This window comes from Cupressus sempervirens, chromosome 5 (assembly GCF_028749045.1).
Source record: "Cupressus sempervirens isolate cs-2001-9-10 chromosome 5, ASM2874904v1, whole genome shotgun sequence".
Classification (NCBI taxonomy): Eukaryota; Viridiplantae; Streptophyta; class Pinopsida; order Cupressales; family Cupressaceae; genus Cupressus; species Cupressus sempervirens.
Window position 1 is genome coordinate 422,417,790 of NC_143122.1, and position 144,179 is coordinate 422,561,968.

The window sequence follows — 144,179 nt, forward strand, 5'->3', positions numbered from 1 at the left end:
ACTGAGTGTAAACATCATCTCATAATCTCTAAAATAATAATACTACTCATCAAACATAAATTGGCCTAAAAGAGTTTGGCAAATCATATCATAAATGTAGCTCGAAAATGTAAACTAGGGGCAGGCACTACATCCACCCCCCCTAGACTTAGGCTTACTCCTGGAAGCCTATAAACAAATAGGGATATAAATCCCGTAATCTAGATGCATCCTCCCATGTAGCTGAAGAGTCATCAGTAGGGTCCCATTGGAGCCTTACCTGCTCTATGGTTCGACCCCTGAGGGTCAACTCCTGCTGCTCCAGAATACGTATTGGCTCCAAAGCCAGCTACCCGTCCTCTACCTGCAATGCATTCCAATCAAGAATATGTACAACATCAGGAATATACTGTCTAAGTACTGAAACATGGAAAACATCGTGAATGCGATCAAGGCTGGGCGGTAAAGCAAGACGATAGGCCATGGGACCAATCCTCTCAAGAATATCGAATGGTCCCACAAAGCGAGGTGCTAGCTTCGAGCCCTTTCCATAACGGATCAGACTCTTCCGCAGACGGACTCTCAAGAAAACCTTCTCTCCCACAGCAAACTGCTTATCTGACCTATGTGCATTAGCATACTTCTTCTGCCTATCCTGTGCCGTTGTCAAGTGCTCTCGGATGTGCACCACCTGTTGCTCCATGTCACGAAGCATCTCTGGGCCCAACAGGATGCGATTCTCAAGGCTATCCCAACTCAAAGGTGTACGAAAAGGGCGTCCATATAAGGCTTGGAAAGGTGCCATGCCAATAGAACTATGATACCCGTTGTTGTAAGCAAACTCCACAAGGTAGAGATAGTCCTCCCAATGAGTCTGCCTATCCATCACGTACATCCTCAACATATCTTCGAGAACCTGATTCACTCTCTCTGACTGCCCATCTGTCTCTGGGTGATATGCTGAACTGAAGTTCAACTGCGCTCCAAGATCATGCTGTAGTGATGTCCAAAATGCGGAAGTGAAAACATGATCCCTATCTAAAATGATCTTTCGGGGAATACCATGTAGTCTCACAATGTCACACATGAAGACATTAGCTACTGAAGCTGCAGTGTAGGAAGACCTGATTGGTACAAAATGTGCCACCTTGGTCAACCGGTCAACGGTGACCATGATAGCATCATGACGACGAAGAGTCATAGGTAATCCTACTATGAAATCTATAGAGATGATGTCCCACTTCCATGAAGGAACGAGATTCGGTTGCAAAAGTCTTGCCGGATGCTGGTGTTCTGCCTTGACTCTCTGACACTCAAGACATCTAGCCACAAAATCAGCAATGTCGCGCTTCATCCCGGACCAATAGAATAAACGTCGCAAATCTGCATGCATCTTCTTGACACCTGGATGTGCCGAGTAAGGTGCACGATGGGCCTCTGATAGGATCAATATGCGAAGCTCATCCAGTAGCGGTACATAGATCCTTCCTGAATGTCTCAAAAGGCCATCTAACTCTAGGACATAGCCTGAAAACTTACCCTCCAAGGATCTCCCTGAATTGATCTCACTGCACACCTCCAAATACCATGAATCAGTGGGGAGTGCCTGAAGTATCTGACATCTCAAATCGACACTAAGAGTCATAGATGATATCACATGTTTCCTGCGACTCGCATCAGCTACAACATTCTCCTTCCCCTGGATATACTTTACCTCAAAGTCATACTCACACAAAAACTCCATCCAACGCCTTTGCCTAGCATTCAGATTAGGCTGCGTGAATATGTACTGAAGACTACAATGATCGCTATGTAGTTCAAATCTGTGTCCCAACAAGAAATGTCTCCATCTCACTAAGGCATGAACTACTGCTGCTAACTCAAGGTCATGTGTAGGATAATTCAACTCATGATCCTTGAGTTTGCGTGACTCATATGCAATCACTCGACCATTCTGCATTAGAACTGCTCCAACACCCTCAAGGGAAGCATCTGTACACACCATGAAATCACCTTCTGGATCAGGTACTGCTAAGATCGGTGCACTGGTCAGAAGCTCTTTGAGTTTCTGAAATGCTTCTACACACTTTTCTGTCCAAAGAAACTTCTTTCCTTTCCTCTGAAGGGAGGTAATAGGGTGTGCTATTCTGGAGAAGTTTTGAACAAATCTGCGATAATACCCAGCTAGACCCATGAAACTACGAATCTCTGACACAATAGTGGGTGCAGGCCAATCTACTATTGCCTGGATCTTCGTAGGGTCTACAGAGATACCTTCGCCTGAAATAACGTGTCCCAAATACTGTATCTCTGATTGAAAGAAATCACACTTTGCCGCATTGGCATACAGTTGATTATCTCTAAAGCACTGCAAAACTAAACTCAAATGTTCCTCATGTTCCTTTTGGGACCTAGAATATATCAGAATATCATCGAGGAACACAAGAAAAAATCTATCAAGATAGGAACGAAACACCCCATTCATTAAGCACATGAAAACTGATGGAGCGTTCGTCAGCCCAAAGGGTACCACTGTGAACTCATAATGCCCGTAGCGAGTTCGAAAGGCGGTCTTATGAATATCAGCCTCCTTGATGCGAAGTTGATGGTATCCTGACTTAAGATCAGTCTTAGAGAACACTGTAGCCCCCTTGATCTGATCAAATAAATCATCAATTCTTGGTAAAGGATACCTGTTCTTTATTGTCACCTTATTCAGCTATCTGTAATCAATGCAAAGGCGCAAAGAACCATCCTTCTTCTTCACAAAGAGCACTGGAGCTCCCCATGGTGATACACTAGGTCGAATACTACCCTTGGCCAAAAGTTCCTCTAACTGCAAACGCAACTCACTTAGCTCTTGAGTGGTCATACGGTAAGGGGCTCTAGAGATAGGTTCCGCTCCTGGAGTGAGCTCGATGCTAAAATCAATGTCTCTCTTCGGAGGCATGCTTGGAATCTCACTCGGAAAGACATCAGCATACTCCTGTAAAATAGGGTGATCTAGGGTCTTCCTCGTAGATTCTTCCTTATCAAGCTCATTTACCGTAACGGCAAATACCTGGCATCCCTTACGAAAGCTTCGCTTTAGTTGCATAGCGGAGATCATCCATATGGATATAGGCCTTGGTATCCCCACAATTTCAACATCCTTCCCTTGGTCATCCTGACACATAATGGTCTTCTTTCTGCAGTCTATACTAGCCCTATGAGAGCCAAGCCAATCCATACCTAAGACCACATCGTAGGAGCCAAGAGGAATAACTCGAAAATCGACTGAAGTCTCAAACCCTCCTATGCTAAGTCCACACTTATGAACTACAGAATCTGTGGAAACTTTAGCGCCTGAGGCTAGTTCCACTTGCCAACCATGATCTTGCTTAACCGACTCCAGCTTACACTTATCAACTAGAGATGGAGAAATGAAAGAATCTGTAGCACCTGAATCAAATAATACAGAGAGAGGTGTACCTCGGATAGCTCCTGTAGTCTCAACTACTGTCCCCTGATGGTCTGCCTGACGGTGATCCGCCGCTGCAAATACTCTATGAGAACCACCTGCATTTCTGACTGTAGGCTCAGATGCTGCTGGCCTGGGTCCTAAATACTGAGATGCTCGCTGTGGGTAGTATGCTGCAATATGACCAATCTGTCCACACGAATAACATCCCGTGCCTCTACCAGATCCTCTCCCTATAGGTGGTGCATTCGACCGCTGGTGGCTACCCCTGCTAGCAAAAGACTGGCTGCTCTGTGCAGGCCGAGATTGCTGATTCTGTCTATTACGTTGAGCATTGTGATTGATCCTAGAGTTGGATCCACTGCCACCATTCTGTGCCTGAGGGTAAAATCCCTTATGCTGCTAAGGCTGCTGCTGAGAATGCTGCTGAGAATACTGATTCCTCCTAGGGAAAGGAGGCTTCCTGATTCCATCGGAATTGTGGTTGCCCTTAGATCCTGCTATAGTAGGCGCTCCCACAAATCCTCCTTGCCCAAAGTTGACACTCTGCTCTACCAGGATAGCTCGATGTACCGCATCCTTGAGGGTCTTAGGCTCAAATACCTTAACACCCCCAATAAAACGGTTGTTCAAGCCTCGAATGAAATGTTGTGCCAAATGTGCTGGGTTGTCACTGAATCTCGAAAAAGGCATGAGCTCATAGAACTTGCGCTCATACTCTACAACAGTCATATTGAACTGTCTCAGGTTATGGAACTCATCTGCTCTATGCTGCTTCCATTCCTTTGGTAGGAATCGCTCATGAAAACTCTCCAAGAAAATCTCCCAAGTGACACTACCCATGTCAATGCCCAACTTCTTCTCCTCAATAGTCCACCAGGTGGCCCCAAATAACTCTAGATTGGTAATGGCAAACCTCGCTTTGACATTACTATCAAAGTCCTGCATAGCAAAAATCCTGTCAAGGGCAATAAGCCACTGCTCAGCTACATACCTCGAACCTTGCCCATTAAAGGGCTTGATCTTGGACCTCTGAAGGTCCTTCATCTGAGAAGATACTATGAATCTATGTCGATCCCTCTGAGGACTCCTAGATCTGCGTCTATGCTCATGTCCAACCTGGTGTGCTCTATCCTGCTCAAGAATAGGAGGTAAGCGATCAATAAGGGTTCGCATCATTTGCCTCAGATCAACCTCCTCAGAGTCGGCATGTCCCTTCTCTTCCTGATGCTCACTGACATGCTCTTCCCTATTCTCTTCCTGAATGGGGCTCTCATGGATAGACTCATGAACACTAACATCTCTGCCTCGTCCACGGCCTCTGCCACGGCCAAGGCTACGGCCCCTAACGGAAGATCTCATCCTAGATACCATCCTGCAATAATATCCAAGACACAAGATGCTAAAAATAACCATGAAACATACTACTGAAATACATAGATAAAAGATACATGTTTTGCAAACAAGATATTTTCAATTTTCAGTTTACCTACAATTTCAGTTTAAGTATAATTTCAATTTTGAAGTTTTGAGTGTTGAAGTATGAAAAAAAATAGGTAACTAATAGTTTATATACTGTTTCAGTTCAACTATTTTCAAGTTTTAGTTTAAGGTTTGCATTATTATTCAACTAGTTAACACTAGTGGCGTTCCAATATACCCAGAGCTCTCAATGTAGAAACTCGGGCTCTGATACCATATGTAACGCCCCGCCAAGGGATCCAAAAGAATTAACCTAAAGTTTCACTAAGTTTGCTAAACATTTTTTTTTTTAAAAGTAAGAAAGTATAACATACACATCAAACACATAGTAGCGGAAGCAATAACATGAAATCATCGACAAACATACATTGTAAGTTACATTTCTTAAAGATCCCAAGACGTTGAGTCACGTTTAAATTTAATTAATTCTAAGTCTAACAACTATCACATACATATGAAAGAATAATCAGAAACTCCAATGTCCATAATATACATTTGTTCCGAATGCTCCTTGGCAAATTAATTCGGAATGCTCAATCATCCACTGTACATGTCACAGGGTATGAAAGGCTTAAAAGAATATACATATGTAAAGATCAAGATACAACATCCTCAAATCCATGATACAAAGTACAGTAAAAATATATGAAACTATTCACCATACATGATACATCCATACATCCATAATGATAAAACATCTATCATAAAATCTAACCATCCATCATAATAATCCAAGAACATAGTGAAGGTAAATGCCAATCACGAAATCTCCAACCACGGTGACCACGGAACGGATCTCAATGGTAAGAGTAAAAGCACTACCACCCGACCACGTGGAACCTAAATGGTCCACTCCCACCGCGCTGAGGAGATAGTCTCAAGTCCCAAATAGGATAACAAAACCTATAATCATAAATACTCTCTAAGTTCAGGAAATCCTATAAGTATGCTAACTCAAGGGTTCCTAAAAAGATCGACATCTAAATCCTAGAAGTACCACAAGACACGTAGGAAACCTAATATGCAAGCGGGAAAGTGTCATCGCAAAAGTCACGTAGAAGTTACTCGAGCAATCCCTTAGGAATTTCGGGTCCCTACTGATCCTGCGGCCACTAGCATCCTCTCGTACTGGACGAGGCATACTATGGACTGCAAGGTCGTAACCAAGCATTCTCTCTACCCCATCCTAGTTTGTACTAGCACTCATGGCATGGGAGAGAACATACAATTATCTTGTTAGGTTCATTTTCTCTCATTTAGTGTAAATGTTTTCACTTATTAAAAAAAACTTACAATGGGTTTCTCAAGGCAACCTCTTAGGGCTCCGACCCCCATTGCAAGCCACTTCCCGACTCTACACATAGATAACCTACCCTAGCTCATGAACTCGTAAATCAAAGAATCATAATAAAACCATCTCAGTCCTATACGAGCAACTGAAAAACATCATAAAAAGATAATCCACAAAAATATATCAGTTCTTCATGAGCAACAGATAACATCAAATAGTAATCATGTAATCACGACAGTTCTCTATCAGCAACTGAAGACATCAATGATAAGTCACAAAATCCAATGGTTCTCTAATGAGCAACCAGAAGGTAATACAAGTATAACTGATCGAGACTCAGAAATGGTTAAGTTAGGTATTCTCAAATACATACACCTCAGCTTCACACAAGGAAACTGGAAAGCAACAACAAACAGTAACACAATCATGTCATAGAGCACTTCATCACATTACCATGGTCAGGTTAAGAAAGATCGAAACCAAATCATCATGACATCACATTCACAACCCCGAGCCTCTGGTAACAACCTAAACTGGTCAACGCTAAACCAACCCCATAACACTCAAAGCATGGACAATATATAGAAAACATCATAGTCACACAATTGGTTTTGATTTGAAAACATACAGTTGAGTTAAACAATAAGGTTTTAGTTATCAGTGTTTATTTCCAAGTAAAAAGTCTTATAGATCAATTTGATTGATAATATACTATTGAGTTAATGTGAGGTTTCCATTTCCAGTTGAACGTATGTTTTAAACAGATAGAACCCATAGTTCACCTTTACCAATTATCCTGTTCCTATATCCAAATGAAACACCTAATTACCCCTAATTGTTCTTAAGTCAGAGTCCTAAAACAATCTGAGGGTAATATTTAAATTAATAAGAATACTTGTTGATTTTTGATTATAATAATCTATACTTTTATTGAAAACAATATTCTAATATTAAACTTGCTTAAACAAGTTTTCGATTTTAATTAATCTTTATTTAAATCAAACTTTAAATAAAATTAATTAGTGATACATAAAAAAAATCATATTATATTTATTAATAATTTATTTATTTATAAAATTATTAATAAATAATAATAAAAATTCCAATATAATTTAAAATTTAATAAATATAATAATATTAATTAAAACAAATGTTTTTTTTTTAAATTTAAAACATTTAAAAAAAAAAAAACAATTTGCAAAACGTAAGTTGAAATTTATTTATTATTATTAAAAAAAAACAGCGTGTTTAAAGGCCCACCGGCCTGCCATTTCCTGCGGCCGCAGGTGTTACTGTTGCTGCGCAGCAGTACCACCTGCCGCGGCAGCGTGGCTGTGGGGCGTGGGAAGTGGTGGCCCCGCCCCACTTCAAAATATTATATATATATATATATATATATATATATAACATTGTTTTTAAAAAAACAAATTAAGTTTTATTTTAATTAGTTTTAGTTTAATTATATTAAAATAATTTCCTCCAAAGGGAATATATATATATATATATTAAAAAAAATTTAAAACTTACAATTTTACACCCAAAACCCTTACCTAATCAAATCTTAATTTCTAAATCAAGAAAATAAGGGTCCTAATAATTCATCCAGTCTCCATGGATACAGAAATTATTGAAGAGAAATTAATAAATTCACAATATTGAACAGTTAAAACTTTCATCACAGAGAATTCAGATCTACAAACCCCAGACACGAAGAAGGCAGGGAATAGAGAGATTGCGTAAATAATCAACGATCAACACACAAGACCCTACCTAATCCTGATGCTAATATACAATCTCTAGGAACTGTATAAGAATTCGCTCCTCTCAATAACCTTCCTCTGGAACACTTTCTTGGTATCAGCTTTCTGAAATTCGCTTCCAAAAATTGTCTCCCAAAAATTCCCGTCCAGATTCCTCTATCTCCCAAAAATCAACCCCCAAAGTTGTGATAAGCAATTTCTCCTCAATTCGGGGCACTAATTGTGCGTTTACCCGAGAAGACTCTTTGCACAACTCAGTTAACTCCAATTTAACTTTTATTATCTTTTCTTATTCTTTTGCATTCAACTTTCATGCACATTAAGTTGAATTATTAAATAACTTTAATTAAAATTTCACTTGACTTCAATTCTTAATTAATTTATTACTTTAAATCTTATGTGCACTTTTAAGAAATTAAAATAACATTATTAATTTTTATAATTTAATCTTTTAATTTAATTCTTATATTTAACTCATGTTTAGATCATGCGATCTAGAATTCTTAATAAATTAATATCTTTCAACTTTTAATTTATTTTAGAACTTAATTGATAACATATTTAATTAATTTAAATAACAATAATATTTAGCATTTATTTAAAAATGAACTCCAAATATATTATTATTAAATTAAATAAATATTATCCTGTTCTAAATTTATCTTTGAACTTTAATCTCCAACTTTAATCCTTTTATTTAATTAATTAATTAATTAAATATAAAGATATCATAATAATTCTCTATTAAATTAAATCATTAATTAATCTTTTTTTTTAATTAGACTTAATTAATAGAAAATACACCAAGGACTCATAAAGCAACATATGAAAACCCATCATAGAGAAATACATACCAAAACAACAAAAAGGGTTATAATCACGAAATTACATCATTTGATGCATTCGGAGGGTACTTAACTCAGATACTTGTCCTAATTATCAATTAGGACAATTGGCTAAAGGGTTTAGGATTTGGACTTAAGAGTTTATCTCCCCTCTCTTACCATTGAGACAGTGCGATAGGGTACGCTCATCCTGACAATTCAGGGAAGTTGATACCCGGTACCTGCAACCTGCATAAAATCTACGCATGTACAAACACAATATTCTAAGCTAAACAGACAATGGCAGGAAGTGGTGCATCGTGTAGATCCCGACTAGCAGGTGACTACGACTCCCTTCCTTAACCATATCAGAAACACCATACATAAATAAAACAACACGCACACCATACACTTGCAGTATGGGGTAAGTATCCATAAGAAGCACATGAAATAATAAACCATCTAACTAATCATCATCAATAACTGACACCATTGTATAATCATCATACATGCATGAAATATAGAGTACCAAGTAATCTCATCATATAATAAACTGAGTGTAAACATCATCTGATAATCTCTAAAATAATAATACTACTCATCAAACATAAATTGGCCTAAAAGAGTTTGGCAAATCATATCATAAATGTAGCTCGAAAATGTAAACTAGGGGCAGGCACTACAAATAAATTATTTAATATCATAATGCACCTTAGGCCAAAAATAAAATCTAGTCACTTGCTCAAGTGTTTTATCTATGCCAAAATGACCTCCAAGGATTCCTTGGTGTTTTCCTTTTATGATATTTGTCCTCATAGAGCCTTGTGGTATACATAATTGTAATCCTTTGAAAAGTAGTCCATCTTGTAATAAATAGTCAACATACTGCACATGAAAGGCATTAGAGAAATAAGAGCAAACCTTATACATGTCTACAAAATCTTTATCTTCAACATAGAGACTTTTGAGTGATTCTATCCCCACCCTTTGCAATTGAACTACTTGTAAGGATAGTACCCTCCTACTCAGAGGATCAACTACTTTATTTGTAGCACCTTATTATGTTTGATTATGAAGTTATTGGCTTGCAAATATTCAACCTACTTGAGATGTTTTTGGTTCAATTTCTCTTGTCTATTAAGGAATTTGAGGATATGATTATCAATTTACACTATGAATTCCTTAGGCAAAAAATAGTGCCTCCACTTCTTTAAGGCATGCACCATTGCATATAGCTCCAAGTCATTTGTTGAATAACTTTTTTGGCCTCATTTAGTTTCTCTTAAAAGAAATCCATAGGATGATCCTCTTAACATTGCTACTATAGCCAACTTTATAGCATCACACTCTATTGTGAATACCTTATTAAAATTAGACAATCTAAGGGATAGAAACTCTTCTCCCTTCTTTTTCAACATCTCAAAACACTCACAGCCCTAGGTGTCCATGCAAATTCATATTTAATCCCCCATTTGATGATTTTGAGCATTGGTACACAAATATGACTTAAGTTTCTTATAAAATTCTTATGAAATAAGGACAATCCATGAAGACTTCTAACATTTCCTGTTGTCCTAGGAATAGGCCACTTGAGTATGGCTTCTACTTTAGAAGGCTCCATTTTTAAACAAAGCCAAGTTTCACCAACTTAATTTTGAGAAGCTTGCTCTTTTCTAGGTTGATCATCAACTTTTCTTGATACAACTTACTTAATACAATGTCCAAATGTTTCAAGTGCTCTCCTTGGTCATGCTAAAACTCAGTATATCATCAAGATAAACAATCATAAGTTTAACAATGAACTCAACAAGTACCTCATTGGTTAACCTCATAAAGGTGTTAGGTGCATTTGTGAGCCTAAAAGGCATCGCTAATCATTCATATAGACCCTTATTGCTCTTGAAAGTTGTTTTCCACTCATCCCTTAGTCTGATAATAATTTGGTGGTATCCTGAATTCAAATCCACTTTAGAAAAGTTTCCATCAAATCCTCAATTCTAGGCATGGAAAATCTATAGCATATGGTGATGTTGTTGATGACCCTTGAATCAGTGCACATCCTCCACTTACCATCCTTTTTGGGCACTAGTACAGTTGGAACTACACATGTGCTTAAATGTTTCCTTATGAGCCTTTTATCTAAGAGTTCTTGTACTTGATTCCCTATCTCCTCATTTTGTGCAGGAGTCGTCTTATATGTAGCTTTGTTTGGTAAAGCAGATCCTGAAATAAGGTCTATTTGGTGGCTAACATCTCTCATTTTTTATAGGGTATCTAGTATCTCTTTCACTTCTATGTCTTTGTACTTATCTAACAAGTGTTGTACCTCTCAAGGTACTTCAATTAGTGTTTCAGTCCTAAGTTCCTTCTTAGGTTTCACCATGATGGAATAGCCTTTCTCCCTATGTTTTCAAGCCCCTAAGAAAATCTTTGCCACTTATCATCATGATACTATACCCTAGTGACTTCCCTTCCTCTGAATCAGGGACAGGGTCCATTTGAATATTTTTATCCCCCTTGGTTATCAAATAAGAGTTCTTTTCCCCATTATGCATGGATTTAACATCAAATTTCCATGGATGTTTGAATAAAAGGTGACATGCATCCATAGGCAGTACATCACATAGGACTTTATCCTTATAGTCTCCTATCTCAAACTCTACATAGGCTTGTTCATCTACTAAAACATGTTGACCTTTATTAAACCAAGATACTTTATATGGATTTATAAGGTTTAGTGTCTTCAATTTTAGTTTCTCTACCATCTCTAAAAGGCACAATATTTCTAGTAGAGCCTGAATCTACTCCGACCTTACATACCTTTCCTTGGATTTGCATGTGGTTCTAAACAAAGTATTTCTTTGAGGAGGCTCTTTTCTTTGGGGTACCTTCAAGAGTGTCCTTAACATTAGGTTCTCTCCTTTAAGAATTGTTCAAATTTTTCCAACATGTGAGTTCATACTACCAATGTCTTCCTCTTAAACAAGATGTGTCATCCTTTCACTAACATGTGAACTTGTAGCCTTCTCTAGACATGTTCATTGTGTGCCCAACTTGACCACACATGTAGAATTTTCTAATAAATAATCTTGTACTCCTACCTTGTCCACCAAACTTTGCCTTTGGAATTGCTTCTCCCTCTATAACCCCCTCTATATCCTCTTCCACTACTTTCTCTACTTCCTTCTACTAAAGTGGCTTATCCACTCTTGTTAAAAGATTGATTCCTGCCAAAAGAACCTCTTCCTCTATATCCTTTGTTACCTCTTCCCCTTAGTTTCTCTCATCCTCTCGAGTTTATCCCCTACTCTCAAAGACAGTTGAAAATAATTGTGCACTATATTAGGTGCCAAGTTACTGATTTCATCTTGGATATTATGTCTCAACCCACTGAGATACCTAGTGAATTTCTCTACTTCACCTTCTTGCCTTTTTTTTAACCTCAAACTAAGTTTTTGGGATTCCAATGTGTAAGAATTGATATCCAAATCCCATTTCTTGAAGTTTTATGACTTCCTATAGAATTGCACCTCATAATCAGGAAGAATAAATTGGGTTTTGAGTCTAATTTGCATCCTTTCCCAAGAAGTGATTTTCTTCTTACTAGCATGCAGTCACTCCTCTTGCATAATATTCCACCATATTATAGTTCATCCCTTCAATCTTACTTTGGCTACACTCACCTTCTTATCTTCAAATACCTCTTTAGCATCAAAATGACTATTCAATGCATCAATCAAATCTAACAACTCCTCTCCATTAAGATTACCACGAAAGATGGATCGACCATTAAAATGATCCTTACTAATTAACTTAAAAGTATCCAAAAAGACCTTTTGTTCTTTAGCTAATTTAGGAGACACTGTGACTTTTCTACCTTGACTTCCTGCTTTTTTTTCTTTTATCATTTCTTGAAGTAGCTTCTTCACAACTTCAACATATAACACTTTGGGAAGCATGGTGCCAATCTCAAATTCCCCAAGGAGCATTGATTCTTCAGTGTCTAATATACACTAAAGTTTCACTTCAACTATTGGCTATGATACCAATATGATCTAGAGGCACTTGTGGGATTAACTAAGTTCCCAATCCTTCTAATCGCTCTATCTCTTAACCCTCCAAGAATGAGCAAGTCCAAGAGCTTCCCAAGGTCACTCTAAGCTTGATTTACCTTCCCAAGTTTTTCCCCAACTCAAGCTTCACTTGCCCACCTATTCACTGTCTTAGGCTAGGCAATTCAACTCCACAAATGACTACCTTAGAAATTCTATACCAAATAGGATCTCATGATTATTTAAGGTTCTATATCCTCCCTTTATTGCCTTTCACAACCTTATACTAATGGAACAATGGGTTTCTATTAGTTTGCTAAGATTCAATTATATGCACCAAGTAGTTCTAATAGACCTAGTAGAATTAGGTCTCCAATATGACTTTTTCCCACCTAATTTTGAAATCAACTTAAAAGGATGGGATATTTTCACCATTCCTGGAACCCATTTTGGGAGATTCAAACAATTTTACAAAATGAGATGTTTGTTTGTCCATTAAGTCCACTAACCCAAACTTAGCCCTTTTTATCCTAATTAGGCCTTCTAATACTCACTTCCTTTTTTGAATGTGAAATGAGTGTCAAGTTTACAAACTTCTCAAATCAATGCTCTTATCAAGTCTTCTAGATACCAAAGATCATGATTCTAATTCCTGATCACACTCCACAATCTATTTGGCCATGAATAAAGATTCTTTTTCCATCTCCCCTGGCTCAACACTACACTTAATCAACTTAGAGCTTTAGTGTAAAAATAGAAAATCAATCAAGACCAGACTAAAACTACCAAAATTGGGACTTGTACATCCCAACCTAACATTCCACTAAGCAGTTTGGATTTCTAATTGCGGATGTCATGTTTTGAGTCATTTCTTTGTCAAAACCCTGATTTTAAAGGGTTTGTGACCAGTTCAACTTCAAACTCATCGAAAATTTACCTATAAGCACAACACTTTAAAACCTCAAACAAAATAAAAATTGAAGCTAATTCTCTATTCTATAACCTCCAATCAAATTCAATGTCAAATGGTACAAAAATTATACATAAAACATGTAGGAAAATAGAGTAAACTTACTTAAAACTTGTCTTGATTGATCAACTAACTACAAAAATTAGTTTTCCAAGGCCTTTGTATGATCTTAGATCAGTTAGGAAAGTTACTAACTACTTTTTAGCTCCAATGTGGCATTTTTGGAATCTTGAGCAAAACGATGCATAAGTTGTCAAGTTGCAACATTGCAACTTTTATACAACTTTGACATTTTGTTACAAATCTTCATGAAACTTACTCCAAAGGTTCTAAAAACTTCTAGGATTCATCCAAACATCATTTAGGACCTATAACATGACTATCTACACCTTGACTCACTTTTGACCACACTTAGTGGATTTACACCTCAATTTTCTCTAAAGAAACTTTTAGGACTTCCAAGTCAAATTTGAATTCCATTTGATCACTCTGACTAGATTTGTTTCCAAATGCATCTTATTACACATAAATAACTTAAAATACACCAAAAATTGCAAAAGACCTTCAGTGCTCCTGCACCATTTTCTCATCATTTAACCCTAAAATTTGCACCCCCAATCAATTCATTAACTCCTTAATTGCATACTAGTGAAGGAGCCCATTACATCTGATTTGTGCTTGATTCCCTTTGGAGCCTAATTCAATCATAATGCTTCCAATACAACATAAATGAGATTTGTCTAGTTTATTAGTTCCTTCATATGAGCTATATGAATAAATTAATACCCCCAACCTTATTTCCTTATGTTATACTAAAAATCTGACTAGAATACCACATGCACCACTTCCAAACTATACTAACTTGTCTTATGGAAGGCATTGATATAGAGAATGCTCATGGGTGTGAAATTATTGTGAATTAATAGTTGCATAATATCACACATTATTGAACAAAAAAATAAAACTCAAAAATAATATATTGATGTTTATTTGAAAAATAATGCATGAATTTTTAAAAACTTTATCTATCATAGAAAACTAACCCACAATAATGACTTCCCAACTAACATTTAATCAAATTTATTTATTTGATTTAACTACACTAAGCTATAAACTACTAATTAAATATGTAATATTTTTCAATATTCACCCTTATTGCATCACTTTGAACAAGGGAACACTCCAATTGTTGATCACAAAAACAATTTTGGATATTTTGGGAGAGTTCCTTCATTGACCCTCCTCACTCACCTTGGAAACACTAGATTGACTTCATAATTAATCTCCTAGTTGTACAACTTGCAAAAATCTATTTATAGCATAAGAGAACATAAAGTGTCATAGCCTCCTTGCATAATGAGATAACAAATATCCTAAACCTTAAAATACACATCTTCTTTGGTTGTGTCAAAAATCATCCTTAATATAACACATGTGAGAACAACTCCTTTCTAAGTTTGTCAAATAGCTCCTCCACTAGTGTGGAAATAGTATCTCATTTTATAGAAAAAGCCTTGGCCAATGTATATACATAAAGTTCACTCCCAACCCCCTTGTTTGATGGGAAAAATTAGAAAATATGTTTCTCATACATGAATAACCCCTAAGCAAGAAACTAAATTGATATGATGGATGCAATTTTGTCCACATTCTCTCCAAACTCTAGAATATCTCACCACACTTATACATTTGATGCATATCAAACTCTTTGATAGAACAAGCACATGATTCTATATGTTCTATGTGACAATATAATGTAAATGAACATTATCAAAAGATGTATCTAATTCATTCTTATTTGCATGTCTTTAATAATCACCTTTCAATTACAAGACCAAATTATCCTTATCACTCAAAAGCTTATAAAATTCTATAAAATACCCTACTTGTTTCTCCATTTCTTTATAAATAAAGAAAGACAAATTCAAGATGAATCTATTAAATATAATTAATACAATTTTACCTTCTCAAGATAAAATCAACCAATGATGTCTCCCTATTAAGTTCTCAAACATAACTCATCTCCCTTACACCTTTATGTCCACACTTTTCTTCTTCTTTAGGTGAATTTTTTTTGACATTATGAAATACAAATATATATCCTTATAACTCATTAAAATATAAAGTAAAACAATGCACTTCACATTTGATAATTAGGTGTATTCACTACCTCAACACTAAATCCTCCTCTTCCATATGAAATCATCCTCGAACACAATAGTAAAAAAAGGATCCTTTGCCTTCTACAAAGTCATCAAGGATATAAAATGTTGTTTATGTTTTTTGTATCATTTTTCTAAAAATATGTTTGTAATGGTGTTCAAAAATGAATTGTCTCATCACATATTCTCCACATTAGATTTATGCTTTGAACTACTAACAAATAGTTGAAAATTTCTTCATTGTTTTTTGAGTTTATATTTCTATCCTTCTTCTTTCTAAAACATTTTAATTTTAATAAGAAACATAAAAAGATCAAAATTTTCTATGAGTGTCTTAAATTAAAAATAAAATTATTTAAAAAAATATATTTTCCAATGCTCATCAGGTTACTTCAACACTCATTGCATTTGTTCAATGCTTTCAAGTTGCTTCTCAAAATTGTAGATTATTGAGAAACTCATCCTCCAATGTCTTCTTTTATTTTTTATAGGCCCACACAAATGATAAATAGTCTAATGCCATACTAAATGGTGAATAAGTAATTACATAATAAAACTGCACCATCATTGCACCAATAATAAAATTATAAATGGTATATTAATGTTTATCAAGATGATATGACATTATAGTGAATGAACTTATTTCTCATAGAGAAATAAATCAAATGAATTCCCAAATACACTTAATAATTTTACTTTTTAAATAAACCTACATCAATCTTTAAACTACTAACTAAAGATGAATTTTTTTTTCCATATTGTGAACTATACCATAAGATACCCACCAAATTGAAGGAAAACAACTATGATAGATCAAATCCAAACTCCAATCCAACAATTGTAAATAAACATGCACAAAAAGGAGTTGAAATCATAATCTTGTGAAGCTTTGTTGCACTTCCTAGACTACAATTCCCTTACTTACCAAAGAGATTTCATCTTCTAATATTTGTAATCAATGGTTAAAATCTATTGATCAACAATCTTTAATTGATTTTCATCCAAAAAAATATTTTTTGAACATAAACATCTATACAAATTTTGATAGAGTTTTTTTTTTGAGAGGAAAAGAGATGAGAATTTCAATCAGATGAAAAGAGATGTGTAGAATGTAAAATTTTCTTCAAATAAATAGAAGACTAAATCCAAACAACTAGCTCTTAGATAAATAAAATAATATTATTTTCATACATTGCCCTCCAAAATAGGCTCTTTGTTATGATTGTTGCAAGATTTTTAACTAAAATAAATAACTACTCCCCACTTATAAGCTACCATAAAATATTTCCAAAGGATATACTTCATTCCTAATCTAGGTGGCCATAAAATTCCTCATAAGAAATATCACCCAATCTAGGAGGCCACAAAACTCCTCATAAAATAAAATATATTAATAACAAAAAATTAATTATTTAACTTATTATACTAAAATAAGAGAAATGATAAATTATTTAGATTCAAACAAATTATATAAATGATTAATTTTTAATTTCCAAACTCCATCCCAAGGAAAATATTTAGAATGAAGTCATTTTTATTCCATAATAAATTGTTTAAAGGGGTACACCATTGTGCATGCCCATTTTTAACTACTCATGTAAATTTTCCTTATTTTCCTTTATAATTATCATCACACTTCATTTATTCTTTTCCTTATAAAAAGTTTATTGTAAATTGATGCTTTTGTATGTCTTACAAAATCTAGGATTTTGTAGTTGATACACTCACATGCCTCACTAATAAAAATTCATTGTCTTTCACTATACATCCTAGACTAAGATCTCTACTTCAAGGGGATGCTAACTAAGACCTTTTTTACAAGGGGACCTTAGAACAGGATCTCTAGTCCAGAAACAACTTTTACAATTCAAGATTACATTATTGCTTGTTCTTAGTGGCTCTTGTCTCCCTGATTGTCCCATGTCATCCTTTTAACTTAGCTATTCTAAGATTTCCCTTTCACTTCTTCAATCTTCTTGTTATGTTGGTGTCAAATCTTTATCCAAGTAACAACATCTTCTTTCAATAATACTATATTTTATGGGGTTTATATATTATCATTTTGTCTTGCATTACTATTAGAGATTTTTTTTTTAAAAATTCCTTCTTCACCTTCCCTATATTTTAAGTTTGATATATTTGTTCCTTCCTCATTTTCCTCAATAAATTATATGACTAGGTCATTGGTGTCTTCATATTCTTTCACTCTTTTAACAAATATGTGGGCTAACCTATCAACTTCTATCCTTCTTTTTCTTAGTAATAATTTTTAGTTTTGTTAATTGAGAAATAAGTTAGTACAAGAAATAGTCCTTAATCTTTAAAAGCATTATGAGGATCTATGGCATAATGACTGACATTTCTAAATTAGACCCACAGAAACAAATCAAACTACCATGTATACATGTCTTCACATCGCAGTTATAGGAACTAAAACCACCCACAAAGTCATTACATTGCAATTCATTACAAAAATTGGTGTTAAAAGAACTAGAATTTTAATTTAAAAAAGGTAATTTGGCTACTACTCTATAGAACCTTGTGCATTCTTACATTTGTGTGTTTCTCTAATTTTTCATTCCTATGAGTTCAAAACTTTATTTTGCATAGAAAAAAAATGGTTCCCAACCTTTCCTCCACCCAAAAATTTGTAAGAAGATCACAAGACCTAAAGTCCCTTTACCATTTACACAAAATTGGTTTACTCCATGAACATAAAGGCCATTATTGACAAAACCAAGTCACTCAAACCACCCTAGAAACTATAACTTCCAATACAAAACCCCAGTTGTAATCACAAATTATCAAAAAGAAGAGACCTGAAAGGAGCTTATGTACAAGTTCCCTTTCTAGGAAGCATCACAAATGATCAAATATAAACTAAAACTTCAAATATTTTTCTTGTTGTGGTTGACTTCTAGCAATCCGACCAAAAATATCAAATTTCACCAATTGAATTCAAAACATAGTAACATTTAAACAATAAATAGAAATAAAAAATCACAACAAAAAACACATAACTCATCCACAAGCATCCCAAACTAAAGGGATGAAAGGAATCAGTAAATCCTTTCCTTATCGTAAGGCCCCAGAGATAAGTTCCTCATCGTAAGGCCCTAGAGATAAGTCCCTCATCCTTGCTTGAATCATATCCACTCTTGCTTCTGGCCATTTGTTATCCCCTTGGTTGGAAGCCTCTCAATATCTCAACCTCTCCTTAAGATAGGCTTCATCTTTCTTAGTCCACTAAACCCTAGCTTTCATTTTTTCAATGTCTTGGTCAATGATATGTTTCATTACCACTAACTTCAATGCAAAACATGCTTTCCTAGATTCCTTGAAATATTTATGTCTCTATCTCTCCATAAATCTCTACACAAATGGGGTGAGTTTTATGATGTCAATTTTGTCAATGCATATGATCCTTTTCCCCAAATTAATCCCCTAGCCAAGGATTGAATTTTCTAGAATTTCCTCCATGCCACCTAGGGCTCTCTTTGGAATCAACTAGTCCATCATTAATCTCATAATGCCTTTTCCCCCATATGTAGTGCCCATGCGAGGATCATAGAATAGATGCCTATATCAGTGTGGAAGCAATTATCTAATTGGTAAAAAATGTCACCCAATAGAAAATCTACTACATTCATGAGTCTGAAATGGGAAAAATTGAACATTATATCAATTCTCATCCTTCCATTGTGCTTGTATAAGGGATATTTTTGCTTCCAATAATGTAGAGTGAATAAGGATTCCATTACTTGTTTCACTGCAATCTCTTTTTGAAATGTACTCAAATTACCTAAGTTTGCAAGCTCAAGAAGAGAACCTTTAAAAAATGAGTCAAAGGGTGGCAAATGATGTCTATATGAATTCCCTCCACATTCACATTAAATATAGTTAGAAGTGGCACAGTTTACATTAACTTAAATACATGCTTATTTAATGAGGATGTGGATGTGTCCTATTGTGATAGAAAGCAAAGAAAATTTGATAGATTTTAATCATTCCATTGAACATCAGTGTATTCTTCCATTAGTATTTTGGACATTTTGAGATTCAACCCCCAATTTACCCCCAATTTGACATTCTACTTGATTCAACATTACCAACCCTTTCAATGTGCATGATCATTAAATCCTCCAGTGTGGCTAATTTATGATTAATGTTGTGGATGTAGTTTCATAAATATCATGCCTTCATGTCACCTTTTATGATGGAATTGATAATAATGAGACAGTCACCTTCCACATGTAATTTAGTAAGCCCCATCTTCTTTGAGGCTCTAATTCCAATAGGAAAACTTTAGCTTCTACAACATTGTTAATTCCATCCTAAAGTCTTTTCCCCCTTAGTTCAAGTAGATTTCTATTAGCATCTTTAATGATGAAAGCCGCTCCTAGTGGTCTTGAATTTCCTTTTGAGGCCCGATCAAAGTTGCATTTCAACCATCCTACCTATGGGTTCTCCCATTTTATTGAAATTGTTGAAGAAGAAGAATTCGGATTAACCCTAACAAACCCATTCATGGGTACTTCTTTCCTTCTCTTCAAATATTATAGTTTATTTAATTTTTTATTATATCCCATTTGTTTCTTTCACGATTCTTTGATTTTCCTTTATCATGTGTTTGTCTCTTCAATCTAGCTTCAAATGTTATTCTACTTTTTTCTTCTTTTATGTCTTATAACATTATGTACTACTCTTATATGTGCAATATTTATTTCTTATGTGACCTTTATTTTGTCTATTCATGTGGTTTTTTGTACTACAATTTACCAAACTTTTATCATGATTTCTATAGGTTGGTCACTTTCACGTCAATTATCTCATTATTTTTCTCTAGTTTTTTATTATTATTTATGTTCATTTATTCTCTAATCTTTTATTCATCTATTCATAAGACTATTGTGCTATTTTCCCTAACTTTCATCATTACTTGTAGCTTGAGCACTTTCTCTTCATATATCTCATTATCTTTATGTAGTTTTTTTTTTGCATGCATTATTTTATAAGTTTCCCTTGTTAGTTCATGCCCTTTAGGAATCATTGGTTATTAAAAATAAAAATAAAATGTCAGATGTTTTTCATAGTTTAAAATTATCTATCTTAACTAAAAGTAAGATGCAAATTTTAAGCAATTATAATTAGAACCCTATTTTTCCAAAACTTAATAGGCTAGAAATTTTTAACAATAAGGGTGGAAAAGTTTATTCAATCCAAAATCATGTTAATATTTGAGGAAAAAAACCTGACTACTTTCTTTTTTCTTACCTTCTTCAAAGAATACAAAATTATATAAGTACAAAATTAAATTATGGATAATACAAAACAAATTTTCTACTCAATGTAGCCTATCGATAAAATAGATGTTAGAATTATATATATATATATTAAACTTGATAAACAACAAAGCCTTAGTTTTATTCTATTTATTTTAAATAAAATTTTCATTTCTTTCCCATTAAAAGTGCAGACACCAGGAGAAAAGAATGGGGAAGATAACTGTTGGTGTTGCGTGACACACAATCACCCTTTATAGGTAGGGACTTTTAGAAGGTATACCTTCTCATATAATTGCCTCATAAAATTGAAGACTTGGAAGGGCATACTCTTCCTTGCATTGCAAGATTTCTATAAACCATATACTTTTTAAATTGTGGATTTACTTCATCATTTTGTACAATAGACATCATAATCCTTCCCTTTGGCCCTTGTCGAGGGGCCTTAACCACAAAAACCTCAAATATTTCCTTGAAGTTGATTGTTAGTGTGGAAATAAAATAATAATAATAACTATTCAGATATAATTTTCATAATTGTAGGTAGACCAACCAACTTTTGTTACCATTTAATAAAAGAAAATAAATGCTACTCTAATTGCTATGAAATGCATAGGATAGAGTTTTTACTTAATGTAAGTTTAATTGGTAATACTTAAAGAAATTACTTCACATGAGTACCATATGATATATATCGCCCATTAGTACAACATAAATCAAGCATTAATCTCCTCCCAAATAATCAAATAATCTCAAATTAGTCCTTTTAAACATCAAAATTTAGCTATCTAAGATAGAAATAATAAAGGTAGCACATTGAAGCTGTTAAGAAATCAATAGAAAATCAAAGCTTCATTCATATGAAAAATTCTTTGCAAGATGCTTCTCGGGTTCTAGGTTTTCAATTTGAAGAGAAAATAAAGAAGGTGGGATATGCTTTTATAGACTTGCAGAGGGTTTCAAATCTGGTTCATCCTCAAGGGCCAAATTTGGGTAATGTTAATCTCCAAGTTGATGAAAGAAACACTTGGAATTCAGTGTTTGAACCAATTTTCACCTCACATATGACTCCTAATGCTAATTTATGTTGGTCTGCTAATCTATTTGAGGTGGCATGCTCAGGTTGGGGTCCTGCTATTAATTATAGTAGGGGCTAGAATGTTTCAGTTGTTAACCGAGGTGGTCTACAAGGTGCTTTAGCATGTGATAGTAGTGCTATTTGGGAAGGGTTTCCTGATTTTGATAGTAAGTTTCTCCGTGGTTATGATGATTTGGAAGAATGAACTTGGGAGTATGATTTTGAATGTTGTTTTTTTGCTGATTTAAAATGTTATCGACAACTTGACATGTGTTGATTGTCAAATTTTGATAACAAACTTGGATGTGCTATTTATCAGTTTTGATCACTGAGGTAATACCTCTGGGTGGTGGTTGATTTACCCATTTGTAATTATGGTCTTTTTTCAATATTATGTAAAAATTATGTAAATAAGGGACGATGCTAGGTTTTCTTCACTGATTCTTTCCCAGTTGATCTCTTGAATCATATTAATAAAATATTACAATGGCTTGCCACTTTTTGCCTTAAAAAAAAGTTAGAGAAGGATTCTATGTTTTTGAAATAAAAAGTGACCAAAACAAGGGGTTGACCCTTACAACCAAAAAGTTGACAACCAACATACTACCGGTAGAAACAACTAGAAGGAAAATACTACTACAAAGAACAACAACTAGTAACCAAAAATTACCACATGATAAAACACAGCTAACAAAATATCATCTATACTAATTCTAAAACTATAGTACTAAACATACTATGATTGTTCAAAACATAAATTGTTGGCATAAACAAATTAACCCAACCCAAAAACAACACATGATCCTTTACAATTACCAGAGTATCATCTATTCTAATTCTAAAGACTATAGTACTAAACATACTATGAAAGTTCAGAACATAAAATTGTTGGCATAAACAAGCCAACCCAAGTCTGAGAATAAGCTATAAACTAGCAAGAAGGAAATTGCACACTAGAGACCACCACATTATTTCTTATCCTTATCTTTTCCTTTCCTAGCCAGAAGCACCCTAGCCCAATCCTTAGCAAGAAACTTATACTAGAGTTTTTTTTCCTCCATGTCCAGCCCCTCCTCATCCTTCTCATGTGCCAATAATTGGAGGGTAGTAACAGAAACATGGGTAACCTTCAAGGAAAATTTAGAGTAGTAAAACCCATCATCTAAAGATTTAACCCTTTTCTCCATCTATTCATTCTTCTCATTTTGTTCCTCCTCTTTCTCCTTGTTTCCTTTTTCTTAGGCGCCTCCTTAATCTTTGTCAATGGTTGGTTCTCATCCTGCAAAACTTGGGAGTTAGTAAAAATATTGGTTTTTTTCCTTTATCGAAGAGGAGATGGTGATAAGGGAGGTATCCACTTTATTATTGTCCTCACAGAAGGTAATAGGCTACAAGGTAAAACTAGCCGACACATGAGTAGTCTTAGTGGTATTGACATTACTAGCAAACACTAGTGTGTTATCAACAGAGTTTTTACTTTTTTCTTTCTCCTCATTCCCCTTTTCTCTCTTGGAGTCAAAATGTTTCTCCTCCTCTAGCTCTCTTTCATTGTTCTTAGAATTCTCCTCTTCTGCCTCCTCGAACCTAAAACTATTTGTCTTTTGTTTATACCTTGGTTGTGTTTTGGCTAACCTTCCTAACCTTCTCCTACCATTTCCTCCCTCCTCTAAATCCCCAATGTCCACCTCCATTAGCTTTTCAATTTTGATTTTTTTACTACCCTTCTATTTAGTTACCAGGTATGGGTTTTTCTTTTTCTTATTATCCCTACTAGGGGAAGGGTGTAGTGTGTGGATTTTAGTTCCAATGCTAGTACTCAGAGGGGAATTTTGGTGGTGGCATTGATTATCAACAACAACAACCCTAGGGGCACAGAGGGCAAGATGAAACTGGTAAAGTCTAAAAATCAGACCTTGGTGAATGATAGTGAAATTATCACCCTTCTCTTCTCCCTAACATCACTTATCATGTCCTCAAGGGAATGTAATAGAAAGAAAAAAATAGAAATAAAGTCTCTATTTCTAAAATGGTTCAAGAGAGGGAAGTGATAATAATAATAGACTCTAAACCTACCTTCGAGTGTGAGGTACTTCGTGATCACGAGACAAGAATCATCCCAAGGAGCCGATAGCTTATCCCTCTGGAAGCCTCCCCTATAGTGAATAGGCTCTTCATCCTTTGCAAAAAAGCTATTCATGCTAGCCTCATCTGCCATTTTTGTAACCTTTTTCCATTTTTTCCCCTTCAAAGACAATCTAGCAGCCATAATAATAACCTCCTCATTAACTTGGAATATGATACCATTTATGGAAACTCTATGATCATTTCACCCATTCAAAAATTGAAGTGCACAATTTTTATCATAACCCACCATTGCCTACATATAAGGAAGAAATCCCCCTTCTTTTAACAGGAACTAGGTCACCATCCTATCCTTAAAATTTTCTATCTTTGTTGGCTCTAATCGATTCAAATCTCCACCCATTTCTTCTCCACTGATTTGTAACCCCCCAACCTCAGTAATTTGTATTTGAGCCTTCTTACCCTCAAGCTTGCTACCAACGAGGATATTTTTAATCAATAACATCACTGTGATGTTGAAAATAACATCTCTAGGGCCTTTAAACATCCTACAAGCATGGTTTCGAGGCACTTCAAAATCCCATACCTTTTCATTATGGGATTCATGCATACTTTGCATCATAACTCTAACATCCTTGAAATCTTTGGCAATATCTGTAATGATATTTTTCGTACTTTCAAAAAGAAAATGTTGAAAATTTTGTATTATGTTAGCATAATTGTGAAGTAAATCTTGCCTCAAATTGCGTCTATTTATTATCCAACCTATACAATGTTGTCTCATCATCTTTCCTTTGTACTTCTTGTTAAATTTTGCAAGCTTCACCTTCTTAGAGATGATATTGCCAAATTTGGCATTGATCCTTATTTGTTTAGCCATGCTCAATTTTTGATCCCCCCCCTTTCCTTGCAAATTAGGGCCTTAATTTCCTCCTTTAGGATATCCATGCTTCTCCAACACATCATTTCTTTTAACTCAAACCCCATGTTAGTAGTAGCATCCGCCACCATATTACCTTCCCTATATATGTGTTGTAACTAGACTTTTTCCATCCTATTTAGGATATGTCTAATATTTGTGATAATATTTTGGATACTCCAACCTAGCTAAGAGACTCCCTTCACCATATCAGTTACTAATTTAGAATAACCTTCTCTAGTTATTTCCTTTATTTGCATATCATTAATCAACTATAGGCACAAAAGTAGATCCATCGCTTCAGCCATGTTATTACTTCCTCCACCAATTTTCCCATAATAGACTAGCAATGCTTCACCATTTCCATTCCTTAGCACTCCACCCATAGCCCCAAAACTCTCTCTTGCAGCACCATCAAAGTTTAATTTAAGCTGTGTTATTATTGGTGGTTTCCATCTTGTTTGTTGTCTCTTTATTTCCGTAGATTTATCAAAATGATTAAAGTTCTAGTAGATACCCCATCTTTCTACTATTTCGTATTCTTTCCTTCTTGGATCTTCCATTGGTGTCTTACATTTGGTAATCATTATATTTTCCTTTAGCAATTTCTCCATAATTCCCATAACTACCTCCATAGGCCTTTCCTCTTCCTGAAAGATTCTATTATTTTTTTCTTTCCATATGTGCCAAAAAATGTATGGTGGGACAATTCTCCATAGGAATATCAGCTTGGGGTGATAAAAGGGACAATCCCAGTTTTCAACAAATTGACTCAAAGTTTCCTTCAACACCCAACACAGTCCAAATTTCTCCCACACAAGTGACCAAATCTTTAGAGTATATGGGCATTCAAGGAATAGTTGAGAGATACTCTCCTCTTTTTCTTTACAAAGATAACATCTTATTGTGATAAAGAAACCTCTTTTTTTCAAATTGTCCAACAATAATATCTTACCATTTTGAATAGTCCACTAAAAGAAGTTGATTTTGGGTAGAATATTACTAATCTAGACTTTACACCATGTTTTCGGACAAAGGTCCTTACAAAAGAGAAGTTTGCAAGCAGATTTGATAGTATAATGGCCACTAGAAATTATATCCCACACAAATTTATCCTCCTGTATTAGAAGTGGGCGTCTTTGAGCTTCCATCAACTCCTCAAGTTCTTTAAGTAGTTGAATATCCTCTAGGGGACATGTATCTTTTCACAATTTCTTCCACTTCCTTGTAGGGTCAATATAATCCACCACTCTTAACCCCACCTCTACCTTCAATGTTTCCATTAGTCTTCTAAATTTGTTGTAAGCCAATAGTTTCCCACCCCATCCAATTATCCTCCCAGAACTTGATGTTTTTCTCACTGCCTATAATCCATCTCACCCCTTCCCTCAGTATACCTCTGCTTTTGACAAATTTCATCCATATTTTGGATCCTCCCAGAAGGTCATTATTAAAAAGATTATGAGTAAATAGGGATTTAGATAGGTATTTAGCTTTCATGGTATTGCTCCAATCTGCGTTGTTTTCTCCTAGGCTCCATCCAATTTTAGCAAGAAGGGCTTTATTCAAGTCTTTGAGTCTTCTCACTCCCAAACCCCCTTCTCCTTTGGTTTGCAAACATCCTTCTAGTTGACAAGATTTAATTTTTTCTTTTCCTCCATTCGTGATCAAAGAAAATTCCTCTGTATTCTCTCAATTTTGTCTGCCATGTTTTGGTTTATTTTAAAAAGGGATAGAAAGTAAATTGGGATGCCCTAAAGAGCCATAGAGAGTAGTTGTAATTTTCCCACACTACGGAGAATTTTCCCTTTCCATCCTACCATCTTCTTCTAGATTCTTTCAACAATGGTATCCAAGAAGTCATTTGTTACCTCCTTGGTGGTTAAAGGTAAACCAAGCTAAGTATCTAGGAGGTTAGCCAATTGATAGCCTAAAATGTTCCTAATCTTCCTCTTCATAAAAGCATCAGTGTTAAAAAAAAAGTTTACTTTTAGATTAATTTATTTGCTAACCTGAGCTGTCTTCATAGTTTCTAAGGATACTCTTCCATGGTCCAACTTCCATTATAGAGGATTCTCCAAAAAGAAAAGTGTCATCAACAAATTGTTGTAACACTTCAATTTCAACAGCAATGGCAAGTTTAATACCTTTAACACAACCCATATTTACTAGTTTGGAAAATGATCTCCTCAGCACCTCTGCCACCATAATGAAGAGGTAGGTAGATAACGAGTCCCCTTGCCTTAATCCTCTCTTGGCTTCAAAATTACCCCAAGGAGATTTGTTTAGTAGGAATGAATACTGGACAATAGTCACCATCATCCTAATAAGGTCTATGACCTTTTCATTAAACCCCACTCTTTCAAGAACATCGTAAAGGAAATCCCATCTTATCTTATCATATGCCTTAGAGATATCTAGTTTGAACGCCATACTAGGTATTTTATTTCTCTCCATTGAATGTATGATCTCATGAGTGGTTATCGTAGCATCCAAGATTTTTCATCCTAGATAAGCCCCTTTTGTGGTGTTGCTATAATGTTCACTAGGAAGGGCTTAATCTTGTTGACCATTACTTTGGCAGAAACCTTATAGACAGTGTTGCAAAGGCTTATAGGTTGTAATGTCCCATTTTTTTGGAGGAGTTAATTATAAAGTTATCAATTAAAAAAAAAAATATATTACAACATAACTTTATATATTAAATAAAAAATCTTCTAGAGGTTGCTAGAAGAAGCGAAGAAAAAATTAAAAGGGAGGCTGACCTATTGAGGAAAAAAGAATAAATAGGCATTGAGGGCTCATTGCCTATCATCAAGATTTTATTATTGATTTTTGCTTATGTGCGTTGTGGAGCCTAGGGTTTCTGCAAGTAGTCACAATTGGCCATTGTGAACAAAAACTCTCAATTGGTATGCAATTTTGAGGGTGTGAAAGATCACCTGAATTATTGCAGTTGTGGGAAGCATATTTCAGTCTTTTCACTTGTGTTCAATTGCTGGTTTGGAGTTTTAGTTGGAGTTGCACTTTCATAATATCATCTTCAGCATTCAATCTCCACCATTTGATCAATCCAAGTTCTTCATTTCAATCTGTAGTTGCAACACATTATCAATTGTATACAACCAGTTAGGGTTTCTCTGTAATGTGTCATGTCATAATGTTTTGGTGCTAAAAATTGCCATATCATTTGTAAAAACATTTTGTTTTCATTGAATGAATACATTGGCACTATTATTTCTTTTATTCAGCAATATACTTTCAGTAGTGTATTAAATTTAGGTTTTTTTTAGTGGCCTATTCGAAAGGGTCATTATAATGGTATCAGAGCGGTTTCCTGCTAGCTTGATAGGGTTACCTAGCCACCATTTAATTTACTTTACACAAGAACCAACATAACTGAGAATATGGCTGAGAGACATTCTCAAAGCGCATCCAGAAGTGTATGAGATGATGAAACTTTATAGCAATAGGAGAGGCTTCTATAGTCAATAGAGGCAAGTACACAGGCAATGATGGTTATGATGCAACATTTGATTGGGGAAAATAGGAGAAATAATCATAATAATGACCAGGATGATAGGAGCATAGCAGGATCACAACATAGGACACGATCTGGAACAGCTGACAGACCCACATGTCCTCCATTCAGAGAAGAAACTCCAGAAGCGCACGCCTGATGCTATGGTAATAGATATTGTAGATGAACTTTGACAAGTGAGGAATGAGTGGGATTCATTACCAGAATATGTACAAGATGGATGGACATTTGATAGGTACCTGAACTATAGAGCTTCCAGGTAGAAGTAAGTAGATAAACACAATGAGTTGCAATAGGTCACCAACAAGTTGGTATTACCCACATTTGATGGTAGTGGAAAAATGACTGCTCGTGCTTGGATTCATAAGGTGGATACTTTCCTATCTCTAAAGACTATGACAAAATTTGAAGCACTCAAGTATGCCACTTTACACTTAGATGGGGCATCACATGATTGGTGGAACATGGCATGATCACATTGCAACACAATCAGGTAACCACTTATCAAGATTTTGTGGATAGATTGATAGAAAGGTTTGATAAAAAAAATCCTAAAGTTTATTTTCAAGAGTTAGCCCAGTTGAGACAATCAGGAGGCTTAGAACAATTTATCAACAACTTCCAGAAGCTTGCAGTGATGGTGCCTGACATTTCAGAAAGGAGGCTAGTCATTTTATTCACAGAGGGATTAACTAAACCACTCAAGGGGTGGGTAAAGGCCTTTGATCCTCCTACATTACAGGAAGCCATGAAGAAAGCCTGTAATATGGAACTTGTAGCTCCAGCAAACCGATTTAGTTCAAAGGGTTCTTCATCATTTAGAGATAACAAAAGGGAATTCAAAAAGGGTAAAGAGAAGGTTGGTGACTCAAAAGGCAAGCTAGCTACATCTTGGGATAAGGAAACACTTAATGACCTATGTAGGAAAAAGCTATGCTTCTTTTACAAAGGTCCCTATGAGTTTGGTAATGATTGTCCTATGAGGCCTAAGGGGAAGGCTAATCAAGCTATGTGGGCTTATTATGAGGGTTTAGATTCAAAAAAATCAGAGCACCATGATGAGGATCCTGATGAGGCAAAGGGTGAACAAGAGGTAGATAGTGTTGAGAAAAAGGAGGCTCCAGAGCTAAATTTACAGGAGGCACGTCTGTCTAGTATTCAAAGAGAGTGATCTTTCAGATTTTGGGGAGTCTTGGCAGGACAGAAGGTTATTACTCTGTTGGATATAGGTGCCACACATAATTTCATTGATGCACCATTTGTGGAGAGGTGTGAACTCATTACTGCAGAGTTTGAGGGACTGAGAGTCAAAGTAGCCGATGGATATACTCTTTGTTGTGACAGGATGGTGCGAGATCTACCTTTGCACCTAAACAACTATGAGTTTAAGGCAGACTATCATGTGGTCAACATGGGTGACATGGACATAGCACTTAGGATGTAGTGGCGAAATTCTTTGAAGGAGGTTACCTTGAGATTGGAGAATATGGAGATACAATTCGTGGTGGATGGCAGGACTCATGTGCTGAAGGCTATCTGTAATGGTGATGTCAGGACTATCTCATTTAGGTGGTTGGAGAGATTAGCCAGGCATAATAATATAGAGTGGGTGACAATATGTGCCTTGATGCCTACCTAGGAGGAGCAAAATAAGACTAAATATCATCCAAATATTCAAAAATTGAGAATAAATTATGAGAAGGTATTCAGTGAGATTCCACCAGGCAGGCCACCAGATAGAGATATAGAGCACATTATCGAGCTGGAGGAAGGTGCTAAGCCTATCATGATCACACCATACTGGCACCCAAAATGACTCAAAAATGAGATTGAGAGGACCATCAAGGAGTTGCTAGCAATGGGACACATCAGACCAAGTAAGTCACCTTTTGCATCTTCTGTTGTTTTGGTAAAAAAGAAGGATGGAACTCTACGAATGTGTATTGATTATAGGGTATTGAATAAGAGAACTATAAAGAACAAGTATCCCATCCCACACATTGATGAGTTGATAGACGAATTGCATGGGGCTTGTTATTTCACAAAAAATGATTTGAGATCAAGCTATCACCAGATCAGAGTTCGAGAGCAGGATATTGAAAAAACTGCTTTCAGATGTCATTATGGGCATTTTGAGTTTGTAGTCATGCCTTTTGGTTTGACTAATGCACCTGCCACTTTTAATTCCACTATGAACAAGGTCTTCCACCATTAGTTGAGGAAATTTGTGCTAGTGTTCTTTGATGATAGTTTGATCTATAGCTGGACATGGTAGGAACATTTAGAGCACTTGGAGATAGTATTGAGCATTTTACAGAGTGAGTCCTTGTATGCCAAGGAGTCCAAATGTGATTTGGGGATGATAGAATTGTTGTATCTTGGACACATCATTAGTGCAGAAGGAGTGCAAATGGATCCTGAAAAGATCTGTGCTATTGTTGATTGGCCACCACTAGAGAACCTTACACAGTTAAGAGGGTTCCTTGGTCTATGTGGATTCTATCGCAAGTTTGTTAGTGGCTACTCATGACATGGAGTGCCCATGATAGATTTGCTGAAGAAAGGGGCATTTGTGTGGACTTGGGAGGCACAGGAGTGTTTTATGTGGTTCAAGGAAATAATGACTACATGCCCAATATTAGCATTGCCTGATTTCACGAAGCCATTTGAGCTTCAATGTGATGCTTTTGGAGAGGGAGTTGGTGCTGTACTCATGCAGGACAAGCATCCTATAGCTTATGAGAGTAGGAAAATCAGAGGGGCTGAGAGATCATTTAGTATATATGATAAGGAGATGTTGACCATCATGCATGCCTTGGCCAAATTTAGACAGTATCTTGTGGGAAAAAATTTTTGTATTAAAACTAATCATAATAGTTTGAGGCACTTTTTGGGACAGCAAGACTTGAATGATCGTCAGCAGAAGTGGGTGAGTAAGTTACAGGCATATGATTTTGATATCACATATGTTAAGGGGACATAGAATATTTTTGCAGATGCTTTATCTCGTAGGCCACACCTCACTTCTATGATTCAGATATCAGAGGATTGGCGACACTTGATTGTAGCAAAATATGCCAAAGACACGTGGGCCTCTACTATAGTGGAGGGAACAACAATCGACACCAGATACACTCTCATAGATAATTTGATCATTTACAAGAATAGGATTTACTCAGTCCCAAGATCAAAAGTGAAGCAGTTGATTTTGAGAGCATTCCATAATTCACCTACAACAGGCCATCCTGGGTATTTCAAGACTTACAGGTTAGTACGAGAATGGTTCACTTGGAAAGGACTTAAGGCTGATGTTTTGTAGTATGTGCGTGAGTGTCATGTTTGCTAGCATAATAAATAAGAGCACACTTATCCAGCAAGGCTCCTATAGCCACTTCCTATTCCTGATAGGAAGTGGGAGTGCATCTCTATGGATTTTATCATGGGCTTGCCCAGGGCCTAGGGGCATGATTCTATTTATGTGGTGGTGGATAGGCTAACAAAATATGTTCACTTCTTCCCTATCGCTACTACATACTTAGAAACTCATGTGGCAGAGGTCTTCTTTAGGGAGGTTTTTAGATTACATGGTTTTCCTTAGAGCATTGTGAGTGACAGGGACAGCTACTTCATGAGTCACTTTTGGCAGGAGATATTTTGGTTGTGTGGCACTGAGCTTACACCTAGCACCAATTATCACCATAGACCGATGGTCAAACAGAGATTGTAAACAAATGGGTGGAAGGGTATTTGAGGAATTATGTGGTAGATCAATAGCGAGCTTGGGTCAGATGGATATATCTTTGTGAGTATTGTTACAATACTACATATCATATGACTATACAAATGACACCCTTCATGGCACTTTATAGTTATGAGGCACCTAGTTTCATATATTTGTTGTTGGGAGACAGTTGAGTACCCTATGTAGGTGAACTATTACATGAAAGTAAGGATATAGTTGCTACTCTCAGAGACAACATTGCTAGAGCTCAGAACTAGCAAAAGTGGTATGCAGACAAGAAGAGGACTGAATGTAGTTTTGAGGTAAATGATATGGTTTACCTCATGTTGCAACCATATAAGTAGTCCACTCTCAAGAAGAGTGGTGTAGAGAAACTCAAGCCATGCTATTATGGACCATTCAGGATCATCAAATGAGTTGGTGAGGTGGCTTATGAGTTGGAGCTTCCCTAAGACAGTAGAGTGCACAATGTGTTTCATGCATTATGCCTCAAAAAGGCATTGGGTTAGAATGTGATGCCTTCTAAAGTATTACCTCCCTTGGATGATGAGGGGAAATTGATCTTAGTGCCAGAATCCATTCTAGATAGTAGAGAGAAGCAGCTTCATAGGAGAGTAATCAGAGAGTATCTAGTTAAGTGGAAAGATTTACCTGTTGAAGATGCTACTAGGGAGGGAGAAGTGATTTTGCAGCATCTAGCATTAAGATTGCTTGAAGCAAAGCAATTTTAGGAGGGGCGAACTTGTAATGCCCCATTTTTTTGGAGGAGTTAATTATAAAGTTATCAATTTAAAATATATACATATATATATTACAAGATAACTTTATATATTAAATAAAAAATCTTCTAGAGGTTGCTGGAAGAAGCAGAGAAAAAATTAAAAAGGAGGCTGACCTATCAAGGAAAAAAGAATAAATAGGCATTGAGGGCTCATTGCTTATCATTGAGATTTTATTATTGATTTTTTCTTATGTGCATTGTGGATCCTAGGGTTTCTGCAAGTAGTCACAATTGGCCATTGAGAACGAAAACTCTCAATTGGTACACAATTTTGAGGGTGTGAAAGATCACCTGAATTATTGCAGTTGTGGGAAGGATATTTTAGTCCTTTCACTTGTGCTCAATTGCTGGTTTGGAGTTTTAGTTGGAGTTTCACTTTCATCATATCATCTTCAACATTCAGTCTCCACCATTTGATCAATCCAAGTTCTTCATTTCAATCTGTAGTTGCAACAAGTTCTCAATTGTATACAACCAGTTAGGGTTTCTCTGTAATGTGCCATGTCATAATGTTTTGGTGCTGAAAATTTCCATATCATTTGTAAAAACATTTTGTTTTCATTGAATTAATACATTGGCACTATTATTTCTTTTATTCAACAATATACTTTCAGCAGTGTATTAAATTTAGTTTTTTTTTAGTGGCCTATTGGAAAGGGTCATTACATAGGTATAAAGTCAAGGAGATTCATGGGTGTCAGAGTCTTAGGGACCAGAGCAATAAAAGTCTTATTTATCCTTTTTAGCATCTTCCCTGTTTTAATGAAATCCTTGGTTGCCCAAAACAACTCATGTTTAATAACCTCCCAAAATTGCTTGAAAAATATTGGGGGGAAACCATTAGGTCCTAGGGCATTGTAAGATTTCATAGAAAACACTACCTGTTTCACTTCCTCCTCTATGATATTTCCTAGAATGCTATTATTTTCCTCTTCTCCAAGCACTTGTGGAAAGGATTCTATGTTAAATCAAAGAGAATCTCTAATAACAAGAACATATCATATAGATTAATATATCTATCTACTTACAAAAAGATTCATTCCAAATAGGCATGTGGAAATACCTCTCAAACATGCAAAATTTTAATCTATCAAAGTGGTCTCCCAAAAACCACTAACCTAAATGTTTTTTAAAATAAAAATTAGATCAATCATTTCCAACAAAAAATCTCTACTGGTGAAAACAGCTACTTGACAAGAAAAGAATATCTATGTATGGACCTTATAGAATTCATGACAACTCACAATAGCCAAAATAAACCATAAGTTTGTAACTTCCATCGATATCTAGGATTACTATGGGGACAAGGAGGTAATAAACAAGGAACTAGAGCCATATATAATATAAAAAAGAAAGCACAAAAACCATTATTAATCTAAGAGTGAAGACAACAAAATTGAGGTATGCAAAAGGACAAGAGTGTGATCCACCAAAATACGGAGCCAACTACAAAATCCATTGATCTCTAATCATATAAGACCTAATAGCAGGGAAATTATTAACTACAATAGAAAAGCCCATATCTTTAAAACATAATAAATAATATACATATATAAGCAACCATATACATACACAAGATAGAGCTATAATAATCAATTCCAACTATAAAATATAAATATAAATAATAATAAAATTAACAATAGAGAAAAAACCAAAAAAAGAGAATATGTGTGTGTAGAAACAAAGGAGTATACACACAACAAAAATATGTGTGTGTATGTTAACAAAAAATAAAAATATGCAACTAAAAAAGGAAAAATACATTAAAGGGAAGAACCAACAACACATAAAAAATAGATACACAAGATGAAAATAGAGGATCTAACCACCTATGAAACCAAAACCACAACAACCTCACAAAATAGATATAGAGGGCATATTGTCCCCATTAAAAAATTTAAATTATAAAATATAATTCCTTAAACATCATCAAAATATCATATATATCTTTAATAACTGATTCAAGTCCAAAAGAACACATCTATACCAATACTTAATATGAAACTAGAAAGTTTTGATAATATCTAAAAAGTTAGATAGCAATTCCATTTTTATAAACTATGTTAACTTATGTGGTGGATAATTATGAGGTCATCATCTAAGTCATTCTCCTCTGTACAATCCAAAATCATAATGGGTTATTTTCATTTGCTTCTCTTTAGGATCGTAAGGAGGGTCACCTTGTTTCACTCCAAGTCCATATCCTTGACATCCTCTAACACTGCATAGCCTTCCACCTTTAGATAATGATAGAGCCACACTATGTTCATGAAAGGCACCACCTTCATCCACCTTAGTATAAATTAAATTTTCTACTTCATTTCTCTCCAACAGACATCAAATATTGACTTATCCTTGAAAGTAATAATGGGTTTGCTAGTTATATCCTCCAATTTTCCAACATATCCACATACAATACCATGTAGAGACTTGGGTTAGGAATTTACTTCTTACTGTTGATACTATAGATGTCATTCTCCAAACCCCAAAATATTTATTCAATAAAAATATTCCTATATAAACTAATTATTAGGCCCTTCCTAAAATCTCCAATGATACATGCCACAAAAGAGCCCAACATATCACCATTTTAGTGATAGTGTAGTTGTAATCAAATGTGGCTCCCCAATTACCAATTCTATAGCCCTTCTCACCAAATTATCGATAACTTTGTGGATATGATTCCAACACTCATAGTTAATTTCACCCCTAAATCCCATTTGCCTTGGCTTGAAGACATGGAATACATGGACATTGGTTTCCATGACTATTAGTAGAGAAAAAAATATGCAAAATATAAATAAATTGGTCCCTATAAATTTCAAATGAACTCTCTCGAATGCCTTTAGTGATGAAAAGTGGTGGCACTTAAAATAGAGCACAAAAAATAATCGCTAGATTTGCAATTATGAACTATCATAGGTGGTTTAATCTTTTCATGAGAATTTAAGTGAACATGTGTGTACACATAGGATTAATAAATTTATCACTAATATATATATATATATATATATATGTATGTATGTATGTATGTATGTATGTATGTATGTATGTATGTATGTATGTATGTATGTATATGTATATGTATATGTATATGTATATGTATATGTATATGTATATGTATATGTATATGTATATGTATATGTATATGTATATGTATATGTTAGAGGTAATTTTCCCTTTATCCACTAGATGAAGCTAATTATATTGCAAATTAAAAAGGTTTCATGGGGAGATATCTATAATATTGATGTTGTCTACCCCTTTATTAGCTAATGAATTCACTAAAAAGTTTCCTTCCCTATAGATGTGAGATACTTTGTAATTTTGTAAAGGTTTTAATAAATCTATTACTAAATCTATTTTGCAATTAATTTTTCAATTGGGTGTTTGACCTTTTCTAACTACATTTAAATGACTTGTGAATCTCCTATTTCTGAATTGTGAATACCAAGATATATATAAACATCTTCTTAAAACCCCTATTAAAGCTTTTATCTTTACTATGTTATTTTTTGTTTTTCTTATGGGTTTTTCATATTAAAGTATTATCTTGCTACTATGATTATACACTAGATGCCCCCATTCCAAAAACTCCTAGATTTCCTCTTGATGCTCTATCAAAGTTTAATTTGGACTAGTCTAGATTTGGAGGATTCCACTTACATTATGCTCTTGCTTCCTTGCTCTCTTTACCACCTTTTCTATAGTAGTTTGGTAATATATGTAATCACCCAAAAAAGTTCATGTATACTATGAGCCCCCTTTCTAGCATTTTTGCTCATTGTATTCATCACTTATCTTTGATCAAATCCTCAAAAAATATTTAGTTGATTATAACCTACGGTTTGACCTTTCTTAAGTCCTTATTAAATTAAAAGGAACTTTCTCCCCTTTGATTATATAAAATTCCTCACCTCCAACTTATCCTAAGGTGTGCACACATAAAACATTTTTCTCATTTAAAAAATAAGAGAAAAAGGTTTTTTCTCTCATATGAGGGACATGAAATTCTATTCTTGATTGCAATTGGTTGAAATGCTTGTGCACATGGATCATTCAAGATGCATCGTCCACCCTTGATAAAACCCCTCTTGGCTTTAAATCTTAGCTGTCCATTTTAATTTAAAGGGAGAGTTCTCTCCTCATTCTTGTATCTTGTGCTTTGGCACTAAGATTATGTTGGAGGATTCTTAGGTACTCTTTGGAGCTTTGGAGAGCTTGTGATATTGCTTCATCCACATTTTCATTTCATAGTAGCATTATGACACATTTGCATTAGTGTAGCTTCTTTTATGCTTTAGATTAGTTCATCTAGCTTAAATAGGAGGACTTGTAACACTCTCACACTTATTATTTTAGCTTGTATTTGATATTAATTTAGCTTAGTTTGCATTTTGTATTGCATTGCATTTTGGTCCTTGGGCATTAGCATTGTTGCTCTTGTCTTTGAATCTCTTGTTCTATGGTGCACCTTGCAAGGGCTGCATAACTAAGCTCATTTGAAAGCCACAACACTTCCATTTGCACTTCTTGCATGTCATAGATAGGGAGCTCTAAGTTTCCATTCAAGGTTCCTAATCCATGGAATCCCTTGAATAGAATGTCTTAGAGAAGTGTAACCTTTTTGAGTATATAATATAAGTCTAATGATCTTTTTCCTTACTTCTTCATCCTATTAACTTAAAGATCCTTCATTTTTTTAGTCAGTAACAATTACAAGCTACTAAGTGGGGGAAACAAAGATTTTCAAAAATTGAATTCAGAGAAGGGCGAGATTCCTCTGGACTATCAGAATCAACACTTTGGTCTGGGGCACGGGCTATAGAAGGGGGACGATTAGGGGTCCTATACAGGAGATCAGTCAAAGATTTTTGATGGGCAGATGCCCCCCCTACCCCCAAAGAAAGTGGTCAAGATTCCTTTGGTTCCCAAAGTGAGTCAATCAACCAAATGGTCTTCTCTTTTTGGGATCAAGCCTTCAGGTAAGTCATCATTCCCACCTGTTAATATTCTACCTGAGATAGAGAAAGGTTCTTGTGCCATTTCTATCTCAGATGAAATCATGGATCATAGCATTCGATCCATGGATTCCACATTGATTGGTAAATTTCTGGGGCCTAGGCCAAATATTGATGATGTGAGGTCTTTTATTACGAAGAAATGGGCTCTTAAAGGACAAGTTTCAGTCATGACCATGGCAAAGGGTTTTCTATCTTTTGATTTCACCTTCATGGAAGACCTTTTTTCCATTCTTAGTAAAGGTCAGTGGGCTATTGGTCGTTCCATTTTGGTCCTCTAGAAGTGGTCTTCTAAGCTGAATCTAAACGACTCTTTTTTTGTTCAAGCCCTTGTGTGGGTTAGACTACCCGAATTACCATTAGAATTCTGGAATGAAGATCTTTTTGTGGGGCTAGCTAGGTCTTTTGGAGAGCTTCTCTCTATTGATCCGATCATAGCCTCTAAAAGATGTCTCAACTATACTCACATCTACATTGGGGTTAGAGAAGGCACAAACATGCCAGAATCTGTGTCTTTTCACTCCAAACTTGGAGTGCATGTTCAAAAAATGATCTAGGAAAAAGTTCCTTTTGCCTGTTTCCTTTTTCTAAAGGTTAGTCATAAGGCAAATTAGTGCCCAAGTGCTATGAAGTAGAAAATGCAGGGTCTTGTTAACTTAGCTAAACCAAAGAAGAAAACCAAGCCCTCTCGCACCTCTGTAAAGGGAAAGAAGAAATTGATCTAGAGACACAAACTTGCTAAGTAGCCTGAGACCCAAGATGGTAGGAAGGTTAAGAAAAACAACACTAGGCAAGATGGTGTCTAAGGTGATAACAGTGGTATTGGTCCCACCCACTCTGACTCTGATAATTAGAATAGAGTCCACAAAAGTGAGCTAGCACCAAAGGTGCCTACAGTGGAGGGCCCAATTATTGTGGCCATATCTATGGTAGGAGACAATTTTCTTCTTGAGAAAGAGCACAATGTAGGAGGGTAGGAGTCCCCCGGGGCAAAGTCTACAAGGGTTGCTAACTCAAAACCCCCGAATACTAGTGTTGTAGATTCCTCAAGGGTGGTGGAACTCAAACAAAGTGATGGGTCTGGTTAGGTGGGAAGCCTCATTGTTCCTCTAATGAATCTGCAAGCATCCAAAGGCCTGGGGATAAAGATCATGGAGCTTATTAACAACTCTTCTCCATATCAGATCTCTTAATGGGAAGACTGGATTTACAGCTGCTCTCAAGATAGTATAAAAATCTAGAGTTTGGTTTAAAAAAAGAAGAAGAATCGTGACCATCCCCCGCTGTTACTAGCGGCTACCAGAAGCAAGGTTAAAGTTAATGTTGGGGGTAAACCAAAGACTCTAGGGAGGAAAAATACAAATCAGCTATTGCAAGAAGAGACCAGAAAGAGCTTGGCAGATGGGAGCCAAAGAACCATCAAGGATTACTCTGGTAGTAAGAAATGAAGATCATATCTTGGAATATTAGGGGCCTAAATGGGGCTCACAAATAGGAGATAGTTAGGAATATGATTAGAGATCAAATACCAGATTTTTTATTGATTCAAGAAACTAAAATGAGAAAAGATGTGGTAGGTAAGCTCTCTTTCAACAAAAGCATGTGTAGCATGGCCATAGATTCAGAGGGAGCTACAAGAGGGTTGTTGATGCTCTATAACAACAAGGTCTACTAGATATCTATCATCCATAATGTAGGTAATGCCTTCCTTTGCAGGGTGTCCCATATTCATAGCAATGATTCCCGGTTCATTTTAAATCTTTATGCTCCCAATTCTAAAAGGGAGAGAAAGGTCTTCTGGGCTAAGATGCTAGATGTTATTTCTCTTAGTAACATAAATAAAGGGATTATTATGGGGGACTTCAACTCCCCCCTCTTCGATGATGACAAAAATAGAGGGCTTGCCCCGGATCAGGAGAGTAAGTTAGACCTCTCAAACTTCATTAACAATTTGACTTTTATGGATGTTGACCTCCTGGGGGGTGTTTCACTTGGTCTAATAGGAGTGTTGAGGGGGATTGGATCCAAGTCCACCTTGATAGAGCCCTTATTTCCCTTGTTTGGTTTCAAACCCAGTCCTACAGGCTTTCCCTCCTCCCTAGAGTGGGATCAAACCACTCCTCCATCTCTCTCTCTATTTGTCCTCTTATGATCAAAAGGTCTTTCCCCTTCTGGTTCGAGACAATGTGGATTTTCCATCTAGCTTTGGAAACCAATATTTCTTCTTAGTGGAACAATGAGGTGGAAGGTACTGCAGTTTTCAGGGTTGCCCAAAAATTGAAGAATGTGAAAAGAAATATCAAAGCCTAGAATAAGTCAGCTTTTGGCCACATCTTCTATGATAAGGATGAGAAGACTGAACAACTTTGCATAGTTTAGGAAGAGATTTAGTAGGATGGTTATAATGATCAAAATTGGCTGGAGGAAAGGTCCATTCTCTCTAACCTCCACAACGCCATCTCCAGGGAAGAACATTTTTGGAAATAAAGATCAAGGGTTAATTGGCTCAAAGAAGGGGACTAGAACACTAGGTTCTTCCACTTAACTACTTTAAAACATTAGGCTACTAACAAGATTTCTAGTTTCAAGAAAGGACAAACTTTGTTATCTAAAGATAATGAGATAGCAAATGAAGCAGTGAAGTTTTTCTCTTCTCTTCTCACTAAGGATCCTTCCCTCTCTGTGCCTAACCAGGAGGAAATATTTTCTTCTATTCCTTCACTATTGCAAGCCCATCACAACTCTATGTTGAAAGCTATCCCATCCTTAGAGAAAAAATTTCAAGCTCTCAATTCCCTTCTAGGTGATAAGGCTCCTAGCCCGAATGGTTTCCCAACCTTCTTCTTCTAGGTCTATTGGGAGGTGGTCAAAAGAGACATTGTGAAGGTAGTTCAAGAATTTTTTGGGACCAAAAACCTTTTGAAAGAACTCAATGCCACTTTTTTGGTTCTCATACCAAAAAATTTGGAGGCAAATTCGATGGATAAATTTAGGCCCATTAGTCTTTGCAACTCTTTCTACAAAATCATAACCAAAGTCCTCACCACTAGGCTCCTCAAAGTGCTTCACCTAATCATCTCCCCTCAGCAAACTAGCTTTGTACCTGGGAGATAGATTCTAGACTCTATTATCATGGTGCATGAGGTGATTCACTCTCTTGAAGTTGGTAAGAAGGAAGTTTTTCTACTCAAGCTTGATATGTCTAAAGCTTATGACAAGATTGACTAGAATTTCTTGAAGGCTATCCTCCAGGATTTTGGCTTTGATTCCCAAGTTTGTAAACTCATTTTTCAGCTTGTTTCTTCCCCTTCATTGTCTATTCTGGTTAATGGATCCCCCTCAAATTTCTTCTTCCCTTCAAGAGGGCTGAGATAGGGTGATCCCCTATCCTCTATTCTCTTCATCATTTTGGCTGATTGTTTGGGAAGGCTTATCTTGAGTAAAAAATAGGATTAGAGTCTGCAAGGTCTCAATCCTTCATCTAGTCATCTTTCTTTGACCCATCAACAATTTGTGAACAATACTATTTTGGGGGGAGACGCTTCAGTCCAAGAGGCTAGAATGTTTAAGGGCTTGCTAAATACTTACACTAGGGGCTCTGGCCAAGCTATTAACTGGAATAAGAGCTTAGTCTATTTCATTAATACTCTGTAGGAGACATAGAGGAAAATTGCTCGTATACTGGTAAGTGGATTTGAGACCCTACCAACTATTTATCTTGGAATGCCTTTGGGGTCCAAACCCCCATAATATTTTTGGAATAACATCATTAATAGATTCAACAAGAAATTAGTAGGCTGCAAAGGTGCTACCCTTAGCTAGGCAGGCAAATGCACTTGGGTAAAATCAATATTCCAAAATCTCCCCACTTATGCCTTAAGCCTGTTTGGGATTCTGGCCAAGCAAGCTAACAGAATGGAGAAGATTTAGAGGAATTTTTTCTAAATAGGGGTTGAAGAGCATAAGAGATATCATCTTGTTTCTTGGGACCATGCCTACCTTCCCAAATGTTATGGAGGCCTTGGTATTAGAAAAATCAGACATCTCAACAATGCCCTTTTAGCCAAACATATATGGCGTACGTTTTAGAGCACCAGAGAATGGAGGGATATCATGTTTGAGAAATATCTGAAAAGGTAGTCTCTCAACTTTTTTCTTCATGAGAATAAGATTCCTCAAGGATCTTATATATGGAATGGGATTCTAAAGGCAAAATACCTAGGTAAGTCTAAGGCTAAATGGAAAGTGGGTAAAGGTGAAAACATCCGATTTTGGTAGGATAACTAGATGAGCCAAGGGCCTCTTATTGATCACCTTAATTATGGTAGATGGGCAGAGCTTTGCATAAGAAGATATGGTCTGAATGTCTGTGATTATAGATTAGGTAATAGATGGCAAGACCTATCCATGATATCCCAAGACCTTAGGTCTTTGATGATTAGTTTGAATGCAATTATCATTAACAATAAGAGGGATGAAGTCATTTGGGGAGATAACTCTAATGACCAATACTCTATCACCTCTAGGTATTTTTCATTGTGGGATAGAATGGAGAAACCCATGTAGGCTAAGGCATGGACTCCTAGCCTTACCTTGATGTAACACCCCAACCTTGCTTCCAAACCCCAAGCTCTCTCAGGGCTACCTTAGGTCATTCACTAGACCCACTAGGGCTTCTTCACACCCTATGCTTATTAGGACCTTGCTCAAGAGATCCTAATCCTTCAGTTGGGGCATACCAACAAAGTAACATCAAATTTCTTACTAGTCGGCTCTAGTCTGCTACTAACCCTCAAGTCCATCTATAGCTCCAAGGGTACTAGTTCTTCATCCAGGGTTTTTTTAGACTCCTTCTAACATCCATGACCCTAAAAAATTCTGATTTCATAGGTGCATTCAATCTACTAGCGAAAATACACCAAATTGCTCCAAAAAGGCTACTAGGAATTAGCCCTCCTAAATAGTTGGAAACAAGATTTCTTGAAAAAATTCTTAACAACCCTGCAAAAAATTATATTTATGGATACCCTTTTTGGAGTACTTCAAGATTCTATGATTGTTCAACCCCCAAACTATCTGTACAACCAAAGTACAATTTTAGGCCAAAAATAAGGATTTCAAGTGCTTTATCGCTATTGGGATGGAAAATCACCTTGGAAAATGTTCCAAGACCTCTCCCTTGGATTAAAGCAAGGTTAGACCTTCTCCTTACTGGTTGTGTGACCGGATTGAGGTGTTTGCATGCTCAACCCCCTCCATAGCTCATTTTTCCAACTGTGATTCCTAGCCAAGTTGCATTTGGCTTGCCTAGGGCATCACTTTAAAAATGCTTGCTTATGCTTCCAAGGGCCTTCCTTCCTGGTACATAATGTACATGGACCTTAGTACTAATTCCCAAAATACTAGAGGTTTCCAATGAAGGTCAGCAACTTGGCAAGAACAATTTTTTTTTCTAAACTAATACATACAAATTGAAATGATCAAACCAACACTACAAAAAGATGAAAAAAAATATTTCATAACTTTTCCAACACAAAAATCAGGCCATTCAATCCTCCTCTATTAAAAATGCCTTCAAATGCATAAAATCAGCAACAAAATACTTGCACAATTCGTACAAATGCAAAACCAACTTGTCCAACCCATGAAAATGGTTGTCCTAACCTTTTTAAAGGGTACTCCATCAGTTCCATAACTGTTCTAAACAATTAGGACATTGCAAACTCAAAAAATGCAAAAGTTGCTTTTTGCAAGAAAATGTTGTTATGACAACATGACAACATTTTAGCAACTTTTGTTGTACATGGAGTTAGACCTCCAAATTTGGAACAAAGACCAAGTAGACATATAATATAAATAAAATGACTTCAAATAAACTATTCAAAGCCATTGGAACCTTTCTAGACCATTTTAGCCTTTACCAGACCTAAGTCACCCAATTGACAATAGTCGACAACTTCTAGCAACTTGGTCATTTTGGGTCTTGCCAAGTCTCCTAAACACACCTAAGGACCACATAGGACCTATTATTAGACTAGTGATGTTTCTAGCATCAATACAAGCCAAAAATAAGGAAATACCTAGGTTTCACACTTAGCCTGCCTAGGTGCTCCTGCACCATACCCCAAAAATCAAAATCTTCTTCTGGCTGATGCTCCAAGACAAAATCCTAACTTTGGATAATTTAGTTAAGAGAGGTAAAATAATCCCTAGTAGGTGCAATTTATGTAAACATGATTTGGATACAGTCAATCACTTATTTATTCATTGCTCCTATTCCTCCAAAGTTTGGAAACTCCTAACCAGGGACTTTGGGGTCAGTTGGTGTCCCCCGAATAACATCCAAGATTTCTTTAACCAATGGAAGAGCTCACATTTTGGTATGATTACCTAGTTAATTTTCTCTTGGTCCCTCCCACATTTTTGTTGGGGAATTCGGAAAGAGCGAAACAACCAAATTTTCAGAGATAGGGAATGCCCTGAGTTTGTCATTGCTAAGAAAATTGAAGGAATAATGAAGGAGAACTTCACCATCACAAAGGAAGGAAATATTGAAGAAGGTGGGAATAGTAGAGAAAGGAAAAAGGATAGGGATTGGAAAAGACAAGAGGCCAAGTGGCTTTTACCTCCTAAAAATTGGTATAATGCCAAATTTGACAAAGCTGCCAAAGGGAACCCTAGCCCTGTTGGCAGTGGAGGCATCATTAGAAACAACCATGGTGGAGGAGTTGTGGCTTTTTCTTACCCTCTTGGTCATCAGACAAATCATTTTGTAGAAGCTAGTGCTACTAGTCACATTGTTAAACTGGCCCTGGCTTTTGAGACTGAGAACGTCTGGCTGGAGGGGGATTCTTTAAATATCAAAAATTGCCTAAATGGTAACTCTTCTCCCTCTTGGACCATTGCAAATGTGATTGAGGAGTTAAAATTTGACATGAGTAAGTTCAATAAGACCCATATTAGCAATGTCTATAGGGAAGCCAATTCTGCTACTGATTGGTCTACAAATGAAGCGGTCACCAAAAATTTGGCGATGACATGGCATGTCAGTGATAATTTTTTGGCAGCAATGAATGATTTAGTTCAACTAGACTACATCTAGGGAAGTACCAAAATAATCCAAAATTAATAATGGAAAGATTTGCAAGATTTCATGTTGGATAAGGAATTAATATAAATCATACGAAACTCTTTTCAAAGCATGATAGCGTGTATGTACGACATGCTTTATGGGTTGTATTGAATACAACCATTAAAAATGATAAATTCAAAAACTTTTTCGATTTTTGCATCTGGAAGGAGGTCGAAGTCTGTAAGAAAACTATGAGCAGGTGGGGGCTTAGTGAACTAAAAGAAACCATGGTAGGGGAGAGAAGTAGGAGGGAGCTATTAGGGGAGGTGGAGAATTGGAAGAAGAAGTCGAAGGTTTGGCATAAGTTGGAAAAGGGTGGAGTCACAAGATTCTTGGAAAAGCTCCATGGATTTGACATGGGGATCACCGAGATTATGGTGGATTCCTAGGAAAATGGGAGAGTCAAAATCGATGAGGTCACCCACCATGTCAATGTGGATTTGATAGCTCAGGTTGTAGAGATTCCCCTAGAAGAGAGTAACTTCTTTCGAGATAAGAAAATGTCGACAAATGCTATCAAATTATTTGCCAAGGATGAAGATGAGAGGAATAAAATCATCAAAGTGGAGGCGTATTACGAGATAGATTCAATCAAAAAGCTTTGGAGGTATGTCCTACGGATTATCATTGAATATATTTATTTGGATCCTAGATTTGATAGGATCAAAATGCATCATTTTGTTTTGCTTAACCACTTTAGGCATGGAATCAAAATTTATTTTCCTTTTTATCTCTTCACCTCCATGAACAAGGGTATGAAGGGTTTTAAGAGGAAACCTACTACTAACCTAGCCCTTCATGAGGGTCTTCTCCTACTAGTTTATGAGTATTTGAAGACTCAAACCAGGGGAAAATCCCTCGATGATACTAGGTGTGCATAAGAGGAAATTGGTAGCTCAAATTTTGACAATGTGCATAACATCAAGTCAAAATAAGAGGACAATGTTTCCTCTAAAGGTAAAGCACTTAAGGAAGAAAGGAAAGTCACTTCCTCTGTCCACTTTTCCTGCAGAAAAATCCCTAGAGGCTTACCCCCTATTCCCCCTAAGTTTGAGCCCTAGGAGGAGAAGGAGGAAAATGAAGACAATGAAGACACAGATTCAGAGGAAGAGAAGAAGGAGGTTTATAACAAGATGGAGGAGGAAAAGGAGAGGGAAAGTGAAAAGGAGGAGGAGGATTCTACTGACATGTCAAGGAATCCTAAGAAAAGGAAAGCAGATGAGGTGTTGCTACAAGATGAAACCAATGACCAGATTCTTGAGACTCCAAGCCTTGTCCCCACTACCTCTCAGTTTGAGGGCAAGATAGAAATTTAGGGGAAAGAGAGTGGGGAGGTGATAAAAAAAAATAGGAGGATGTCTCGGAGGAATTTCAATATGGATATTAGGAATATGGGGATAGTCAGGGAGCCGATGAATCTCCAAGTGCTAGAAGACAACGATGGTAGAGCCCACTATGATGAGCCCATTGATCCTGCTATAGTTGTTATTTCTAATAGTGCAAGGGAAACTAAGCTTAACCTCCTGAAAAATGCTAAGAATAGCATGATAGACAATTTTCAGTCTATTAAATGGTTGTTCCATGAAATTGAAGACCTTAAGGGAAAAAGAAGCCAGGAAGGAAGCCAAAAAATCTATAGTGACCAGGTGCATAACAAATAGAAGAGAAGCCAAGATGGAAGCCAACAACACTGCAATGTCTAGGAACACAATACTGACTAGGAGGACAAGATCACCAAGGTTGAACAAAGAGTCCAGAGGATGGAATTATCCCATTAGAATCTAGCTAATCAAGTGATCACTACACTAAATGCCCTGAATGATAACATCAACAGCTTGGGTGATTCATTGAGGAGTTCTGGATTCAGTGGGGAAAAGAAGGAGAAGGCCTGCTTGGACATTGGGTAGGCTAAAGATGACTTGAAAGAAACGAGGGATCTGGTGGATGCTCAGAACCAGGACCAAGAGGACGTGGACAACCGAAAGACCAATGAAGCTGCAAAGACCCTGTAGGTTCTTGATAGAGAGAACTAATAGTTAGTGCTTTCTTGTTGTCCCATTTTGATCTAGTGTAGCTGGTTTTTGTTTCTTGGCTATGGGCCTTTTTTGGTTTCCTAGCCGCGGGCCTGTTGTTTGGGTTGGCTTTCCATAAGAAGATATATTGTAGCTGGACTTTTCATAATTTTTCTATTTCTATTATGTTGTAAAAACTCTTGGGTTTCAGGATCCTTGTAAAACCTATTTTACTTAATAAAAAATTAAAGATCCTTCATAAGTGTTTCTATTTGAAATCCTATAATTTGTAACTTCAGTAGTAGTTACTTCTATTTTATTTGAGATATATTTAATTTCAATTTTCTTACCCTGAAATATTCTACTATTTCTTTCCTTCCATATTTCCCAAGAAACTATGTAAGGAGAGAGGCTACATAATATTTGAAATGTATTATTATAGTGCAAAGTGGGCCAACATTTCATATAATTTCTAAACTTTTGAGCATATGTTGATTTCCAAAACTAATTTTTGTGATAGCCATCACCACCATTCCCGAGAGAAGTGATGTTCCCATAGAAGATGGTCTATTGTTTCCTCATATTATTCACATAAGGGGCATCTTGAATCCATTCAAACTAAACTTTTTAAAACTAACTTGTTGTTTGTATATTTTCTCGCATGGCTTTGTTGGAAATGTGGTTAGATATATGTTTTGATGGTTGTCATTTATGGCAAAATGTATTCAACATTTCATTTATGTATTTAGAGATAGAAAATTTTCTATGTTAAACAATTTGCAGTAGTATAGAGAACAAATCTTAAGAGTATGGACGACTTGTTGAGAGTTAGCTTATGCACAATTAAGAGAGGTTTTGTGATACTATCATGATGATGTGGTTAAGTGCTCAAATGTGTACAAATAGTACAATGCAAGTTATGATTAAAATACTAGTGCGAGTATTTAACAAAGTAGAGCAAATCATATCAATAATCAAAGTTATATGACCTTAGGAATTATTTTGGTTATGAAATAATTACTAAGTCATGATGAGTTGACTTTATGGATATTATTTTATATTATGTCAAACATGTGAACACATGAAGATCGACTGAGCAGAGTTTTTTAAATGTGCAAGGTATAAGGAGAGTTCTTATATTGCACAGTTGTTGGAGAAGTCATGAGATGTTGTGATGTGATGCAAACTATTATGCAAGCCTTATGTGATGAAAGATCTAATGTATAATCAAAACAAGTGTGAGTTACCATAGTAAAGAAAGTATTGTATGTATACCTATCTTGTGAAGGACTAAATTGTATAATTGCATGTTAGGGTAGTGGGATCTTCTTGCATAAATTGTGTTTGTTCTACCAGCTTCTAATAGGGTTGAGGCTTCTAACAAGGCCTAGTCTCCTAACAGGGACTCAAGACACGATATCTACTTCATAGACTCCTAACAAGGTCAATATCCTTAACATGATCCTATTTTTTAGTGAATTGTCTTGTGGGTATAATCCCCACTAGGGTTTTCCCTTGGCCAGCATTTCCCTAGTTAACAAATAATGGTTTTACGACTTATCTATGTGACCAGTTATATTTATTGTTTAGCATTATTGGTTTACTTTCATATGCAAGTTATAAAGTAATTAACAATATACAGTTATGGACAAAAGTTTGTAGAATATTGATTCAACCCCCTTCCCCCCTATTGATCAAATAAGTAAGATTGACAAATGAGTGTCAATACACTTAACCATTTTCACTATACATGTTGAGTATACAATGGAAGCCAAGCTAAAACTCTAACACATGCCGAGTTACAGATAGTGCTGAGTAGACCAGAAGACAATATGTGCTGAGCAAGTCACAATAGGTGCCGAGCAAATGAGACCAATATGTGCCAAGTAACTCAGGATCCACTAGGAGCCAAGCATTGCGAAGTTAATAGGAGCCGAGTGATTCAAGAATTAGTAGAAGCCAGACAATGTACAAAACTAATAGGTGCCAAGTGACACAAGAATTCTATAGGATCTGAGTAACACAGGAAACACAATGGATGCCGAGCAATCCAAAATAGATGGTGCAGAGCATCAGTATTACTTCATGTGCCAAGCAACATAGGATTAGCATAAGAGTTTGTGCCAATACAAACCATGATGTGAAATGGTTATGCATGACTCATGACAGGATAAAAGGATAAGATCAAATCCTCACAACCACCTATGCGATCCTCATGCAACCAATCAGAAAATTGGAGATTGCATGTAGCCAATAGGTGAATTTCAAGGGTTTGAGTGGGAACATTTGAATCAAGGATGCATAACGAACCACTAGTCTTTATAAGGGAGTCTTGACGCCATTGAACAATGAGAGAGTAAGAGAGGAAAGAAGAAGGAAAGGTAGGGCCTATTATTAAGGTCATTGTAGAACATTTGGTGTCAAAGATTTAGTGGAGAGGATGACATTTACACATCTAATTGATCAGAACAGAACAAGGAACACAATCAGTAGATTAGATCTAACAGAGATCAGAGATTGAAGAGCATATCAAGAGCCTAAGATCAGCATCAAAGATTGCAGTAGATCAGGTGTATTATTCTAATACTCTCTCATAATTGTATTAGGAATTTGGAAATCCTATTGAGTTAGGCAAATTTAACAGCCTTATGTAAATCCTTTAACAGGGTGGCATTCTAAGTTGAATGTTCTTAAGTCCTCTAACAAGGCACACTCCTAATAGGGTGTAGAAATCCTTTAATAGGGTCACATTTAACAGTGTGTTGTAGCCTTTAACAAGGTAGGCCTTTAATAGGGAAAACCATCAGAAGTGGTTGAAATCAATTGTTGCAGTAATTTTGTGGGTGTCATCCCCACCCAGTTTTACCTTCTTATTCCTGGAGGGTTTCTGGGTCATCAAAATCTCAAGTGTTATGTGGTGATGCATGTTTTTTCTCATGATTGTTTAATGTTTTTATGCATGCATGTTAATTTTAGTTATATGTTATTAAGGATTTAAAATAGAAAAAAAAGGTTAGTACTTCTGATTCACCCCCCCTCTCAGAAGAACTCTTCCCATTAAGACATTCCAACAATTGGTATCAAAGCCAAGTCCTCTCAAGAAGAAGCCTAATAGCTTGGAGGAAAAGATCTGAAGATGGAAGTCTTCAAATTTGAGAAGATCATTGAGAACCAAGTGATAGATGTGCATCTCGCTCTACATAAGGTAGAGGAAGCTAGAGAGGAACTAAGAAAATCCTTTAAAAGAAGGAAGGAAATAGCTATAGCCAAAAATGATATTCACTACAAGGAGATTGACACCACACAAGTATTTGCCAAAGGAGATTCCAAATAATTTGATGCAGCAATAGTAGAACTGATGGAGAAAAAAAAAGTTCAAGCAGAAGAGATAAGAACTCTTAAGATGAAGCATGAATCATAGGCCATGATGCTATGTGAAATCATTGAGCAAAAGAAAAGAGCAATTGAGGACATAGTCATGATGGAAGATGACAAAAGAAATCTTGCAAATAGACTTGAAGAAAAATGTATTGAATTGACAAGGATCTCAAACACGCAGATGGATACACTTGGCCAACTGATGAATCTTCATCATGAACTCAATATGAAAGATATTGAGATCTCTACTTTGAGGATGCAGAATGAACAACTGTAGAATGAATCGAATAGAGAAAAAAAAATAGCAGAGAAACTCAACAAGTCAAGTGAAGCTATCAAGTACTTTGAACAGTTGCTGAAATCCCTAAGATCAGCCCATGATACATCAGGACTTGGATACACCAGCACTGAAGTTGGTGAATCATCAAAGAATTTTGAGCAAAGAAGTGAAAAAGGTAATGATTCTAAACCCACTTGTCATTACTGTAATAAAAGGGGCATACTGCTAATGTTTATAGGAGTAGAAGGATCAATTAGCCAAACACACCCAAAAGCAAGGGTTGCTGTCACAAGTGCAACATACAAGGACATATGACACAAGACTGCAGGTCTAAAGTCACAAGGACACAAAGATTTTATGGACACTGCCATAATTGCAAGAAGTATGGACATAGAGCCTTTGAGTGTAGATCAAAGCCTATGTGGACACCAAATCAGCATGTAAGAAGGGACAACTATGTACACCATTACAATTGGGACTACAATACAAGACAAATTTGTCATTATTGTCAAGAGTATGGTCACATACCCCATAATTGCATCAGAACACACTTCATAGGGAACTATAAAAAATGGTTGAACCAAACTACTTGCTTCAGTTGCTTAAAAATTGGACATGTCAACAGGAATTGTCCAACAAAGGCCAAGGTACCCAAGACTGAAGTAAATAAGGGCAAAGAAAAGGTTGATGAGGAACACATCAGAATAGACATGAAGAAAACATGGTGAAAAAAAGATGGATCAAGTACATCCAATGGAAGGGTCACTTTACCCAAGAGGTCAAGTGATCATATCTCATCCAACTAATCAAAAAATGAGACTATGGGGCTGATACATATAAGGAAGTATCATACATCAGCCCTAAACCATGATGAAGCACTGCAAAGTATAAATTTGCATGAGATAAGATGCTAAGAAAAAACTTGAATGATGATGTCGAGCTATCTTTGGTTGCTGAGTAAAACTACTTTGGAAGCCAAGTAAAGAATTCAAGAGGAAGCTAAGTAAAAAATAAAAATGGAGTGCTTGCTGAGTTACTAACAAAATTAGTAGATACTGAGTGAGAATAGCTGCCGAGTGGATGCCGAGTTGAAAAACCTTTGGAAGTTGAGTGATAGGTGAAGGTACAAGAATGCATTAAATGCAAAGTTTTTGAGACACTTAAAGGTGAAAATCAATTCATTTTGAGCCATTCAAATGAAGAGTGATTAGCAAAAGCATGACTGAGCAATTTTTGAGCATTCAACCAATGATTTGCAGTGATTCAACATCTACCCAAGCGATTTAAGCATTTAACCATGTATTTCCTTCAAGTGCCAAGTTGTATAGTTTGTGAAGTTTATTTTAAAATGTCAAACCCTAGTTTAATTTAAAATGGTGTCTAGTTCAAAATCCACCAAAGGGAAAGAGAGCCAGGAAATTCAACTTGTCAACAATGAGGTTAAGCAACCCGAATTCAGGCCAATCCTAGAAGTTGCATATAAAAATGATCCTACTGGTGCCCTATCCACCATCCCTGATAAAGTTATTATGGTTCAGGATGTGCGAAGGTGTTATAACTGCAAAATAGGAGCCATAGGAGGCTTGGAAATATTTAATGCCTTTGAAAAACTTTGTGATAATGGTTTATTGAAGGATGAATTTTCAATTATAGAGAAGAAGGGTTTAACCAAAGCCCTAGTTTTTCCAATCATATTCAAAACTGAGTGGATATGCATAATACTTAGTAGAATATCATTCTAGTTAGAGCAAGGACTAGTTAAAATTACCAAGAAGATGGTTCATAGGGTTATAAGATTTCCAACCATAGATCGGCCCAAGACACTAAGAAGTGAAAAGAAGGAAACAATAGAGAAAAACATAGATGCAAAATGGAATAACAGGGGAATGATAATTGACATAGTAAAAGACCCCCTATTAAATTTTGCTATGAGGATCATATCACACAAATTTTATCAGTCCAACAGATTGAATAACATGCCTTGTATAGTTGTTGATGTTGCATACAAACTGATAAAGAAGGATCATACATACGACCTTGCAGAGCTCATGTTGTAGTAGATTAATGAAAATCTTGGAGCAATTAGAAAGTCCAAGGGAGCACAATGCAAATTTGGGTCAATGTTAGTTTGTATGTTCTTCTATGTGACGAAGAAATTCCCTTCATTTGGCAAAGTCAACTGGAGTCAAGATAAAACAATTGTTGATCAAATTAATTATTTTATTGCACAAATGGGAGATAGCTTTGATGATGAAATGACTATCTATTTTGATGATTTCAAGAATGCAATGAAGAAAAGAACGAGGATACCAGCCTCATTGGTGAATCAACATGAGAATGAGATATGCTTTCTTGTTGATATTGACTATACTTATATCCAAGCAGTCCTTTCAAGAGTGAGATGGCTCAAACCATTGGGATATGAGCTTGATGTTGACCAAGCTTCAGCAAGCATCACAACACTACTTGTAGAAGAAATGGATAAATTTGCCCAAGGCATTTGGAACTTATGACATTGTCAAATCAAGAGTTGTTATAGAACTCAAGACTTCTACAACAGTGAAGAAGAAAGAAAAGCTAGTGAAGAAAATAAAGAAGAAATTTGGTGTTGAAGCAAAAAGTGTAGTAGGAGAAGCAGAAGAAATTAGTGAAGATGAAGAAGAAGGTAATGATGAGAAAGATAAGGATGAGCCAAAATGAGGGCCACTTGAATTGTCACAAGGGCAAGGTGAAGACAAAGATGAGAGTGCCAAGGAAAAAGGAGTCAAGGAAGAACCCATCAAAGGCAAGGCCATCAAAAGGAAGGCAATGCCACCTCCTACTTCTCAACCTACACCAAAGAATCCAACAACCATAGCTACAACAAGGGCCACCACATAGAAAGCCAAAGAGGAAGCTAAAAAGAAGAAGCAAAAAACCAAGAAGGCATAGGAAGAGCCAAGGAAAAGGAAAATATATGTGGCTCAACCTAATACTGATGAAGAAGATCAGTCTGGAAAGGTAAGTCATCCTCCTAAGTCTTCAGTTGATACATTATGTGAAAAGATTAGGAATGGAGACTTAAGTGAAATGAAAAAGATTGATTTCAATAAGTTCACTAAAGAGGAACAAAATAGAATAGAAGAATCAGTCTATGTAATGATGGCACAATTCAAGTATACGCCTCTTGAACTAGATGGACAATTGCCAAAGGAATTGTCTAAAATTGTAGAAGATAGATGGCATTTCTATTTGAAAATGGAGAAAGAAATGAGGGAATCAACCCTATCAAGTATACTGCCTAATTTGGCAAAGGAAAAAATACTTAAAGCAATCAAAAGGCATAATAAAAGGTTTGCACCAAAATATAGGGCATTCTCCATTTTGCAAAATAAAATTGAAGAAGTTGTACAAAGGACAACTAGATCATGGAAGAATTTGTATAAGAAAACTAAAGATGTCCTTGAAGAGGAATACAAAGAAGAAGCCACAACCAAACCACAAGAGAGAAGAGAAGACGAAAGTAGAGAAAAAGGTTGAAGAGGAGGAAGGAAAAGATGAAGATAGGGGTACTGATGAGCAGCAAAGTGTGCAAGACACACAACTTCCACCTCCTAGTCCTCCTCACTCTACCACCACACCTATAGAAATCATAAAGATTAAGGATGTTGTTGACACCTCAAGTCAAAACATCAATCCATTAACTGTAGAGGATCTCACTATGATCCTTGACCAAACAACTCTTCAAGCACAGTTGTGTACAAGTCCCATATTGGTTAGTGTAGATGATCTCCAAAAGTCAGTAGATAAACTCAAAGAAGCCAAGGTGTCAACACAAGAACCACCTCAAATCACTCAAACTAATGGACTTCCATTTCTACCACCTCCATCACCACTAAGAATAGCCATGCAAGCTCATCAGGAGTTGAGTGCAACAACAGGGGAAGTCACAGGTACATTAGTACAGATAACAAGTACACCCTCAAAAGTAGTGGCACAAGAAGAGGATAAAGAAGAAACACAGGGTAAGGAGGAGTCAGCAATACAAACTTTGGTTGAATTACCAAAAAAAGGAACTCCTAGCAAACCTATTCAGCAGCTGAGTACTAACAAGTTGACCTTACAAGTCAGTACACCAAGCTCAAGTTCTACTAGGCTAGCTAGGACTATTCATTATGGTATTCCTGAGCTTGATGAAGAAATTCAAATACCCTATTATGATTCAAGCACTCTAACTGAGGAAAAGATGAATGAAATATAGAGTGCATTGGATAAAAGAAGGAGGCAAGAGGCAATCAGGAAAGACTTCAAATATAAGTAGGCAATGAATGAGATCAAAGATATATTCATGGATGCCTTCAGCCTACAACCTCCATATTCAAGCAGGCCAATCCTTGAGCAACTATCTGATATAGTTGACCAAGTGAATAATGAAGACCATGATACAAATGTAAAACTAATGGAATGGTCAAAAAAGAAGTTTCTAGGCAAGGTCAACCAAAAGATAGCTAATGGCATTATTTTGGGACAAGTTGACCTAGCTAAGAAATTGGAAAATGTAAAGATTGTGTTAGGGAACATCTTTTCCCTTTATAGAAAATTGTGTGATTTTTCCAGGTTCACACAAGAAATAAATCCAAAAATTTTGAACCTTGAGAGAAAACTAAAGCTCTCCAGCATGCAACTACCCTCAAATCTTGCACAAAGTGAGAAGCATTTTGCTCAAACGCTTCACACTCAGAGGGAATTAGCTACATTATCAGCAAAAGCAACCACTATTAAAGAAAAGCTTATACAAATACAAGTCTCTATCACTCCCCATTTGCAAGTCTTATACAAGGAGAAAATGTATGCAGAAACAGTCCTGAAGAAGGATCCAAATATTTCTACACATGAAGGACTTGTTGATCTAGCATCAGAGCTTGCAATCCAACACAAGTCATTGGATATTGCATTGAATAACTAGGATGCAGCTCTCAAAATTCTCCTTGAGGTAAATAAGACATTTTTGGCCAAGCATGGCATTACCATTTAGAATCCTTTGACATAAGTGTCAAAAAGGGGGAGAAAATATTCAAAGGGGGAGATATATTAAAGGAGGAGAAATGCATAAAGTAAAATAAGGAGATCACAGGATCAGAAGGCAAGAACAAGACAAAAACAAAGAACATCAGGCACAATGGCACACATTCATGACATGATAAGGCATAATCAACTAAGGGGGAGTCATAAGGTATATTGTTGTTCACAATATCTTTTTGAAATTTTGTAAGTGAAGAATGGACACATAAGGTTTAGATCATGAATGATGAGTTAAGTGTTTTTGACACTCATCTCAAAGGGGGAGATTGTTGATCAAATAAGTAAGATTGACAAATGAGTGTCAACACACTTAACCATTTTCACTATACATGTTGATTATACAATGGAAGCTGAGCCAGAACTCTAACACATCCCAAGTTATAGATAGTGCTGAGTAGACCAGAAGATAGTATGTGCCGAGCAGATGAGACCAATATGTGCTGAGTAACTCAGGATCCAACAAGAGTCAAGCATTGCAAAGTTAATAGGAGCTGAGCGATTCAAGAATTAGTAGAAGTCGAGCAATGCAAAAAATTAATAGTTTCCAAGTGGCACAGGAATTCTATAGGAGCCGAGTAATACAGGAAACAAAATGGATGCTGAACAATCCAGAATAGATGGTGCTGAGCATCAGTATTACTTCATGTGTCGAGCAATGCAAGATTAGCATAAGAGTTTGTGCCAATGCAAACCATGATGTGAAATGGTTATGCATGACTCATGATAGGATAAAAGGATAAGATCAAATCCTCACAACCACCTATGTGATCCTCATGCAGCCAATCAAAAAATTGGAGATTGCATGCAGCTAATAGGTGAATTTCAAGGGTTTGAGCAGGAACATTTGAATCAAGGATGCATAACAAACCACTAATCTTTATAAGGGAGTCTTGAAGCCATTGAACAATGTGAGAGTAAGAGAGGAAAGAAGATAGAAAGGCAAAGCCTATTATTAAGGTCATTGCATAACATTTGGTGTCAAAGATTTAGTGGAAAGGACGACATTTACACATCTAGTTGATTAGAACAAAACAAGGAACACAATCAACAGATTAGATCTAGCAGAGATCAGAGATTGAAGAATAGATCAAGAGCCCGAGATCAACATCAGAGATTGCATTAGATCAGGTGTATTATTCTAATACTCTCTCACAATTGTATTAGGAATTTGGAAATCCTATTGAGTTAGGTGGGTTTAACAACCTTATGTAAATCCTTTAATAGGGTGGCATTCTAAGTTGAATGTTCTTAAGTCCTCTAACAAGGCACACTCCTAATGAGATGTAGAAATCCTTTAACAGGGTCACATTTAATAGTGTGTTGTAGCCTTTAACAGGGCAAACCATCAGAAGTGGTTGAAATCAATTGCTGCAGTAATTTTGTGGGTATCATCCCCACCTTAGTTTTACCTTCTTATTCCTGGAGGGTTTCTGGGTTATCAAAATCTCAAGTGTTATGTGGTGATGCATGTTTGTTTCTCATGATTTTTCAATGTTTTTATGCATGCATGTTAATTTCAGTTATATGTTATTAAGAATTAAAAATAAAATAAAAAGGCTAGTACTTCTGATTCATCCCCCCTCTCAGAAGCACTCTTCCCATTAAGACATTCCAACACCCCCTTCCCTCTTAGTATTATCTATTTCTAACAATTGGTATCAGAATATAGTTACTTTGAATGGGCTTAACAACTTAAGTAAGATCCCAATGAATATGAAGAAAAACCTAGAAGAAGCTCTTGAGCAGATTGATCTTCATATAAAAGAAAGAGACACCTTGAAAGAGAGATATAAAGATGCAAAAGTGTACATTCTCAAAATGAAAGATGAGACTAATGATATGAAATATGGCAAGGAACCAATTGCACAAACCAATGACAATAATGTAGTAGGAGATCTTCAGAAGGAAAATGAGTTCTTGAAACATGAATTGAAAATAGTTGAGCTTAAGTTAAGTCTTAAGAAAAATGATGGCATTAGTGAACAAGGACTAAAAACTAAGAATGTAGGTCTTAGATCTTAGTTAAGTAAAGTTACATTTGAATTAGATACTATCAAGATTGAACACGTTGAGTTAGAGAAACAAAATATTATTGTGAAAGGAGAATTAACACAAGCTAAACAACAGTTAGAGAAACTTTATTCCAGTAGTGAGAAGATAGATCAATAGATATTTTATCAAAGACCTTCATATGACAAGAAATGACTAGGATATCTAATTGGAGAGAAATTAGCCAAGAAAGTTGAAATCACAAGAGAACCAGATTTAGTTACTAAATCCCCTAAGGAATCTAATCCAAGTAAGGTAGAATCAAGCACATTTACTGAAGTATCAAAGGAAGTTGAGTTAATTGATTTGATAGTTAAACCTGATGAACCTAAGAAACCAAAGCAAGTTGATGAACCACCCAAAAAAGTAAGACATGAGTTCAGAGGTAGATGTTTCATTTGTAATGAAGTTGGACATATGAAGAGAGATTGAATAGGTAAGTCTTTAAAGTCCATTACTAATTTCTATTGTTATAATTTTCATGGTTATGGACATAAGGTAGTAGATTGTAAGAAACCTAAATTTGATGGTATTAATGAGAATAGTAGAATGTTTAGGAATACTAACCCTGCAGGTAATGGAAGTGGTAGATCTCAAAGAAGATTTGATGATGAAAAAAAATTGATGGTGAAAGGAAGCAGTTTTGTTGTTACAAGTGTAACAACCCTAGACAATTGCAAGGAATTGCAGAGCACCTAAGAATTAGAATGGAACCAATCAAAGGAGGAATGCACCTATACATCAGTTATGTAATAACTTTGCACACACAACAAAATTCTATAGAATGGACAGAAGGAACCTTAACAAGAATCTTAATCACAAAAGGAACAACAACAAAGATAACATAAGGAATGAGAATGGAAGTGATAATAGTCAGAAAGAAGTAGTTAAGGAACATGTTGATGAGTTCAAGGAAGCATTTGTGAAAGTTAGTAATCCAAAGAGTTAACATACAGTATTGGAAGAATAATACTTTGATGCACCTAATGGAAAGTTGTACTCACAGATTGTTTGTGGCTCATCCTAATTCAATTAAGTAGTTCTAGCAGTAGCAGATCATCAGTTGGTTAGAATTGATATTAGAGATCAATTTAGATGTTGCACAATTAATAGAAGGTAGAAGACATAGAGAGGAAGCTATGGTTGAGTGTACAAAACTTGATATGATCGAAGTAAGTAGGGATTCTTAAATCAATCTTGCTGGTAAATAGAGACAATATTTTGAATCTATGGTAGATACACATTTAATACGTAGTGTGATTTGGAATGATTTAAGGATTGTAAGCAAGATTGAGTGTACCATTTGTTCATGCGAAGTTTATTGAGAAAATTGAAGAGTGATTTGACAATGAATTGAAGTGCGAAGTAAAGTTTGAAAAGCTAAAAGTTGCAAAAACCCTAAATCATGAATTTGAGGTATTTTTATGAAGTATTGAATCCAATTTATTCCAATATTTATAGATTATAGAGATATGGCTACTCAAAGAGTATATGATGTTAGTGATAGACAAAGGTATGAATTAAAGAAATACCCATTTATTTCTTTATTGGATGATCCATTGGATGATCCATTCAACAATCATGAATGGACCCAAATCATATTGAGTAAGGTACGTGATGATATGTTTTCATTAGGTAATGTGCTAGTTGTCATTGACAATGACCTGATTCATAATGTCACAGGATTAAGCAATGAAGGTTGTAATCTTATTAATGAGAATAATGTCAGGAAACTAGTTGAGATGCACCTGAAAATGAAGTTTGACAAAAGAATTATGAAGGTTGAACCTATTCAAAATAAAGGAGTTAAGTTGTTAACTAAGACATTAGGTACAACCTGAACCATGGATCAAGGGTTAACTTAGTACCAACCTTATTTATTCATGTGACATATGTAATGGCAGTTGAAGAAAGAAAGGTCAATTTATGCGAGATCATTAGAATGCAGTTGTTGGATAACATTACAAGACTAAAGAAGACTAAGCATGCAATATTCAGATTTGAGTCTCTATTAACTCATATATTTATTTATGTTTCAAGGAAGTTTCTTGGATTAATAAATTGGTATAGCAATGAGTGCACAATGAAGTTAGTGATTAAATGCTATAGATCCAAGCCTAAGAATGTGAAAGATGATGGCATAGATAGAATGATGAAGAGTTTCCAATTAGAGATGAAACTGAGGTATAGGATACCTCCTTCTATGGTGGAGAAATATAAGGATGATTTATGCTTCATGGTGGAGATTGAAAATACTTGCATGGAAGCAATCATTCCCAAAGTGAAATTTATTGAGCCTATGGGCTATGAGATGAGTGTAGAGCTAATTGAAGGGTATGCGCAGATCATACTTGAATCTGAGTAGGATATAGAATGTCCCAGATGGGGAAACTTTGAGGAGAGATAAAAAATAGTTCAGTATGAACTATAGAGTAAAGAGAGAAGAAAAAGGTTGAAAAGGAGATATATTTCATTCTCAAGGAATCTTGCATGACAAGGGAAGAGTTTAATGAGATTAAATGAATTGCATTGGAGATGAAGGCTAGAGGTCAAACTAAAGTGTTGGCAACAACTCTCATTGCTAAGGTAGGACCTTCAAAAGGAATAATTGTGGCACAACCTTGTGTGCAAGCTCCTATTGCACCTTATGCAGAAGTTGCACAACTGCAACTAGTAAGAGCTAGACATTAACAGACAAGGAGATAGCCAGAGGTGGAAGCGCCTACTGTGAAAAGGAAGTTTGGTAGATTGGTAAAGGTTGAGCAAGAACCTATACCATAAGAAAAGAAAAGGGTCAAGAAGAGTGCCATTAGACTAGGAAAGAGGAGAAAGACCATGTAGATAAGCAATTTTGAGAGTTCAAAAGATGATGCTGAAGATAAACCTATTGAATAAGATGCGTTGGAAGCAAGGACAACAACAGTCAAGAAAGCATGGAAACCTAAGGAAAAAAATCTGAATATGCAGATTATAAATGATGATAATTTTGTTCAGTTAAATAAATATTATAGTATATACAATTGTATGGATGGAAGACAATTAGAGAATTTTGTTATCAGAAATATGATTTTGAAGAATAAAAGGTTTGAGAGTATAAAAAATAAGATTCAGTTGATTAATAGGAAGAAAAGGGTAGTAGAAGAAGATCTGAACATGAGGATCACATCAATAAATAAGTTATGTGACACTGGATCAAAAGAAGACTCAGAAAAAGTTTTGAAGGGTATTGAACCCTTGCTAAGGAAAAAAAGAAGAGAAATTCTTAGAATGGGAGGCAATTATGAGGAAGTTAGGCAAGAGATAGAGGAGGCTATAGTAAACTATATGTCCTTGGTACCTAAGGTGAGTGCACAGACCAAACTTGATAGTCCAGTATATGTACAGGCATAAGAAGATGAAGAAGAGACATAGCAAGCACTTTCACCACCTTAGATTCTTATGGATACTAAATCCATACAACTGCATAGTACACACATAATAGTAGATGTCAAAGAAAATCCCTCTGCCGGATTTGACCAAACTATTGTTCACAATATCATTGCATATAGTAGCTCAGATGATGAGGAAGAAAATAAGAAGAAGAAGGAAGAACAAGAAAAGAGAAAACAAGAAACAAAAGAAAAGAAATAGAGGAAAATAAATGGAGGGAAGATGAACAAAGGAAGAAGAAAGAAGAAGAGGAGAAGAAGAAAAAAGAAGAAGAGGAGAAGAAGAGCAAATTTTTTTTAAAAAAAAAAAAAGAAGAGGAAGGAAAAATAAGAGGAAAAGAGAGAAAAAGAGAAGGAAGAAGAAAGAGGAAAAGAAGCTTAAGGCTACTATAACTTTAGTAGTATCAGTAGCTAGAACATCTAGTACCTATTCCATCTAATGATGAAGATCAAAAAGAACTAATGGGCACCTTGAGTAAATTATTTGAGAAAAACAAATACGTAAAGTCTTTGGAGAAGACTCTTGCTGAAGTCTTGGAGTGGATGTAGAAGACATTTTCCATATCTATAGAAAATTCATACTTTTAGATTAAGGAAAAAGAGTTGGTGAAGAACTTTGATAAGGAACTCATAACTTTAACCAAAGTAGCAGCAGTGCAAGTGCAAACACAACATGATGCATCACTATTTGACACAACATGCACAAATGTTAGGAATGATATGAAAACCTTAGATGTATGTATAAAGGAGATAAGGAAGAGCTTAGATGATGGTAAGAAGTTGTATGCACAGTATATAGTGTCTTACAATAGTTATTAGATTTTGATGCAAAGATCAAAGGCCATATGAGTGAGCTTTAGATACTCACTACTCAATTACAACAACCAGAGGTTAGAATTGAAGATTCTGAAACTAAAATTGAAAAAATTCACAATGCTATCAAAGGCATTGAGTTTGACAAGAATAAGCTATTAAGGAAATTCTCTATTCTCAGATAATATTTGTCACTCGAAGTTGTCTTTTCGTAGAGGTAGTTGGAGGAATGTCTTGCAACAAAGATATCCTATGACAAATTTACCTATACTGACTTGAGCACAGTTGAAGTGGCATCTTATGCACTTTGCACACTCATCGGTATATCAGATATAGTCCAAGGAAAATGGAAGAAGGACCTAGACAAGCTAAAGATTGATTTTACAGATTGTATATCCAGAATGACAAGTTGATTACTAGCAAGCAACAAGTTTTGTGATACAATTTTTGACACATTTATCATTAATGTCAAAGGGGGAGTATTATGTAGGAAAAATTGCATAGATGTAAATGTATATGTAAGAGGGAGCTTATGTATGTATCAATGTAAAGGAGTGATAAGGAATGTAATGATTCCTCAAAACATGAATAAAAATGTTATGTTTTGAAGGCAATTTTTGTGTAGTTATTTTTATGTGTTTTATTATGTATGACATCATTTTGGGACTTAGCCAATTTTTTCCAAATGTTGCCATCAATGCCAAAGGGGGAGATTTTTGGCAATATGGTTAGATAGATGTCTTGATAGTTGTCATTTATGGTAACATGTATTCAACATTTCATTTATGTATTTGGAGATAGAAAATTGTCTATGTTAGACAGTTTGCAGTAGTACAAAGAACAAATCTTAAGAGTACAGATGACTCATTTGAGAGTTAGCTTATGTGAAGCTAAGAGAGTTTTTGTGACACTATCATGATGATGTGGTTAAGTGTGCAGATGTGTATGAACAATACAATGCAAGTTATGATTAAAATGCTAGTGTGGGTATTTAATAGAACAGAATAGAGCATATTAGTAATTAGAGTTGTACAACCTTAGGAATTATTTTGGTTATAGAATGATTAATAAGTTATAATGATCCAAATTTATGGACATTATTTTATATTATGTAAAACATGTGAACACATGAAGACCAATTGAGCAGAGTTTTGTAAATGTGTAAGGTATAAGTAGAGTTCTTATATTGTGTAGTTAGTGGAGAAGTCGTGAGATGTTGTGATGTGATGTGAACTATTATGCAAGCCTTGCGTGATGTGAGATCTAATGTATGATCAAAGAAATTGTGAGTTATAGTAGTAAAGCAAGTATTGTATATCTACCTATCTTGTAAAGAACTAAATTGTATAATTGCATGTTAAGGTAGTGGGCTCTTCTTGCATACATTGTATTTGTTCTACCAACTCCTAACAAGGTTGAGGATTCTAACAAGGCCTAGTCTCCTAACAGGGACTCAAGACACTATATGTACTTCATCGACTCCTAATAGGGTCAATATCTTTAACATGATCCTATTATTTAGTGAATCATCTAGTGTGTATCATCCCTACTAGGGTTTTCCCTTGGCTAAGGTTTTCGTAGTTAACAAATAATGGTGTTATGAGTTATCTATGTGAATAGTTATATGTACTATTCAAAATTGTTTGCTTACTTTCCTATGCAAGTTATAAAGTAATTAACAATATACAATTATGGGAAAAAGTTGTTAGAATACTAATTCACCTCCCTCGCTCTTAGTATTATCTATTTCTGACAATTATTGCATGGCTCCCCATAGGAACATTATTACTTTTGGAAGGAACTTTTTTGCCTATCTTAGGTGTAATCATAAGTTAGAAAAATTAGGTTGTAACAACATTTAATAGTGTGTTCTCCAATGTTTGACTTATCCCATGTCAACTTGTTTGGTTTAATTTTTAAGTTTATAACCCTGGTATCTAATATGTTTGCTATTTCCTCTTTTTGTATTTCAACACGTGGACTTTTGTCTAAAATCATCCATTTCCATCCCAAGCTTGGACTTTTATATGGAAAACACATACTAATCTTGTCACCTTGAAGATTTTTCAAAATATCTATATTGGTTCTTTTAATTAAAGTTTTATCTATACTAGAGTATTTGTAGTGCCTCTCATGTTTGTAGTCTATACCTTGTTTATTTTGATTCAAGAGATACTTGTACTCATGTTATTATTTCTACATTTGAGATGACCTAAGGGTTGGATGTTATATTCTGATTTTAGTATCATAGATGTTATACTACTATGTTGTGTAGTTGATCATATTTTCATGTTGATTTCATTTTGAGATGACAGTATGTTTGATGATGATATCTGGTTATCTGGAATTTGGACATACTTCCAATTATGTTATTTGTGTTGGATTTAATGCTATGGTTAATTATTCATTCTTGCTTCATTATGCTTTATGCAAATATGAGTGATGTAAATGGATTATTTTAGTAGAATTGAATAAATCGTTAAATTAGGTATTTAATGCATTTATTGCTTTAGCTATGTAATATATGCTATTGCACTTGATCATGTGTTTTAGTGTGTAGGATTTATATCCCTAGTAGTGGCACATGGAGTTAGTGATTCAGATGTTCATTTTACCAATATCATCCCTGTATGGTTGACAAATATCATTTAATTGTTTAATTAAACCTTTTGATGATTTTTTTAAATCTGAAATCATTTGCATTATGTGACTAGACTCATGAGTGCCTCTATGCATTTATAGATTCCCATTGTCACGAAAGTTGTTAAGGAAATTTTAGTGATTTTGGGTTTTCAAGCTTTTAATTTTATTGAATTTAATTTCTGGTAGCTTTGCCATAGACGAACTCCTATTTCTAGAAATAACTTATTTTTGTTTGGGTCAATTTAGGGTTTAACTAGGTTGGCTAGTTATTTACCCTAACAATTATTCACTCAAAAAGTGAATAAGTATTGAAAGAGGAAATTAATTCCTCATCTCACTTTTGCAAATTACAAAATTGAGAGCTTTTCTTAGAATCCTCTTGTAGAGGATCACATTTTTGTTCATTGTGAGAGCTACGGGCATTGGATCTTCACGAGGTCAATCTCGTTGGGTCTGGCTTGGGGAGACCTTGTTGTGCTATGATTTTTGATAGATGCTATGGGTTACTTATTTGATTTTATTGTTTCCTATTTCAATCCCTTTTGTTGTCAGGCAGGGCTCTCTTGTTTTCTTGTTTCAACTTAGTTTTTGGTTATATTTCTAGTAACTATTTGTTAGGAGGCTGAGAAAAAGTACCTCTAAAGGATATAAATATATAGCACAAGATGACTTAATAATAGGAGATGTCAATAAGATATATCTAATTTTTAATAATGATTTGTTAAATTCTAGTTGCAATAATATCCAAGTTAGAATATGCTAGTCTTCTAGTGAAACCTTTGATAGATGTCCATATATGGGAAGGATGCTAGAAAAGGTCTAGGAATCTAATTTTATACTTGCAATGAGCATTTTCTTGAAATTTTATAAAGGCATTAACCAACTGTCAAGTTATGGAAATTCTTTAGGTTTTTAAAATGGTCCAAAATAATCTCTACTGGGAATAAGAGCTTATAAGCCACCTTACTTGCATAGTAATACTTTTTATGGAGGCTTCCACACAAGACTATCATACTATACCTTTTATTTTACAAAATCAATTGCCAATATATTCATTACAACCCAAATTTAAAGAAGACACTCTTATAGTTTTGATATATCTAAAGGACATCCAATATTTATAAGTCATCTTGCACTATATATTTATGTCCTCTACAATAGTGGAGCTTGGTGTTTTTTAGTAAGAATTCCTTTCATCATAATAAAAAGGAGGAGCTATTCAAGGCTAAGATGATAAAGATGGTATGCCTAGGGATTCACCTTCTATAGAATAAAATTAAGAAAGTAAAATTTCAATCCTCACAAAGTTTAGATAATCAGTAAGTAAAGTTTCATTTATTTATTTATTGATAACATTTCAAACATAAAAATACACACTAAAAGTTCACAATTTTCTCAATTTAGATCAAGCATTAGTGTCTAGAAATATTGTGTTGGAATTTATGCTTATTGTTCCAATATGGAAATTTTCCCTCTCTCCATTCAAGGCTATGATCATTTATGTTTTGAATGACAATACAATTATAAGTATTTCAAAGGATCATGTCAACCCTTCTCTAATGCTTGATGACTAGATATTAAAGGAAATTTTTGCAATGGGTTTTGTATGGGAAATATACCTTGTAATAATGATTGTGAATTTTTTGGTGTAAAGAACAAGACTGATATTTTCTCAAACAAATGTGGTGCTTAATCATTAGGGACAATCGAGATAAAAAATGGCTACATTATACTCACAAGTCAATATTGTAACCCATGCTCTTAATATTTGTCACAGGATCCCAAAGCTATTCATGTTTAGAGAAGCATAGGCTTATGCTTATGAGTGCTTTTATGATCACTTAGCTGGTTGCAACATTTGTCGTTGTCTATGTCAATTTAGGCTTTGCATATATCTATAATTTGGTATAGATTGAATCAACTATGTAACTAATAATTTCTTGTAGATTGAATCAACCAATTCTAATCTTTTATACCAAACAAAACTATATATATATTCCTCATCTACAAGATAGTACTTGCGGCAATAGTAAAAGAGATATAAGAGTTCAATTTTAGAACTTACACCATAGCGATGGAGATCAACAATTGATGACATGGAAATTTGAGATCGATTATTAGTGAAGTCAAGAGGGCATTGAGGAGGAGGAATGTGCACCATGAGAGCCACTCAAATGAAGAATGTGGTAGGGTTTAAAATGGGCTCTACTACGATTTGTACGGCCTTTGTTTGAATCCTTATTGGTTTCCACTGGTTGTCATTCTACATTTACTATGGGATTATTTTCATTTATAATGAGTTTAACCTTCTTCAACCCCAGTTGATGCTGATGCTGGAGTTGTTGCTGCTAATAGAGATCATGGATCTGCCAACCAAATGCTTGCACAAGTTTGTCCCCAAAGTGTTCCACAAGGTAATTCCTCTCCTGATATTATTTTGAATGCAAAGGAGTTTGATAGTGCATGCACATGGCTATAACAACAAACCCTCATTGGGTATTTTGTGGGTCATACTCCTTCTAAAAGCACACTGTGGGAATGGGTTTCCAAGGTTTGGACACCTAAGGGTGTTTGCCTTGAAGGCGTTCAAAGTCATACCAAATGGTTTTTCCTTTTTCATTTTGCCAATATAAGCCAAGTTGAACATGTTTTTTTGCTAGGCTCCTGGACTGTTAAGTTCTTCCTCTTAGTTTTTCAGCACTGGTTGCAAGATTTTTCTATTTTGATGATTAGAAACTCAAGGTACCCATTTCAGTGGAGTTTGTTGGGCTTCCGATTCCTTGCCGGTCTTTTTTACTTACTATTGCACAAACCATTAGCAAGGTTATTTTCCTTGAACTGGACAATTTTTTCAATGCTTGTCCCAAATGTAGGCTTTGTGTTGAGGTCAACCTATCTAGGGACCTCAAAGATATAGTGAAAATACAAATAGGTGGTACCACTTTTTCTTAGAAGGTACTTTACCTTAACCTTTCAAATACTTGCTACTGGTGCTAGTCACCTAAGCATAAGATTAGGGACTGCCCCTTTTTGGACTGTAACCATCCCTTTGCTTCAGAAACCAAGCCCACTTTAGCTGCCAAGAAATATGATGGACTATGGTGGTGAAAAAAGGGAAAGGTTTGACTACAGCTAAGGCAAGATCTATTCATGTGGATCATGATAAATCTAGTTCAAGCTAGATACCCATTGAATTCCCAATTCTATTGCTCCCTTTGCCTCCTATTTCAAACCCTAGAGGCCAAGGGATAGTGGGTCTTCATACTCTAAACCTGCATCATCTTTGGACTTAGGCACCACAAGTAGCGTCGATGATTGCCTAGCAAAAGCTTTGCCAATTTTGTAGTCCAGATGACTACAATGAGTTTTTTGATAATGGGGAGAAGCTTCAAAGGGTTATTGCTATTGATGACCCTTCTTTTGAACCCTCTTTTTTGTACAACAATTTCTCCTCTATTGGGGATGAGGATGACATGTAAGCTGAGTTACCATGAATTGCATGTCATGGAATGTACGGGGGCTAATAGACCTCCCAAGAAAATATTTTATGCGTGATACCAAATGTTGATTTGATCTTGATGTGCTTTCCCTCTAGGAAGTTAAAGTGGCTAGGTTTCTTCTTACCTCAGCCTGTCGTGTTATTTGGCTGGATAGTACCATTTTTGCTTCTTAGCTTGAAGCTAGTCAAGGTGGTGTTGTTACTCTTCTCTCCCCTCATTTACTTTCCTCTATTTTTTTGCATGGTTCTAACCCTATGCGTAGGGTAGTTTGGATTTTGTTGTCTTTTTAGAATCACTCTTTTTGTATTGTTAACATTTATGCTCCCAATGATGTTGTTGAACGTTCACACTAGTGACATTGGTTGGCAGATCATTTTCCACCTATGACATGGGTTTTCTATGGGGGCTTCAATATGGTTGAATTGGCCTCTGACAAGGAAAGTCTTCTACCCTTTAGGTGGGTAGCTAGTAAATGAGAGGCCTGGTTTTATATGTGGAATAAATTATGACTTTTTGATCCTAATGTTACTCGTTGCTGCCCCTGATGGGATTTGGCACACTTGGTCCAATTTTTGAGCAAGATCTGACAAAGTTTCTAAAAGACTTGATAAGGCTATAATTTTTGTGAAGTCCTTTTTCTCCTTTTCTCAAAAGCTTGCCTTGCCTATCATTCCTCTACCTGATGTGATGTTGTCATATCATTCCCCCATCCTTTTTTCCATCACTTGGCAAACAACTTAGCCTTTCCTATAGAAAACCTAGTTATACCTCAATACATTGCTACTATCCCATTTGCCAACTGTTGCTCACATCTTACATGTCTGGAATCTTAACCCTCAACCCTATAATCACCTTGGTTGGATTAGATGTTGGAATGATGCTATCCTTCATACTGCAAGATTTCTTTGTATTTATAGCAAACAACATGCTATGTATTGCAGGCAATCTTATGAAGCCACTACTCTTGATCTATGTATGACATCTAAGGATCTTTCCATGAATTCATTTGATATAGAACTCTAGGTTTCAGCCCACCTACAACCTTTGGCATCATAAGAAAATTGCAAATAGTTATGTTGCTAGGGGAGTTCAGATCAAAGCCCATCTCCATTGGTTGAAGGTCAACAATCAAGCTTCCAAGGAATTTTTTAGTGCTTTGAGGGTTTGTCATTCTGCTATGGGTATCAAGCACATTCAGGAAGATCAACAAGTTTTCACCAACCTACCTAATATTCTCTAGGTTTTTTTGTATTACTATGAGCAGGTTTTTACAACTCAAGGGCCCTCTATTGTGTGTGAGAAAGTGCTACAAGCTTGCCTTGTTGTTACTCCCAATAGGCTTGCTCTTCAATAGTATGCCTTTTTTGAACAAAAACTTACTCTCGTAGACTCAAAGGAAGCTATCTAATCAATGGCTGATGATAGAGCCCCTAGATGTGATGGATTCCCCTATGAGTTCTACAAGAGATTTTGGGATGACATTGGCCCTGATTTGCTTCTGGTTTATCTTGAAGCTTATAATTCTAATTCATTAGTCAACATTATCAATAAAGGGAATATCAAATTCATACCTAAAGCTAGATATCTTGAAGAAATCTAAAATTGGAGGCCCATCACTTTTTTGAATGTCTCCTACAAGATCATTTCCAAAGCCCTCTCTCTTAAAATTTGACATTTGCTCCCTTAGATTGTTCGACCTGAATAAACTGGCTTCATTAAGTCTTGTTATATCTTGGACAACATCATTTTTGTCTAGGAAGGAATGGAATGGGCTAGGCAGTCTAAGCAGTAGACCCTTTTCTTGAAGATTGATTTTGTCAAAGCATATGACTGTATTGAATGGCCCTTTATTCTTGCTATGCTTCAAGCTCAAGGTTTTGGCCCAATTTTTTGTCAATCAGTGTGGATGCTATTTGGAGAGACCTCTACTTGCATCACCATTTATGATCATCAATCTAAAGCTTTTGGGCTCTTCAGATCTATTCACCAAGGTTGTCCTCTTGCACCTTCTCTCTATGTTTTGGCAGCTAAGGGTTTTGGTTATTTGCTGACAAATGCCAACTCTTAAGGTTTGGTGTGTGGTATTTCTTTACCAAAGTCAACCTCTTAGCTGGTCAGTGGCCATTTTGTAGATGATTCTTTCCTCACCTTGATTAAGGATGAGGAAAATATTGCTAATGCTTTGCAATGTTTAGATACTTTTTGTCTTGCTTCAAGGTCTACTATTTAATGGCACAAAACCCTTTGCTATAGATAATCTTCTCTACTAGGACCTCTTTGGTTGCAGAAATATGAATGAAAATAAGTTCAACATGGCAGAAATTTTAAATTTATAAGCATTCCCTTTTCTTTTCAAGCATCTCCTGTGGAGTTATGGAATGATGTGCTAGCTCAAATTGAGAAAAAGCTGGAATATTGGATTACTAAGCCCTTGTCACTTGCAAAAAAGTTTCAAATATGCTTTAAAGTGCTTGCTACTACTCATGTATATTATTCTTCTTGTTGGGCTCCCTCCATAGCCTTGTACCTTAAGCTTGAATGTCTACTTAGGGACTTTCTTTGGGCCTCTAATGCTATGGATCATGGCTTTTACAGAGTGGTCTAGGATTTTTGTTGCTTACCCAAGGATTTTGGTGGTCTTGGTTTGCTTTTCACCCACAAGTAGGGGATAGCTCTCTATGCCAAATGGGTCATATGTGCTCTCACTGGAGATGAGTCCTAGAAACTTTTATTACATCACTACATTTCTTCAAGTTTTTTGGTTAGCCATCCATCCTAGAAGGGGATTAGTTTTCAAAGCTGTCTTGTGACTCCAAAACTTGTTCAAATTTAGGGCATTTTTATTGCTAAGAGTATTTGGAAATCCTAGGAAGCCATTAAGCCTTGGCTTCACTAGGTCGGTAATGGATTTAGAGATGGGCTCTCGATGAATCAACAAAACCTCTAGTGGTTGCCCTTATTTTCCATTCAAGGGGTGCCTTTAGCAAAAATTCAAGGAGCCAATGCTCTGAATTTGTTTCAGAGGGGCATCAAGACACCCAAAAATTTATTCTCTAGGGTTACAATGAGCCTTTTCTCATGGGAGGATTTGTAGGTGCAATTTAGGCTTATCTGTCCAAATTGATAGATAATTGATCTTCTAGTTTCTATGGTTCCTCCTAATTTGTTACACAAACTAGGAATTTACTCATCCCGTTTGTGGTGGAAAGATTGTAAGTGATACCCTGCCACTCTAATGGCCAACTACAAGCCCAGGTTGGGGTATCAGTGGTTGGTGCCCCATCTTGATTCAATGATTGATACCCTTAATAAGCGTTGGCATTTGCATTATTCTCATAAGATTTGGAGTCTTAGATTTTCCACTATTTTGCATCTATTAATGAGCCAAAGATTTCTCACTTTTCTTCGTGTCTCCTCTTCTAGGGCTTGCCTTTGGGTCCTTGGCTCCAACATCTGGGAGTTCCTGATCCTCAATGCCCTTTTTGTGGCCAACCTAAAATCTTTCTACATAATTTTTGGTTTTATAGAAGAGCTCATAATTGTTGGCTCTAGATTTTTTATTTCTTCAAGCCTTTTCATCCAAAGGCCTTCACTTGGTAGATGGTGGTTCTGGGTGATGCTCCTAGACTCCCATTTAGATATGCCTGGATTTGGCATGCTTTTAGAATGGATTTACTGTTCATAATTTGGAAAGGTCACAATGCTATTTTATTCTTTTGCAGCTTTCTTGCTATTTATGTAGCAATTTACTCTAAAGCACATATATGTAATAATGTCATGATGCATATTCAAGTATAAACTAACAAAGTCACCCTAGAAGTGGCTTACCTTTAGGACCTACTTTCTCACTAGGGAAATACCCCTTGTACAATTGCGTGTGTGCCTCTGGATGCTTTCTCTGGTGACCATACTCCTCCTCATGGTCATCGAAGAGGTCAAAGTGGTTCTGCTTGCCACTCATAGACCCCTAGCTTAGAGCCCCCTCAGTGCTCTCCCAATGGAGGCTTTCATGGATGTCGCTAATTAGCCTCACCTCCTCATAGGTTAGGCTCAAGTTGGTGGTTGGTGGCTCCCTTACTACTGCTGATGTGGGTTGGCCATCTGCTCCCTGTGACCACAATACTGTAAGGCTCATATAGATGAATTCCACAAGCTTAGGTAAGGCTTTTTGATGATAGATCAATATGAAAAGCAATTTCTTGGGTTGAGATAGTACTCGAACTATCACCATGATGAGGCACTCCTCATTCAATATTTTTTTAGGGGCCTTAGGGACTCTATCATTGGGGATGTATGTGTTCACCAACCGAGGACACTTTCACTTATTGTGGAGAAGGCAAGAATCATTGAGAACAATGTGGCTAGGGAGTTTAGTGGTAGATCAGATCTCAAAACCAAAGCACACAAATTTTAGGGCAAGATGCCTAGTATGCTCAGTCCTCTAGAAAGGGCCAAGCGTAATCAACACTTTTTTAAGGTGGTAGTAAACGTACTAAGCAGTGATGCCAGCATTCCTTTCAGAAGGATGGATAGATTTTAGTTACCATAGGAGGGAAGGGATGAGACTGGAGTCATGGGTAGAAGGCTCACCAAGATTTCCCTCCCCAAAGTGGTTAGTAAAACTCTGGTAGGGATAGTGCACCATAGTCTAGTGCTACTCAGGGTGGTCGTGGAATAGGTTCCAACTTTGTGGGAAACTATTATTCTTGTAGCCAGCCTAGTCAAAAATCTTTTGGGTATCATATTAAACCATTTATAGGACCTAGTAAAGGTACAACTAGATCAGAGCCTATTGTGGGAGATGCAGGTAGGAGTCATTGAATCTTTGTAGTAGTTGATAACCCTCAAGCTGAGCATCAAGGTATGCTAGTTGAGGCTATAGGTATGTTGCATGGTATTTCATATTTAGTTTTATTTGAAATAGGTGCTTCTGATTCTTTTATTTCACCATCTCTTGTTTAGTGATGTGGGCTAGTGGCAACACATCAAGTTGATAGATGACAAGTTAAGTTAGCCACATGATCCAAAGTGGTTATAGACTCCTTAGTCCATGATTGTATTTTGAACTTGGGTACCTTCACCACCATAATGGATCTTCATATCCTATCTTTAGGATTGTACAATATTGTGTTGGGCACATATTGGTTAGCTACCCATTAGGAAAATATAGATTGCCATCATAAGGTTGTACAGTGTATTGATGACATAGGTGGGTAGATGGAACTTGTAGGGGTTTAGAGACTAGTCTCACTTCAGATGATCTTAGCTAATTAGTTGAAGCAAAGTGTGCAAAAGGGTTGTTAGTTGTTTGTAGTGTCTTTTAGTGATCTTGAGGAAGCTGAGAGCCATATGATGACACATGATGATCACCCACTCCTTTGTGAGTATGTAGATGTGTTTCCTAAGGAGATAATTGGTATCCTACCATAGCATGACATTGACTTTTGAATCGATCTTGTACTAGGAGTAGAGCCAATTTCATGAGTTCCTTACCACATGACTACTCAGAAGTTAAGTGAGATCATATTGTAGTTGGAGGAATTGTTGGCCAAGGGCCATATTCATCCTAGTGTATCCTTATGGGTGCACCAGTCATCTTTATGAAGAAGAAAGATGGATCATTGCATTTATGCATTGACTACTGACAGTTGAATAAGGTGACAATGAAGAGCCAGTATCCTTTGTCAAGGATAGATGACTTGTTTGATTAGATGAAGGGAGCACGAGTGTTCTCAAAGAGGTAGTGGGTCATGTGTTCTTGGATGACATATTAATATGTTCAAAGACTATTGAGGAACATGAGGTCCATTTGCACCAGGTATTGCAGTGCTTGAGAGATCATCAGTTGTATGAAAACTTGGGTAAATGTGGACTCTTCTAGTCTAAGTTGAAGTATTTGGGGCATATCATCACTAGTGATGGTATTGCAGTGGATCGAGAGAAAATTTGAGCTATCATAGATTGGTTGGTACCCACTAATATTTTGAAGGTTCATGGTTTCATGGGATTGGTGAGTTACTACCACCGCTTCGTGAAGGATTTCTCACGAGTGGCTCATCCCATCACTTTTTTTCAATGGACAGGGAAGAGGTATGCTTGGTCAAATTAGTGTGAGGCAACATTTAATGCTCTTAAGGAGTGTTTGACTAGTGCACCAGTCCTTGTAGTGCCTTATCCTGTAGGTGATTTCATGGTTTGCACAGATGCTTCATTGGAAGTTATGGGTGCGGTGTTGATGCAGGATGGTAAAGTGATTGCATATGAGTCTAGAAAACTCAAGGACCATGAGCTTAACTACCCCACTCATGATTTGGAACTTGTGGCCATAGTGCATGCTCTTGTTAATTAGAGACATTTCCTTTTGGGACCTAGGTTTGAGATGCATAGTGATCATAGGAGCTTGCAGTATATTTTTACTCAACCAAACCTAAATGCACGACATCCTTGTTGGATGGAGTTCCTATTTGAATATGATTTTGTGGTTTACTACATTAAAGGGAAGGAGAATGTCATCAAGAATGCATTGAGTAGGAGGTGACATGAGATATCAATGTTGTCATTGTGGGTGGATTTATGAGGCCGTATCTTGGAGGCTTTTCCTAGTGACACTTGGTATCAGGAGGTGGAGATTGATTCTAGATGTAAACTCGAGGGGAGGTTTTTAGGTTATTTTATTAAATACGATGGACTGCTATGACACTTGGGGCATATTTATGTACCAATGTTTGGTGATCTCTATACCTTAGTTTTTTCATAAGAACATCGTGCACTATATTCTATAAAATAAAGAGTTGTACTTTTAATTAGGGATGAGGCATGATGTTGCTAATTTTGTTTCTCTATGTCTCTAGTGCTAGAGAGTGAAGGCAGAGCATCAGCATCTGACAGGTCTTTTGTAGCCACATACCATTCCCGAGTGGAAGTGGGATGTGATATCTACTAATTTTATTATAGGGTTTCCTATGTCATCATGATGACATGATTGTATCATGGTGATAGTGGAGAAGTTGTCCAAGGTAGCACATTTTTCACCCGTGAGAAAATCCTACATAGCTTCTTCTATAGCGTATGTTTTCTTAGAGGATATTGTTTGTTTGCATGGGATTCCTTGTAGGATTATTTTAGATAGAGATCCAATGTTTACTTCAACACTTTGGACATCTCTTCAACATGCTTTGGGTGCACAACTCAATTTAAGTTTGGCTTATCATCCACAGACTGATGGTCAGATTGAGAGAGTGGACCAGGTTCTGGAAGACATGCTTCACATGTATGTTATGGACAAATAGGTGAAGTGGGAGGATTATTTATACCTTGTTGAGTTTTCATTCAATAATGGGAATCATAGTTCTCTTGGCATGTCACCTTTTTAGGTCCTGTATGGTAGACCGTGTTGTACCCCTTTGAGTTGGGATCATTTGGAGGACCGAGCACTTTTAGGTCTAGAGATACTTCAAGATATGGAGTAGAAAGTTGTTTGTATTAGGGAGAATTTGGCTACTACTCAAGATAGGTAGAAGAAGTATGCAGATTCCCATAGGTTGGATCATCACTTTTATGTTGGTGACAAGGTTCTTTTGTGAGTGCGTCCAAGGAAGAGCCCCATCAATTATGGGAAAGGCTCTAAGTTGGTGTCACATTTTATCAAACCATTTAAGATCCTTGAGAGGATTGGTCTTGTTGCTTATTGACTAGCATTGCCACATATTGCACATCTATGATGTTTTCCATGTTTCTATTTTGAGATGGTATATTCTTGATGTGACCCATGTTCTTGATTGGGATGCTTTGTAGCTAGAAGATGAGCAACTCTCATTAGAGCCCATACATATCCTTCAGCATCAGAGGCTAATCTTGAGAGGTTAGGACATAAAAAAGGTAAGGGTCTAGTGGGACCAAAGAAATGAGACTTCTACAACTTGGGAAGATGCTACACGATTGAGAGGATTGTACCCCTATCTTTTTGTTAACTTCTAAGAGTAACCCTCTGCTAGTTGGGGAGGTTGTATTGCCTCTCATGTTTGCAGTTTGTACCTTGTTTATTTTGATTTGAGAGATACTTGTACTTGTGTTATTATTTCTACATTTGAGATGACATAAGGGTTGGATGTCATACTTTGATTTCAGTATCATAGATGTTATACTACTATGTCATGCAGTTGATCATATTTGCATGTTGATGCCATTTTGAGATGACATTATCTTTTATGATGATATTTGGTTATTTCATATTTGGACATACTTCTAATTATGTTATTTGTGTTGGATTTAATGCTATGGTTATTTGCTCATTCTTGCTTCATTATGCTTTATGCAAACATGAGCAATGTAAATGGATTATTTCAATAGAATTGAATAAATAGTTAAATTATGTATTTGATGCATTTATTGCTTTGGCTATGTTATATATGCTATTGCACATGATCATGTATTTTAGTGTGTAGGATTTATATCCCTAGAAGCGGCACATGGAGTTAGTGATTTAGCTATTCATTTTACCAATGTCGTCCTTGTACGGTCAATGTATCTCATTTAATTATTTAATAAAACCTTCCAATGATTTTTTTAAATATGGAATCATTTACATTATGTGACTAGACCCATGAGTGTGTTTGTGCATTTAGAGATTCACATTGTCATGAAAGTTATTAAGGAAATATCTATGATATTCAATTTATGAGCTTTAAATTTTATTGAATTTAATTTTTGGTAGCTTTTCTATAGACGAATTCCTATTTCTAGGAATAACATGTTTTCATTTGGGTCAATTCAGAGTTTAACTAGGTTAGCTAGTTATTTACCCTGATCAATTATTCACTCAAAAAGTGAATAAGTATTGAAAGAAGAAATTAATTACTTACTTCTCACTTTTGCAAATTACAAAATTGAGAGCTTTTTGGAGAATCCTCTTCTGGATGGTCACATTTCTGTTTGTTGTGAGAGCTTTAGGCATAGGATCTTTGCAAGGTCAATCTCATTGGATCTGGCTCAGGGAAACCTTGTTGAGCCATAATTTTTGGTAGTTACTATGGGTTATTTATTTTATTTTGTTGTTTCCTATTTAACCCCTTCCCTGTCAAGTAGGGATCTCTCGTTTTCTTGTTTCAGCTTAGTTTCTAGTTATTTTTCTGGTAGCTATTTGTTAGGAGGATGAGAACTAGTGTTCCACTCCGTTTCTATTTGTTTGTTCTACCCAGTTGGTTGGGTATGAACATTTTCTTATTTTTGGGATGAGTGTTTGGGATTTTGTGTTGTTATTTTAACCATTTTCACATATGGTGTCTGAACTTGAATTTTATTAGATTTTTGTGGCTTTTGTGCCCAAAGACCAAATGGGTTTTAATTTCAAAGTTTTTAAGTTTTGAGGATTTTACCTTGATTTGTGTGTCACCTAGTTTTTTCAAGTTTTATTGGCATGTTATTGATTGTGGACTTGGATCATCTGTAGGATGTTAGTTAGATCATTGTTTCACTTTTTAAGTTTCATTGGGATGCATACGACATCTATTCTATCGAGTTGTTATTCAATTGAGTGTTATTTCTACTTGTGTTCTCATCTAGCCCTTGTGTTTAATCTTTGTGATAGTGGTGTACCACACACAAGCATGTGCACATGCATTTTTTAGGTGACTTGCAAGGCCCGATCCCCCATTTGTATTTTAGTGGAGATATGTTCATATGGGATTGGGATGGAAATATGCATGCCTATGGGCACTCATCATGTGATAAGTATGGGTATGTAGGGTAAGGTCACTGGAGGGGCTTCTCTCACAATCATGCTGTCCTAGCCCAGTTTGGCATCAAGGAGTTTCTAATAAGTGATAACTTAATTAATTTTTAGAAAATTAAATAAGATAAGAACTATAAATTCAACCTCTCGAGGGTGGTGCCGAGGTGTATGGTCAGTGATTCTTAGTCCTTGTGGTTTAGTTGGGGACACAACATGTCAGTCTCTTAAGGGAGTACTAAGGGCTATAGTTTGTTAGAATGTTTACCAACTCTCCACCAAAGTCCCTACATAGTTACCCATAGAGTATTTGACCAGGACCTATTGTACTTGAATTGTTGCATGATCTTGGTTTAAATCTTCATTACTATTTAGCATAAGTGATAGCCATGGATGTTTTCTTTAGGTGTGTTTATGGTTGGATCATTACCTTCATCAGCATGATGAGAGTGGACCTACAGGCTCCATGTGGTTGGGAGGCATAGCTACCTTCACCACTACTAGGGATTGATGTATAGAGAGGGTCTATTGTTCCAAGTGCAATTGTTGCTTGATGTTTTCATGTTGGTTAGTTGACTCATTTCCTTATTATGATTTTTATCATATGATTTAGATGATGTGATTGGATTAGTTGGAATATCTAATGCTTTACTTTTTAGCATGTTAGATTTCCTTATTCTTATGATGTAGTCTGTTTTAGTAGTGGCATCCTCATAAGATAGTTATGAGAATTTGTTCAGTAGTTTGGGATGTTACACATGAGGGATGGCTAGGACCTTTGAGGTCTCATGATGCTATAATGGTTGTGAGGAATTACGCATGAGTTTTGTTATTCTTATACATTGTGATGTTGCTTCTATTTACTACAATGTTGCTTTTAGTATGTTCTTTTACTGCTATGTTCCAAATAGTTGTTGTAGTTTCCATCTTGCAATTTAGTGTTCAAGTGCTTATGCCTCAATTCATGGATCTAGTACTCTCCAGTGTGGAGAAAATTTATTTCCTAGCATTTTACCTTAATGTTTTTTGGCTTGATATTTTGGATCCTTGCACAAAATTGCACTTTCTCACGTGAGAGTGTAAAATTTTGAATGGTGTGTTGAGTGTTCTTGCATAGTTCTTGGTACTTCATCATGCCAAACTCTACACCAATTATGGGTGTTTTGGCTACTAGGCCAAGTACTTCCTCGTGCTATTTGGTGCATTTCCTCATGCAAAAGGTAGATTTTCACGTGGCATATTGTACTTCCTCACACAAAAAATAGGGGGCATCTCCACTGGTTTTTAGCGAACATAATTCAATGTTTTAAGTACCCTTTGGGTTTGCTTAATTTTCTATGCTTTGAAAAAGCTAAGATTCTTTGTTCGATTATCGTCCTTGGGTCTTTGGTCTCTGTTTGTGTTTCAATTTGGTAGTGGCATTTGGAGATTCATTGGTTGTCAGGATTGTGGTTAAGTCTTTTGTTGTGATCTTTGTGAGCCTCGTATGTTGAGTGTCATGTACATCCATACTTGTTTTGAATTTTTTATTATTATCTTGGCTTGTATTGAATCCTTGTTCCAAGGATTTTTGGGTAGGGAATTACAATATCCACCCCATGAATCTTCCCAGAAAGAGCAATGTCCCCTAATCATATGTCCCAAGTTAAATAATTTGCAATGGTTTTTCTATAATTGAGAATAAATTTCCACACTCTTGATCCTTTAGGGGGTTCCTAGTCCTAAAAATATTCATTTTACCCTCTTCTCTAATATACTTGTTAAATAGTATGCTTTCCCATTTCATATCAAAAATTCCTTACATAGCCTCCAAACTAGTGTTTCTCCCAATGTTCTTTTTTGGTTTTGCAAGTTCTTGATGCCTACCCCTCCTTGTTAAAATGACTGGTAGATTTTCCTCTAATTTATTAGTGCTAATTTTCTTTTTTTGTGTGTGCTCTACTGAAATACATCTTTGAGATTTTTTTCTATCTTTTGTATTGTACCTTAAGATATGGGTAAACATGACATTTGATATGTTGGTAATCATGTTAGAATGAATTTAATCACAATCGTTATGCCTACATTCGTAAGTCATTTCCCTTTCCACCTTTCCATTTTTTTTCTATCTTACATAAGATAGGGTCCCATATTTTGGATACCTTAATTTCTTGCTTCCAAGTAATTAGATTACTGGGGGGGGTGATATATAAATAGAATTTTTTTTTTAACAAATCACCTTTCAAACAAGTAACTAGTAATCAATTCTAAAGCACCAAGTAAAACATCCAACACATTAAATCATTCACATATTTGACACAAATATTTTTGTTATATGAAAGAACAACTTAGATAAAATCATGATAGGGATTAGTACCCCACAAATGATTTTCTCTCTTCTAAAATATGCCCTATTAGGAGCTTAATGTTGTTAGGAGATTACAAAGACACATTTAAGTGCGACCCAATAAGGAGATTTGCCTCTAGCACTATTAGGATCTTTACCCTATTAATGGGTATCCTTGGTAGAGGGCTTTAAACATTAATTAAAGTGTCACCCTATTAAAGGATTTAAAATGAGGACCTTTTGGAATCCACCTGAATAAGGGATTTAATTGTTGTAACTATTTGGGAATAATAAATAATAATGATCTGTAAAATAGCACTACCTCAGCCTGTTCATATATATTTTAGCTCTTTTTCTTCTCTTTTCTCTTTTCTCTTCTCTCTTCTCTAGCTAGACCACACTTTCCACTTCTTCACACACCAACAAGATCATGATAAAAAATAACAAAAAATTTACTTCTTTCATTTGTTATACTAATTTTTGCCACTTTTATCAACTTGAAAGTACCCTAAATGTATTACCATTAGGAAATTCAAATATCTTGCTAAGATCCATTCACCATAAGATGTTATATTATGTCATAAGTCACATTTCATGATCACACCACTAATTCATAGTAATTTGTGCCAAAGGTCAAACACATTTTGAACTGTCATGGGCTTCCTCTATTATATTCTCCATAATACTTGATCTTGATCACTGTGATATATGAGATCACCTCCACATGTATATCCATGTAATATGATTCTAGCTAACTTATTATAAGTCATTTTAATTGTGAAACCTTTAGTGATTCCATTTAATTTATCATTACTCAAGAACTCATTCTTTACTAATTCATCTGCCACAACTTCACCATTCACCTACCTTGACCTAAAACTATCTCACTTGTCATTTTTGGATCTTGGAAACACTTTACTTGTAATGATAATGAGTTTCTATTGTAGCTAAAGCAATATTACTAACTAGTGAACATCCTCCTATAATTGATCCACTCAATTCATCATGGATATAAAAAACCAATCAAATCACCTATCAATTTTGTACCATCTTAATTGTAATTACTTCAATTTGATGATGGTTTAGCACCTATTTAATGTGAGATCACCATCTCCTTTCATCTCTACTCCTTTCTTCTCCTTTCTCCTATGTGGAATTGGGGTAAGACCTAATTGATCCTCTTTAAAGCACCTATTTTTATGGCGTAAAGCTAGAGGTAGGATATAACCAACTAGGTCCTCCATTTTATTCATTTAATCACTTGGAATCTCTTATCCACACTAAAATTTCAATATCTCAATTTTTGAACCTAATTTCCAGGATCTAAGACTTGTTTCAGAACCCCAAGGGAATCTCTAAGGTTCTAAGCCCTAGCTAACAGTGATAGAGTGCATCCTTATCTAATTAAAGAATGTGGTGTAGCCCTAATGGGCCAATCAAAGAAGTAGTGCATCCTTGTCTGGACACTATTTTGGATCTATTTCTCTAGTCCTGTGTCTAGGTAGTTTCAAGGTGCAAACCTCTAGGTTGGTCAACATGAAGAAGTTAATCAATTCCAAGCCCTTTATGAACCCCTCCATTTTCTTTATTTCTCATATACAATTCTTCAAGTTCATATCCAAGGCATCCTATGATCAAACATTGTCATGAACTAGCATTCAAGCATTAAATTCTTCAATCATCTTTCAAGAAATCCCGCCATTGAAGATCAGGGATTCAAGCACTAAATCATTAAAGGAGTTTATCTGGAAATATCTTCTTTAAGATTCTTTTTGGCAGCTTCTACATCAATTCATCTTCGTTTTCCTAATCCAAATCAACTAGTGAAGTAAGTACATAGCATTCAATTCAAGAGATCGTACTATTGTAAGGTGAATTTGTACATTTACTTTACATTTCTAGAATTTAAATTTTTTAATTCAAGGTTAATAGCTAAAATAGTGTTTGACCAATGAAAATGCCCCATCAACAACAAAAAACCATTTTGTTTTTTTGTAGCTTGCATATTTGAATACCCTTTTTGGCTTGCTTTGGAACTATGAAATCAAAATCAATGCCTGATACATTCTTATAGGGTAAACCATGTCACCCTTGTTGATAAAAGTCACCCCTATTAGATCGTCAAATAATTTCCAGGTTTCATATATTTCAACATTTCAATCATAGAACTGACATTATTTATTCATTTTGAGTAGCTCAACAAGCATAAAATCAGATCTAAAAGGTTTTTCCTCTACCTTATTTATTATTCCATCATATCTACTTATTTTATTTACATATATAGCCATAACTCTCATTATCTCATAGGGCTTCTAATGAGTTTTTCATATTTTGCCCTATTTTCACCTAGTTCAAGTTTGTATTAGTGCTCCTTTCTCACTTGGCTAGTACTAATCTTTCTAGATATAGTGTTTTAGAATTGGGAATGAAAGGATTAATTTCCTTGACTCCCTATTTGAGTTTTGTAAGTGTGGTTAGGTGATAAACTTGGGATTTTATATCCTTAATTCGCATATCCCCCTTAACATCTTTGAAGAACTCAACTATCTCAACTCTTTCTTTTGTGGTCTCATATTCCTCTTCACATTCTCTTGTGCATTCACCTTTTACATATTTGATGAACCTAAGACACAATATTTCCACTTTTGATTTTGGTCATTGGATTGCCTCTTTTGTTTAGATTTGGAGTTAGCTTTCTTCTTGGAGCATCTAGATCTACTTTACATTTGTGGTATTTAGATATCCTTTTACATATAGATTAAATTTCATATATATTTTCATTTTGAAAAAAAATATATTTTTGTATCTAGTCATTGCATTTCCTTTCAATGGGTTTTTATATCTTTATTTTCCAATGATTTTCTAGACATTCCATTTTATGTATATGATTATACTTTGGTGTATTCTTTCATTAAGGCTCATCTTTTTAAAGATGATAATGATCAACCTTTAGTGATTCATGATGTTCCTACCCTTTATAATGAAACGATTTAGGAGAAACTCTAGATGATAATGTTGATTACTATCTTCCTCATAAAAAAGATCACATGGTTTATGCCTTTTCTTTTCAACAAGATTTTTATTTTAGGGATATTCTTCCTCCTAGTAGAGACATAGAATTAATGGTCATTCATGATCCTTGTCCTCTCTCTTCTATCCATAACATTATTAATAATCACAAGTTTTATCAAGTTAAAATGGTCAATATTCATCAAACTTTTAATAAGCCTCTTATGATTGTTAAAGATTGTCCTCAAATAACTGTTAAGGGAAAATCTCATGATCTTTTGGATTATGATGTGGTATCTCACACATATTTTACAAGGAATAATCCTCAACCTACTACTTCTCTACCACCTTCTCATCCCATTCTTCCTCCTCTACCCTATCTTTGGGTTGGATTATGATTTATTATCATAATCCTACCAAGATATATCTTTGAGAACTTCTTCAAACATCTCCTACATATCATGAAGCCTTAAAAAAAGCTTTATCCAATCTCTACATTTCACGTCCTAATCAATACAATATTAATGTATTTTAAAAATGCATTCACACTACCCTTGTCCCACATGAAATTATGCTTACTCGTGAGGATTTTCCTTCTAAAAAGATTCAAAATTGTTATGACCCTCTTATGGTAGTTGTGTCTATTTTAAAAACTATTATATGGTGGACTTTGATTGATAATGGATCTCATTTGAATATTTTTAGTATGGATATGTTAAGGACTATAGACATTGGTCTCTCTACTATTTAACCAGATAACATCCCTATTTGAGGATTTGATAACATTCATAAGAACACTTTGCGTATTATAACATTACATGTGAAAGTTTATCTGGTGATATTGGACACTCTTATACGTGTTATGCCTTGAACTCTCACTTATAATCTTCCCCTGGGAAGACCACATTTGTATTCTATGCATATTATTCCTTCTACTCTTTATTGCAAGGTTAGGTTTGTTTATAACAATGCTATGTGTACCCTTCATGATGACTATGTACCTAATCTTTGCTAAATGTAGAATATGATGAAGTTTCTCCTCGTACATAGGAAGTGAAGAAACCTAGACCTAAAGAAGACCCTTCCTCTTGCACTCTACCCAAAGATGATTGGGGTAAGTTAGTATGGCCTTGGGTTATGGGGGACATAAGCTTTCTTTGAACACCATTTTTTCTCATACACTAGCATGTGTGCAAAAAAGTGATCCTTTGTCCACATCCTCTCCTTTATCATCTTCTACAAATCAAGAACACATTTTACCTACACTTCTTCATGCTAAGGTGATTACTAGACCTAAACATAGTAAAAGACTTATGAATCTTCCATTTTGCATATATCATTGTCATTGTGGTCACTCCAGTAGTGATTGTCAAGCTTTACATTACAAGATTCAAAAACTTATTACTAAAAATGTTATTCACATATCTCCTTATGATGAGATTTATGTTAATATTTATTTCTTTAAATAACATATAGGTCCCTATTATGTTTCTTGTGTCATGTAACATCATTAGCCTATCTCTTGGGGGTTTATTTTCCTATGTGATCTACTTAGGGAGTAGCATAATAGGTCATCATTTCTCTTTGTTCCTACACTTGGGGGTTTAGGGAATTTTGGTCATATTTCTCTTTCTTTCAAGTATCCATGATATCCTTTTGGTGTGTGTTATTTTTTTACCATGTCACATTGAATATTATATTATTAGCGAGTGGATTTTCATGATAGATAAATCACTTATCTTGGAGCTTCATAATAGTGTGTTATCATTTTCAAGTATTTTCTTTTTCACTTATTGCATGATGTCTCATCACATTCTACCCTTCCATGACTTATAGGAGTTGTAACCTCTTTGGTTTGGACTAGGTGTTGCTTTGGATACTATCTTGATGCTAAAATTACTTTATCCATCTTAATCACTTCCTTAAGATGCCAACATAAGCAATTATTTTCCCATCTTAATGGTGGAGAACATACATGGTCCCCTTATTTTTACATATCTTGGATTTGGTTTACTGGCATAATACACACACTTGATAGATTGTTTGACTTATCCTTTCCTATTCTAGAATCATTATCATGGAGTAGTAAACATAGATTTTGAGTGTGGCTTAGTGTACTTTATCCTTGTGGGCTTGGTATGCTTCCTAACACTAGTAAATTTGGACCTATTTTTTGATGCATGGATGGTCAAAATTTTGACACTTAAATGTCAAAATTCAACGTCGCTAGAATTGCATCAAAAGTTTGACACACTCCATAGTTGTTGATTTATCAATGGGCCAATCCATCAAAAATATCCCCATCTATGTCACATGGTGGTGTCAAAAAACCAATTTGAAACATCAAACTATCAATGCCAGCTAAAGATGATTCAACGGGTTTTTTATACCATCAACTATAAAACCCATCAAACTATCAATGCTAGCTAGAGATGATTTGGTAGGTTTTTCATACTATTGACATCAGTTAGCATCAAAATATCAAGGATGTCCATAGATGATTTAATGGGATTGTTATACAATCGATGGAAGGCTACATCAAAATATCAATAATGGCTAGTTTTTTTTTTAATGAAATAGTCTCACTGTATATCAGGCTAATAATAGGCTAACTAGCACTTGCCCCAAGAATAGGTGCAAGGTATAGCCGATATTAGTCAATCATTCTAGAAATGTGATAGAATATGAATCAAAACTAATGTACAAGACATCTGCAACAATTCTAGTGCAGAATTTGTGTGTATTGATGATAATTACACTATTATTTCTATCTCCTATTTCTGTTAAAATTCTTGTCTATCATGCCCTCTTTTCCCACACCTAATACAAATTTAGGCTTCTGCTCAGGTGGTTGGAGTCCCCAATTGGCACCATACCCATGTCATTTATCACAAGCTCTCAAAGAAATTGATTTCATTCTTGTTTTATTTTCCTAATGTGTTCACATTTTCATTGCTTGATAGGGCGACAATATTTGACTCACTGGCTTATATCTATGCAGGGGAGAAGATCAAGATTGGCCTGGTTATGGAAGCAATTTTTAAGTTGAGTTGGGCATTTGTGTAGAGGTTTCTTGTGTATGGAATGATGAGAGGTAGTTATGGTAACATTGGATGGGAAACCCCACTACTAGTTTTGATGTATTCCACAATAGCTTTAATTGATAATTTGATGACCTTGGATTGGATATTCTTCATATACTTTGACAAAGTCATTTTTGGTACCACTTACTTTGCCTACATGATCCAGAAAGGTGAAGATCATGACCATGCAAAAGAAATAACTGATGCATGCTTGTTTACATGTTGTTTCATTGATTGGTTTTATGTTTTCATAAGCATTCCCTAGCCTGATCCTAGCTTGATGTGGCTTGATTATAGAACTTTTTATTTGTTCAAAAAGTTGGATTACCTCCTTGTCCAACCCATGTAGAGAATAATCCATGATAAAACATTCAACCTGATCATTTTTTCAAAAACCATACAGACATCCACCATAGTATGCAACTATATTGGGCATACTTTGTAATTAGAACACTACCTATAAAGATATCCAACTCCAATCCCTTTTTATTACTTAAGAATGAAATTGTATACCCTAATTAAAAATTTCTATATGTGTGCACACCCCTAACACACTAGTGAAACAAAAATTATTCAAGTCAGTACATGACCAAAAGTCTAAAATGTTTCAAATATTCCTCACCATGTCCACTACAAGCATAGCCTGCAACCATTGTAGTCATTGTTACCATATCAAGCTCCAAAATTTGATTGTATAGATTGTGTGCACTTTCCATAGCAACACATTTTGCATACATAGTTACAAGAGTATTTTCTAAAAGAATATTTGATTCATAGTCCCTTTTAATGATGCAAGAGTGGACTTGCTTTGCTTACTAGATTCAACCCCTTGCAATTGCATTTGCAAGAAGATATTTTTGGGCTTCAGTTCCATGTCCATTTTGACCATACCCTACAATCAATTTTGACCACAAAATTTTATCCGATTCACACATTTCGTCAAACAAGTTGAGGGTATTCTCCATATTTCCACATTTTGAATACATGGTGACAAGTGCATACCACATTGTGACAATCCATGCAAAACCAAGATTAATAGCATTGGTATGGACCTTCTTCCCATGTTCTATCGATGCCAAATTTGCACAAAAATCCTATAAATCTCAAGGGTTTCCTCCCCATGACAATTCTAAGCATATCCTAAAATCATTGTTGTCCATGAGACAACATTCCATTCATATATCAGTCAAATTTCTGACGTGCATAATAAAAAAACCCACATTTCACATACATGTTTGTTTGTGTGTTTTCCATAGATATGTCCATTGGAAAACCATTTTGAAGCTGTGGAGGCACATCTGGAAAGCATCTCTATAATGCTTGATTAAAGTGCAGTTGGTTCTCTATTAATAGAATGAATTTCTGATGTCAACAATTCTAACTTGATGGTAGTTTCCTTCCCATCAATGGATCCAATTTTTGATGTTGACAATTCCAACATCTCGGTAGCATGAGACTTTAACAGTGGGCTTCGCCCTAATGTAAAAGCCTATCGACTAATAACATCATTACTAGACATTTTTTATTATTGACTCTTTTTTTGGTTTTTGATAGATTTTTGTTGTGTTGAAATTGTACTAGTGTTATTATTGTACTATTAAAAGGTTAATAATCTATTCCATGAACCAACACCCTCTTGCTCTTTTTAATGATAACAAAACATGACTTGAATCCTATCAAATATTAGTAAGTTTATTGAATTTTGAACTCTATGATTTCTTAAGTTTAAATTAATTGGAAGATAGGTTAATTAAGTGACACACATATTTGATGATCTCAAAACATTAATAATATGATTTTAATTTGGAATCTCAAAAAAAATGAAGAAAAAGTGACTGGTGTGATCAATTATTCCTCTCATTATGCTCATATGACTTTCACATCCTTTATATAATTAGTCTATCAAGTGATGCATCTACATATGCAATTTTATCACCATGGAAAACTGTATTTGATCCTGCTAGCTGGGAATAGTTGATTGTTCATTTTATTGTACCTAATTTGATGATAGTTCTATAGGAATTTGTAATCAACCCAGCTAATTAGTAACTATACCAATTTAACTAGGTTATGGCTTGGGCATGTGCTATTCCCATTTATCATATGGTTGCAATGTTGGAGGTAGCATTTTTTATTTGTACAGGATATGGAGGAAGAGTAGTAGCGTTGGCAAAAATGAAAATTTTAATAATGTGAAGTTACCTTGAGGAACTTGTGTATGCTCTTGGCAAACATGATTTCAAAAATGTTCATCATGACCTTTTTTTCTTCTACATTTTTTTGCATGGAGCCTTCACACACCTAATGCTCACAAATGTCCACTTAAGAATGTATGTGAACCTGCAATGCACTGATATGTGGTGAAATATGTAGAAAAACATATAATCCTTCATCACACAAGGTATTTCACTTGGTGTTCTTATTCATTAAGTTAAGCACCCGAGTTTACATTTCAAATCATGATTTATCTATTTTGGGCTTAAGAACTAGTACGAGAGCCTAGAACATTCATCCTTTAATATTCATTAATAGTAGCACATAAACACACAACATTCAATAACATGTGAAATAAGGTATTTAAACATGCCTCAACCAAATATGATTTAATTTTTGATGACCTACCTGATTAGTTTGGAATTTTGTTCTCACCAAAAATCATAAAATGTAAGAAAAATTGTGCCAAAAAGAGAGTAAAAAGATGATTATTGTGCACTAATCACGTTTTTTAGCTCTTTTAGCACAATTTTTCTTACAATTTTTTTGTCTCAATCTCGAACTGGTCAATATGTGTTTTCAAAAATTATTCTTGGACTGTGAGTTAGAAAAAAGAGAAATATCAAACTTGAAAAAGATGTACATAAATGCAATTAATTTTTAAACTTCAATTTTATAAACTTACAAAGAGAATCATAGAATTATAAGAAACTATTATGGTTTTTACTATTTGAAAATTATAGTTACAAGTGATAAAGTTATATACCTTTGATTCAGAGAGTGCAAATAATGGAAATGAAGTATTGCAGAAGGTGTAAGCTCAACTGCGCCCCCCCCCCCAATGTGGATGGCACTGTTAAGTAGAGAATAGTTAAATCCATCCATCCATACATACATACATGGTTAAGTGCTACCTAACAATATCCAAGGCATTTTCACACTAGAGGCATACTCTGCCTACTAGGCTACCTATATACTTGTATCCACGGAATCAAGACCCTTGAGCTACTCACTCTAACGGATATGTAGTTCTAGTTTCTAATTGTTTTGATGTATTTGTATTCCTAGAACCACTAATGAGATTTAATCACCTAATACAATTCTTTTCCATCATACACCCACTCGAGCAAATTAGGCAATTTTCTATAATTACAATACTGTAATACGCTAGTGCAACCTTTGTGTTGTAGTTTATAGTTGATGTAAGGTTATCCCATATATGTCCTAACTCACTCCTTATATAATTATGTTTAAAACCTTGTGACAATAATCAATGGGTCTAAATAGACCAATCAATTTAATGCTAGCTAGGAACATATGATTGTTTGTTTTATTGTACCTAATCTGATGACAGTTCTACAGGAATTTGTAATCAGCCCAGCTAATTAGCAACTAGACCAATTGAACTAGGTTATGGTTTGTCACTTAGCATGAGTTGAGTGAGTTTTATTGTTTTATTATTTAGATTTTGGAATATGTATGCAACTGGAATAGTTTTTTTGTTGTGTTAATATGAATAAGCACCTTAAAAAAGATCTCTTTGTGTATATAAAGACTACAAGCTGTGCAATTTGTCATGTATTGCATTTGCATTTGCTTTGCCATTTCTTAAGTTGTAAGAGTGTTTCAAGGTTTGGAACCACTTTAACATCCTTTGCATGGTTTAGAGGTAATATCATTGTGGCAATAAGAGTAACTTCAGTGAAGAGTTGAGTGTAAGGAGTTACTACCCTAGACCTATGCTACAAATTCCTAGGAGCCAAGGGACCCTAAACCTATGCTACATTTTTTGGAGACATGAGAGAAGTTACTATTGGCTTCATTACTTCATAACATTCTGGATCATATAGTAATCAAACTAAAGGAAATCATTGATAAACAAAACATATAATAAAGAGGAAAATTGAAAACTTGAATGCTGAAATGAAAGCTATTGAGGATCAAACACCTATGTCAGAGTCACAACACAATGTGAAGTTGATTTTAGATATATAAAATAAAAATTAAAAAATGAAATAAATCATTTTCAATTTTATGTTCACAACTCAAATGTTCTCCCATGGCTTGAGCTAAAACCCTCATTAACACATCCAAAATTATGGAATAAAATACAATAATGTCCCCAATAGACAATTGAAATACAATTTTTTCAAATTCCACTTGGTACATATTTAGAATGAACATAGATATTGGAAAAAATGTAGAAACATATAATCCCCTTATACATAATTAGAATTATGTTAGAGATGAACTCAGGAAATTGAGCTATATAGGAGGTGCTCAGACAGATATTCTAGCCATCTTGGGTGATTTGGTGAGAGGCTTTTGTAAGGGAATGAGCCTCGTGAGTTAACATATAATGTCTTAAAATAGTTAAGTGCTACCTAACTATGTCTAAGGAATTTGCACACTGGAGGCATACAATAGTACATGTAATACCCTAGTGCAACCTTTGTGTTGTAGTTTACAGTTAATGTAAGGTTAACCTATATTTGTGCTAACTCACTCCTTATATAGTTATGTTTATTAGCTTGTGAAAATACCTGTGGCCATGCTACTTGTTGAGTGAGTTTTATTATTTTTCTATTGTGCCAAGATCTCTCTATTTTTATACATACATACATACATACATATACATATGTATATACATACATATATACATATACAATGATCACAAGGGCATGACAACAAAATCCTAGATCCCTCTATATATATGCATATATACATACATACATACATACATACTTCTACATATGCAATTTTATCACCTTGGAAAGCATTGGAAGGCATTTGATTAGAAATATGGAAAAATTGCAAAAATTGACAAAAAGTTGTCATGCAACAAATATTGTTGCTGAGCAACTTTTTTTGCAAATTTGGAAGGTCAATAGTTAAAGTTTTGTTTTGATCGAACAAGTAGGAATGAATATGTAAAGTCAAGAAATATAACCTATAAATGAATGTTCTTCAACCTAGGAAAGGGTTGGAGTTGACATGTATGGATTTGAATCAATAAGGAAGCAATTTTGGTGGGAAAATATATGCAGACAACAAGTGTAATTTTAAGAACTCATTGCATTTTTATAGTAGGTACATGCTTATATTATGAAAAGTTGTGTTTTTTCTTCTTAAAAAAGGTGCTAATTAGTTTGAGGCATTTAGGTTAAGCTTGAAGTACTTTTGATTTATTTTGTGTCTGCTGGTTACCCTAATATGTGCTTAGTGTTTTAATTGAAATGGAGTCTCCTTCCTAATCCCCAAGGTGGAAAACCCTATTTTTTGTTGTGTAGAAGGGGTATTGGATGGTGGTGAATGTTTTTATTTTTATTTTCACAACACCCATGTGCTTGGAGTACCTGGTTCAAGGGTATGTAAGTAGAGATAGTGCAAGAGATGAAGCCACCTAAGATGTCTTAAGATACGAGCTTGCGGAGATATATAGTTCCCTATAGTCAAAATTCTTATGAAAGGATGAATTGCAAAGCCTATTAGTTATAATGATAGATTCCTTATATAACAATAAAGAATGAAAACATGTAAAATTGGCATTCTTAGATCTCTTGTAAGTGTTGTTTTTCTCAGGCAATAAATAGTTTTCCCTTCTCAGCTTTTTGTGACAACCCGTACACATATCTTGTGTCCTTTTAACATCTTTGACAATATGATGAACAAAATCATGACCTTTATGTCTCAAGTCCACAATATATATCTCATGTGCACCACTATCAACTTGAGTACGAACATAGGAAGACTCAACCATGTTATTGAGTTCATGTGAAATGGATGCTACCTCATGATCAAATTTGTTTTTACAAAAGTCAGAATAAATGTCAAACCTTGGTTACATGTTTTCAACATCTATAATGGGCTAGGCCATAATTTTAATTTCATCCATTTTGTGATCAATGTGAAGTCTTGATGGTATACTATGTGCCTCTTCTTGATCCAAGTTTTTTTTCCTTCTTTAGGGATACCACATGATGATTGATTTTTACATTGATTTTTGATGAGTTGTAGTTCATAGTTTGCAAACAAGTGACTCTGTTCCTTTCCTTGTTCTTTCATGGTGTTAGTGAATAGATTGTCCTTCGAGAAAATGCATGCAAATCTAACCTCGAATGCCCAAATGAAAGGACAAATTAGCACCAATAGTTGGACAAGTTATCAACCCAGTGATAACCTGTCCAACTGTTGGTGCTAATTTGTCCTTTCATTTGTGCATTCAGGGTCAGATTTGCATGCATTTTATCGAAGGACAATCTGTTCACTAATAGATTTTTGGCGACTCCGTTGGGGAAGAAGCAAATATTTAAGTGCCTAACAATGGCTTCCTCAATTTTGTGATTATCTCTGTGTGCAGGAGATTGGCGACTCTATATTTTGAACCTGTTGAATCTTTGTTGTTGGAATTCCAACGTGTGTTATGGCGACATTTGCAATACAACCATGGGGGGCTTAGATTGGACCGTTTTCCTTGGCCCGTTATTCAGCCTTACCTAAAAAGTCATGGGAATATCTTCCCAAGTTTGATGGAGACAAAGCACAAGATCCGATAGATCACATCAAAGTGGTTATTGTTGCATGCGGGATTCTTGGTGTGCAGGATGAAGATGTGTTCATCAGGTTATTTGTTCAAAGCCTCATGGGAAAAGCAGCGGAATGGTTTCAGCATTTGCAAGATGGATGTATTACAACTTGGGATGATCTTAAGCAGAGATTTCTAGAAAGATTTCAGCCCACAATTAATTCCCATCAATTATTGGTGAACCTTCTTCAAATTCAGATGAAAGATGATGAATCTATAAGGGAGTTCATTGATAGATTTAATCGGATTGTTGGTAAAATTCCTCTAGCTAACCAACCAAATGAGAGAAATCAGGTATGCTTCTTTATTGTTGATATGGATGTTGAAGTCAAGCTTTGGTTACAACGCCTTGGAATGCAAAATTTGGTAAATGTGCAAAAAGAAGCAATCAGGTTAGATGATGCCTTAATTCTTAGTGGTATGAAATCTATAAATACTCTCCCAACGAAAGAGTACCTTTGTGGACAGCAACAGTACATTGATGAAGAAGCTACAAAAAATAAGCGTGTTTTAGAAGAAGCCAAACCTACTCCCAAGGTTGCTCATTTTCAAAATTTGACGATTTTTAATGATGGAGACTTTAAAGAACCCTTGTTGGCTAAAGATGGTGCTTTAAAGATGTCAAGATTCTGCTATGCACATATTGAAAATAATGAGGAGGAGCAAAGCAATGCTAAAGAGATCCTAAATTCAGGTAATAAGGTTTTACTACATTCTTTCTTCAGCCCAGAAGTTAGATCTCTCAAATCCACAGGTATGGAATGTTATCTAGTTTCAAATGGTCCAGACGATAAAGATTTTCAAATTGGTATTCAAGAGTTTAGTCACATTGAAAGAATAAATCTTGATGATTCTTTGCATTCTAAAAATTGTAATCAGCAAGTTAAAGAATCTATCATTTGTGATAATGAAGCAATATCATATTCTCCACCTAGATCTTGTGCTGATAATAAGATGACATATGCTGATGATAATGATTCGTCTAACTCTAAAGATTTTTTATACAATGTTAATGTTGAGATGGATTGGAAACATAACCATGCCTATGCAGTACCACAACAACAAGGAAGATTAGTTATCAAAGAAGACGACCTCGCTGTAAAAAATTTAGATTATGGTAATGAGGTTGAGCATCATGATGATTTGATAAATAAAGAAGCGGAGGAGATGCTTGGTATGCACATCAATGATGCTTTACTTCCACTAAGTGAACCCATTGAAGAATCTTGTCACTCTGAAAATGGAAGTGGTGTTTGTGATAAGATAAAGATGTCTTTGGTTGAAGCTTCTCATGATAAAATCCTTTTAGAAAAGCTTGATGACTCAACCGAAATGCTGAAAGACACCTTTCTCAATGAGGAAGAAGATATTATGTAGAAATTTCAATCATCACTCAAGCCAAATCTTTCCTCTCAGGCTGATTCAAGTATTCATCCAAATCAAATTGAAAATGAAACACTGGTAAGTGAATCTACTTTTCAGTCTTCTATGCATGGTTTCTCTGATCTGGATTGTAGAGGTAATTCTGAAAGATGTAATGACACTTTTGAAAAGAAAGAAGATAGCATACCTTGCATACTTGATGACAGTTTGTTTCTTGGAAGAAATGGAGATGTTGTACATTCGAAACTTGATCTCATGTTAGAGGAGGCATCTTTCTACCTGGAAATTGATCATGATATTAAGAGCCACATGCAAAAGGTGAGTATTAATGACAACATTTCTGAATATTAGGCATCTTTTCTTGAAGAAACTTCAGCAGTCTTTCCTTTTTAATTTGAAATGAAATCCTATCTTGTGGAAGATCAACTCTCAAGTCAAAAGGAATGCTATGATGAATTGTGGTTGTTTGGGAAGGAATGTTTGGCCAGCATATTTACATGTGGTTTGGCATTGAAGATGTTGCCCGTAGGTACTGGTATAGAGCTGCTCAAATGAGACATGAATTGCTGCTCTGGAAAGGATGCTACTTCTCCCAGCCAGTAAATGGTTTCACGTTATTCCTTTCTTTTCTTTCGATTCTCATGGTAGGTTCTCTTCCTACCTCTGTAAATATTGTAAATATCTTTTTGGTGTGCATAGTGTAGTTTGAATAATGTGCAAGCTTCGTGCTTACCAGTAGTGTAGGTGTTTGTTTTGTTGGTTGGTTTTGCCCTACTCCCCTCCTCCCTCTCTGCAAGCAGCTCCCGGTCTTCTCTTCTGGTTGACTCTATTTCCCAATGGTAAAGCACTATTATTCTCCTAGAGATTGCTAGAGTTCTCTACTTTTGCATCAAAATCAGTCCCGCAGTTAGAGCCTCTATTAGTGCCCGATATGGTCACAGTTTCAAAACTTCAAGTTCAGAGTTTTTGAACCACTTCGAACTAAAGTTCAAAGTAGTTTGATGCTTCAAAGGTCCAAAATGGTTCAGTACTTTGAACATGCAGATTCAAAGAAAGGATGCAGACTCAATGACTTTAAGTTCGATGATCAAGTGCAAAGGTATAGAGTGTTTAGAGTCAGACTTCACAGGAAATTTTGTTAAATTTATCAAGATCCTTTTTGGGCATATCAATTCAAATTTCAGTATTCAGAGGCACGTGGAGAATCATGAGTTTTGAATGTGACTGCATAGGAAGGATGTGCTAACTGCTAGTTAGAATGTCTATCAAACAAATGAGTGAGGTTGAATAGTTCAATAGAATGTTGATGTTGTGGTGGATATCCTCTCTACATGAGATGCTCAAATATTCTCATAAAATGTCTACTTCATAATGGAATGAAGACAGCGTTCAAATTGAAAGATGAGAACAAAATGTGCATATGAACCATTCAGTGGGATGCTTAAATTCATCTAAGTTGAAAACCTGTATGCAGGACACTAGAACTGACTAAGAGCTAGTCACATTTAGATTTTATGGAAGGAACATACAAGGATATTTCTTGAGAATGACTTACTATGCTTACAATAACAATTCAAAGCAAATGTTCAAATGAGATCAGTCACCACAAGAAAGAGATATATGACATCTCCCATTCCATTAGTTCCATTCAACTTTCAGGAATTCCTTTGCATTAGTACATGACTAGATACCCCCATCATATAAGTTGTTATTTACTAATGATGCCATCAAATTTGTGTCTGGTGAAATATTTGATCCATCATTCCTTATTTCTACAGATGATGTTATGAGAGAGTCACAACAGGTCTAAATACAAAGGAAATCCTTCATCAATACATTAAAGGCCGCCATGAAGGGTACAAACTCAATAGTGCCACAGGTTGGAAAATTGGTACTATTGTAACAAAGGTGCTCATTAATGCAAAATTTTATGATCTCCAAGTTTATTCATGAAGACCGTTTGATACTATCAATGATAAAAATGCTTCAAAATTTTGGGTGTATGACCTTCCCAATTACAATCAGCCTGTGGGATTATACACATCTAGTTGTGAGTTATCATTGTGGAAAATATGGAGTGAATGGAACTGCATCTTGTGATGATGAGTGGCTAGACTATTTTGATGCAGTCATTACTAGTAGTGCAAAGATGCAGCCTTCAAATAGTAAGCAACAGTGTTTCATCATGAAGCCATGTAACAATGGTAGAAGCTGACATTTGTATCATAACCAGAAAAAAATTGACCTTTAATCTTGTGTGTAGAGGCACGTGCTATGAATGCCAATGTTCAAAATGGATTTCAATGATCAGTGGCTGGAAATTTTAATTCAGCAAGTCGGATTTTCTGACAGTCATATAGACCCTCAAATAATGACTTGTAACTTTTGACTCAGACATTATTTTCAAAATCGCCTTGGTGAGAATGTGAAGAACTAGGATTCTAATAACATATCCAAAATTCAGCAAGATCTAACGGTGCAATAATTAGTTATGCCCCCCGAAATCAGGCCTATTTTTACTGCCAGAATTACTTCAAATCCGTCCAGCATCTTAAATATTTTGTTTTAAAATAGATTATTCAAATGACAGGTGTCGTGGATAGAAACTTGGGGGGAAGAAAATTACGTTATAATTTTTCAATAAACATTATATCATCGTTAGTGGGAAATGATATTTAAATATCATATGAAGATAGAAAAAGCCAATACAAACCTAATGGTAAAGAGGGGCAATTTCAACAATCATTTTAATAACTGAAGATGATTTAATCTAATGGAAATAAAGTTGAGGAATTATCAAAATGGTAAAAAAACATTATCAAGGAGAACCAATGGGAGGGAAATTGAAAATTTTCCATGGGAATGATTTGAAATGAGAAAGATTTTCAAGAATCAATTATGGAGTGGAAGAGTTACAAAAAAAGAACAAGTTAAATAAGATAGAGAAAATGAGTGAAGGGGGTTCCATTTCTTCTGGCTTCCAGACTGCAGACTTTGGGCTTCAGCCAAGGAGGGGATTTTGCAAAGATCATTCCATTTTCTTGAGAGGTTGTGAGAGGCAGAGCAGGGGCTGTTTTTCTTTTCCAGAACTGTGTGTCTGAGATAGAGATAGGATTTTGATAGCTGATGTCATATTGTGAAAGGAGTTTCTATCTTTCTTGAAACAGTGGTTTGGTTGTAATGTGCACAAGATACTTTGTGATCTTTTGCAGTCAGGGAAGGGAGATTGAGGGTTAAGTATATCAGAACTTTGATTATGGTGTATTTTCCCTCCACTGATTATGAACTTTGTGTCATATTCAGTTTTCTCTGAATTACATTTCAATATCGTTGTTTTCTTGTTACATTATCAGTTCAAATATCTTTAAAAGCTTTGATTTTCAATTCTCTCAAGAGAACAGAAGACATTTTCTCATGTTTACTTTGTAATGCAGCATTTGGGCATGTGAACTTTGTGTCATCTAATGTTCTTTGTTGTTCTTTCTTTTCAATAATCCTGGTTTCCGCATCTACTTTATACATACAGGTAGATGTTTGTAATCCTTTTGTGCTTTCAGGTTAAAAGCATCCATATTTTAATTCATTGTAAATCATATACGGGGAGCTGTACCCGATAAAATTTAGAGGAAAGTTATCAATCCAATGATAACTTGTCCAACTGTTAGTGCTGATTCGCCTTCTCATTTGGGCATTCAGGGTTATATTTGTATGTATTTTCTTGGAGGACAATCTGTTCACTAACACATGGTTAATTCTTCACTTCTCCCAATGATTCATTACTATATTTAGATTTTTGTTTACTTTTTACATTTGATTTGACACCCAAAAAATGTGTGAATGAAAGCATGTATTGTATCTTGTGAGGAAGGGAGTGATACTTAGCATAACTAGCCACAATTTCTTTATTTGTTCGTAAGGCTATGAGGATTAAATATTTTTGTAGATGGAGATGAAGCATTAGTGTAACTAATTTTCCTTTATTATCCTATTGTCTATTATCCTATATTTACTAGAAGATATAACTTTACAAACCATTTTATTTTTTTGGCTCATAGCATCATATTGTCATCCTTCAATACTATTTTGTGGTTGAATTTATTTATTCAATGCATACTATGATTCATTTTGTTTACACGGTTAGAATCTTTATAAATATTTGTATAGCCATGACCAAGTCCTATGGAACATGGGACAAAACCATTAGTGAACCACCATACCATATCCCTACACATGTAACCAAACCCTTATAAGGATTGATAACTTAGCTAGAAGATCTTCACATCACAATTATGAAATGTTGCACAAAGTTAGAGGTGCAAGGAGGATTCAATATTATTATTTAAGCACTAATAGAAGAGGCAACTAGTTGACTCAGTTGATCCTAGATGAAGCTTCAAGGTCTTTTGCATAACTTCTACGATACCTCCTTTGCCTCATGGTCCCATGCAACTACTTGCCACTTATTTTTCAATAATAAGGCATAATGTCAAATATTCTCCTAAAAAGGGGGAGCAGCAACAACTTAGGAATTAGAATTAATATTGTGGGTGAATAGGGGTATGCTAGAAGTATGCAACCACTGCTTGATCATTCCATCCTTTTTTAACATTTCCCTCTAAATTTTACTTCCATAAATATAGGTGATTTGACATATTTACCTAAAACAAAAGTGTGTATAGATAAGTAGAGAGCCATAAATATCATGAGACCATTACCACAAAGAAAAGACTCGTAGAGAATTTAAGCAGCATCTGCTAAAAATTTATTTCTTGCGAGCTAGGGCATTCACTTAGGTTGACCACCAATGCCCTTGAGTTAGCAAGAGCCTAGATTATTCCAAGGTTCAAAAGAGGATATTAACAACGATAAAGTTAATTATGGTAGTGGTCTACCCCATAATGGTCCCTATTTATCACCCTAATTCAAGTCTTGAATCTTGAATCTTGTCTGCAAAGTTCCAAACATTCATATAGAGGGCTTCGTAGAAACCATTAAATACCAATGGGCTATGAAAGAAATGTAATAAGCGGTAAATTCAAAAACATTATGAGAAAGTGAATGTGTTGATTCATGCTCAAAGATATCTAAAAAGTTAAATTTTGTTAAATATTCCAAAGCATGGGAGACATTCTTGATTGTGTTGATTATTTATTTTGCATGGGTTTCACCATTTGAATGTTCTTTTATTAGTGCACCAAGTCAAATATATGCAAGATATGGCTCCAAAAAGAAAAGTTCCATTATGCAAGATCAAAGCACTAAAAACCCTTACCTTGAATGACTCTTCATCATGCCTATAAAGCCTTCTACCCACACTTTTCCACGTGAATAAATGAAGTTTAACTCTCTCTTTTTGTTTATATCCCTAACAATGCCAAAATTTCGATGATAAACTTAATTGACATCAAAATTTTGATGTTATCGGGATCATTTTTTTTTTAAATGAATTTTACAAGCTAAACTAGCATGCCATCAAAAATTTAGGTTGAAAATGCAACCCAAATGTACTAGTGTAAGTTGTCCTCAAATCTATGAATCGCTACTTCATCCCTCCCTTTTTGCACACATCTTCTAAATCCCTTTATGGATTATGCATAATCCTAAAGAATATATTCCCCATGCACACTTTCAATTTAGGAAGTGAGCATCCTTGATATTAGGTCTCTCTATCCTTTGTGCACACAAATTCTAAATCTTGAATGTGGGTAACGTGTACAAGATCACTGAGTCTCATACATGGGTAACACGTCCAGACATGCATGTGAAATCTTATACATGGATAACACATAATTATTTGCTAAATCGCATATATATTTAACACATTCAAGCACAACATGCTAAGTCCCATACATAGGTAATGCATTTTTGTTTGTTTTTGTTTTTCCATGATTCACAATGAGATGTAAATTTCTCATTAGAGAATTAATCACATCCCTTCTCTTTATTCTTCTTTTATTCAATGATTTCTCTCTTATTATGATTTTGGGGTTGGCAAACACTCAATCCCTTGGGGGCTTGATGAATTCTTTGTCTTCTTGGTTATGATAAGATTATCTTTTGCATTGTGCTCTACTTTACAAAGAATTTTGGATTGAATCCAGACTCTCCCTAAAGTGGGGGATAAATGTATCATCTTAAATTGTAAGTGCTTCAATTTAATGGTGGTTTAACACCTATTTAATACGAGATCACCATTTTATTTCATCTCTCCTCCTTTCTGACATTTTCTTCTCCTTTCTCTTAGGTGAAATTGGGGTAAGATCTAATTGATCCTCATCAAATATTCTATTTTCATGGTATAGAGCTTGAGGTAGGATATAACCACCTAAATCCTCCATTTTCTTCATACAATCAATCATAATCTCTTATTTGTACTGAAACAACTATATCTAGAGTTATGTACCTAATTTCCAAGATCTAGGACCTATTTCAGGACCCCAAGGGAATCTTTAAGGCTTTGGGCCTTGGTTGATAGGGAGGAAATGTTTCTTTGTCAAATTAGGTATGTAGTGCATCCCTATTTGGACCCTATTTTAGGTCCATTTCCTAGGTCATATCTAGGTAGTTTCAAGGTGCAAACCTCTAGAAACTTGGCTTATGGAAGTTAGTCTTTCTCATATAAAATCATCAAGTTCATATCCAAGGCATTCTATAATCAATAACTCACATGTTATGACTCAACCATTCAAGTTCTCAACCATTCAATTTTTCAAGCATATTTAAAGAAATCCCTACATTAAAGATCAAGGATTCAAATACCAAACTATTAAAGGAGTTTATCTAGCAAAATATTCTTCAAGATCCTCATTTTCATCTTCTCCATCCATTAATCTTCATCTTCTTGATCCAAATTAATTGGTGAAGTAAGCACATTACATTCAATTCTATTATTATAAGGTGAATTTGTACATTTAATTTACATTTCTTCAATTCAATATTTCAATTCAAGTTTAATTCCTAAACTAGGGTTTAACCAAGGAAAACCCCCCCATCAACAACAAAAACCCTTTTTTTGTTGCAGGTTGTGAATCTTGGATTGGCAAACAAGTTGTAAATTTGGATGCCCTTTTTTACTTATTCATAACTATAAAATTGGAATCAACATTAGATACATTCTTGCAAGCTTGACTAGGTTACCCTTATCAAAAAAAGTCACCCCTATCATCAGAAGTCACCCCTTTCGATACAAGTCACCCCTTTCAATGGAAGTCACCCCTATTATATTATCAAGTGATTTCTAGGTTTCATAGATTTCAACATTTCAAGATCATATTCTAATATTATTTATTAGTTTTGAGTAGTACAACAAACATAAAATCATATCTAATTTTTTTTCCCTCTACCTTCTTTGTTATTCCATCATATCTACTTATTTAATTTACATATCTAGCCATAACTCTAATTATCTCATAGGGTTTTCAAGGAGTTTTTCATATTTTCCCCTATTTCCACCTAGATCTAGTTTTTATTGGTGCTCCTTTCTCACTTGGCTAGCACTAATCTTTCTAGATCTAGTCTTTTAGAATTGGGATTGAAAGGATTAATTTCCTTGACTCCCTCTTTGAGTTGTGTAAGTGTGGTTATGTGATGAACATAGGGTTTCATATCCTTTACTCACATATCCCCCTTAATTGATTATCAATAATTGCTCATAGTAGTTGCAATGTTGCTTCATCAATCATCTCATTCTTCTCTAGACAAACAACACACTCAAGCTTCATCCACTTAGTTATACTTGGTAACATACTAAGAATACTAAGTCAGTAGCTGGCATCAATGATGACACAATAATTAATCATCATGTAATCAAATCATCACTTATTCTTTGCATCATTACATCATCACATGTTCTATATCAACTTCATTGGTTATGCCAATAATCTCCCCTCTGGCATTGATGGAAACACATAGAACATATACACTATTTCTCTCTCTTTTTTCACCTTGACTTGTTTAGTTATCATCTATTTTGATTCTCCTCCTTTCACTAAACTTCTCATTCATTGAACTTCCCTTCACCTTGACTTGTCTAGTTATTAGCTTACTGGTCATAGATATATATAATGTGTCATCCACTACCTTTGTGTCATCTTCCTTGGATATCATGCATCATGTAATCATAGGAGTACCAACTAGTTTTGAATCTTCCAATCCAAATCTTTTCAATATTTCCTTAATGTACTCACTCTAATTGATGTATATATCACCTTTGAATTGGAAAATTTACAAATCTATGAAGAATTTTATTTCACCAATCATGTACATTTCAAATCCTTCTTTACTTCTTCTACAAATGCAATACTCATCAAATCATTACCTCCAAATATAATATCATCAACAAATATTTTTGTAATCAATAGCTTGTCTTCACTTTCTACCTATAGGTGTGCATACTTGTTATCACTTTTCCTTTTGAATCCAATCTTTATTAAGTATGAATGTAACATATCATACCATGCTCTAGGAGCTTGTTTCAATCCATACAAGGCCTTTTGTAATCTACAAATCGTGTTCTTTCCTTATGAATTTTAAACCCTTTAGGTGTTTCTATGTAGTCTACTTCCAATATACCATTCAAGAATGTTGACTTGACATCCATTTGATAGTCTTTGAATCCTCTATAAGTAGAAAATTCTAGTAATAATTTGACTCGTTCAAATCTATCTATAGTTGCAAAGGACTCTCCATAATATAGTCCTTCCTCTTGTGCATAGCCTTTACAAACTTGTTTTGTTTTGTTTCTAACCACTAATCTCCTTTCATCCATCTTATTTCCAAAAGCCCATTTTGTTCCTATCACATTCTTGTCCATTGGTTTGGGTACTAGAGTCCATGTTTGGTTCTTTTCAATAGATTCCAATTCTTCCTTCATGGTCTTTACCAAGTCTTCTTCCTTTAAACTATCTTTTAATATTTTTTGTTCAAACTAAGATAATAGTCATGCACTCTCCCTTGCTTTTCTTCTAGCTAACAAACCAACATTTTCATCACCATTAATTTAATCTAGGTAATGATTAATCTTTACATACCTTGGTAATATTGGTTTTTCTCTTAGAACTTCCTTATCTACTTAATTTGGATCCTACATATTTTATTTTTACATTACTAGTTGTGTTGTATCATCATGTTCAATATATTTCATTTAGGTGAATCCTTTGTAGTCTTCTAATTATTTATTGCTAGATCGTCATTCTATTCAAAGTACTCATCAATCTTTACATGAGTCATTTCTACCATCTTTTTTGTTCTCGTGTTCAATCACTTGTAGGCTTTTCTCTTAGTGGAATAACCTAGGAATATTCTTCCATCTCTTCTTGAATCAAAATTTCCTAATAAATCATCTCTTTTGACTCTCAATAACCATCTAACAAGTGTCCCATAATTCATTTAAATAAGGAACATACTTATTCTAAAATAATGACTAAGTGTGCTGATTTTTTGTTCCACCTTTTCAGTAGTCCACGCAAATGCATGGTTCTCCTTTATTATTATAAATTAGATCAAACCATTTTACCAATTTATTATCCTTGTTTTTATCTTTCCATATCACTTTGAAAATCTAGATTTCATTAAGAAACGTGGAAGATATGGTCATTTTACTGTAAGTGGTTTTCTGTTGCCTTAAAACATGCCACCTTTTACTTAGTCAACTTATGATCCATGGTGCTCATTTAATATTATTAATTAAATTACACTCTCAAAAGGGTTTGTGATACTTGTTTTAATATTTCCAAATCTATGAACCATTCTTAATTTCAGTAATAATTGAGTGAGATATGTCCATTTTACCAAAACTGCCTTTTTGACTTTTTCTACATTTCCTGCAACTGTTGAATATTGACAAGTGTCAACTTGCTTCTTCTTCTTCTTCCTAGTTGCATGAATGACTCAAATATATCACCAAAAAATTATTAACCATCTCCCAATAATTATTATTCAATAATAACCATTTATCATAATAAATCATCACAATTTAGCATTAACTTGTTGCACATACAAATGCTAATCAATAAATTATTTATCATAGTTAATGCTTCATAAATCAAGTTAATGTATGCAAATGACGTGGAAATATATTGAAATCATCTTATGGTCTATGAAAATAATACAAGGTATGCATGTGCTCCCCCCAACTAAAAGGTTATTTGTCCTCAAATGACAATGTATGTATGAAGGGAACAAAAAAAGTCACTTATGAAGCATATAATTACAATAATGATAATTAAGAAAAAAAATGCAATGCATAGGTAATCAATTACTAAAAATGATAAATATTATGAATAAATGGAAATCATAAATATAATTCCATTTTTTCTATTGTGAGAAGCTTCAAACTTTGCAAATAAAGTACAGGTCCCTTTATTGTTGAATAATCAGGTGCCTCCAAGAGTGTTTCATATTTAATATAAGTAGATATAGACGCCCCTGTTGTAGCAATGAGTAGATATATATGTCCCTGTAATTGATGCAAGCTTTCTTTTGCATCACATGTAGTTGTTGCAAAATGACTACTTAGTCACACAGTAGTGGTTGTAGGACTATTTGTTAAAATCAGACATTAGTAACTACAAGACTAGCTATTAAAACCAAACATTAGCTGCTATAGAACTAGTTGTTACAATAGGAAACCTATAGATAAAACCAACTAGAAACCATCATTGAATAAACATTCTTGACATCATAAAGACTCAACGACTCAACGAAAATTTTGGAAATATATACAAAGACTCTCTTCCATAATTAGAAACTTGAATCACTCAGACCTTTGGAAAATGATTTGAAATATAACCAACCAACCAGTAGTAAACTCCTCCAAAATAATTATTGAGACAAGAAGAACTAGGAAACAACTAAACCACACAACTACTAACTCTAAGACATTATGTAGCAACACTTATTGAATGAGAAACCTAACCTAATCTATCCTAACCTATACTAACTAGATAACTTGACCTACTCAAATAAAACCATTAACGAGTTCTTTGAAGTATCTCCCTTTTCTCAAAATCTTCCAATGCTTTACATGCTTATGAACAATGATAAATAGTTGCAACATCAGTAGAAACTTAACAAACACCAATACATTTAGAGACATTAACAAACTCACTTATTACTTCATGTTGACAATATAAATTGTTATATTGAAGTGCATAAGTAAGCTAAAAGATTTCTCCATTTTCTACAGTTGCATATTGAAATTCATCTTCAATTGTAACTTCTTTCTTTTCTACAAACATAGCTTGTGAAGATTTTTTTCCTCCATATGAATAAGATGCCTAATAGGACACCCTTGTAAAAGAAAAAATTTTGAACCCATCTTGTTATATTTATGTAGATGAGCTACTTCTTTATCGTCTTCTTCACTTTTAAAAACCAATTTGTGTGGTTGATTTGATAAAAGTACATAAATCTTTGCACCATCTTCATAATGCACGTAGTTTTTCTCTACAAAAGATGTTGCTTTAACATCTAATGTTAAGCAAAACTCCTCTAAATTATCCCAAAACTGGTCTTCTTCAATATCTTCTTTAGTTTTTATGCATGGGAGGGCTGATTTCCACTTTATTGCAACTCTCTTCTCGAAGTAGGAGGTCTAATTTGATATTACATTCATCTTCATCAACAACCTTGTGGTGATTTCTTCATTTTGCAAAAAAGGTTGTCTTCATTTTCCTCTTCATAAATCAATATTTTGTCATCAATATGTGAACAAAATACCTCTATGATGCTAGATAACATGTCTTCATTGATTTACAAACTTGTTGCAAATGATAGTGGCTCTTCATTCTTATTGTCTATGGATCTAAAGTCCATATTGTCTTGATGCAAAATTTTCTAATCCTAAGTTCTTTGAATAGAAACTAAGATTCTAGAAAAATTACAAAGAGCTACTAAAAACTCAGAGACTCTCATAGCTTGACCTGTCCCTAACAATAATGTCAAAAATGTTGGTCAAATGATTGATCTGGAAACTAGAGCTTCATGCTCATGGTTTGGGCATCGAAAGTAGCATCCAAATATTTCATTGAACTCATTTAACTATCAACTAAGGATGTATAATTGAAATAGATCTGCAAAGTATGTGCACTATAAAACTTTGTAATTTATTCTATCATTGAAAAATATAAACTATAAATAATACTGTAAATAAATCTAAGTACATAGTAATGGTTGTAGGAAACTACAAGAAATTGCACAGTAATGACTGCAGGAGTGTATTTCAAAACTACAAGTTTCTATATATCTATCTATCTCCATATATATCAAATGCTTGATTACAATTTAAAATATATAAGCTTATTGACTCTCTAACAACCATTTAACAAGTTTCCAATCATTCCTTTAAACAAGGAAGAGACTTATTCTAAAATAATGACTGTGTGTTGATTTTTTGTTCCAACTTTTCAATGGTCCGTGCAAATATATAATGCACCTTTATTATTACAAATTTGATCAAATCCTTTTACTAGGTTATGCTTCTCATTTTTTATATTTTCATGTCATTTTGAAAATAGGAATTTCATTAATAAACATGGAGGATATGGCCATTTTACTGAAAGTGGTTTTCTGTTGCCTTAAAATATTCCACCTTTTACTCAGTCAATTTCTGACCTGTGGTGCTCATTTACTATTATGAAAAAAATCACACACTCAAAAAGGTTTGTATGCCTTGTTTTCATCTTTTCAAATCTATAATTCATTCTTAATTTCATTAAGAATTGAGTGAGATATGCCCATTTTACCATAACTTCCTTTTTTACTTTTTCTGTATTTCCTGCAACTATTGAATATTGACAAGTGTCAACTTGCTTCTTCTTCTTTCTAGCTGCATGAACAAATCAACTATCTCACAAAAAAATGTTAATCATCTCAAGATAATTATTATTCAATAATAACCATTTATCATAATAAATCATCACAATTTAGCATTAACTAGCTATACATACAAATGTTAATCAATAAATCATTTATCATAGTTAATGCTTCATAAATCAAGTTAATGTATGGAAATGACTTAGAAATATATTGAAATCATGGAGTAAAGTGTTTTAGTAGATGAATATAAATATAATATTTTATAGGCTTTTCACAACTCACGTAAGGTGATCTTCTATATGATAGCTAATAGTTTGTGTTGTTCATAACTTTCTTCAGTTGTACCTAGTTCAGTGTATAGACTATAGGGCCCATCGCTTTTCTCCAAAAGGTTTGAGCTACACTTTTATGCAACATTAAGGTTCTTGCATAGTCAATGATTAACATATTTCTTCTTTCAACAATTCCATTATGTTGAGATGTCCTGGGGGCTGACATTTGTCTTCTAATTCCATATTGCTCATAATATGTAGTGGATTCATGTGAAGTGAACTCACCTTCTCTATTTGAACTCAAGTATTTTAGTTCCTTACCGGTTTCCCTTTGAACTCTGACTTTGAAGACTTTGAACATGTAGAATGCTTCTAATTTGCACTTCAAAAAGATAACCCACACCATTCTTGAGTAATCATCTACAAAAAGCTTGAAATACCCATCTACATGATAAATTTATTTTTTATGGGACCACATAGATTTGTATGAACTATGTCTAGAATACCTTCAAAAGTGTAACTTCTACTGATAGAGCTAGAATTGATTGATTTTCCAAGATGATAGTCTGTGCACATAATATTGTCTAGCTTCTCTAGATTAGACAATCCTCTTACTACATTTATCTTTCTTACTCTAACAATATTATCAAAGTTGATATGAAAAAACCTTTAGTGTCACAACCAACAATCTTCAACCTTAGAAATTAGATAACTAATAATTTTAGGATTTAATTAGATTAAGTTACATCTTAATTATTTACCAATGTTGATCACATTTCCTAATTTTCTAGTAATTTTTCACATACCTTTCTTGAATTCTAATTTGTAATACTTGTTATTTAGCTGAGCCATACTTAATATATTACACTTTATTTATACAACAAAGTATACATCTTTACACCATGTTTCATCATTTAGATGAACTATACTTTTACCTTTCACAATACATGTACCATCATTACCAATCTTTATTAAAACTCCACTGCATTCTTCCATTTCAATGAATTTTCTCTTATCATTGGTCATGTGGTGTGAACAACCATAGTCGATTATCTACTCTTCATTATTGTTCATTCTAGAAATCAAATATTTTTTACCACTTTCTATAGGGTCTTCCTTGACTATAAGGAACACAATCTCTTCTTCATCTTTTCCATTAAACTTATCATTGGTGACACCTTCTTTTGTAGTACAGCTTGTCTTCTTGTTTTTTGTGTATCTATTTGCCTTTTCCTTTTTTTCCTTTTTTGAGGATAATTGACATAGATTTGTCCAATATTTTTGTAGTTAAAACACTTTAAAGGTAGGATATCTATGTATTTTCCTTTACCTCTAGGCAACCTTTTAGAAAGTAGCACCTCTAGATCTTCCTATTCTCTTTCTCATTTAAAACAAAATCTAAATCATAAGAAGATGATAAATAATCATAAATTTATTTTTCCTTTCTTGTAGGAGCAAGAATTATAGATGCATTGGAAGTAGCTTCTATATTAGGCATATTGTTGTCAAAGTTACTAAGCTCAAAACTTGTCAACTTTCTTATCAATGAATCTAATATAACTGCACTAATGCCTAAAGATCTAACCTCTTGAATAGTAGACACTCTAATAACATACTTAGGTATCATAATTTCTTAGATTTTTTCTCACCACATCATCTTCAACAAGTGTTCCACCAAAACCTTTGATAACATCAACTACATCCTTGATTCGTTGAATGTTTTGTTCAATGATCTCATTTTATATCATCCTCATCTCATCATATTTCTCGTTTAGGTTATCTACCTTTTCTTCCTAAGAATGTGCATCTTCTCCATAGAATGTCTTCAGTTCCTCCCACGTGTCATAATCTATATTAATTCTTTGATGTTGACATATTATGCATCTAAAAGAGTACTTTCAATGACATACATTGCAAGTGTATGTTATTATTGTGTCTTGAACTGATCCACATCAAGAGTTCCTATGGGAGTGACATACCATGTGAAAATATGATTATAGTATTGTTGTCACATACCTTTAATGCATAACTTCATCCTTCCACACCATAGTGGATATTTTTTTCTTTAGAACTTAGGAGTCTCCTTCTTCATCATATTGGATCTTTACCTCAAGCTATTAAGACTTCATGATAATAGATGACCAAAGCTTTAATACCATTTGTTTGTCCTAAGTAATTAGATTACTGAGAGAGGGGATTAATCAATAATTTTCAAATCAAATAAATTTTCACCTTTCAAACAACTAACTAGTATTCAAGCTTAAAGCATCAACTAAAACATCAAAAACATAAAATCATTCACACATTTGAGATAAATATTTTGGTTATGTAGAAACCCAACTTCGAACAAGACTATGGTAGGGATCAATACCCAAAAAATGATTTGTACTCTTCTAAAGTATTCCCTATTGGGATCCTAGCCCTATTAGGAGTTTACAAATACATGGCTAAGTGTCACCCTATTAGGGGATTTACCTCTAGCTCTATTAGGTGCTTTACCCTATTAGGACTAGCCTTGATAGAGGACTTCAAACACTAATAAAAGTATCATCTTGTTAAAGGGTTTACAAGGAGGACCTATTAGGATCCACTTGATTAAGGAATTTCACCTTATGTAACTATTAGGGGACAACATAAAGAATGATCTATGATATAATATTACATCTGCCTATTTAGACTCACTTCAACTCTTTTCTCTTCTCTCTTCTCTATCTAGACCACACTTTCCACTTCTTTACACACCAACTTGATCGCAATCAATAACAATAAAACTTTTCCTTCTTTCATATGTTATACCATTTTTTGCCATTTCTACTTACATGACAAAACCCTAAATGTATTACCATTAGGAAATTCAAATATCTCACTTAGATTAAGTTGCATTAAGATGCTATCTTATGTGATAAGTCACCTATCATGATGACACCACTACTCCATAATATTATGTCCATGTTTTGAACTATCACGGGATACCTCTAGAACCTTCTTCATAATACTTCATTTTGATCATTGTGATATCTAACACCACCTCCATATGTATATTCACGTCATATGATTCTAGTTGACTCACTACAAGTCATTTCTATTATGACACCTTTCACTAATTCTAGTTAACTAATCATTACTCAAGAACTCATTCTTTTTTAACTTGTCTATCATAGCTTTACATGTCACCTACCTTAACCTAAAACTATCTCACATGTCATCTTTTCATCCTATAAATTTTTTACCTATAATGATAATTATTTTCTATTGTAACTAAATCAGTATCACTAAACATCCTCATCTGATTGATGGACTCGGTTCATCATAGATTTGATAAACCAATCAAATCACCCATTCATCATCACTAACTACTCATAGTAGTTGCACTATTACTTCACAAATCCTCTCATTCTTCTCTAGGATAAAAACACACCCAAGCTTCATCCACTCAAATTATACATGGAAACATACTAAGAAGATTAGGTTAGTAGTTGACATCAATGACAACACAACAAATGATCATCATGTAATGAAATCATCACTTATTCTTTGCATTGTCGCATCATCACTTATTTTGTATCAATTTGATTAGTTATGCCGATAAATTCCTTTTTCAATTGGTATGCCTAGATATTTTTAGGGAAATTCCCCTATTCTAAATCCTAATTCTTGATTGATTCTAGATGTTATTTTATTCTGACTATTTAGAAAAACAAATTCTAGTTTTTTTTTGTTGACTTTTTTACTTGATTCTTTTGATACTTCTCTAAAATTCCTTTATAGATCTTGGCCTTCGATAGACTATTTCTCCTTGGTAGGATTGTGTCATTTGTGAATTGTTGATGGGTGACATTTTCTATACCTTCAATTCCTTTGACTCCTAAAATTTGACCATCTAAGTGTGCCTTCTTTTTACACCCCCCAAAATTAATAGCCAAAATTCAAGCAAGAAAGGGGATAAAGGATTACTATTCCTTAGTCCTCTTTGAAATATCAAAGAAATATTTAGGAGTTGCATTTTTAAGGACTAAATCTTAGGTGATGATATGAAATTAAAAATTAGGTTGGTCCATCTTCTTGAAAATCTGAAGGATTCTAAGCATTTGCAAAGGAATCTCTAGTATACCCTATCATAAGCTTTCTAAATTTCTAACTTGACTAGCATGCAAGGTTCCTTTGTTTTTTGAACTAAATTCACTAATTCTTGTAGTATTATTATTCCATCAAAGATAGTTGTACCTAGAATAAAGCATGTTTTTCCATCTAAGATTATTTTAACTAGAAGAGTTTTTAGTCTATTGGCTATTGCCTTGGACATCATTTTATAAATTATGTTATAAAGGGTCATCAATCTAAATCTTCTAGATATTCTAACATATTTTTTAAAGAATTATGGCTAGAAAGGCATTATTAACTTCTGCAAGAAAATTGTTTGCCCTTCTAGAGTTTTCTATTGCCTATCACAATTCATAACCTAGGAAATGCCAACATTTCTAGAAGAAATTTTCTTGAAAACTATTAGGCCCTATGGATTTATTGGGATTAAGTTTAAAAATATCTTTTTAAACCTCTTCTATAGTTAAAATTTGATTAAGGAGTCTATTGTCTACTTTTGTAATAATTTTGAGGGATGTTGTAGAGAATCCTATTTTGAGCTATTAGGTTTGACCTATCTACAATGCTATATGAGTTTTAATAGAAGTCTACCATCTTATTTCTTAGTTCAATAGGTTCCTCTAGCATCACCCCATCTATATTCTCAATATCCATTATTATGTTTATGCCTCTTCTTATTTTGGTGTTGTTATGGAAGAGTTTTGAATTTATGTCTCCCTTTGCTAGCCAGACTTCTATAGTTTTTTGTTTCTAGAAAAAAATTTCTTTCAATAATAGATCTTCATGTTTTTTTAAAAATAGTAGTTCTCTCTAAAATAACATTCATTATCCAATCCTTCCTTTATTATTTTGACTTCTAATTCTTCTAAATCCTTCTCTACTTCCCCTTGTATGGAAACTTTCATCAAATAATGTAACCATTTCCACATAACCCATAATAGATTTGAAATAAATATGTAATTGAAATCCACATGCAAGAGAATAGACAACATTAAACTTGCATCAAAGAATGTAACCATTTCCACATAACCCATAATAGATTTGAAATAAATATGTAATTGAAATCCACATGCAAGAGAATAGACAACATACCCACAACAATGTTACACAAGAAATACCCTAGAGAACCCTTATTGAGGTAAAAACTTGAACTCCATTAGCATTCATCACCATGTATTATTCAACAAAAATACCATTGCAATACAACCATGGAAGCCTTCAAATTCATAGCCACAACCAAGAAATCCATGTGAACAAGCATGAATCTGCACATCCCATGCCATGTTTCCAACCTTCACAAATGCTCCCTTGGCTAACTTGTCAAGCCTTGTCCCACTCAACTCTTGCCTTTTTGCCTTTTTTATCTTTTTTTCCTTCTCATACAACAACTACCCTTATGGCTACTTATATAATTGCAAGTCCCACAAAACCACCAAGCGGTATTACATAAACCATGTACTACCTAATCCATTGACCCCACATTTCATATTGGAAATTTAATTATTTTTCCAATATTAAATAATTACATCAAATATTATCATAACGTTACAATACAACTCATCAAGTATATCCCATGGGAATCTTTACATGTTGCATGTCCATCTAGTTTCTCCTAAATGCAACATTACATAATAAAATAAAATAATATAATATAACAATATTATGCAATTGTACAACACCCATACTCTCAACACCCATTTCTCTTTATTTAAAAAAAAAATGTGCTCCATTCCATTCTAGCTTTTTTCTTGACATGTTTCAATTTCAATAGAAAATAGAAAATCATGGAGCCTTCATAGGAGCCTTCCTTCCACCATTTTTCTAGAGATGCTACTAATTACTTATATTGAAACTGCATCTTTACAAATTTCAAAGGGAAATTGAGTGATTTACTCTTGTTTGATATTTCTAACCTTATTGAAGGGAGCTAACTCACCTAAGTTTAAAATAGAAGTTGAAAGTACATAATTAAAGGTGTTGAGATCTCCTTTGAAATGAAACCTATCTAGTTTTTTGTTCTATGAAACTAGTGTCTTCCCTCTAATTGTTCCATGTATAATTTCTATTTTGTATCTGAATATCTAATATGTTATCTTTATTAACCCAATCTTGAAAGTCTTTGAGGGATTGCAATTCATAATAATCCCCTACCTTTCTCTTCTATTCTATTTATGTGTGCATTAAAATATCTTTTGTTATGGAGTTTTTTTTGCTCATTTGATCAAATAGAGATCCTATTTGATTTTAGATAATTATTTTGTCATTTATAATTATCGGGTTGTATAGGTTTATCAAGAATTTGTTTAGATTTTTTTTAATAATTTTAAGTCATCCTCCTAATCTATTTCTCTTTTTGGTGTGGGTTTCAAAACATACCTTTCTAGGATCCCATAGAACTAATAGTCCTTTTGATGCCCTTGTGTCTATATGGTTTCTCCTTGCCATAAGCCTACTTTCTTTTTGAGATTTTCAACTTCCTTTGTAGACAACTTTATTTTTTGTATTAGAACAATTTCTAAGTACATGGTTTTTAAGTAGCGTTTTGTTGGAATTACTTTAGAATAACTGAGAGTGGGGGTGAATCATTTATTCAAGGTCTAGATGTATAAATAAAGCTTTTCCCAATTCAATGAACCCCATAAAACATTCATACCCATGCATGCATCCATCGTGTATCAACTAGAACTTGTATGTTACTATCAAATCAATTTGCAAAAATGTAAAACATGAAACACAACACATTCATCAGCACATTTGACACAATAATTTATGTGGAAACCCAATTTGGGAAAAACCATCAATAACATGCTACTCCTTTTCACTCTTCTAAAGTGATGCCTTGTTAAAGGTTACAATACATACTGTTAAATGTGACCCAGTTATGGGATTTCAATCACCTTGTTAAAAGTGAGCCTTGTTAGAGGACTTTAGGCCATTCACTTGGAATGCCACCCTATTAAAGGATTTTTCAATGACTATTAGGTCAACCTTACTCCAAAGGATTTACCCTAGACCAATACAATTGTTAGAGAATAATAGTAAAGCTTTGGTTTGATACAACTTACAACTTCACTTACAGATTAAAAATCTTTGTTCAATCCTCACTTCTACTTGGATTTCATACTTTGTAGCTCTAACAAGTTTTTCACCATTCAAGCATTCATCTTCTTAAGCCTTCTTGCTTAACATGTCATTGCAGACTCTTCTCTTGGGTCACGTGATGAAGCAAAACCCTTAATTCCTTCTCCTCTTTAGGTTCTCGCACATGACACCAACCTCTCTAACCTATTTTCTTCATGACTAGACATTCCTATAAATAGGAAATTAGAATATTTTGCTGCTCATTATCCATCATTCAAATTAGGGTTTTTGGATGGACTAGGTAGGATACAATGTATCTACCCCATATCTTGTCTTTTCTAGAAACTTCTCTTAGAATCCATTTGAATTCACCTAAAAATGGTTTACATCAAATTTTGTGCCACTAACTCATCAACCTTATCTTCCTCCTAGTTCACAAGTTCCAAGAAAACAAACTTGTCAACTTAGATTCAACAAATCTTCAATCTTTATCATAATGCAATAGCTTGGCATTATCAACCTTCTCATACTTGGCACATACTATGTTACTTGGTATCAACTATAAAATCACTTGACATCAACTAAAGTTTACCAGTGCTCAGCATCAACTAAACTTTACTCAGCATCAACTATGTTGCTTAGCATTCACTAGAATTTGCTTTCACTTAGTTCCAACTAACTTTCTGCTCAGCTTTCACTAACTTTTCTTGGCACCTACTATCCACTCAGTCAAGCTTGGAAAACAAACTTTTTTTAACTTATTCTTCTAAACTTTCTAAGTGTAGCCAACCATTTTGTAACCTTAAGTATATTATCAATTCATCATGTCATCACTATCTTAACTGATTCTTGTATTTCATTACATAATCACAACTCAACCTTTCCTCTAGGTGCTTTTGTTACATCTTGTTGATCAAATCCTCCTCATCAATCAACTAGGTGATAGTACTCGAATCTTATAAGAAATTGTCTTGCCAACAAATAGCAGGTTTGACATTAGTGACAAAACAATGATTGAAACTCATAGTCTTCTTCAACAATCTCCTTCTTAACAATCTCTTTTTCAATGATCTTTTCAATCAAATTTCAACATTCTCCCTCTATGGCATTGATGGCAAACCAAACTGATCAACCAAGTCAATCAAATGATTAACATCTTGTTCAACCAATCTGACTAGGTTAAAATAGTAAGGAAATACCAAAGAAAGAACTTGTATTCCTCCCTCTATCAACAACTTCCATCTTCTAATTAGGTTACAAAACTCTTTCTTAAAGATCCCTCTGAGTTCCTTCTTGTATCTCCCTCTTATTAGGTAGATTAGGATTTCTCCCTCTTTCTTTCTGGCTCTCTGATCAATGTCTCCCTCTCTGATTAACAATCTTTCTCCCACTTATTTCTTGCACTTGATCATTAAAACTCTTCTTTTGATGATGATTATTTTAATGTACTTTCTCCCTCTTTGACAACAATGCCAAAGACCTATACCAAAAACTTGTCATCCTTAAAATATGTAGATATAAGATTTGCAAATTTCTCATTTTTTCCCTCTTTCACCTTGCTTATGACTAATTTGAATTTTCAACTCTAAGATTACTTTAGGCAGTTCCTAAAGTAAGATCCACTGCATCAATTTGTATTTTATGAACATCAGCTTGTTTGATATAGGGTACTCCTCTTGTTTCTTATACAGCCTTTGATAGGGGTATCACCCCTAGTTTACCTCTTAGATACTCATGAGCATCCTTAGGTAATGGTTTTGTGAAGATATCAACAATTTGCTCCTTTGAGTTAACATATTCCATCTTCACCTCTTTGTCTTAAACTAATTCTCTTATATAATGATACTTGATTGCAATGTGCTTTGTCTTTGTGTGCATCACTAGATTCTTTGATATATTGATAGCACTTGTGTTATCACAATAAAGTATCACTAGTTCTGTGATTTCTTCCTTCATTCCTTTAAGTAGTTCTTTGATCCATAATATATTTGTGTAGTTTACAACAACAACAACATATTCTACTTTAGTAGTAGATTGGGAAGTACAACTCTATTTCTTGCTTGTCCATGTGACTAGTCTCTTGCCTAAGAAAAATGCTCCTCCCCTGGTGCTCTTTCTATCATCAATGTTTCCAACCCAGTTAGCATTAGTGTAGGCTCTTAATTCAAACCTTTCATTCTTCTTGTAGTATAGAACAAACTCTTATGTTCCTTTCAAATATCTCATTATTCTTTTCACAGCCATTAAGTGATTCTTCCTACGATTATCAAAGAATCTTGCAACTAACCCTATAGATAATACAATATTAGGTTTTCTATGTACTACATATGGAAATTTTCCAGCCATAGACCTATACAATGTTTGATTTACCTCAGCTGAATCATCATTCTTTGATAGCTTATGTCCTGTCACCATAGGTGTACTTACTAGTTTTGGATCCTCTAGTCCAAATGTCTTCAATATCTCTTTGACATACTTTGACTGAGTGATGTATATACCATACTTCATCTGATATACTTACAATCCCACAAAAAAATTGATTTCTCCAAACATAGACATTTCAAATTTTTGCTTCATCTAATTTGCAATGTCCTTACATAAAGCATCTTGTCCTCCAAATATGATATCATCAATAAATATTTCAGATAGCAAAATACCTTTTCCTTTTTCTGCCTTTATGTATAGATTGTTGTTATCATCAGTCCTTTCAAATCCAATCATCACAAGATAAGTATGAAGTCTCTCATACCATGCTCTTGGTGCTTTCTTCAATCCATATAGGGCTTTGTGTAGTCTACATACCATGTTCTTATTGTTATCATCAAAAAATCCTTCTGGTTGTTCTATGTAGACTTCCTCTTCTAGTATGCCATTCCAAAATATAGATTTAACATCCATCTAATAAACTTGAAAACCTTTATATGCAGCATAAGCAAGTAGAGTTCTTACTCCTTCCATTCTTGCAATAGGAGCAATTGTCTCTCCATAGTCAATTCTTTTTTCTTGTGCATATCCCTTGCAAACTAATCTTGCTTTGTTTCTTGTCACTTCACCATTCTCATCTAGCTTGTTTCTGAATATCCAATTGGTACCAATCACATTCTTATCTTTTGGTCTAGGAACTAGACTCCATGTTTTGTTCTTCTCTATCTATTGAATGTATTCTTCTATGGCCTTGTACTAGTCATCGTCTTCTAATGCATCTTTTACTATTTTGGGCTCTTTCAAGCTTAACAAACATGATTCACTTCTCAATATATTCTTTTTCATTGACCTAGCATCTTTGTTTCCAATGATTTGATCGGCAAGATGATGTCTTTTGACATATTTAGAAAATCTTGGCTCAACGCTTGTTTCTACATTTTTTCTTTCAACTTCAAAGTCACTATGTACATCTCTGTTAAGTATCTTAGCATCTCTTTCAAGTGTACTAATTTTAGAATTAGAATGTGCATCTTTTTTATTTTGCAACTTAGCATCTGAATGTAGCTCAGTTCCTAAATGCAACTCGGCATTCATAGGATGTGACTTGGCAGTCACTAAAACTTACTATTGATTTGTTACTTGATTTTCAACATCTTCTTCAACAGGCATTCCTTCATAAAAGTATACAAATGGTTTGTATTCTTCTGGTTCTTTCATAGGCTTAGCCTCATGTACTTCTATAAATTCATCAAAGTTCACATTTGCACTTTCCACAATTTTGTTAATGTTAGTATTTAAACACTTATAGGCTTTGCTTCTTGTGGAGTATCCAAGGAATATACCTTTTTCACTTGTTGGATCAAGCTTTCCATTCCTAACATCTTTAAGAATGTAACATTTACTTCCAAATACCTTAAAGTATTTTACATTAGGTGGATATCCATACCATAGTTCAAAAGGTGTTGAATGAGTACCTTTCTTGACTTGCACATAGTTCAAGGTGTATATAACAGTACTTACTATTGGATACAATTGATTAATTGTGTGTTGTCTTTGATGTTACACAAATGTCATAATTATTATCAGTCAATATATGCTGAGCTCACTTAGGTAGTGAAGACAATTCTCAGTGTCTACCAAGTGTTCCTATGTTTGCCTAGTTCAAAAGGCAATATCTACCAAGTTTACTCGAGCGTCAAAGGAAAAGTTACGAAAGCGAGTGTTAGTTGAGCTCACTTGGGTAACGAAAGAAAGTTGGATGGAACTAGTGTTAAACGAGCTCACTCAGTTGCTAAAGAATTTTCATAAGTTTGTAGTGTTAACCTAGCTTTCATTGGTTAACAAAGGAAATTATTTTAGAGTTAGTTTCTAGCAAGTAGGGTCGGCTAATAAAGAATTTTCTTATTTTCTTGTATTGAGTTTAATTGATCTATCTATTGATTCCAGCCGACTAAGGTGATGATTATTGATTATTGTAAGTTGTATTTGAGCTAACTTGACAAAGTGGAAGGTATAAGGTCAAGTTGTGATTTCAAAATGTAAGCATGTGAAAAAGAATGTAAGAAAAAGTGTGCAAGAGGATGTGTGAATTGTGATGATGTGATTGAAGATCTATTGATGAGTAGAGGAAGCGAATTTGAAGGATAAGCAAAATATCCTTGTGGTGTAGCAAAGTCATAGTCGATCAGGAAGGATCAAGTACAAGTTAGATTAGAGATCTAAAAAAAGCAAATCAATTGCAATCAAATTAGGTCATCTCAGTGTTACTCTCTAACTATTGTAGCAGTTATCTAAATCTCTTAATAGAGTTGGCTTAAAAACTATTTGCAAATCCTCTAACAAGGTGACATTTCCATTGAATTGTTCTCAAGACCTCTAACAAGGCCACTCCTAACAAGGTGATTAAATTATTTAATAGGGTCACACCTAACAGTGTGTTTTGTAACTTTTAATAGGGTTGGCTCCTAACAGGGTTCACTTCAGAAGAGTGAAAATCAGTAACTAGTTGCTATTGGTGGTTTTTCCTAAATTGGGTTTTCACATTAAATCCTAGTGTCAAATGTGTTCATGCTATTTTCTTTATGTGTTTGCAACTAAGTTAAAGTAATGTTAATCACAGATAACATCTAATGGTTTATATGTTAATCTTTTACTCAGCTAATCTAGTTACTACCAAGTTACAACATTCTGTGTGTTTACCAAGCTTTAGTAGTATTCATTTATTTGTTTTCATTTTGTACAAACATCTAAGGCATCTAGGATTTATTTTTGTAGTAACTAATTCACCCCTCCCCTCTTAGTTACTCCTCTTATATTTCCAACAATTGATATTAGAGCTTTTGGTGCTTGCAGAGAAGATTTCAAGGACCTAAGCTAAAGATTAGGATGTCTTACAAAAGAGAGATCCCCAAACTGAATAGAGACAATTTTGTAGCATGGAAAGGAATTATGAGATTACATCTAGCTACCATCAGTGATTTAGGTTGCAAGTATCTTGATGCTGAATATAAGACTCCCACTGGATATCAGTCGAAGGCATTGTTGAAAAGAAGAATCACAATATCATGATGATTGATATTGCATCTGCTCTCAGTTATGCTAAATTTGATGGGGTAAAAGATTTCAAAACTACTTCTACAATGTGGTACAAACTAAAAGATATCTATGGAGGAGATGACAATGTAAGAAGAGCCAAAGTAGAAAGCTTTTGAGGAAAATTTGATCAAATGAGAATGAGAGAAAATGAAAATATTGAAAAATATGTGGAAAGAATCAAGGCTAGTGTAAGTGCAATTAAAGCATCTGGAGGAGACATCAAGGAAGAAACTATTGTAAGTAAAGTTCTTAGAAATCTTCTTCCCATTTATGCAATTAGAGTATCTGCTATTCAAGAAATTGGATGTGTTCCAACTAATAAGATAGGGTTGGATGCTCTAGTTGGAAGATTAATAGCTTTTGAGTTAAACAATTATGATAACTATGTTCCTACTTCAAAGAATATTGAATCTACATTTAAAGCTGAACTCTCACTCAAAGAAAAGGGTAAAAAGTCAAAATCCAGTCAATCAGGAAGTGAAGAAGATGGATCATTAGAAGAAAGTTCAGATAGTAATCTTGAAGTTGTTGAAGCCTTGCTTGCAAGGAAGAGGAAACTACAAAGGTAAAGTTCCTCTGATCTATTTTTCTTGTGAAGAAATTGGTCACATTGCTGCTAGATGTCCAAACAATGAGAAGAAAAGCAATAGGCATAAAGGTAAGGACTCCAAGAACTACACGAACTTCAAGGACGAAGGTAAGAAATCTTGTTTCATAGCTAAAGATTTTGATAACAGTGAAGATGAAATGGTATATATAGCTATGAAAGATGAATCTAATGATGAAGGAGATAAGATGGCACTTATCTCTCATGCTAGAAAAAAATGATATATGGATTATTGATAGTGGCTACTCACATCATATGACTAGTGATAAAACAAAATTTGAGCATATAGAATATTATGATGGTGGGAGTGTAAGATTTGGAAACAATGAGCCTTGTAACATAAAAGGAAAAGGAAGTATCTTGTTGACTAAAGAACTTGTATGTGACAATGCCTATTGGGTTGAAGGATTAAAGCATAATCTACTAAGTGTGGCATAACTAAATAACATTAGATTCAAGATAGAATTCATGAATGGATAGGCCAAGCTACTAGATGGGAAATGAAATTTGGTTGGCTCTAGCAAGCAAAAGAAAGGTAATCTATTTTAGCTTGATCTCAATGATTCTTTATGTTTTATTGCTCAAGTAGAGGAAATTTGGTTATGGCACAAAAGACTATGTCATGTAAATTTTGACAATCTAGTTAAGATAAGAAAACATAAAAGAGTAAGAGGTATTTCTAGTTTGAAGAAGCCTGACATGGGTCTATGCAAGAATTGTCAAATTGGTAAGATGGGTAAAACAAGCTTCAAAAGCAAAGACTGTCAATTAGAAGAAGTTTTGGAAATTGTTCATACAAACTTATGTGGACCTATTGGAATAGAGAGTTATAATGGAAAAAAGTTTTTCATTCTCTTTGTTGATGACTACTCTAGAATGATGACAATAATGTACCTAAAAGAAAAATTAGAAACCTTTCAAAAATTCAAGTGCTATCTGGCAAGAGTAGAAAAAGAAACTAGAAAGAAGTTGAAATGCTTAAGATTAGATAGAAGTGTTGAATTCATTTCCCATGAATTTAACAATTTTTGCATTGAAAAAGGAATCAAAAGACAAGTTTCTACAACTAGTACTGTTGGAATGTCTTAATGGAAAGAATGCTTCTAAGAGGGGGGGTGAATCAGAAGTACTAGCTTTTGGCCTATTTTTAAACCCTTGATAACATATTATAGAAATGAACATGCATGCATATCAACATTAAGAAATCATGAGAAACATATATGCATCACCACATAACACTTGAGATTTTGGTAACCCAGAAACCCTCCAGGAATAAGAAGGTAAAACTGGGGTGGGGATGATACCCACAAAATCACTGTAGCAATAATGTTTGACCACTTCTGATGGTTTTCCCTGTTAAAGGCGTGCCCTGTCAAAGGCTTTACACTATATCAATAATGACCTGGTTAAAGGATTTACAAACACTTTACATGAAGTGTTACCCTGTTAAAGGATTTAATCACCTATTTAAAGGATCTTCAAAATAGCTATTAAACTAACCTATCACCATAGGGTTTCCTTTCTAATACAATTACTAGAGAGTATTAGGTATAATAAACCTAATAGCTTACAATCTTTGATAGCTAAATTCAGGCACTTGATCTACTTTCTTTGATCTGATGTCGGTTCGTATTCCTTGCTTAGTTCTGATCAACTGAATATTTTACTGATGCTCTCTTCCTCTAAGTCTTTTACTCTGAACTCTGAACTCCACTAGAGTTTTCCATTCATTCCTTCATCCATCTACATGATTCAATGAGATTTAGTCTTCCTTATAAAGATATTCGAAGACTTAGGGTTAGACACAGATCTACAATCCATATTGAATCTCTATTTTTTGCTCATTCCTTGCACTTTTATTAGTGGTTGCATGCCTTCTCCATTTTTATTATTGGCTGCATGTAGATTGCATAGGAAATAGAAAATATTCAATCTTATCACTTAAATCCTTTGAGATTCATCATATGTCAGCCATGAAAATGGTTTACATCTAAATTAGTAAAGTTACAGACTCATATGTGCATTATGTGTTACTTGGCACTTACTGATTCCCGATGCTCGACACATATAACAAACTGGCTCACTCGGCTCTTGTTGCATTTCTATTTTGCTCAACATCATCTATGACTCGGCACCTAAATATTACTAGGCACTTATATCATGCTCAACACCTGAAGTTACTTGGCACTTGATCTTCACTCGGCACCTAAAGGCTACTCAGCACCTGAAGATCACTTGGCACCTAATGGATTTCTTGACTCGGCACAAGCTATGGCTCGGCATACATAGTGTACTTGGCTTCAATGTAGAAAGTGATTAAGTTGTGTTAGCACTCAAATGTCAAAACCATTCTGAGACTAAAAATTTCCCCCTTTGACATGAGTGGCAAAAACTCTTAACTAAGTATTATTTATCTGACCTTATGAGTACATTCACTAATCTGCTCGATATATATACATAGGTTTTAAAAAAAATTGATCAAAATTTTGTAACTTACAATATATACCTCAAAATTATTATAACTCCCCCTAAGTTAATTGAGCCATTATCTGTTTTGTTCTTTGTGACCAAAATTCTATGTTGAATATGTCTCTTATACTGATATAACTGATACTCTTTGTCTGTTCTCTGGTTATAGCTCCCCAAAACATTATATCTCCCTTTTTGATCATTGTCTCCCCCTTTACAACTTTATATCTCCCCTTATTTATATATATCTCTCCCTTTTTGACACAAATGTCAAAGGGCACTAAGGGTTAAGACCATATTTCACCAAAAATGTACTATTTACATCCATATTCATCTTGAGAGCTGCATCCCAATTATTCAAGGCAATTTCTAATGACTTATGCTGGATGGCAATCTCTGTAGCAAGGTGAACAAGTTCATCTAAGGTAGAAAGATTAGGATATTTCTTGAGAATAGTTTTAGCATAGACCTGTTCTTCATGGAGTATTTGCAAATGTGGAGTAATGGAAGATTGGAGTTGCATCAGTTTGGCCTTGATGGTGGCCTCGTCTGCTGTTAATACAACTATTTCCCTTTGGGTGTGAAGTGTTTGAGCAAAATGCTTCTCACTTTGAGCTGGATCTTTTGGTAGTTGCATGCTTGAAATATTTAGATTCTTCTCCAGGCTCATTATTCTTTGGCTTGTCTCCTGTGTGAAGTATGAAAAGTCACACAACTTTTTGTGCAATGAGAATATATTCTCAAGTACCTTTTTCACTTTGTATATTACCTTTGCCAATTCAACCTCGGAAAGTTCAATTTGACTAGATATTTTCTCATTTACTTTCCCGTAGAATTTCCTTTCAGACCATTCCATAAGTTTTACATTTGTCTCTTGGTCTAAATTTGTCACCTGGTCAACAATATCTGACAATTGTTACATTATATGCATTGACTCATCTGGTGACTACAAACTTAAGGCATCCATAAAGATGTCTTTAATCTCATGTAATGTTTGCTTTTGTTTATACTCCTTCCTGAGTATCTCCTGCCTCTTTCTTCTATTCAATGCTTCCTGAACCTCAGTGATTTGATCAATGGTTATTGTTTTTGAGTCATAAATTGGTATGACTATCTCCTCATCTAATTCAGGGTCTTCATATTGAAGCACCCTTGCAACTTTTGTAGTACTTGATCCTAGTGTTGACATCTATAGTGGCATTGCAACATTTCTAGGTTGTTTAGGAGGAGTCCCTGAGGTAGGAAAATTTATCAATGCTTGTATAGCCTCTCACTCTTTGGGGGTTTTCTCTACTTCCTTCTCCTCCTGTCTGCTACTTTGATCAATAGTAAGAATGTGAGGAGGTGCACCTTGTGTTTGTGTTGTAGGATCAGAAGCAATAGTCTGTCATGTTTGTGCTATATTTTTGTCTCCTTCTACATTGTAGTGTCAACTGTTCCTAATGTAACTTCTGTTGGCATTTGAAGTTGACCACTAGTAGCTATAAAGATTATGGAAGGTGGTTCTTGTGGTTTCACCTTATCTCTAACTGTGTCTTCTACTAACTTTTGTAAGTCATCCACACTGATCAAAATTGGACTTGAACATAATTTTGCTTGTAGAGTTGTTTGGTCAAGGATCTTAGTGAGATCTTCTGTAGTTAATGGGTTGATGTTCTGACATTAGGTGTCAACAACATCCTTAACTTTTATGAATTCTGTAGGTGTGGCAGTAGAGTGAGGAGGACTAGGAGGTGGAAGTTGTGTGTCTTGCACACTTTTGATCTTCTTGCTGCTCACTAGTACCCCTATCTTCATCTTTTCCTTCCTCCTCTTCAATCTTTTTCTCTACTTTTGTCTTCTCTTCTCTCCTTTTTCTTCTCTCTTCTAGCGTAGTAGTAGCTTCTTCCTTGTATTCTTCTTCAAGAACATCTTCAACCTTTTTGTACAAATTCTTCCATGATTTTGTTCTTCTTTGTACAATTTTTCAATTTTGTTTTGGAGAATGAAGAATGCCCTGTACTTACTTGTAAACCTAGTGTTATGCCTTTTGACTGCTTTAGCTATTTGCTCCTTAGTCAAATCAAGCAATATGCTTTCTAGGGTTGATTCTCTCATCTCCTTCTCCATTTTCAAACAAAAGTGCCATCTGTCCTCTAGAATTTTAGATAGTCCCTTCGGCAATTGTCCATCTAGTTCAAGAGGTGTATACTTGAACTGTGCCATCATTCCATAAACTGATTCTTCTATTCTATTTTTTTCCTCTTTAGTGAACTTATTAAAATCAACTTTACTCATGTTACTTAAGTCTCCATTTCCAATCTTTTCACATAGTGTAACAACTGAAGACTTAGGAGAATGGCTTACCTTTTCAGATTGATCTTCCTCATTAGTATCAGGTTGAGCCACAAATTTTCTTCTTTTCCTTGGCTCTTCCTATGCCATCTTGATTGTTTTCTTCTTTGTAGCTTCCTCTTTAGCTTTTTGTGTAGAGGCCCTTTTTGCAGCTTTGGTTGTTGGCTTTTGGGGTGTTGGCATGGCAATTTTCTTTGGTTTAGGCTGGGTTGGAGGCTATATTGTTGCCTTTCTTTTCTTTGGCTCATCTTGAGTTGGTGCTTCCTTGGCTTCTTCTTCCTCAGCACCTTCCTCCTTATCTTCACCTAGACCTTGAGTTAATTCCATTGGGCCTTGTTCTTGTTCATCCTCATCATCATCATCATCTTCTTCATCTTCTTCTTCTGCTGCCTTAATTCCTTTACCAAATTTCTTCTTTATTTTCTTCACCATTTTATCTTTCTTCTTAATTACAGAGGCAATCTTTAATTCTGTTTCAATCTTGGATTTAACCATATCATATGTGCCAAAAGATTTGGTAGACTTGTCTATTTCCTCTACAAGAAAAGTAGTGATAGCTGCAAATGCTTCATCCATATCTATTTCATAACCAAATGGCCTTAGCCATCTCACCCTTGGAACTGTTGCTTGGATATAGGTGAAATCAATATCAACTAGGAAACATATGTCATTCATATGTTTTTCCACTATGGAAACTGGTATTCTTACCCTTTGCTTCATGAATTTCTTGAAATTCTCAAAATAGCTTATCATTTGGGTTTCAAAGTTATCACCCATCTGATCAATGAACTCATTGATTTGTGTTATTGCAGTTTTGTTAGGGTCCCAATTCACCTTTCCTATAGAAGGAAACTCTTCCATAACATAAAAGAATTTACACATAAGAACTGGACTGAATTTGCATTGAGCACCTTTTGATCTCCTTATAGCTCCTAAGTTTTCATTTATCTGTTGCAACATAAGTTCTGACAAATCATATGTGTGATCTTTCTTTACCAGTTTGTATGCTACATCAATAGCTATGCATGGCACACTGTTCAATCGACTGGATTGATAGAATTTGTGGGATATTATTCTCACAGCAAAATCTAGGAGAGGACAGTGATGGTATCAATAGTCATACCCCTCTTATTCCATTTTTCCCCTGTATTTCTTTCAATGATCTTTTTGGAATCACTACGTAGGGTCTTAATTCGATCTAGGGTTGGGAAACTCGTAACCCTATGTACTATCCCTTTTGTAATCTTAATTGGACCTATTTCCAAACATAAACATCTATTATGGATTTCACTTAAAATAATCCATATCCATTCAATTTTGAATACTATAGGACAAACTAGGGCATTGGTCAAACCCTTTCTCTTGACTATCTTGTATTCATCCTTCAAAATATTATTCTCGCACAGTTTGTCATAGGCTTGGAAAATTTCAAGATCACCTATGGTGCCAATTTTACATTTATAACACTTTGTTACATCCTACACCATAACTACTTTGGATGGAATAATGGATAATGCGTCTACAGGGTCATTTTTGTAGGCAACTTCTGGAATGGGCTTGAATTCAGGTTGTTTGACTTCATTACTGACCAGTTGTACTTCATGACTTTCCTTCCCTTTAGTGGTTCTTGACCCAGATGCCATTGTTTTCCAAACTAGGGTTTAAAATATAAACAAGCTTTCAAACTCTACGTAGCTTGGCACTTGAATGAAATACCTTTGATCGATGATATTTATGCTTAATCATTGTTGAAAGAGGTTGAAATTTGTTTGGAACATTGGATTCTCCACTATGAAGTCACTTTTCTCTTTTCTTCTCCTTTGCTTCTGGTTCACGATGAAGAAAAGTGATTAAAATCATGATAATATACCCTATTTCCATTGCATTAAATGCTCAACTGCACACTCGGCTTCCGAAGGATTTTTCAACTCAGCATCAACCATCAACTCAGTCGCTATTAGCAACTTGGCATGTACTAGAATTTTACTTGGCATCCAAAGACAGCTCGACATCATCATTTAAAATTTTGTCTTGGCATCTTGTCTCATGCTCATTTCTTCTTTTCAGTACTTTTTGTCTTGGGATTGATGTATGATGTAACTTTGTATATCACTCCCATACACCTCTCTTATGCTTAGTTTGATGAAGTGTGATCACTTGAACCATTAGGTGAAGTGATCCCTCCACTTGATGTGCTGCACTCATCTTTCTTCTTTCAAGTCTTATTCATTTGTCTTCTTATTTTCTCGACATCAATCTTTTCTTTTTCTTTGTTGGATTTAGTTTTTGGTGCTTTGGACCTTGTAGGACAGTTTCTGCTAATATGACCAATTTTCAAGTAGTTGAAACAAGTGGTTTGACTTAGCCACCTGCTATAATTCCCTCTGAAGTGTGTCCTTATACAATTTTTTGGAATATGTCCATATTCTTGACAATAATGATAGCTATACCTGGTGTTATAATCCCAATGATAGTGACTTTCATTCCCTTTTGTTTTTGCTAGTTGATTTGATGTCAACATAGGCTTTGATCTGCATTTAAATGCTCTATGTCCATACTTCTTACAATTATGACAATTTCCATCAAATCTTTGTGTCCTTGTGACTTTGGATCTGCAATCTTGTGTCATATGTCCTTGCATGTTGCACTTGTGATACTAACTCTTGCTTTTGGGTGTGTTTAGCTGATTGATTCTTCTACTCCTGCAAATGTTAGTAGTATGCCCCTTTTTATTACAATAATGACAAGTGGGTTTAGAATCCTTACCTTTGTCACTTCTTTGCTCATTCCTCTTTGATGATTCCTCTACTTCAGTGCTATTGTATCCAAGTCTTGATGTATTATGGGCTGATCTTGGGAATTTCATGAATTGTTCAAAAGTACTTGATGGCTTCACTTGACTTGTTGAGATTCTTTGCTATTTCTTTTTCTCTGTTCAATTCATTTTGCAATTGTTCATTCTGCATCCTCAAAGTAGAGATCTCAATATCTTTCATATTAAGTTCATGATGAAGGTTCATCATTTGGGCAAGTGTATCCATCTGCATGTTTGAGATCCTTGTTAATTCAATACTTTTTTCTTCAAGTCTGTTTGCAAGATTTATTTTGTCATCTTCCATCATGACTCTATCCTCAACTACTCTTTTCTTTTGTTCAGTGATTTCACATAACATTATGGCCTATGATTCATGTTCCATCTTTAGAGATCTTATCTCATCTGCTTGAACTTTATTTTTCTCCATTGGTTCTGCTATTGCTACATAAAACTCTTTAGTGTCTCCATTGGCAAACAATTTTGTGGTATCAATCTCCTTGTAGTTTATATCATTTTCAGCTATGGCTATATCCTTCCTTCTTTTCAAGGATTTTCTTAGTTCCTCCCTAGCTTCCTCTACTTTGTGTAAGGCCAGTTGCACATCAATCACTTGATTGTCAATAATCTTCCCAATTTTGAAGACTTCCATATTTAGATCTTTTTCTCCAAGCTGTTAGACTTCTCCTTGTGAGAACCTTGCCACTCTAATACCAATTGTTGGAATGTCTTAATGGAAAGAATGCTTCTAAGAAGAGGGGTGAATCAGAAGTACTAGCTTTTGGCCTATTTTTAAACCCTTAATAACATATTATTAAAATGAACATGCATGCATATCAACATTAAGCAATCATGAGAAACACATATGCATCACCACATAACACTTGAGATTTTGGTAACCCAGAAACCCTTGAGGAAGAAGAAGGTAAAACTGGGGTGGGGATGATACCCACAAAATCACTACAACAATAATGTTTGACCACTTCTGATGGTCTGCCATGTTAAAGGCTTTACACTGTATCAATAGTGACCTGGTTAAAAGATTTACAAACACTTTACATGAAGTGTTACCCTGTTAAAGGATTTAATCACCAATTTAAAGGATCTTCAAAATAGTTGTTAAACTAACCTATCACCATAGGGTTTCCTTTCTAATACAATTGCTAGAGAGTATTAGGTATAATAAACTTGATAGCTTACAATCCTTGATTGTTGAATTTAGGCACTTGATATGCTTTCTCTGATTTGATGTCTGTTCATATTCCTTGCTTAGTTATGATCAACTGAATATTTTACTATTGCTCTCTTCCTCTAAGTCTTTTACTCTTCACTCTAAACTCCACTAGAGTTTTCCATTCACTCCTTCATCTATCTACATGATTCAATGAGATTTAGTCTTCCTTATAAAGACATTTGAAGACTTAGGGATAGACATAGATCTACGATCCATATTGAATCTATGTTTTCTACTCATTCCTTGCATTTTTATTATTGGTTGCATGTCTTCTCCATTTTTCTTATTGGCTGCATGTAGATTGCATAGAAAATAGAAAAGATTTGATCTTATCACTTAAATCCTTCAAGATTTGTCATATGTCAGCCATGAAAATAGTTTACATCTAAATTAGTGAAGTTACAAACTCATATGTGCATTCTGTGTTACTTGGCACTTATTGATTCCTGATGCTCGACACATATAACAAACTACTCACTCGGCTCTTGTTGCATTTTTGTTTTTCTCAACATCATCTATGACTCAACACCTAAATATTAATAGGCACTTATATCATGCTCGGCACCTGAAGTTACTCGGCACTTGATCTTCACTCTGCACCTGAAGGCTGCTCGACACCTGAAGATCACTCGACACCTAATGGATTTCCTAACTTGGCACAAGCTATGGCTCAGCATACATAGTGTATTCAGCTTCAATGTAGAAAGTGGTTAAGTTGTGTTGGCACTCAAATGTCAAAACCATTCTAAGACTAACAAGTACACCATAGCAAAATGGTATAGCAAAAAGAAGAAATAGATCTATCATGGATTGTGCAACCCTGATGATTGAAAAGAATGTTGCTCTTAAATAATAGAAGGTAGCTATCAGCACTACAGTTCATACCTTGAATAGAGTTTAGTTGAATAAATATCTAAACAAGACACATTATCAACTATGGTATGGCTACAAATATAATGTAAGTTATTTGAAGGCATTTGGCAGTAAATGTTACATATTGAAAGAATCTAGAAAAGGAAAATTTGATGTAAAAGGTGATGAAGGCATATTTTTAAGATACTCCTATAGAAGTAAAGCATACAGATGTTTGAATTTATCTACTCATAAAATTATAAAAAGTGCACATGTTAGAATTGATGAATATGCAGAAAAGAGTGAAGAAGAAAGTAGTAAGGAACTTGAAGGCTACAGAAGATTCGTTTACTATGAACCTGATACCCTTCCTAATCTATCTAAAAAAAAGATGCTTCAACTTTTGAGTCCTCAAAAACTCCAATAGATACCAAGTTTCAGTCAGAGCAACATGAGCTGCAAGGACTCAAGTCACAATCAAAGGCTATCAAGCTAGTTCAAACCAAGCTTGATGGACTCAAGTCATAGATAGAAGGACCCGAACTTGAAACTAAAATTCAAGAAGATTATGGTGGGACTCATTTAAAGACCAAGGAGCCTGTATTAGCAAGATATGTTAGAAGACATCATGCACCTAATCAGATCATTGGAGACAAATCAAATGGAACAATGACAAGAAGAAAATTAAAAGGTACATGTTTACTTGTTGAATTTGAACCTAAAAGTGTTAAAGATGTTCTAGAAAATGAAAGTTGGATTGAAGCAATGAATGAAGAGATAGAACAGTTAGAAAAGAACAAAACTTGGACTCTTATTCCTAGGCCCAAGGATAAAAATGTTATTGGTACAAAATTGATATTTAGAAATAAGCTGAATGAAGATGGAAAGGTATCAAGAAATAAAGCAAGATTGGTATGCAAAGGTTACTCTCAAGAAGAAGGTATTGACTATGACAAGACTTTTGCTCCTATAGCAATACTTGAAGGTGTTAGAACTTTACTAGCATATGCAACACATAGAGGATTTAAAGTATATCAAATGGATGTTAAACCTACATTCTTGATGAGGAAGTCTACATTGAACAACTAGAAGGTTTTATAATTCCTAGCAAAGGAGATATGGTTTGCAAACTACACAAAGTATTATATGGTCTCAAACAAGCTCCTAGAGCATGGTATGAAAGACTCCATAATTATTTGGTGTAGATTGGTTTTTAAAGAACTAATGATAATGGTAGTCTATATATCAAGGAAGGACCTGATATGAAGATTGTGTTAGTAGAAATATTTGTTGATGAAACTCTATTTATAGAAAATGATGATTTATGCAAAGTATTCCTAGAGGAAATGAGTAAATAATTTGAGATGTCCATGTTTGGTGAAATAAAATTCTTTGTTGGATTGCAAATACAACAGAACAAGAATGGTATCTACATCACTCAATCTAAGTATATCAAGGAGATACTGATAAAATTTAGAATGCAAGACTCTAGACCAGCTAGAACCCCTATGTTTACTAGACATAAGCTTTTCAAAAATGATGATTCCAAATAAGTAGACAAGACTACTTACAAATCAATGATTGAAAAATTGCAGTATGTAGTTCACACAAGGCCTGATATTGCTCTAGTAGTTGGCATAGTGGTAAGATTCTTAGCAAATCCTAAAGAAAATCACATGATGGCAATCAAAATAATCATGAGGTATCTGAAAGGTACTGAAGACTTGGTTTATGGTACAAACTTGGAGGCAATTTGGACTTGAAATTATTTACTAATGCTAATTAGATAGGAAGTCTTGATGATAGAAAAAGCACTACTGGTGGAGCATTCTTTCTTGGTAAAAGACTAGCATCTTGTACAAGAAAAAAGCAAAATTGTACTTCTCAATCCATAGTAGAGGTAGAATATGTAGCAACAGTAGTCAATTTCTCTAACATTGCTTGGTTCAAACAATTATTAGAAGGAATGAAGGTAGAAATCAAAGATCTAGTTGTCATATATTGTGATAACATCAATGCAATCAACATAACAAAGAATTCAGTGATGCATTCTAAAACAAAGCATATTTCTATAAAATATCATTTCTTAAGAGAATTGGTGCAAGATAAAGAAGTCAAATTGGAATGTGTGAATATAAAGGAATAGATTGCATACATATTCACCAAGGCATTACCTAAGTATGCATTTCTTCATCTAAGAGGTAAGCTAGGGGTCATTCCCCTATCTAAGATTCACTAAGTAAAGTTTAGTGAATGCATCAAATAGAACTTGTTGAAGATCAATGAGTTGGTGCAGAATTGGCAAGGGCATATTGCAAATGAATTGATACTTAAGGTACATTGAAATTATAGAGTTATTGTCTTTGGCATGTGTTGTCAAAGAGGGAGAAGTTTACTGTCATATCTCTGAGAAATTTTTGAAACTAGAATATAGTTAGAAACTAGAGAGGGAGAAGTCTTCTAAAAGGTGAAGTATGCTGTAAGAGGGAGGATTTTCTAAATGAACTTGGTATCAGCCATTGCAGATACGATTCAGTGAAAAGATGAGCTCATACTAATAGAGGGAGTTCTCAAATCCAAAATTTTATTGTGCTATGACATGTTGTGTTGCCATCAATGCCAAAGAGGGATATTATTGGATACAATTGATTAATTGTGTGTTGTCTTTGATGTTATACAAATGTCATAATCATTATCAGTTAGTATATGTCAAGCTCATACAAGTAGTGAATACATTTCTCAGTGTTTATTGAGCATTCCTATGTTTTCCTAGTTTAGAAGGCAATATCTATTGAGTTCACTCAGGTGTCAAAGGAAAAGTTACGAAAGTGAGTGTTAACCGAGCTCACTCAGGTAACTAAAGAAAGTTAGATGGAACCATTGTTAACCAAGCTCACTCGGTTGCCAAAGGATATTTGTAAGTTTGCAGTGTTAACCAAGCTTCTATTTATTAACAAAGGAAATCATTTTAGAGTTAGTTTTTACCAAGTAGGATCGGCTAACAAAGAATTTTCTTATTTTTTTGTATTGAGTTTAATTGATCTATCTATTGATTCTATTTGATTAAGGTGATGATTATTGATTATTGTAAGTTATATTTGAGTCAACTTGACAAAATGGAAGGTATAAGTATAAGGTCAAGTTGTGATTTCAAAATGTAAGCATGTAAAAAACTATGTAAGCAAAAAGTGTGCAAGAGAATGTGTGAATTGTGATAATGTGATTGAAGATGTATTGATGAGTAGAGGAAGTGAATTTGAAGGATAAGCAAAATATCCTTGTGGTGCAGCAAAGTCATATTTGATCAGGAAGGATCAAGTACAAGTACAAGCTAGATAGAGATCTGAAATCAACAAATCAGTTACAGTCAAATCAGGTCATCTCATTGTTACTCTCTAACCTTTGTAGCAATGGTCTAAATCTCTTAATAGAGTTGGCTTAATAGTTATTTGTAAATCATCTAACAAGGTGAAAATTTCATTGAATTTTTCTCAATACTTCAAACAAGGCTACTCCTAACAGGGTGATTAAATCCTTTAATAGGGTCACACCTAACAATGTGTTTTGTAACCTTTAACAGGGTTGACTCCTAACAAGGCTCACTTTAGAAGAGTGAAAATCAGTAACTAGTTGCTATTGGATGTTTTTCTCAAATTGGATTTCCACATTAAATCTTGGTGTCAAATGTGTCCATGCTATTTTCTTTATATTTTTGCAACTAAATTAAAGTAATGGTAATCACAAATAACATCTAATGGTTTATATGTTAATCTTACTGAGCTTATCTAGTTACTACTAAGTTACAACATTATGTGTGTTTACTAAGCTTCAATAGTACTTGATTATCTATTTGCATCTTGTACTTACATCTAAGGGATCTGGGATTTATTTTTGTAGTAACTGATTCACCCCTCCCCTCTCAGTTACTCTTCTATCATTACAAAACATCTCAAACTCATTTGAAGTGAATTCTCCTCCTTTATCTGATCTTAAGCATTTCAAAATTTTACCTATTTCTTTCTCAACTCTTTCCAAATACCACTTAAACATTTGAAAAGCATCAGATTTTTGCTTCAAAAACATAACTGTCATCATCCTAGAGTAATCATCAACAAATAGCATTATGTACTTATCTCTTCTGTTATGATAAATCTCTAGTATTTCTTTAGAGGTATAAGCTTGACTTTGACAGTTTGCCTTGTTGACATTGCTTGCACACTATGTTATCAAGTTTCTTCATCTTAGGCAATCCTCTAACTCTCTTCATGTTACTAATACTAACCAAGTTATTAAAATTAACATGACATAATCTCTTGTGCCAAAGCCATACATCATCAAATTTTGCAACAAGACAAGTAACATCCTCTATATCTAGATAGAACAAATTACTTCTAGTTTGATCACCTTTTCCAATCAGTTTCACATTTGTGTCATATATCTTGGCAGTTTTGTTTTCAAATTCAACCTTGCATCGCAAATTATTCAAGTGTGACACACTTAACAAGTTATAATTTAGTCCTTCAACATAGTAAGCATTGTCACATGAAATCTTGTCTATGAGTTTGATAGAGCCTTTTCCTTTTATCAAACATGGTGCATCATTACCAAATCCTACACTATTTCCATCACAACAAGTTAAGGTAATGAACTTACTTTTGTCTCTAGTCATGTGATATGAGCATCCACTGTCAATGATCCATCTATCATTCTTGTTCACACAAGTCACAAGTACGATTTTCTCATCTTCATTAGATTTGTCCTTCATTGCAACATATACTACTTCATCATCATGTTCATCAGAATCATGTTCATCAACAATGTAACATGACTTCTTTCCTTTGTCTTTGTAATCTTTGGTGTCATCTTCTCTTCTATTTTTGTACTTGTTTCCTTCTCTGTAGTTCTTCTATGTACATCTTGCAACAATATGACCAACTTCATTGCAATTGAAACAAATGATGGGTAACTTACCTTTGAACTTGCCTTTACCTCTATGAAATCTTCTTGCTAGTAGTGCTTTCAATTGTTCAATGTCTTCCTCATTTGTATCACTATCATTAGATGAATATTTTATCTTTCTTTTCTTCTTCTTCTGCTTCACCTCATCAGAATCCTTCAATAATAACTTACCTTTTAAATCAGATTCATGACTCTCTAGTTTGTAATTATCAAAGTTAGATAGCTCAAAAGCAACGAGTCTACCTACCAGACCTTCAAGGGTTAGATCATTTCATGAAATACATCTCAACTCTTGGATTGTAGAAACTCTAATAGCATAGATAGGTAGTAATATTCTCAATACTTTTCTTAACACAATATCATCATCTATATGGTTAGTGGCTCCTCTCATTGCACTAACAACTTCTTTTATCCTAGTAATCTATTGAGCAATATTTTCACCTTCTTCCATTCTCATATCATCAAACTTACCTCTAAGGCTCTCAGATTTAGCTCTTTCAACATTTTTGTCTCCTCCATAGATGGTGGTTAGGGCATCCCACATTTTCTTTGTAGTGTTACAACCTTTTATGTAATCAAATTCAGCATAGCTTAAGGCAAAGGCAATCTCCAACATCACCTAATTGTGTCCCTTCTTCTTCTTCATATCTTTAGCAATTAGGGCTCCAATTGGATCAATGTGTTCCATTGTAATGATAGATTATGCATGATCTCCAAGTCCTCCAAGCTTCATCAAACTTCATTAAACTTTTCCTTGCAAGAAAGTTATCTCTATTGAGATTGGGTACTTCTCTTTTAGACATCTTGATCTTTGTGCTTCTAGTACCTTAAAACTAGTCTTCTTAAGCAAATGGCTTTGATACCAATTGTTGGAATTACTTTAGAATAGCTGTGAGGGGAAGGTGAATCATTTATTCAAGGTCTAGATGTATAAATAAAACTTTTCACAATTCAGTGAACCCATAAAATATTCATACCCATGCATGCATCCATTGTGTATCAACTAAAACTTGTATGTTACTATCAAATCAATTTGTTAAAATATAAAACATGAAACACAACACATTCATCAAAACATTAGACACAATTATTTACATGGAAACTCAATTTGGGAAAAGCCACCAGCAACATGCTACTCTTTTTCACTCTTCTGAAGTGATGCCTTGTGAAAGGCCAACCCTATTAAAGGTTACAATATACACTATTAAATGTGACCCGGTTAAGGGATTTCAACCAACCTATTAAAAGTGAACCTTGTTAGAGGACTTTAGGCCATTCACTTGGAATGCCACCCTGTTAAAGGATTTTTGAAAGACTATTAGGTCAACCTTACTCTAAAAGATTTACCCTAGACTGATACAATTGTTAAAGAGTAACAGTAGAGATTTGATCTGATACAACTTACAACTTCACTTACAGATTACAAATCTCTGTTTTGTCCTCAATTCTACTTAGCTTTCATACTTTGTAGCTCTGATAGCTTATTCACCCTTCAAGCATTCATCTCCTTAAGCCTTCTTGCTTAACATGCCATTGCAGACTCTTCTTTTGGGGCACTTGATGAAGCAAAACCCTTAATTCCTTCTCCTCCTTAGGTTCTCGCACATGACACCAACCTCTCTAACCTCTTTGCTTCATGACTAGACATTCCTATAAATAGGAAATCAAAATATTTTCTCGATCATTATCCATCATCCAAATTAGAGTTTTTGGATGGATTAGGTAGGATACAATGTATCTACCCCATATCTTGTCTTTTCTAAAAACTTCTCCTATAATCCATTTGAATTCACCTAAAAATGGTTTACATCAAATTCTATGCCACCAACTCATCAACCTTATCTTCCTCCTAGTTTACAAGTTCCAAGAAAACAAAGTTATTGGCTTAGATTTGGTGAATCTTCGATCTTTATCATAAGGTAGTAGCTCGGCATTATCAACCCTCTAATGCTTAGAAAATACTGTGTTACTCAGCATCAACTATAAAATCTCTTGACATCAACTAAATTTTACTGGTACTCAGCATCAACTAAAATTTACTCGACATCAATTGTGTTGCTCGACATCCACTAGAATTTTCTTTCACTTGGCTCCAGCTAACTTTCTACTTAGCTTGCACTAACTTTGCCTTGGCACCTACTATCCACTTGGTGAAGCTTGGCAGACAAACTTTGTTTAACTTATTCTTCTAAACTTTCTAAGTATAGCCCACCATTTTGTAACCTTAAGTAGATCATCAATTCATCATATCATCATTGTCTTAACTAATTCTTGTACTTCATTACATAATCATAACTCAAACTTTCCTCTAGGTGCTTTTATTATATTTTGTTGATCAAATCCTCCTAATCAATCAACTAAGTGATAGTACTTGAATCTTAGAAGCAATTGTCTTACCAATAAATAGTAGGTTTGACATCAGTGACAAAACAATAATTGAAACACATGGTCTTCTTCAACAATCTCCTTCTTAAAAATTTCTTTTTCAATGATCTTTTTAATCAGATTTCAACATGTTTGAGAAAGCACTATTTGATAGGGGCATTTAGGCCCCCAATATTCCATGATGTTAACTTCATGTCTTCGTGAAAAGGCACTTCCCCTTCCCATTATGAAAGATGGATGTTAGCTTTGACTAATTATCAACCAAACCATCTTGTATTCTTTATTCAACTAAAGATTTCCTACCTCTCTTTTGTTGGTACCAACCAATACTTAGAAGGGGGTGAATCAGTACAAATTTTCCAACTAGTCTATTGAACTACTATTCCAAATAGACTAGATAACAACCACTTAACTACTACTAAAATGATGAAAGTAGTAAGATAAAATCATCCAATCTTGTACACAAATGAATACATCAAATGACATAAATATTTTGCATGTGGAAAGCCTCAATGAGAGGATAAAAACCCCAGTGGTAGTAATATACCCACTAGCCCTTATAATGCATGTAAAGTGTTACCCTATTGAAGGCTACAAATGTTTCTTATAGGAACACATTCTATTAGGAATGTTTATAACCCATTATGATTACAAAACTCCTTTGAAAACTACCTAGCTAGAGGATTTACAAAAGCTCTTTCTAAGAGACACCTTGTAAGAGGATTTACAAAAGATTACTACTAAAGCTTGCCCTGTCAGGAGCTTAAAAATAGATTCAATGGTAAGAAAGAAATATAAGTAAATGTTCTATCATTAGCATTGTCTTTCTCCTTAGATATATGTTGTGTTTCCTTAAAGATGCATTGATCTTCTTCCTCTCTCTTACTTGCCTCTTTTTCAGTTAACCTCCATCACATTGTTTACAATAACTCATCTATTATTCATCTTCCTTCTTTACAATTGTGGTCTCCTTCACTAGCTTGCACTCTTTCTCTAAGTAATAACTTGAAAAAGTACACCAACAACCTACTTCAATAATAAAGTTTGAGTGCCTTAATACACTATGCAATATTTGGGCACTACAACCCAAAATAAAATCCTAATTGATTTAAAATTTGAAATTCGTACTCAAGTTATTTGTAGAAAACTCATGACACCTACTAGTATGGGTCTAGACTAGTAGACCTACCAGTCCCTATATGAATCTAGGGCTATGTCCTTATGTCACTTCAAACTATATGTATGTCACATCACTTTGAATTTCCCTTACATCTTGTCACATAATTGGTGACCCTTTATGCTTGATCCTTGCTTCACTATATGCTTAATTTGTTTCCTATTGTGACTTAAACTATCTCACCATATTTTTGTTAATAGTTACACTCTCCTACTAGTAGTCACACTTGCTTGCAATAACTCCATCTTCCACTGACTGATTGCCAATCAATGACATCACTCTCATCACCATATATTATTTCAAGTGGACTCTCTAGAGATGACACTATTCCTCTTTGGCATTGATGGAAAAATATCTTACCAAAAGCCTTTTACCTTCTTTGATGAATTCTAACTTATGACCTTTCTACATGTATTCATTTGACTAACAGATAGAAAGTTCTACAGTGGTGTGTGGAATTAGTCAAATTATCTATTGGAACTCCTCATTAACATGATCTCTTATTTTTAGGTTCATTATTCTTTATCTCCCCTAATGGGTATGCTTAATATTATTCATATTCTTCTTCTTTAAATATGAAATATTCTCCCCGTTTCATTCTCTCTCTCTCTCTCTCTCTCTCTCTCTCTCTCTCTCTCTCTCTCTCTCTCTCTCTCTCTCTCTCCCATTTTTTTTCTTTTCCCTATTTTCATCTTCTATCTTCTCCCCCTATTCTTTCTTTAATCTTGTCTTCCTACTCTTTTGGTCATCTTCGATTAGTTGTCTTCTCCCCTTATTGTCATCAATGATGAAGGGTTACAATTTGTCAAATATGTCCTTGTATTGATTGTGCATGTTGGTAAGATGAGCTTCCCATGAAGTTTTTATATTTGTGAAAGCAATGGTCTCACTCATGATATTAGCTAGGTATTCTTCATTTTCATCTAGTGTGTTGACTGGTGCTTTGGCAATAAGTACTTCCACATCCTTGATGTGTCCTTGGATGATACCTGTTTGAGGTGATAGTATGCTTTGTAGTTCCATAAGTCTTAGAATTCTCTTTTCTTGTTGAGTCTTGAACCTTTGAATGAGACGTGGGATACTTTGAGTCTTTGATATGTATTCTGTTGTTGAATCAATTACAACATTGAATGATGTTTGTGTGACTTAAAACTCATGTTGAGCTTGTTGTAAAGTCTTCTCTAAGTCACTTGGGAATGAATTTGGATCAAACACTTTTTGTAATACTTGTGCTATGTCCTTAAGTGTCTCTATTATTTCATCTTTTACTTCTTGCATTGTCTCCTTTTTTAGCTTGACCAGGTTTATAACTGCTCAATTCTCTTAGCTTATACCTTCTTTTCTACTAAGTTTTCAATATGTCCTAATTGTTCTTTGATGTCATCGATTAAGACAGTAAGTTGAGTGACTAGGTTCGTATTAGGATTATATGTGGTGCCTAAGGCTAGTTTGTAATTATGTCTTGACCACTATTTTAGATTTTTATTGCTTCTTACTTAGCATGTTGAGATTCTTACACCTCTTAAAAATCCTTGAGTATTCCTTGAGCACTTCCAACTTTACTCCTTTTACTTTGGGTTTGTTTTCTACAATGATTATATCAAGAAATTTTTTTTGTCTTTTATTTATACTTCTAATTCAAAGATTTCTCCTTCATCTTTAAAACTAGATGAAGATGATGATGATGATAATTGTCAACCTTTTTGCCTTCTCTTCTTGGTGGGTTCACCTCCTTTAGTTCTTGACATTTTTCTTACACTTCTCATGTTTTATTGTCCAATGATTTCACTCTCTGACATCTTGGATCTTGAAGATGTTTCTCCACTCACCAGTATCTTGACCTCTTTATGTTGTACTTCCTCTACTCTAGAGTTAGACTTGTCCTTTGCTAGTGACTTTTTTTGTACTTGCTCATTTTCAAGGGTTTTGTCCTTGGGAGGTGTTTCTTCCTCTACCAGGACCTATGTCATCTCAGGTGTATTTTTCTTTTCCTTTTCTCTTTCTAGACATTATTTAGCTATTTTTATAGCCATCCTAATGATTTCCTCAACATCCTATTGAGTCATACTATATGGTGACTCAACTTTGTCATTTCTTTCTTTTCTCCTTGGGGAGTCCATTGTTTATGTATAACCTTGTGCAACTGAGGAAGTATTGTCTTCTTGTTCAAAACCTATAGTCTAAACTTTTGGTGTGCTTTATATCATTTGTGTTTCCAAGGACTTCTCTGTAGATGCTTTTTCTTGTTTCTATAGAGTGTCCTCTTCCTATTGCAGGTGTTCTCTCTCAAGACTAGATATGACTTCAACATGTCCTACATTACATGTGCTTTGGCTTATTACTTATTCTTCCACCTTTATTTCCTTTTCCTTAGCATCCTTATTTTCTTCCTTATCTTTTGATCTTGATACTTCCTTGATATCTCCTAGTTGGTTCTTTAGGATGTACTCATTTATCTCCTAGGCTACCACATGCTAGTACTTATCTACACTTTCTTGAGTCAAATTTATGTGATCAATTTATATAATGATCATAATGTTATGCATAATGAACTCATCCATGTATGCTTCTATCATTGTTTTCTTGTATATTTCCTCTATCTTAGGCCTCATTTTGGATAGAATATCATATAGCATATTTCCAAAGATACATACACTTTTACTCTATTTCTCATATAACATTCTTCTTAGTTCCTTAGCTATCAAGTTTTTGATGTTTGATGGCCTCTTGCCAATTATTATCATGCTTGTCAAAACTACTCTTATGGATTTATTTTTGTTCTCTTTAATGAACTTAGATAATCTATTTTTCAATATAGCATAATAATTCTTCTTTATTACCACATCTACAATGTCATCTATTAAGAGTGATCTTGATTTCCTCTTACCTTTCTTTGTTATCTTTTCTACGTCAATTTCAGTCTTAGTCTTCGATGACCCTTTCTCTTGTAGTGTTGTTGATGATTCTTTCTCTTCCATCCATGCTTGAGACTTTGGTGGGAAATCTTTGACAAGTTTTTCTTCCATCTCTTCATTTCCCATTTCTTTGATTTGTATATCTTTGGATGAATTTATTTCTTGACTTTGAGTTACTCTCCTTGACATACTCTCTCATGTCTCCTTCTTCTTCCTAAGAAGTATGTTTCCTATATTCGTATAGGTGTTAAACCTTCGAACAATTAGACTTTTTGGCATAGCCAAAAACCTCTTGATATATGGCTTTGTTGCTTCTTCACTTACCTCATACATAAGAGGTGTTAGCTAGTAAGTCCTTGATTATACAACTTGTATGATGCATATGTTTGTGTTTATAATGAAACATATATCATTCTTGTATTTATCCACCGACCTAGCTAGTATCATTTCCTACTTTTGCATTTCTTTCTGAAAGGTCTTGAAATATTTCCACATAGTGGCATTGCCCCTGCCTTCAAGTTTCCTATGTATTCCATTGATTTGTGTAGTAATTGATCATTCCTCTGACCATTCAAAGGGTTAAAACCTTGGAGTTTCTCCTCTAAAATAGAAGAATATGCATAATAGTAATCAACCAAACTTAAGAGCCTAGTTTCTAGGGCCTTTCTAGATCATAACTAGATTATCCATGATTTGGCCATACAACCATCCACTTAGCTTAAGTGTAGCATTTTTGTGTATGATCTTGTGAGCTTTGTATGTTGTTCCACTAGGAATGTGGCTCACCTTGCTTGAGTGATATATTTTTTACCCTATTACCATTATTAAGAATCTTACTTCTAGATTAAGGATGTCATCCACTATGCATGCCCTTCCATTACAAGTTAGATGTCCTCCTATGAGATCACCAACTTGCTTTTTTGAAATTAAGCTTTTGGTCAGCTCACTTCCAATTGCACTAAATCTAGTCAATTCATTTATTACTAACTTTATGATTTTATATGGATTATCTAGCCACATATAATGTTCATGAACCCTACTCAACACAAATCTCACCCATTCTTCATGAAATAATTTCAAAATATCTACCCCTTGACTTACATTTGACTTCTCTAATTGACCATGTTCATCCTTAAAAGCTCCTTTTGAGAAAAAATGTTTCAAACAATTCACAAATTGTCTTATCACCCAATTCTTTATCTCAACATCTAGATACACACTCACCTCTTCTATAAGCAAAACATCAACATATATTGATGAAAGTCCTCATTCTTATTCTAAATCTTGTCCTTTTGACAATATGCATTTGTACTCAAGATTATTGATATCTTTGTAGTTGATCATCATCACTTTGTTAACTTCTTGATCCATTGAATTCCTTCCTTTGGATTGGTGATGCTCTTCTTAATTCATCATTGTTCCTTGTTCAATGATTTACTTCTAGCACTATACTATTTTCTCAAATATAGAATTCACAAATACACAATAAATTTTGTAGTTATAAAAGCTTGAGAGAATTTAGTCACGCAAAGTGATAAACATCTTATAATGAATCTATATACAAAGCCTAGAAATGTAACTTCAAGGTTACAATGG